This window comes from Oncorhynchus masou, chromosome 19, assembly GCF_036934945.1.
Source record: "Oncorhynchus masou masou isolate Uvic2021 chromosome 19, UVic_Omas_1.1, whole genome shotgun sequence".
In the NCBI taxonomy this organism is placed as follows: domain Eukaryota; kingdom Metazoa; phylum Chordata; class Actinopteri; order Salmoniformes; family Salmonidae; genus Oncorhynchus; species Oncorhynchus masou.
This window is the reverse complement of record NC_088230.1, coordinates 7,594,036-7,715,931: the sequence shown is the minus strand read 5'-3', so window position 1 is coordinate 7,715,931 and position 121,896 is coordinate 7,594,036. Positions and strand designations below refer to the sequence as shown.

Below are 121,896 nucleotides of genomic sequence, written 5' to 3'. Positions count from 1 at the left end.
GTTGTCGTATTGGGGTTTTTGTAGGCATTGGGATTGTGGTTTATTAGGGGTGTGTTTAGTTTAGGTTTGGCTGCCTGAGGCGGTTCTCAATCAGAGTCAGGTGATTCTTGTTGTCTCTGATGGGGAACCGTATTTAGGTAGCCTGGGTTTCACTGTGTATTTCGTGGGTGATTGTTCCTGTCTCTGTGTAGTTTCACCAGATAGGCTGTATTTAGGTTTCACGTTCCGTTTTGTTGTTTTGTATTTGTCTTAGTATTTTCATGTAATCGTCATTTGTTTTCATTAAAGAACATGAGTAACCAACACGCTGCATTTCGGTCCGACTTTCTTGCGACAAACGAAGAACGCCGTTACAGAATCACCCACCACACACGGACCGAGCAGCTTGGGACGGCAGGGTAGCCTAGTGGTTAGAGCGTTGGACTAGTAACCGGAAGGTTGCGAGTTCAAACCCCGAGCTGACAAGGTACAAATCTGTCGTTCTGCCCTTGAACAGGCAGTTAACCCACTGTTCCCAGGCCGTCATTGAAAATAAGAATTTGTTCTTAACTGACTTGCCTGGTTAAATAAAGGTAAAAAAACAAAAAAACAGGCAGGAGCCACAGAAGCAGAGGAGAGGCAACAGAAGCAGCTTCAGTGGGAGAGGCTGCACCACTTGGAGAATTGGACATGGGAGGAAGAACTGGACGGAAAAAGACCCTGGGCTCAGCCTGGTGAATATCGCTGCCCCAAGGAGGAACTAGAGGCGGCTAAAGCGGAGAGGCGCTGGTATGAGGAGGCAGCACGGCGACGTGGATGGAAGCCCGGGAATCAGCCCCAAAAATTTATTGGGCGGGGGCTTACAGGGAGTATGGCTACGCCAGGTAGGAGACCTGCGCAAACTCCCTGTGCTTACCAGGGGGCTAGAGAGACCGGGCAGGCATCGTGTTATGCAGTGGTGCGCACGATGTCCCCAGTGCAGGTGCATAGCCCGGTGCGGTATATTTCAGCTCCGCATATCGGCCGGGCTAGATTGAGCGTCGAGCCAAATGCCATTTTTATTTATTTTACCTTTATTTTACTAGGCAAGTCAATTAAGAACAAATTCTTATTTTCAATGACGGCCTAGGAACAGTGGGTTAACTGCCTGTTCAGGGGCAGTGAAATAAAAGTAAAAGTAGTCAAAAAATATGAATAGTAAAGTAAAGTACACATAACCCCAAAAACTGCTTAAGTAGTACTTTCAAGTATTTTTACTTAAGTACTTTACACCACTGCTGAAAAATAGTTGGAAACACTGGCCAGCAACAAGGAGCTGGTGATTAAACATTTGAGAAAGTTTTCAGCATGCTGGTTTTCACAGCATTTCTGTTATTTCAAGGTGAGCTAAAGCTGCAGCAAGAGGGGAGAAATGACCTACAATGCTGACCATATCAGTATCTTTTTATTTTAACGTTTCTGAAGTGATATTTGGCTGTAAAGGCTAGTAGGAGGGGCAAAAAAGTAGCTAGCCTCAATGACGTTTGATTTGAGAAAAGTCAGCTAACATTGTAAACTACCTAGGTATAACTCACTAGCTAGTTAATAGCTAGTAACATTTCTCTCACGATTATAAGCCGACAAAATGTTGATAAAAACATTATATTATTGACCTAAAGGGTTAGCTGTGTTAGCCCAGTCTTTAGCTTATCTAGGGTCAGGGATACATAGAGCAACCATGTACTGTCTATCTGTGGGACCAACTGCAATCATTGTGCAAGCAACATTGCTAAAATAAATTAACCTCATAAAATGTTTTATCTGTAATGCAGCACTTAAAAGACATCTAGTATATGGGTTGCCTCATATATATATTGTCTTCTGGTGTCATTTTAAATTGAGAACCTGTAAACCATGTAAACAATGTGTGAGTTTAGCTATTCTCTGCTTCGGATGACAGATGCCCATAAGGCCAGTAATGCCATCACACTGTAGGCCTATGGCCTACGACACACCAGCCTTCTCTTTGGCTCCCCCTCCTGTCCAGCTCAGGCGTTCAGTGTCGCCAGCCTGCGGAATCTTCACTCGTCAACCCCGGACTTGTCTCGTCATCATTACACACACCTGGTTCCAATCCCCACTCTATCACTGTATATATACTCCCTCTGGCATTTGTCTTTGTCGGTCATTGCAAATGTTACTTGTTTTCATGAGAGGAATCTCTCCTACTATTTACTGAGTATTTTATATTTTGCACTTTGGGTTCGTCCTGTGCCTTTTTGTTTATGAAGATACATTTTGAGCAAAACAGCATGTGGGTTTTGTCCCGCTTTGATCTACGGTGCTTCAAAAAACTCAGTAGTTCTAAACCTGCCTTCTGCCTACTCCTCTTTACACCAGTGACACATGCTATATGATATGCTGCAGAATGGATTCACATAGCTGATACTGAGAGTGACAAAATTAAACAGATTGGAGATTTTAAGATAAGACAAAAAGGACATGTTCATTTGGGAATACAGCACAGAGAACAAACCCCTTCCCCTCTTTATTGCAGGATTGTGATATGTGAGTAATCAACATTCATACTAGTTCATTTTGAATAACAGTAAGAATTAAAACAAGTTTAAACACTTCACTTCAAATAATCAACACTTAATTACTTAAAAATGTACAAATAAGCTAACTCGTAAAGATTAAGCATCTTAGTCTAAACAACAATCAATTATTGAGTAGAAACAAGTAGTCATTTCAGGTTAACAAAAAAAAATCTAGTCTGAATTCTATTCCAGCCAATCAATAGTGTACTAGATTATCAAGTATTGCTGGGCTGAAATAGAACCCTGCACACCCAGCAGACCTCCAGCAGGGTTGGCCAACTGTAATAGATTTATACATCAAGATAAGCTAAGAGCCAGATGCAGACCTTGTTGAAGTAACAATGTTTATTACAGCAACAGAGGTAAAGGTACAGGACGGCAGGCAGGCTCAGGGCCAGGATCAGGCAGAGTGGATAGGCGGGCGAGTTCAGGGTCAGGACAGGCAGGGGTCAAATACCAGGAGGGCGAGAAAAAGAGAGGCTAGGAAAAGACAGGAGCTGACAGGACAAACACTGGTAAGCTTGATAAACAAGACAAACTGGCAACAGACAAACAGAAAACACAGGTCTAAGTACACAGGGGATAATGGGGAAGATGGGCGAGACCTGGAGGGGGGTGGAGACAAGCACAAAGACAGATGAAACAGATCAGGGCGTGACATTATACATTGTGTGTGATGTTTAACTGTATTTTTGTATATACAATTTGCTAACATAGCTAGGCCTACACATGCAGAATAACCCATGGCATATAGGAAATACCCCTAGTCTCTTGGGACACATATTGGGACCTCTCTTTTCGTCTGCAAACAGGCTTTCACAGCTTTCCATATCTGAGAACAGAAAACATCACAAAGAAACAAGATTCATTATATTAAAATAAGACAGCTCTGAATATTATGTTGCTATTATCTCTCTGTCCTTATTTTTCCCCTCTGGGGACTGGAACTGGAGAATATTTTCATAATGTCCTCCCACAAAATGACCTGCCCTATGCAGTAGCCTACACTCTCCCTTTACTGACAGCTGGAACTGCAATTTCACCCTCTTCCAAGGGTGTATTTACAAATGCATTTGGAGACTGTGTTTTTAATTTACAATGGGTGTTTCACAAGCGATAAGCGGCAGCGGGTAATTGTACCTCACCGTGATCTGGTTGAGACCGCGATAGCCAATACACGGGCGCAGATCTCCCTCCTTCTTCTTCACAAAAAAGAAACTCGAGGACGTGGGTGAAGTGGAGGACCGAATGGACCCCTGAAGCAGGGATTTGGAGACATATGTTTCCATAGCCACCGTCTCTGCCTGTGACAGGGGATACACGTGACTCCTGGGAAGTGCAGCGTCTACCAGGAGATTTATCGCACAATCCCCCCATCGATGGGGTGGTAATTCAGTCGCCTTCTTTTTGGAGAAGGCGAGAGCCAAATCGGCATAATGGGGGGGAATGTGCACGGTGGAGACCTGGTCTGCACTTTAAACCATAGTAGCACGAATGGAAACCCCTAAACACCTCCCTGAGCACTTAGGCAACCACCCCGTGAGAGTCCTCTGTTGCCATGAAATGGTGGGGTCACGACGAGCTAACCAGGGAAGGCCTAGTACCACGGGAAATGCAGGAGAGTCAATGAGGAAGAGACTGATTCTCTCCTCGTGACCCCCTTGCGCCACTATCCCAGGGGAATGGTAGCCTCCCTAATTAACCTGGACCCTAATGGTTGACTATCCAGAGTGTGAACTGGGAAAGGCCTAGCCACTGGAACAATAGGGATCCCTAACCTCTGGGCGAATGCTCTGTCGCCGCGCCTGAATCGACGCCTGAAACGACGAGCGTCTTATGCTGGGAATGCCGGGAAAACTCAGGAAAATAAACATGCAAAAACAGGTGGATGAGAGTGGTGCATGACAGAGTGGTGCATGCTCACCTGGGCCGACACCAGAGTACTCTGCCTGCTGCCTTGACCCCTAGAGGAACCAACACGGCACCGACCAGTAGTGTGACCTCTGCGGCCACAGATAACCTGCTGGTACACGTGAAAGCCACTCCTCCGGCCTCCATAAGCGCAGCAGCTCCATAGGCACCGGTGCGGTGGTGCTGGGAGAGGGAATTGACAGAGCCCTCTCTGGACGTCCACGGGTGACCAGCAGGTTATCATGTCCACCAACTGGTCGAAGATAAGAGTGGTATCGCTGCAGGCCAACTCCCGACGGGCATCCTCGCGCAGGCTGCAACGGTAGGGTCACCATCAAGTCACAGAAAAACAGCCATTTTTCCAGCCAAAGAGAGGAGTCACAAAAAGCACAAATAGAGATAAAATGTATCACTAACCTTTGATGATCTTCATCAGATGAAACTCATAGGACTTCATGTTACACAATACATGTATGTTTTGTTCGCTAAAGTCCATATTTATATAAAAAAAAATCTAATTTCACATTGGCGCATTTACGTTCAGTAGTTCTAAAACATGCAGTGATTGTGCAGCTAGCCACATCAATTTACAGAAATACTCATCAGAAATGTTGATGAAAATACAAGCGTTATACATGGAATTAGATATATACTTCTCCTTAATGCAACCGCTGTGTCAGATTTTAAAAAATACTTTACGGAAAAAGCAAACCATGCAATAATCTGAGTTCAGCGTTCAGACAACAAAGCAGCCAAAAAGATATCCGCCATATTGTGTAGTCAACATTAGTCAGAAATAGCATTATAAATATTCACTTACCTTTGATGATCTTCATCAGAATGTATTCCCAGGAATCCCAGTTCCACAATAAATGTTCGATTTGTTCGATAAAGTTCATCATTTATGTCCAAATAGCTTCTTTTGTTAAACGTGCGTTCAGGTCCAGCCGAACGTCGGACGAAAAGTAAAAAAAGTTATATTACAGGTCGTTGAAACTTGTCAAAATAAATATAGAATCAAGCTTTAGTATGTTTTTATCATAAATCTTCAATAATGTTCCACCTGGAGAATTCCATTGTCGGTAGAAAAGCAATGGAACGAGAGCTAACTCTCTTGTGACTGCGCGTCAATATCCTGTGGCACTCTACCAGACACCTGGCTCAATCCCCTCGCATTCTCTCCCCCTTCAAAGACTGTTGACATCTAGTGGAAGCCTTAGGAAGTACAATATGACCCCATTTACACTGTATATTGGAATGGCAAAGAGTTGAAAAACTACAAACCTCAGATTTCTCACTTCCTGGTTGGATTTCACTCAGGTTTTCGTCTGCCATATGAGTTCTGCTATACTCACAGACATCATTCAAACAGTTTTAGAAACTTCAGAGTGTCTTCTATCCAATACTATATCATATATTAGCATCTGGGACAGAGTAGCAGGCAGTTTACTCTGGGCACATTATTCATCCAGGCTACTCAATACTGCCCCCCTGTCACCAAGAAGTTAATGAGGGATACCGGAGAGAGGTTTGGTGATGAGTACGCTGCAGCGCAGGCGTGCTGAAGAACGGTTTATCAGCCCGGTACGTCCTGTGTCAGCTCCCTGCACTCGCTCTGAAGAGCGTGTCATCAGTTCGGTGCCACCTGTGCAGGCTCCACGCACCAGGGCTCCAGTGTGCCTCCCCAGCCAGGTACGTCCTGTGCCGGCTCCCCACACTCGTCCACCAGTGAGTGTGTACAGTCCGGAGTCTCCAGCGACGGTTCACGGTCCAGAGCTTCCATCGATGGTTCACGGTCCGGAGACTCCAGTGACGGTCTACGGCCCGGAACCTCCAGCGACGGTTCACAGTCCGGAACTTCCAGTGATGGTCAACAGTCCGGAGCTTCAAGTGACAGTCAACGGTCCGGAGCTTCCAGTGTCGGTCCACGGCCCGGAGCTTCCTGCGCCGGTGCCCAGTCCAGGCACGGTGTCCAGTCTCGCTCCATGGCCGGAGCCTTACTCTGCGCCGGGGCCCAGTCCAGTCCCGCTCCATGGCAGGAGACCTCCTCTGTGCCGGTGCCCAGTCCAGGCACGGTGTTCAGTCCAGCTCCAAGGCCGGAGCCTTCCACTGCGCCGGTGCCCAGTCCAGGCACGGCGTCCAGTCCAGCTCCAAGGTCGGAGCCTTCCACTGCGCCGGTGCCCAGTCCAGGCACGGCGTCCAGTCCAGCTCCAAGGCCGGAGCCTTCCTCTGCGCTGGTGCGCAGAGAGGGACAAACAAGGATAATATTCACCTTGATTGCTTATTTTTCTTACATAATAGAAAGAAAATCCAAATGTGTCATAAAACCATATCTCCCATTGAGTCGACTTGAAGTGTTTGTTTACACAGATGGGGGAGGTAGGGAGGGAGTAACTGAAACCACACAAAGGGTGTACTATTTCTTATTTATTTTCTTACAATAGAAAACTACAGAGCTGATGAGGGAGAGAACAGTAAACTATATTGTGAATGTTCTTGTAGTCTCACCATTGGTTGCACAACAGTTAGTGATGTGTAAAAATGAGAAGGGTGGAGAGGGGTTAGTCACTCTCAAACATCTATACACGATAGTACACAGTTGAACACTGTGACCTACTATAGACTTTGTGACACACACAAATTAAAAAAGGAAGAGATTAAGGGGATTTATCCCCTAAATGTGAATCTTGTTGTGTTCCAAACACACTGTGTTCATATCACTTAACCACACCAAGGCATTGGTCCATGTGTGTACTTGACCGACAGAACCTATTGTGACGTCATCAAGCAGCGGTCAGGAGAGGGCAGTTCATTCAACAGTTTATAGCCCTGTCATTTCAAACCAGTCATTGTATACAGGTGCATTACAATTCCCTATAGAACAAGCATTTTCTATTGAAATAGCAGCATTATGAACAGACCTAGGATTTAACTACCAGTTTTTTAATATTTATTTTTCAGTAGTCTCTAGGTCTAGGACATGTGCTCAAGCGTACAAAATGTGGAACCAAAATGACATTCCCACTAGTGTCTGTCTGTGTGTGTCAGAGAGTTTATGTACTGTATGAGTGTGTATCTGTGCATGCCTGTTTATTCAAGCCAGGGTAACAGGTTGGGAGTGCATTCAGGCTACATTGTGGAGGAGTGAGTCAGAGAGTGTCTGTCGTCATTAGCCCTTGATGTGAGAAGCCCATACAGACTGTCATAGAGCAGGAACACAGTGCACAGACAGACTGTTAGACAGACAGACAGACAGGCAGGGACTGTGGAGACAAAGAAAGAGCCAGACAGACAGACCACAGCATCACCAACACCCATGGAGCTATTTATGGAAACATTAATCAGTTCCATCGAGATTAGATAAAGGCTCTCTCCTTTTGATTATAATTTTAAATATTAAACTCCCTTTGTTGGAGTCTGTGGATGATAGGAGTCAAAGGAATATAAAACAGAGGGATGCCTCTCCATAATGTGCGTGTGTGTGTGCGCGACCAATGTTCATGTCTCCAAGTGTGTCACCCAAAAAATATCTGTGTGTAATATGAGTGTGTGTGTGTCAGGGTTATTTTCCGTACAGACAGACAGAGATAAGAGGGTGACTGTCTGTCAAGTGTGTCTGCTCTATTTGAATGGCAGACCGTGTCAGTGGCTGCTATTCACCCCTACAGACGGGCTGCAGACAGTGTGTGTGCAAGTTTTATATCTGCTTGTGTGACTCACAACATATTGTTGGTGGTTAAAGGCCTCAACAAGTCGCAGGTTGACATTTATTGTCTTGTCTTGGAGGCAGAACTGAGCGATTTCCCCTTAGATAGGCCAGTTGCAAAGTAAAACATTTTTCCTTTTTGATCTTCATTTAAGGTTAGGGTTAGGCATTAGAGTAAGCAGTGTGGTTAAGGTTAGGGTAAGGTTTAAAATGAGATTTTATGACTTTGTGGCTGTGCAAGATACATAATGAAAAACTCTAACCTGCCAACAAATCAAGCATTAGAGTTGGTTTATGAGTCATATTGTTATTCTCTCTCTCTCTCTCTCTCTCTCTCTCTCTAAAAAGTTGAGAGAGCCAAGGTTGACAAAGTTTTTTTTTAAGTGCTTCTGTTGTCAAACAGTCTGGAGTAAGCAAAGTTGGCTTCTTTTTTTATCATCAGAAATATGCAGCGTACACTGTTTTGTTCGGTCCTACCTGTATGAGGAAATTCTCCTGAAGGCACATTTGAACTTGAAATCCCTGATAAAACTGCAAACTCAAGCAAGCCTGTGTCAGTGTGTTAGAGGGAGATCACACAGCTTGTGTTGAACAGGAGTGGAGGCCTAGATACATCCTTCAATAGCCAGTTGTGGTTTTCTGCCATAACACAGAAACACACTCAATGCAAATCTCTCTCACGTCACAACATGGCCATGGCACGCTGACACACAACAACCTTCACCTTACTCAGAGCATTCTTATCGGTCTGATGGTGACAGCCCTCTTGAGGAAGTTGGATATAGAAAAAAGAAAGAGTAAGAGAGACAGAATAAAATAAACAATAGTAAAGAGAAAGAAAAGGAATGTTAATACTTGGGAGTCTGGGTTGCACACGAATTGAAATATCTCTATATAAGGCCAATTTTCCTCCCTTCAAACTCCACCTGAAGCAGAATTTTGAATGCTGGAATTTGGGCAGAATAATTAACACAATTAAAATGAATGTGTTACCATTATTTTTATACTTAATCTCAATCTATTCCTATATTTCTTACATTCTTTTTATTTATTCCATATGTGAATTGATATCTGCTTTTATCTGGAACAAGAAAAACCATTGGATACGTAAAAGTGTTTTGCAGAGATAACGCATGCAGGGTGGTCTAACACACCTAAACATTCAATATTATTATTGGGCAGCAATAATAAGAATAAGAATTATATATTGGATGACAGAAAACACTGATGTTGCAGGCCCGAAATGGTTGACCGTAGAGACTTCATCCCGTGGGCCCACCTCCTTAGATCCTCACTGAATGACTTGTACATTGATAAATGATTGTGTATCTTTCGAACAGTTTGTACAAAAGTTAAATATTCATAGATCAACATTTCTTTAGGTATCTATAACTTTGTAGTTTTGTATCTTCAAACTCTAATCACTTCTCATCACACTCACGTACCTCCCCTCTAGTCTCTGTTTGTAAAGTTAATCCTTATGTCACATAGGCTTGGTCTATTCACAGAGTGCACAAAACATTAGGAACATCTTCCTAATGTTGAGTCGCACCTCCTTTTGCCCTCAGAACAGCCTCAATTTTTCGGGACATGGACTCCACAAGGTGTCGAAAGCATTCCACAGGGATGCTGGCTCATTTTGACTCCAATGCTTCCCACAGTTGTGTTAATACCCTTTCGTGACTATTTTCATTTTTGGATAAAAAACGTTCCCATTTTAAACGGGATATTTTGTCACGACAAGATGCTCGACTATGCATATAATTGACAGCTTTGGATAGAAAACACTCTGACGTTTCCAAAACTGCAAAGATATTGTCTGTGAGTGCAACAGAACTGATGTTTACAGGCGAAACCCAGATAAAAATCCAATCAGGAAGTGCCCCATTTTTGAAAGCGTTTGTATGCCAATGACTCCGTATATGGCTGTGAATGGGCTACGAATGAGCGTACGCTTCCTACGTATTCCCCAAGGTGTCTACAGCATTGTGACGTCTTTTTACGCATTTATGTTGAAGAATAGCCGTAAGGGACCACATTGAGCAAGTGGTCACATGATGGCTCCCGCAGAAAATCTTGCGTAAAGTACAGAAGTAGCCATTTTTCCAATCGCTTCTAATGAGAAACCACTTGTCCCGACGGATATATTATCGAATAGATATGTGAAAAACACCTTGAGGATTGATTCTAAACAACGTTTGCCATGTTTCTGTCGATATTATGGAGCTAATTTGGAAAAAAGTTTGGGGTTGTAGTGACTGCATTTTCCGGTCGATTTCTCAGCCAAACGTGAAGAACAAACGGGAGCTATTTCGCCTACAAAAATAATATTTTTGAAAAAAAAGAAACATTTGCTATCTAACTGGGAGTCTCCTGAGTGAAAACATCCGAAGTTCTTCAAAGGTAAATGATTTAATTTGATTGCTTTTCTTATTTTCGTGAAAATGTTGCCTGCTGTTAGCAGGGCATAATGCTATGCTAGGCTATGATAAACTTACACAAATGCTTGTCTAGCGTTGGCTGTAAAGCATATTTTGAAAATCTGAGATGACAGTGTGACAACAAAAGGCTAAGCTGTGTCTCAATATATTTCATTTATGATTTTCATAAATAGTAAGATTTTCTATGGATATTTATGTCCGCTGTGTTATGCTAAATAGTTTGAGGCGATGATTACGCTGCCGGATCCGGGTTTGAGAGTCGCAAGAATTAAGCTGTCTGGATGTCCTTTGGGTGACCATTCTTAATACACACAGGAAACATTGACCGTGAAAACCTCAGCAGCGCTGCAGTTCTTGACACACGCAAACCGGTGCGCCTGGCACCTACTACCAAAACCCATTCAAAGGCACTTAAATATTTTGTCTTGCCAATTCACCCTCTTAATGGCACACATACACAATCCATGTCTCAATTCTCCCAAGGCTTAAAAATCCTTCTTTGACCTGTCTTCTCCCCTTCATCTACATTGATTGAAATGGATTTAACAATTGACATCCATAAGGGATCATAGCTTTCACCTGGATAGTCTATGTCATGGAAACAGCAGGTGTTCCTAATGTTTTGTACATTCAGTGTATGTTATTAAAAACTCGCACAATCTGGAATCACTGGATTCTCTTAAGAACCAATTAAGAGGATTTAGGTGAAGAGTAAGCTTCAGATAATACATTATAAAACATGCTGTAACACATTTTAAAATAGTCCGTTGGCTACATTGATTAAATGCAAAATTTGACCAGAAATATATTCCACTTGTGACCGATGTAGACAGGCCCCTGCTACTTTATTGCACATGTTCTGGACATGCCTGAAATTGATTGATTTCTGGAAGCCCATTTTTTTCCCCCAAGGTACTGGAGAGGCCTATAGAACCTTATGCCTTTGTTGCATTATTCGGAGTGGGACCCTGGATACCATTCTGAACAGTTATATGGGCAATATGCTAGCATTTATTACTCGTATTGCTAGACATGGAAAGATACATTTCGACCTACTTTTAGCAATGGATAAAGGAAGTCTTCCAGCATCACAAACTAGAGAAAATGGGATATTCAGTTAGCCCATTTATGAATGTGTATCACTATTTTTTAATTTCTTTCCATTTTTGTTTGTTTACAGTGCATTAGGAAAGTATTCAAACCCCTTGACTTTTTCCACATTTTGTTACACTCATCCTTATTCTAAAACTGATCAAATATATTTCCCCCCCAATCTACACACAATATCCCATAATGACAAAGAAAAAACAGGTTTTTACAAATTTTGGCAAATATAAAAAATATATAAAAATGGATTATCACATTTACATAAGTATTCAGACCCTTTACTCAGTACTTTGTTGAAGCACCGTTGGCAGTGATTACAGCCTCGATACTTCTTGGGTATGACGCTACAAGCTTGGAACACCTATATTTGGGGAGTTTCTCCCATTCTTCTCTGCAGATTCTCTCAAGCTCTGTCAGGGTGGATAGGGAACGTCGCTGCACAGCATTTTCTGGTCTCTCCAGAGATGTTTGATCAAGTTCAAGTCCGGGCCCTGATGGGCCACTCAAGTATATTCAGAGACTTGTCCCAAAGCCAATCCTGCGTTGTCTTGGCTGTGTGCTTAAGGTCGTTGTCCTGTTGGAAGGTGAACCCTCGTCCCAGTCTGAAGTCCTGAAGAGTTTTTCAACAAGGATCTCTCTGTACTTTGCTCCGTTCATCTTTCCCTCGATCCTTACTCGTTTCCCAACCCTTGCTACTGAAAAACATCCCCACAGCATGATGCTGCCACTACCATGCTTCACTGTAGGGATGGTATTGATCAGGTGACGAGCGGTGCCTGGTTTCCTCCAGATGTGACGCTTGGCATTCAGGCCAAAGAGTTCAAACTTGGTTTCATCAGACCAGAGAATCTTGTTTCTCATGGTCTGAGTGTCCTTTAGGTGCTTTTTGGCAAGCGGGCTGTCAAGTGCCTTTTACTGAGGATTGGCTTCCGTCTGGCCACTCTACCATAAAGGCTTGATTCGTGGAGTGCTGCAGAGATGGTTGTCCTTCTGAAAGGTTCTCCATTTATGAATGATGGAGGCCACTGTATTCTTGGGGACCTTCAATGCTGCAGACATTTGTTGGTACCCTTCTTCAGATCTGTGCCCCAAAACACAATGTCTCTGACCTCTATGGACAATTAATTTCGACCTCATGGCTTGTTTTTTTTTGTACTGACATGCACTGTCAATTGTGGGACCTTATATAGACAAGAGTGTGCCTTTCCAAATCATGTCCAATCAGTTGAATCTACCACAGGTGGACTCAAATCAAGTTGTAGAAACATCTCAAGGATGATCAATGGAAACAGGATGCAACTGAGCTCAATTTCGAATGTCATAGCGAAGGGTTTGAATACTTATGTACATAAGGTATTTTTTTATAAGAATGCTTTGGTTTTCATTTTGTCATTATGGGGTATTGTGTGTAGATTGATAGGAAATGTTTTATTGAATCCATTTTAGAATAAGTCTAATGTGAATAATTTCCGAATGCACTGTATATCTGTGTGTTTCAAAACTGTGTTCATATTACTGTAATTTTATGTCATGCCTGTTCATTTAAAGTCTGGTATTGGGGAGGGGCTCCAATGGAGTATGGAAGGTTGGGGTGGGGTCTTTAAAATGCCAAATAAAAACCCCTTGATAAAAAAAGACTGCTGTAGCTGCACATCGGCGGGATGGGGAGGCCCCTATAGTTCAGACAGACAAGATATCAGCAGTTTTCTATTGTATTCATCACATGATGCCTGCAGGTTGCACTGTCAGTACCATTTTGGCAATTCTGTAAAACAGGTTTTGCTATGAGAGTACATTAGAGTGAGAGAGAGAGAGACAACGAGAGAGTGAGAAAGAAGAAGGCATGGGGATGGGGTAAGGAAAATTAGGGGAGAGACAAACATATCAGAACAGGGAAGGAAGGAGAGTAATGGAAGAGCGCGAGAGAGCGAGAACTTACATTGGGGTTCTGGACTGAATAGTGATTGAGGAGAGAGAGAAGCTCCTCTCATCTAACCTCCATGTCAGCTGTGTGTTTCCTCTATTATACTGAGCTCCTGGCCCTGAGCCGGTTGCCAAGGAGATGCACCACCTTCAAGGAGGACGAAAGTACTCGCAAATCAAGCCATTTCTTCCTCACTGTGACATGGACAAGTTAAAACTGTGATGTGTCTGTGGTGGGAGTGTGTGTTTACTGACTTTTCGAGCTGTTCTCTTCTTTTTCTTAATGATTACTGCTACTGCTCCCAGGCCATATCAGTGATATACACTTTGACAGTAATGGCCTCCTCCACTGCTCACCATGTTAGTGCCTACTGTCCTATTAGTATGTTTCCCCCTCCCTTACTGACAATACAATTACAGAGACCATCCTCCACCTCCCATTGGCTGGGAAGCGCCATGGTGATGCCCTCTGATTGGGCATACCCACCATGCACTCTCATCCAATCAGGCTCACTGTATCCATGAGAATGAAGCATGTAGGGCTATTTAAATCCAACAAGAGAGACACAAAATTGCTCAGATGTACATTTCTACTTTGGGAAAAAGCAGCGGGGGAAAGGTTTGCGAGTGGACGAACGTTGCAAATCCAGACAGACCTGATTGCTGCAAAGTGATCGACCCATCTTCGGGGTTAAACTGATCCAGGGTGAAGCGTGAGTTGAATGAATGAAAGCAGCGTACCAATGCATGTTTTACTCTTCTATCCCTCTACCCTAAGTTTGTTCATGAATATTGATAGAACTCTATCCCTCACTTGCACTCATGCCTGCTTTGCCCTAAATGAAGCTGTGGCAGTGAACAGAAACTGAACGGTGAAATTGGGTGGACAGAATGAACTAAAGCTGGAGGTCTCTTCTCCAGTGTCAGGGGAGCACTGGGTATTGGTTGTTCATGCCACAGAAATGTTGTACGAAAAATACTTTACATCTCACAGAGCAGCGTTCGAAAGCAAAGCACCGGATTAAAAAGTTGACGTAATGGATTTCGTAATGAATGGATTTCTACAGCCTTATGTTAAATATAAAGTAGACTACATAAATGTATGACCCATGTACATTAAAATCTCAGTCTCAACTCTATCACAATTTCTGTAATACAAAAAAATAATGTTTACTTATCTTTTCATATCTGTGTCTACATTGTTACCATTTTACAGCTTATATTTAAAAAGTTAAGGTTTTATGTTATTAAATGAAACATTAACTGCCTGGTATTTCATTAAAGTGACTGGAAACTTAAGGGAGTGGTGAAAGTACTGTATAGCAACGGCCCATGCCGCCTTACCCTAACCATGACAACAAACAGGAACAACAACAGATAGCCTACTACTATAGTCATGAGAAAGCAAGGTTCTTCCCTCCGGCAATTTTATAAACCTTGACTGGAAATAAAAGGTATAAATGTCAAAAAGAGTTAATACACGTTTACATAATGGCCAAACTTAAATGTCTGTGGCAGACTGCGACAGTCTAAGTCTTTAAATACTGTATCTGTACTCTAAGTCAAGCTTTACCAGTTTTCTATACTTAATTATGTGCATAAGCGTCAGCAGCGGTTTAATGTGCCAGTGAGAAAGAGGAGATGGTTGATTCATGCTAGCCTCCCTACACTGGCTTCCTGTCAAGGCAAGGGCTGATTTCAAGGTTTTACTGCTAACCTACAAAGCATTACATGGGCTTGCTCTTACCTATCTCTCTGATTTGGTCCTGCCGTGGATACTTACACGTACGCTATGGTCACAAGACGCAGGCCTCCTCATTGTCCCTAGAATTTCTAAGCAAACAGCTGGAGGCAGGTCTTTCTCCTATAGAGCTCCATTTTTATGGAATGGTCTGCCTACCCTGTAAGAGACGCAAACTCGGTCTCAACCTTTAAGTCTTTACTGAAGACTCATCTCTTCTGTGGGGCATATGATTGTAGTCTGGCCCAGGAGTGTGAAGGTGAACGGAAAGGCTCTGGAGCAACGAACCCACCTTGCTGTGTCTGCCTGGCCGGTTCCCCTCTTTCCACTGGGATTCTCTGCCTCTAACCCTATTAGAGGGGCTGAGTCACTGGCTTACTTACTGGGGCTCTTTCATACCGTCCCTGGGAGGGGTGCGTCACTTGAGTGGGTTCCTGTTTGGGTTGGCGCCCTCCCCCCCTTGGGTTGTGCCGTGGCGGAGATCTTTGTGGGCTATACTCAGCCTTGTCTCAGGATGGTAAGTTGGTGGTTGAAGATATCCCTCTAGTGGTGTGGGGGCTGTGCTTTGGCAATGTGGGTGGGGTTATATCCTTCCTTTTTGGCCCTGTCCGGGGTGTCCTCGGATGGGGCCACAGTGTCTCCTGACCCCTCCTGTCTCAGCCTCCAGTATTTATGCTGCAGTAGTTTATGTGTCGGGGGGGCTAGGGTCAGTTTGTTATATCTGGAGTACTTCTCCTGTCCTATTCGGTGTCCTGTGTGAATTTAAGTGTGCTCTCTCTAATTCTCTCTTTCTCTCTCTCTCGGAGGACCTGAGCCCTAGGACCATGCCCCAGGACTACCTGACATGATGACTCCTTGCTGTCTCCAGTCCACCTGGCCGTGCTGCTGCTCCAGATTCAACTGTTCTGCCTTATTATTATTCGACCATGCTGGTCATTTATGAACATCTTGGCCATGTTCTGTTATAATCTCCACCCGGCACAGCCAGAAGAGGACTGGCCACTCCACATAGACTGGTTCCTCTCTAGGTTTCTTCCTAGGTTTTGGCCTTTCTAGGGAGTTTTTCCTAGCCACCATGCTTCTACACCTGCATTGCTTGCTGTTTGGGGTTTTAGGCTGGGTTTCTGTACAGCACTTTGAGATATCAGCTGATGTACGAAGGGCTATATAAATATATTTGATTCATAGCGGCCGACACATTAATACTGATTTTTAATTTAGCCAGAGGGTATTTGTATAATTTATGGATCCCTGCCAAAGCAGCACCTACTCTTCCTGGGGTCCAGCAAAATTAAGGCAGTTTAATCAGGAATCAGGGCTGCCTGTTCAGTTGAAAGCCTGCTCATTCTCTTAACAATAACCATCCATTGAGTTGTTGTTATAAATCAATTCCTCATTCTGAATACTAACCAGAATGTAATGTCGGTGGGATGTGGAAAATGTAGTTGGCTATTGGTTTAAACAGTTTACGTCTGGGTTTAAAGCGTTTAAAGCACTGGGAAGGACATTAAAAAAGATAACAATGTGACAAACAACACAATGTCCATTTTAAAGATCGCTTAAATACAGAGCACCTTTTAATTTAATGACAGATGAGGAAAACTGACATTTCGGCAAAAGTTCTCTAATCTAGAAACCAATTCAACACAAAATTGGTTATCATCCCTGGTTACAGGTAAACATGATTATTCAGTGATGTATGACATGATAACCTATGTGATGGTGTGATGCAACTGACTTGTTAAAATGTCATGCTTTTTTGTCAGTTTATTGAAAAATGCAAATGTTGTACCGAAAAAACGGTGGAGATGTTGAGGGACTCACCTGGACTAATGCTGGACACAAACTGACGGTAAGGCTCGTGCCCGAGACTCGACGACGTCAGGCAGTCGTTTGCCTGCAACCTCTACAAACTCACTTGCATCAAACTTGAAAAGCAATGCATTTCCCTGTTTGGCTGTAGCTAGAAGTGTCGTCTCAAAATCGGCCATTCATTTTAAAGGTGATCACCAGCAGACGGTAAGTTTATTTTAGTAAGAAGAATTCAACTTATTTTAATTTCCAAAATCTGCCAGCTGATGCTAACGTTATCCAAAGCATTTGAACTGGCTAGCATGCAAGCACGCTTGGTTTTTGACACCTCTCACGAGGTATTTAGTTGATGATACCAATTCACGGTGAGTATTCCTGGTACTGTTATCGGTTGAAAAATTCAGAGTGTATCATAGATTAACATTTCATTTGTTCGTTTCTGTACACAATTTCTGTTACTTTTTAGCCACTCCGGTTTGTTGTCACTAGTCAAACGCTGGCTCCCTCCGCTGTTCTCGGTTACCATGGTTACTTAGCGAGGACGCGCAGGCTTTCTCATTTACAACAAGCCACTGTAACTCTTCATATCAGTCTACAGTTTTTTATGCCGTTTTGCTTGCTTTACTCAGATGCATTTTTGGTGCCTGTTTCTGCAATGGCTTAACATACTGTGTTTATTATTCACCCATATATATAATAATATATATGAATAGGTTTCCTCATCATTTCACCGCCTCTTCCTCTTCAGTAATACACCCAGGCAAAACCCACTTCAGTGATGAAATCATTCACATAAAGTAATTCTCCTGACCTCATCCCTGGTCCTGCTGGCAACAACCATCACAAAATGTCTTCTTTGGAGAGGAAGCGTGAGAAACACAGCCCTTTCACCCTGAACCCTGACCCTCGGAGGAAGACCAGCGCAGAGATCGTCACCGAGGCTAGGCACTCTCTGAGGACCCTGCGCACCCAGCGACCTTTTACCCCTCGAGACAACCACAGACAGCTGTTTGGAGAGACCTCTCGAACCCAAGACAGTCGACCTCCCTCCACATTCAGGTTAAGGATCTGGTTAAACACCCTATATTATAACCCCCCTAGCAGTAGTCTAGTGTCACATCCATACAGTGTACTGAATGAACAGTCTTTTTTTCTTCTTTCAGCCTCTACGCTCGGAACTTTGAAGCGCCAGACTCCAGACCGGGTTCTGGAACTCGCCTGTCTCCTCTGGAACATGTGGGTTCTCCTCACTACTCCTCACTCACTTTCATATCCTCTCTCTTGTACAGTACATTAATCTGTGTGTATCCTTGTGAACTTGGGGGTCTTGGAAAGCCTTAGTGTATTGTTCTGATCAGCTGAAGACAACACATACTAAATCAGTGTTTGTTCCCTTTAATGATGAAGTAATGTTTATGGCCTACCAGAAGCCCAGATTGCCAGTGGCCCAGGATGAGGACCCAGATCCCGTCAGCCCCAGGGCCCTCCCCAAACCCCCCTCTGACCCCCTGGAGCTGAAGAGGGGGGCAGTGGGGGTGAGGGCACGCCTTTTTAGAGCTGGCTCTCTGACAACACTCCCACCTGTGGCACAGCCAACAGAAGGTAAGGAGATATGGAGAGCAAGGAAAGAGATGAAGAGCGAGGAAAAAGAGGGTTGAGATGTAGTTTTTTGTATTTTATTAGGAAGTCTAAGAAGGGAGAGACAAAATTGCAAAAGTGATGGAGAGATTGGAGGTGATATATACACACACACACACACACACACACACACACACACACACACATACAGTTGAAGTCGGAAGTTTACCTACACCTTAGCCAAATACGTTTAAACTCAGTTTTTTTTTTTTACAATTCCTGACATTTAATCCAAGTAGAAATTCCCTGTCTTAGGTCAGTTAGGATCACTACTTTATTAAGAATGTGAAATGTCAGAATAATAGTGGAAAGAATGATTTATTTCAGCTTTTATTTCTTTCATCACATTCCCAGCAGGTCAGAATTTTACATACACTCAATTAGCATTGCCAAATGTTTCGGGAAGTCTTCCACAAGCTTCCCACAATAAATTGGGTACATTTTGGCACATTCCTCCTGACAGAGCTGGTGTAACTGAGTCGCGTTTGTATACCTCCTTCCTTTCACATGCTTTTTCATTTCTTCCCACAAATGTTCTGTAGGCTTGAGGTCAGGGCTTTGTCATGGCCACTGCTGTATTTAAGCCATTTTGCCACAACTCATTGTCCATTTGGAAGACCCATTTTGCGACCAAGCTTAACTTCCTGACTGATGCCTTGAGATGTTGCTTCAATATATCCACCAAATTCTCCTTCCTTGTGATGCCATCTATTTTGTGAAGTGCACCAGTCCCTCCTGTAGCAAAGCTCCCCCACAACATGATGCTGCCACCCCCATGCTTCACAGTTAGGATGTTGTTGTTCGGCTTGCAAGCCTCCCCCTTTTTCCTCCAAACATAACGATGGTCTTTATGGCCAATAGTTCTGTTTGTTTCATTATTTCTCCAAAAAGTATGATCTTTGTCCCCATGTGCAGTTGCAATCCGTAGTCTGGCTTTTTATTTGGAGCAGTGGCTTCTTCCTTGCTGAGCTGCCTTTTCAGGTTATGTTGATATAGGACTTGTTTGACTGTGGATATAGATGCTTTTGTACCTGTTTCCTCCAGCATCTTCACAAGGTCCTTTGCTGTTGTTCTGGGATTGATTTGCACTTTTTGCACCAAAGTACATTCATCTCTAGGAGACAGAACACGTCCCCTTCCTGAGTGGCATGACGGCTGTGTGGTCCCATGGTGTTTATACCTGCGTACTATTGTTTGTACAGATGTGGTACCTTCAGGCGTTTGGACCCAGACTTGTGGAGGTCTACAATTTCTTGGCTGATTTCTTTTGATTTTCCCATGATGTCAAACAAAGAGGCACTGAGTTTGAAGGTAGGCCTTGAAATACATCCACAGGTACACCTCCAATTGACTCAAATGATGTCAATTAACATATCAGAAGCTTCTAAAGCCATGACATAATTTCCTGGAATTTTCCAAGCTGTTTAAAGGCACAGTCAACTTAGTGTATGTAAACTTCTGACCCACCAGATTTGTGATACAGTGAATTATAAGTGAAATAGTCTATCTGTAAACAATTGTTGGAAAAATGGCTTGTTTCATGCACAAAGTAGATGTCCTAACTGACTTGCCAAAACTATAGTTTGTTGACAACAAATTTGTGGAATGGTTGAAAAATGATTTTTTTAATGACTCCAACCTTAGCGTATGTAAACTTCCCACTTCAACTGTATATAGAGAGAGTTGCATGTTAGGGTTTTTTAAAGCGAGGGGGGGGATGGTTGCAATAAGCAAACCATTAACACTATTATTGTAAGTAAATATCTCTGTGCTTTTTTTGCACATTTGCTTGCTGTCATTCCTTACTTACTGTATTATAACGCTTTTGGAAAAAGCTAAAATGACTGTAAAATTGGGGTATTTGTACATTTTCTAAACATCAATTTTCTAATCTTTCACCAAAACACAGTAATCTGAAAAGATGGTGAAAACGTTAAGGGGTGTTCAGAATTAACACTAGTATCCAGTAACTATAATAGCTCTTAATTGTACTGTGTTTGTAGTAAGGGAGAGTGTAAATTCAGTCTCCAGCCCAGAGCAGAGAGAGCTGTCAGCTAAGGGAAGAGGCAGGAGAGCCCTTTATGTTGAGCCTACTGATCGAGAGAGGAGAGACAAGGATAGTGGAGGACCCTCGAAACCTGCCCCACCCAGGACCAACAGTGTAAGGTACTGTATGCCTGTACATTTCTTTACATTTCACCCCTTGTTCTCTCTTTCCTCCATATCCTTGTTTCTTTCTATTCTCGTCACTCTTTTTTCCGTATTTTTTTTCTTACATTTTTCTTACTGTTTTACTCCTCCTATTTCTCTCTCCTCTCTCTCTCCTCCTTTCTCTCTCCCCCTCCCTCCATTCCTCACTCAGCCTCTTTTTTGACCGAGGTGAAAGTAAGCGAATAAGTGTAGATTTATTGGCACACAATGGATTCCATGTCACCAGTACTGCATAGTGGTGAATTATACCTCCTAATACATTTCACATCCCCGGCCCTTGGCCTTCGCCGCCCTCTTTGTCACACCTTCAGTGTGTCCAATTCAAAGGACTTTAACTACGCACCCCCACCTCCTCTGCTTTCTCACTTATTTTGGTTCTCAGAATGCCTTCATGTTTGTTCAAGTTATTTCATGAATTTCTCCTAAGTGTTATAACATATTATATAACCTTTTAGCTACCCCCATCTAGGCCTAATAAGTCAACCTTATTATTCAGGTCAGGTATCTGTCTTTAAGCAGGATTTCCCAAACTCGGTCCTGGGGCCTCCCATGGGTGCACATTTTGTTTTTGCCCAAGCACTAGACAGCTGACTCAAATAATCTTAGCTGGATGATGGGTTGATTTGAGTCAGTTGTGAATATGTTGTGTAGTGCTAGGGCAAAAACCAAAACGTGCACCCATGGGAGGCCCCAGGACCGAGTTTGGGAATCCCTGGTTTAAAGGGATCCTAGTTTCCCCACCCAAACTACCTTCTCAGCCAAAGCCCTTCCTAATAAAATAGGTCTATCTATCTTTTATCACCATCACTGACTGGTCAGCCTTATACCTCCACAGTCAGTAGAGGCTAGAACACTGTTTCTTTCTACCGACCTCATCAGGAGAATGTCAGTAACGCAGGCATAACTCCAGGCGTGAGGACGGGCCTGTCATTAAAATCCATCCTTTCCATCGATTAGCTATAGCTGCTGGCGAACAACCATTAAACACTTTTACTTAGAAACCAAGATCCCCAAAGGTTTACTGAGAACCAAAAATCCAAGCCAGGAATCCTTTTCAGAACTTAGACCAACCCATCTTAGAGAGAGGGGGATAGAAAGCGACAGAAAAGGGAGAGTGAGGGTTTGAGCCAGGGGTGAGAGCGAAGGAGATTGATATAACAAATTGATCTACAGAGTGAAAGATTTAAAGTTGGAGTGAGTAGTGGATGCTGAAGAAATGGAAAAAAAGTGAGTGAGAGATGAAGAGTGAGAGATTAGACATTGGCTGCTTCTTTTTCTCCAATAAGCCTGGGCTTTATAGCTCCAAATGGATGTCTATTAGATTTGGGTGCCCATCTGGGCATGGCTGGCAGCAGCATAGCAGTGTCTCTGCTGGGACTGACTGTCTGCTGTCCATTGGCTAGACCCTGCCCAGGCCCAAGACACAGATGAGATCATGTCTCTGAGAATGCACTATCACACACAGAGGCCCTATTATCAGGCCCTAATCCTATCACACAGACCCCATGACCCCTCTCTCCCACTCTCTCCCGCTCTCTCTCCCTCACTCTTCCTGTCTCTCTCTTCATGTGTATTTGTGCATCTCCCTCTTTTTCTCTCTCTCTGAAATGTAGAATAACATTCACCTCTGCTCTCGGGGCTTGTGTTTTCTGATCTAGTCTATGCCCTGTGTACCAGCCTCAGTACTGTCCGTAAGTCATCCAATAGATGCTTTAGCCCTTGAGGGAGTTTTAAGTTCCATGCAGAATTGTACTTATAGTAGGGACATTATAGCACTGTCAATATCAATTTGAACATCAATGACAACAAACAGACAGTGAACGGGAACAGTGCAGATTAAAACAGCATGTTATGGTTGTTACTGTCTGTTCTCTAACTGAAACTGACTGGTGAGTAGTCACAGTGACAAAACATGAATGGCTTTAACCACAAAGCTGATGTCTGAGTTCTTGTTGCAATGGGGACACCAAGTGGTGGCTGAAGGAACTGGTCACATATTTTATTTAACTAGGCAAGTCGGATAAGAACAAATTCTTATTTTCAATGACGTCCTAGGAACAGTTCAGGGGCAGAACGACAGATTGGTACCTTGTCAGCTCTGGGATTTGAACCTTCCGGTTATTAGTCCAACGCTCTAACCACTAGGCTATCCTACCGCCCCATGTATCTAGCAATACAACCAGTCGTATCCAAACTACAGTATTATGCACTGTGAGTGACCCATCTTTGAAAATGTCTTACATCTCAGTTAACAATAGTTAATCAGCCAAGACCTAACAGGTTCTGAGCCACCATTTTGGTAAAGACATCTTGTGTGTGTTTATGTCAAATTGCAGTGGACTCAGGTTCCACGGTGGTGTTGACTCCTCTATTAGACCAGGCGAAGGAACAGGAGCAGGAGCCGGGGCCAGAACAGGTTAGTCCTGATTCACTAAGTGAATACTAGCTTAGTTCAATAGTTTACTGAACCATACAGTTCTAACTGTACGTTAGGATCAACTAAGGGCTTATATGTCCAGCAGCGAACCAACAGAGCCTGCGAAGGTAGCCTACACCAGGCCAATTGTTAAACCTATTGTTAAATCTACCATCCAGGTTGGTTGGCTGTAGATGTGTGTGTCGCCCTGACTTTGAAGGATGTTTTATTTTATTTGAGCTTAAATCAAAGTCATAGTTGGTTTGATGTCTACATACTGGTTGAGGATATATTAAACTGCTAAATGAAAAGAACCAAGAATGTAATGTTCAGCTCCAGCATAACCACCTTTCTTTCCTCTCAACTGTGAGAGCTTAACAGTGTGTCACACTTTGATCATGCAGGGTGTTGTTGCTGAAAGGCCTCACTCACACACTTTCTGTAAGCAGCAACTAATGGCTGTTGGTCTGTAGCCACCACTTCCTGCATCACCACTGCGCCAGATATGCAAATATTCACACACACACAAGTACACACACAAATCAGAGGAACTATAGATGCGAACGGTGACCTTTCATTGCCGGCATTAAACTTCCTGAAGATCGATTTATTTTAAGAAGCTGAACTTGTGAACTATACTCAGCCCTCTTGCACCAAGTTGAGCTTTGAGGCATTAATTGTCTGTTTTTCTTTCTTCCCTTTTCGTCTCCTTGTTTCTGTGTCAGAGTTAGGAACAGAGTTAGGCAACGGAGACAGACCAGCCAGCCAGGAGGCTGAGGACGAATCAGTGGTGTGGAATGTTAAGATTTTCCCTCTGTTGCAAGAGCTGGAGTCCATCGCTGCAGGTAGTGTTCTGTTTGCTATGAATGAACCCCAAACAAAAGTACAAACAGATGTTAGTCACATAACATTCTTCTCAATATAGGACAATGATGATTGGACAGTGTTGAATTGCAATTCTTTCCCTAATGCATCTATGTTGTCCTGTACAAAAAGCACCTCTTTCGTAAATGCACAAATAATTTAGACTTTTTGCGAACTGGGCAGATATTGTGAAAACAGGACTGAAATTAAGTTTATCCTGTGATTTGAATATAGGGAAGTTTCTCATGTGCTATTCAGCTGATTTCCTTTTCATGCTAATATGTAAGTTAATAAAAATAGATCAGTGTTGGTAGAAAAACACACACACATGAAAAAAGTTAACACGGGGCCATTTTAATGGTTGAAGAAAGCAAAACAAACTAGTGTTGTGTTTGGCATTCCTTCAGAATTCTCCTAGTTTGACTTTGCAGTCTGACTACCGCAAAATGAATTCTAGGTCTGTAAATATTTTAACACTTTTGAAATATTTATTGTACCAAGTACCTCATGGCTCATGCATTTCAGATTGCCTGTGATATTGCAATATGTTGAGTCGAGTGTGTGGCCAACCTTTCTGGAAAGAGGAAATTGGCCATATTTTTTAGACAGAAGGAAAACATATATATTTTACCTGGAAAAGCACCCCACCCTCTCTTTTCCTCTCAGTAATGTACAGGATGTTAATCATGCATATTCACTGGGGCCAAATCCTAACATAAGATATGTGTGCATAACTCATAACTCTGTGTGCATGTGAATAAATAATGCATGTCAGTGGTATATTTGCACAAATGCAGTGGGGCAAAAAAGTATTTAGTCAGCCACCAATTGTGCAAGTTCTCCTACTTAAAAAAGATGAGAGGCCTGTAATTTTCATCATAGGTACACTTCAAGTATGACAGACAAAATGAGAAAAAAATCCAGAAAATCACATTGTAGGATTTTAATGAATTTATTTGCAAATTATGATGGAAAATAAGTATTTGGTCAATAACAAAAGTTTCTCAATACTTTACCCTTTGTTGGCAATGACAGAGGTCAATGTTTTCTGTAAATTTTTCACACACTGTTGCTGGTATTTTGGCCCATTCCTCCATGCAGATCTCCTTTAGAGCAGTGATGTTTTGGGGCTGTTGCTGGGCAACATGGACTTTCAACTCCCTCCAAAGATTTTCTATGGGGTTGAGATCTGGAGACTGGCTAGGCCACTCCAGGACCTTGAAATGCTTCTTATGAAGCTACTAATTCATTGCCTGTGCGGTGTGTTTGGGATCATTGTCATGCTGAAAGACCCAGCCACGTTTCATCTTCAATGCCCTTGCTGATGGAAGGAGGTTTTCACTCAAAATCTCACGATACATGGCCCCATTCATTCTTTCCTTTACACGGATCAGTCGTCCTGGTCCCTTTGCAGAAAAACAGCCCCAAAGCATGATGTTTCCACCCCCATGCTTCACAGTAGGTATGATGTTCTTTGGCTGCAACTCAGCATTCTTTGTCCTCCAAACACGACGAGTTGAGTTTTTACCAAAAAGTTATTTTTTGGTTTCATCTGACCATATGACATTCTCCCAATCTTCTTCTGGATCATCCCAAATGCTCTCTAGCAAACTTCAAATGGGCCTGGACATGTACTGGCTTAAGCAGGAGGACAAGTCTGGCACTGCAGGATTTGAGTCCCTGGCGGCGTAGTGTGTTACTGATGGTAGGCTTTGTTACTTTGGTCCCAACTCTCTGCAGGTCATTCACAAGGTCCCCCCGTGTCGTTCTGGGATTTTTGCTCACCATTCTTGTGATCATTTTGACCCCACTGGGTGAGATCTTGCGTGGAGCCCCAGATCGAGGGAGATTATCAGTGGTCTTATATGTCTTCCATTTCCTAATAATTGCTCCCACAATTGATTTCTTCAAACCAAGCTGCTTACCTATTGCAGATTCAGTCTTCCCAGCCTGGTGCAGGTCTACAATTTTGTTTCTGGTGTCCTTTGACAGCTCTTTGGTCTTGACCATAGTGGAGTTTGGAGTGTGACTGTCTGAGGTTGTGGACAGGTGTCTTTTATACTGATAACGAGTTCAAACAGGTGCCATTAATACAGGTAACGAGTGGAGGACAGAGGAGCCTCTTAAAGAAGAAGTTACAGGTCTGTGAGAGCCAGAAATCTTGCTTGTTTGTAGGTGACCAAATACTTATTTTACTTATTTGCCCCACTGTATGTCTAAGTTTACATGTTTTTCTTAATCATGTGCCTCTCCTCAGGTGGATCCGAGGATGCCGTGGAGCGGCTGTGTGACGCATGTGACTGTCTCCATGGCGCCCTGGCAGAGCAAGGCATGCTGGGCCGGCGTTGCAGGAAGAGAGCGGGACTTCTTAGGGCGCTGTTCTGCCTCATCGACCTCAATTCCGCGCAACTCAACCTTCAGCTCGCCAAACTCACCCTAGAGGTGAGTACAATCAATGTCATCATGATGATTCTATTTCTCCCATCTCTTCCTTGCCCTAATACACAACAGTAGTTTAAACAGACCTGCCCTTAGTTAGCTTTGTTGGGTGACATCCTTAGTACAAAGCAACAGCGTAAAGTTCCTGGCTGATGTGTTAGAATTATTTTTGTCTAATGACTTGTTGTTCAGCTGAACGTCAGTGGAAAAAACCTGCTGAACATCTGTAAACTCATCTTCAAAATCAGCCGCAGTGAGAGCAATGATATCCTCTTCCAGAACAACTCCATCATAGGTAACACATTGACACACTTAACCGTATGTGTGTATAATGTTAATTATATACAGTGCCATTCAAAAGTTTGGACACCTACTAATTTTATTATTTTCTACATTGTAGAATAGTAGTGAAGACATCAAAACTATGAAATATCATGTAGTAAACAAAAAAGTGTTAAACAAATCAAACTATATTTTATGAGATTTTTCAAAGTAGCCACCCTTTACCTTTGACAGCTTTGCACACTCTTGGCATTCTCTCAACCAGCTTAACCTGGAATGCTTCTCCAAGTCTTGAAGGAGTTCCCACATATGTTGAGCACTTTTGGCTGCTTTTCCTTTACTCTGCGGTCCAACTCATCCGAAACCATCTCAAATGGGTTGAGGTAAAGTGGTTTGTGGAGGCCAGGTCATCTGATGCAGCACTCCATCACTCTCCTTCTTGGTTAAATAGCCCTTACACAGCCTGGAGGTGTGTTGGGTCATTGTCCTGTTGAAAAACAAATTATAGTCCCACTAAGCGCAAACCAGATGGTATGGCGTATTGCTGAAAAATACTGTGGTAGCCATGCTGGTTAAGTGTGCCTTTTTAATTCTAAATAAATCACAGACAGTGTCACCAGCAAAGCACCATCATACCTCCTCCTCCATACTTCACTGTGGGAACCCCACATGCAGAGATAATCTGTTCACCTACTCAAGTCTTTCCTGTGGCAATCCTCATGAGAGCCAGTTTCATCATAGCCAGTTTCATCATAGTGCTTGATGGTTTTTGCAACTGCACGTTCAAAGTTCTCAAACTTTTCCAGATTGACTTTTTAAATAATGATGGACTATCGTTTATCTGCTTATTTGAGTTGTTCTTGCCATAATATGGACTTAGCCCTGTTTTGTAAAAGACCATCTTCTGTATACCACCCCTACCTTGTCACAACACAACTGATTGGCTCAAACGGATTAAGAAGGAAAAAAATTCCACAAAGTAACTTTTAACAAGGCACACAATTTAAATGCATTCCAGGTGACTACCTCATGAAACGAATTGAGAGAATGCCAAGCTGTGATCAAGGTAAAGGGTTGCTACTTTGAAGAATCTCAAATATAAAATATATTTTGATTTGTTTAACAATTTTTTGGGGTTACTGCCTGATTCAATGTGTTATTTCATAGTTTTGATGTCTTCACTAATATTCTACAATGTAGAAAATAGTAAAAAAAAATAAGAAAAACCCTGGAATGAGTAGGTATGTCCAAACTTTTGGTTGGTACTGTATGTTTGAATGTTGTTTTTACCTGTGTAAGGTTGTATTAAAAGCAGCTCGAGTTGTGAGGTTGGAGTGATGTGTGTTAACAAGTGTGTGCGTGTGTGACTTTGTATTATGTCCAGATTCGTTGCTGTGTGTGCTGCGCTGTGAGGATGTGTGTGTGTCTGGGGAGGCTGTGTTGTACTGTGTGGGCACTCTGAAGTTCCTCTCAGGGAACTCTGCCCTCCTCAGGCTCCTATTGGCCAAGGACTGTGTGGGTGTGGCCACCCTGCTCATACAGAAGCTCCACCCACTGTCCCAACCTGACCACACTCAGTTCACCATCGGAGGACACATCCATGTACAGGTGAGATTGTAGAAGATACCCCGAACCAGTTACATAAACACTATGGTAAAGGCCTGGTAGAGCTGACTCCAAATCAGTCAAAGCCAGTTTTTTTAGCTAAGTTCCTCGACATTTGAAGAACCGCTGGACAGTTAACTTTTTAGTTGAAGTTTTAAAAAAATGTAACAAAGTAAAACATTTAAAAGGAACAAAATGTGAAATATTCAGTTTTAAGGGACTTCTCATTTCTGGTGAGGGTAACTTTTTAATTGTCCTATTCCTGCTATTAGGAATTATACTTTTGTTTCTGTCTGCTGCTCCATAATATTCTGATTTGTTCGGGCCATAACACACACAGCTCTGCTCCACAGTACAGTATGTTTCATTCTATAGAAAATCACCACTTAACATCTTCAATCTGATTAACTGATTAAGATAACATCCTGAGTTAGAGTTTAGCAGATGATTTGATATGAAACGATACGCGGCGGCCTGTCTGGCTGCTTGTTATGCTGTCGGTAGTCAGAGGGAACTGAGAGTGTTGTCATTTCAGCGCTACTGCTGGCAACGCTCTGTGTAGTGTTGGAAATCAGTTTCCTTTACGATAGAGTGATTTATAGGGTCTTTGAATAACTTCCGCTCCTTCTGTCAAAAAGGTTGAAGATTACTGGAGATATTGTTACATCAGGTGCAACTGGCAAAGACCATCTACAATAAATCATCAGTTCTCTTGGTTCCGCTCTCATCACATCACCATTGCCTCACATGCTCTCTCGCTCTTTCTCCCTCCACTTCTCACCCTTGCAGTTGACAGCAACCCTGAGGAATCTGGCTGACCTCGCCGAGTCCCGCCCCCTTTTCGTCTCCCACGGCACCCTGGCAGAACTGTGCCTGGTGCTGCGCCATCACCACGGAGACCAGGACATCTGCACCAACATTGCCAGGGTGTTCAGGTAACACACACACACTACATCTAAAACCTCTCAAAACGTACATTCAACTGTTTCATTGAGGGTGGGACAGTACAGTCCTCATGCCATTGGACATGGTGCATGTTGTGCATTTCTTTTTTGTCTGTAAACATGAAGTGATGGTTAAACATGTCTCAAAGACTTTTCCCAACTTCATCAGCCACTCTGAACTGTTATTCCTCATTTAAAAAAACACATTTACAGTTCATCCTATCTTATAATATGAATGAACAGTTCACTATCTCAGTGAATGATTATAAAACCATGTAGCACTCCCTATTTCCACATCTAATGCCAATAAAACCAATCCCTCTAGTAAAACAGTCCAGTGAGAGTCTATCTGGTCAGTGTTATTTATTGTCCCTCTGTCTGTCCTCCAGTAAACTGTCCTCCTACTCTGAGTGCTGCCTGGTTCTGGCCCAGACCCCGGGCTGCTACACACTATTTATAGAACTGTTGAGCAAACACCAGTGGAAACAGGTGAGCCCTGTGTGTGTACTGTGGTATAGGAAGCAGATTAGCCTATTCACTCCCAGTGTTTATACTGTTCATCGACTAAGCCTGTTTACCTTGAGCAAGTTGTTTATGTACTCCAAGTCCCAGTACATTTACAGCAGTGTGTGTGCTTTACACTTTAATTAACGTCCCAGGAGAAATTGAGGAAGTCATCCTGCCCTTCCTCAGGGAGACGGGGTGGGGAGGATCTAAATCACCCAGGGAATAAACAACACACAGCAGGGGAGCTAACACACACACACACACATGCTAGACACAGTAGATATCCCCTATTAATACACATAGACACACGGTTGATCACGTTGTGTCCTGAATAGCCCTTTGACAGGACAGCCTGTACAGTACAGTACAGCCCAGTCCATACCAGCCACACTTGCCAGTCAGCCCAGCCAGGACTAGGGTAACTCTAGGGCAATGGGAAGGATGTTTGTGACACCCACTTTAGGGGAGGGGCGGTGTGCGATTGAGAAACAAACGTGGTGGTATACGTTTTCTTCTGCTTTTGAGGTAATTTGTCGGTCCTTGTCGTTGTGGTAGGGGAGAAATTGTAAATGAATGTAATGCCTTATCTGATGGGAGAAATGACTGTATTATTCTCTGTAACCAAGGTTTATGTGGATAACACATGCACACACACTACACTGAAACACATTCAAGCCCCCTCCCTCTGTCTCCCCTCCACACAGGACCTGGTGGTGCGTCTGCTCTTCACTCTGGGTAACCTAACGTCTCGGAGCAGTGAGGCCAGAAAGCACCTCTTCACGGCTGAGGGATGTATGTCCGTGCTTCTGGGGCTCTACCACACCTACCACGGGAGGTGGGACCCACCGCCCGCACACACACCCCGCACACCTCCAGCCAGGGACACCTGTAACCCCTGCACCCCTTTCTTGGGATGGTGGGAGAGCAAGGACGTGCTGGTGAAGTTGGTCAGGGTATTGGCTAATATGTCCATCCACCCTGCAGTGGGACCGACCCTGGCAGCTAACACAGACCTAATACACTACCTGCTGAACACACTGGGTGAGTTTCAGCACTTTGAGGGTAATGTAAGGCTGAAATATGACCCCGTAATCTTCTCATAACATCCCCATAATGTTCTCATAATGTCTCCATAACATTACCATAATGATCCCATAACATTCCCATAACATCCCCATAATGTTCCCATCTCCATATTGTCCCTGGTTGTACTGAATCTTTCTATTCACTAGGGTCAGTTAGTTAGCTAACTAGCTAGCTAGCGCTCAAGACAGTAGTACATTATTTGTTTAGCCCTGAGGTGATCCGTCACCAGATGAATAAAAATGTACAAACCCTTTATAATGTAAAACTCTGTACAGTCAGTCCTTGTTTGGTACCACAGCTTCCTGTGTGCTGGGAACAAGTGACAAATATCTAACACCTATTTCATTTTTCCATTTCTCGCCTTCTTTCTTTCTTTCAAATTTTTTTTTTTGTGCACATCCTTTTTCAGTTTGGCTCCATTTGCAGAAAAGAGCCAGAGAGAGCAGAATGTTCTGTTCTCTTGAGAGCCTGGGGTTGGTTCTTGTGAAACTCCTAGGTGGTTAGAATTGTTTCAGGACTGCCTGACTGGTATAGGCCATGTTCAGGTGGGTGTGAAATTCTTAGTTTCTCAACTGTGAGCTCTTATCTTCCGCCTCCCTCCCACACACTGTACTGTACGTGACTGGGTATGGGGAGATGGAGAGAGAATGACAGAGAGAAATAGAGGGCCATATGCAGATGGTGGTAAAGACAAATGTATGGACATTTGAAGAAGGAGCGGGTGAGTGTGAAACAAAGTAAAGAAAGAATGGGAAAAATAGAAAAACAGAAAGTAGATTGTGAGAGCCAGACAGACCGAAGAGATGTAGTTTTTCCCTTTCTGATCCGCACTAGCTGTGGACATAAATCAGGCATTTCAATAATATCCTGTTTTGATCACAGTTTATGATGCATGCTGCTTTACATTTAGAGAGAGGAGAAATTCTCCACCACACTAGGAGAAGGGCCTTTCCAGTCAGACCCAGAAACGAAACACACACTATGATGCAGGCACTCAGTACAACCGCAATATCTGTGATATACAGTATGACCGAATAAGCAACATCTGCTTCAAAATCCAGAGCACATTCTGTTTTCAACCGCTTGCATCTTTTTAAAAGTTTGTTGGAAATGATATCCACATTTATTGGGTACATTTCCTGCAGATAACATGTAGCTAAGTGAATTTTTCATATTCCATAGTTACTATTTTCACGTTTTACTATAACTGCCTTCATTTGACCTATATATTCTGTTCTTGCTGTTCTGCAGAGAGCCTCAACAGAGATCTTTTTTCTACAGTAAATGCATCCAATGTTTTAATTCTCCCTGCTGTAAAGTGTGTGTGTGTGTGTGTCAGAGCTCAGGTCCATGCAGGAAAGTGAGGAGCTTCTGGTGAACGTGGCTGCCACCATCAACAACCTGTCCTTTTACCAGGAAGACAGCTCAGTGGTCAGAGACAGAGGACTCACTGTCGCCAAGTGTAAGAGTGAGAGTGTTTGTGCGTGCACTAGGTATTTTCCACCATCATTTGCAAATTAATTCATAAAAAATTCTACAATGTGATTTTTTTTCTTCTCATTTTGTCTGTCAAAGTTGAAGTGTACCTATGATAATTTACAGGCCTCTCTAATCTTTTTAAGTGGGAGAACTTGCACAATTGGTGGCTGACTAAATACTTTTTTGACCCTGTGTGGGTGTGTGTGTGTGTGGCTGTGTGTATGGCTGTTTTTGTGTATGCTAGGCCTAAGTGTTTGTGTGGCTGTGGTGTCTCTTTTATATTTGCTGTCTCACTCCCTTACTCTCTCCCTCCCCCCGCTCTTTCTCCATTCCTCCCTCTCTCTCTCTCTCTGTCTCTCTGTAGTGTTGTTGAAGCTGCTCCTCAGCTCCAGTATTGATGGGATGCTGGAGGCCACGCGTGTGTTTGGCAACCTGTCCCAGTCCAGGGAGGTTTGTGACTTCATCATACAAAACAACGGTATGTTTATGCGTACACACACACACACACACACACACAGTGGAGTGACATGGGGATATGTGTCATGCTCTATTGACGCCTGTTAGACAAAATAAAGGTTGTGCTTTCGGTATTGTATTCTGTGAATACACATGCAGAGCACGCACACGCATGAAATAGAAACCTTTTTTCCCAGATAAACACTGACTCAAAAGCCTCACCTGTGTTGTACCCCAACCCCTCTTAACCTCTTCTCTCCCTGTCTCCCCCAGTGCACCAGTTTATGGTGACTCTGTTGGACTCTAAGAGCCCAGAGGTGTGTTTCTCAGCCTGTGGGGTCCTCACTAACCTGGCCCTGAACCCCCCCAGCAGAACCACCCTCACACAGGAGGGAGCACACACCAAGTAAGGAGCACACACACAGGAACTAGGAATGATATTAGAGTACTGTATGTGGTCATTTTACTAGGTCTTAACCCCAGTACCACCTTTATGGTGCTGAAAAATGTTAATTAAGACCTGGTGCTTTTAAGACTCACAGTGTAGGCTACTTAACCTGATCTACTAACCTCTTTTTTTAAAAATTATGTTAATTGAGCTTATTGAGATTTTTGATAGAATATCTGTTGTAGAGCCTCCCGAGTGGCGCAGGCATTGCATCGTGGTGTTTTGACTTCACTCCAGCCTGGGGTTCGATTCGGTCATTACCGGCCGTGATCGGGAGTCCCATAGGGCTGTGTACAATTGGCCCAGCGTCGTCTGGGTTAGGGGAGGGTTTGGCCGGGGGGCTCATTGCGCTCTAGCGACTCCTTGCAGCGGGCCGGGCGCCTGCAGGCTGACTTCAGTCGTCAGTTGACCTTCACCTCTCGCTCTCTTGCTAGAGAGAGAGAGAGACAGGGGAGTTGCAGCGACGAGATAAGATCATAATCACGAAATTGGGGAGAAAAAATAAATAATATAGTACCAGTCAAAGTGTGGACTAGGGTTGCAAAGGGCCAGAAACTTTACAGTTAATTTTCCATGGGACGTTAAGCCCTGGAATTTTGCTAAAATTCATCAAAAAAGTTAGCTTATGACAGTGAACCTTTTTTTTGTGGGATACACGTAAGTCAATTCTAGGTCTTGTGACATATTTTGGGTAAACTATACACAATTCAATGGAATTGCAACAACCCTCTGCATGCACAGTGCATTCTTCCATCACTTGTTCAGTGCACCTTTCCATCACATGTACAGCTGATTCTCAAGATCTTGCACACTAATGAGATGCTATTGAGCCCACACTACTACACTGTCTGAGGACTACATCCTTTCTGGTAAGTTTTGATTACAATACTGGGTGGGGTGAATATATTTTATATGACAACGAGCCATCCCAAACAAGGTTGGAAAGTGACAATGAAGATTAGGCCTCGGGGTCTGTTCAAGAGGTGGACATTGAGGAGGTCCAGGGAGAAGACATGGAAGCCTGCGAGGAAGACAACCAAAGCTTTAGTTTCTAGACAATCATTTTACAGATGTATGTTGAAAATGTTTTTGGGAGATGTGATGGATCATTCAATATTCCCTTTATTTTGTTGTTCAATGAAATCATCTCATGTGAGGAGTCAACTCACTTAATTAAAGTTAAATTTGTAACTAAATAGTTATTTATATTGGAAAGATTTAATCATTTGTGATTATCTCTACTTATGATAAGGTTTCTGTCTCCATATGATATGGTAAATATATCTAATGCAAAAAACATCCAAGGTGCCTTGCGAAAGTACTCATCCCCTTGGTGTATTCCCTATTTTGCTGCATTACAACCTGTAATTTAAATGAATTTTGATTTAGATTTCATGTAATGGAGATAGACAAAATAGTCCATATTGGTGAAGTGAAACAAAAAAATAACTTGTTTCAAAAAATTCTACAAAAAATTGAGGTGGTGCGTGCATATGTATTCATCCCTTTGCCATGAAGCCCCTTATAAGATCTGGTGCAACCAATTACCTTCAGAAGTTAAATAAAGTCCCCCTGTGTGCAATCTAAGTGTCACATGATCTGTCGCATGTCCTGTTCTGAAAGGCCCCAGAGTCTGAAACACCGCTAAGCAAGGGGCACCAGCAAGCAAGTGTCACCATGAAGACCAAGGAGCTCTCCAAACAGGTCAGAGACAAAGTTGTGGAGAAATACAGATCAGGGTTGGGATATAAAAAAATATCAGAAACTTTGAACATCCCATGGAGCACCATTAAATCCATGATTAAAAAATTTAAAGAATATGGCACCACAACAAACCTGGCATGAGAGGGCCACCCACCAAAACTCACGGACCAGGCAAGGGGGGCATTAATCAGAGAGGCAACAAAGAGACCAAAGATAACCCTGAGGGAGCTGCAAATCTCCACAGCGGAGATTGGAGTGTCTGTCCATAGGTCCACTTTAAGCCATACACTACAGAGCTGGGCTTTACATAAGAGTGGGCAGAAAAAAGCCATTGCTTAAAGAAAAAAATAAGTGGTATGACTTAAAGATCGCTGTACACCAGCGGAACCCATCCAACTTGAAGACCTGTGGCAGTTTTGCCTTGAAGAATGGGCAAAACTCCCATTGGCTAGATGTGCCAAGCGAGATACACCCCAAGAGACTTGCATCTGTAATTGCTGCAAAAGGGAGTTCTACACAGTATTGACTTTGGGGCGGGGGGTTATGAATAGTTATGCACTCTCAAGTTTTCAGTTTTTTTTGTGTTATTTCTTCTTTGTTTCACAATTAATAAATATTTTGCATCTTCAAAGTGGTAAATCAAATGTCAGGGCTTTGTAATGACCCCAAGTATGCTTGGGGTCATTGTCCATTTGGAAGACACATTTGCGACCATGTTGTGTAAATCAAATGATACAAACGCCCCAAAAATCAATTTTAATTCGACATTGTAAGGCAACAAAATAGGAAAAATGCCAAAGGGGTGAATACTTTTGCAAGCCACTGTACATTTAAATGGTATTAATATTAATTTGCATATACAGTTGAAGTCGGAAGTGTACATGCATCTTAGCCAAATACATTTAAACTCAGTTTTTCACAATTCCGGACTTTTAATCCTCGTAAAAATTCCCTTTCTTAGGTCAGTTAAGATCACCACTTGATTTTAGGAATGTGAAATGTCAGAATAATAGTAGAGAATGATTTATGTCAGCTTTTTTCTTTCATCACTTTCCCAGTGGGTCCGAAGTTTACATACGCTCAATTAGTATTTGGTAGCATTGCCTTTAAATTGTTTAACTTGGGTCAAACATTTTGGGTAGCCTTCCACAAGCTTTCCACACTAAGTTGGGTGAATTTTGGCCCATTCCTCCTGACAGAGCTGGTGTAATTGAGTCAGGTTTGTCGGCCTCCTTGTTCGCACACGTTTTATTCAGTTCTGCCCAGACATTTTCTATGGGATTGAGGTCAGGGCTTTGTGATGGCCACTCCAATACCTGACCTTTGTTGTCCTTAAGCCATTTTGCCACAACTTTGGAAGTATGCTTGGGGTCATTGTCCATTTGGAAGACCCATTTGAGACCAAGCTTTAACTTCACTAGGGTAGGGGGCAGCATTCAGAATTTTGGATGAAAAGCGTGCCCAAATTAAACTGCCTGCTACTCAGGCCCAGAAGATAGGATATGCATATAATTAGTCGATTTGGATAGAAAACACACTAACGTTTCCAAAACTGTTAAAATAATGTCTGAGTATAACATTACCGATATGGCAGGCGAAAACCAGAGGAAAATCCAACCAGGAAGTACTATTATTTTGAAAGGCTGTTTTTCCATTGAAAGCCTATCCACCATACAAAGACTTAGGACCCAGTTCACGAGCTCTGTGGCTTCCTCTACATGTGGCCGGTCTTTAGGATTGTTTCAGGCTTTTACTCTGAAAAATTAGGGAGATACAGCACATTCAATCAGTGGCCAGTGGAAATTTCCATTCATCAGCCATATGCCTGATCGGGAACACGCCTTTCTTGTTTCCTATTGACGAAGGTTTTGTCCGGTTAAAATATTATTGATTCTTTATGACAAAAACAACCGTAGGCTTGATTTTCAACATTACTTTTTTACAACTTTTTGTCTGGACTCGCCTTAAGCATTTGGATCACTGGACAAAATGCGCGACCAAAAAGGAGGTATTTGGTCATAAAGAGGGACATTATAGAACATAAACATTTATTGTCTAACATGGAGACCTGGGAGTGCCACCAGATGAAGATCATCAAAGGTAAGTTATTAATTGTAATGCTATTTATGACTTTTGTGACACTCTCCTTGGCTGGAAAATGGCTGTGTGGGTTTCTGTGGCTAGGTGCAGACCTAACATAATCGCAAAGTGTGCTTTCTCCGTAAAGCCTTTTTGAAATCTGACACAGCGGTTGCATTAAGGAGAAGTTTATGTTTATTCCTATGTTTAACACTTGTATTGTTTATCAATGTTTATGATGAGTATTTCTGTAATTTGATGTTACTCTCTGCACTTTTACCGGATGTTTGTTTGAGCCAATGCATTTCTGACCATAACTCCCCATTGTAAACAGATTTTTGTATATAAAGATGAACTTTATCGAACAAAACATACATGTATTGTGTAACATGAAGTCCTATGAGTGCCATCTGATGAAGATCATCTAAGGTTAGTGATTAATTTGATCTATTTCTGCTTTTTGTGAGGTGCTTTTTTTTAGGTGCTGACCTAACATAATCGCATGGTGTGCTTTCGCAGTAAAGCCCTTTTGAAATCGGACACTGTGGTTGGATTAACAAGAAGTTAAAATGGTGGATAATACTTGTATGTTTGAGGAATTTTAATTATGGGATTTCTGTTTTGAATTTGGCGCTCTGCAATTTCACTGGCTGTTGTCGAGGTAGCGTCCCACTTGTACCAGACAGGTTAACCTCTAGCGACGAGCAATCCCGTATCCGGGAGCGTAATCATAGCCTCAAGTGCATTACCATAACGCAACGTTTCCTATTCATGAAAATCGCAAATGAAATAAATATATTGAAACACAAGCTTAGTCTTTTGTTAACAACACTGTCATCTCAGATTTTCAAAATATGCGTTACAGCCAACGATAGACAAGCATTTGTGTAAATTTAGCATGGCATAATGCTATGCTAGGCTGTGCTGGCAGCAGGCAACATTTTCACAAAAATAAGAAAAGCAACCAAATTAAATAATTTACCTTTGAATAACTTCAGATGCTTTCACTCAGGAGACTCCCAGTTAGATAGCAAATGTTCCTTTTTTCCAAAAATAATATTTTTGGAGGCGAAAAACGTCACGTTTGTTCATCCTGCTTGGCTGAGAAATCGACTGAAAATACTTTAACTATAACGCCAAACTTTTTTCAAAATTTGCTCCATAATATCGACAGAAACACAGCAAACGTTGTTTAGGATCCATCCTCAAAGTGTTTTTAACATATGTATTCAATAATATATCCGTGGAGGCAGTTGGTTTCTCATAAGAAACTATTGGAAAAATGGCTACTTCAGTATTTTACGCAACGTTTTCTCCGGGAGACACCATGCGTCCACTCACCCTATATTTTCTCTTACAGCCATTCTCCAATGGAAATGCCTAAAATGACGTCACAATGCTGCAGACACCTTGGGGAAAACGTGAAAAACGTAAGCTGACTCCTCGCTCCTTCACAGCCATATAAGGAGTCATTGGCATGAGGCTGTTTCAAAAAATGCGTCACTTCCTGATTGGATCTTTATCTGGGTTTCGCCTGTAACATCAGTTCTGTGGCACTCACAGACAATATCTTTGCAGTTTTGGAAACGTCAGTGTTTTCTTTCCAAAGCTGTCAATTATATGCATAGTCAAGCATCTTTTCGTGACAAAATATCTTGTTTAAAATGGGAATGTTTTTCATCCAAAAATTAAAATAGCGCCCCCTATATCCAAGAAGTTAACTTCCTGACTGATGTCTTGAGTTGTTGCTTCAATATATCCACGTAATTTTACCTCCTCATGGCGCCATCTATTTTGTGAAGTGCACCAGTCCATCCTGCAGCAAAGAACCCCCACAACATGATGCTGGCACCCTGTGCTTCACGGTAGGGATGGTGTTCTTTGGCTTGCAAGCCTACCCCTTTTTCCTCCAAACATAACGAAAGCCATTATGGGCTAACAGTTCTATTTTTGTTTCACCAGACCAGAGGACATTTCTCCAAAAAGTACGATCTTGGTCCCCATGTGCAGTTGCAAACCGTAGTCTGGCTTTTTTTATGGCTGTTTTGGAGCAGTGGCGTCTTCCTTGCTGAGCAGCCTTTCAGGTTATGTCATATAGGACTCGTTTTACTGTGGATACTGTATAGATGCTTTTGTACCTGTTTCCTCCAGCATCTTCACAAGGTACTTTGATGTTGATCTCACTTTTCGCACCAAAGACGGTCTCCTTCCTGAGCGGTATGATGGCTGCGTGGTCCCTTGGTGTTTATACTTGTGTACTATTGTTTGTACAGATGAACGTGGTACCTTCAGGTGTTCGGGAAATTGCTCCCAAGGATGAACGAGACTTGTGGAGGTCTACATTTTTTTTCCTGAGGTCTTTGCTTGACATCATGGTAAAATCAAAAGAAATCAGCAAAGAGGCACTGAGTTTGAAGGTAGGCCTTGCAATACATCCACAGGTCCACCTCCAATTGCCTCAGTCTAATGGGAATCATCTATCAGAAGCTTCTAAAGCCATGACATCATATTCTGGAATTTTCCAATCTGTTTAAAGGCACTGTCAATTTAGTGTATCTAAACTTCTGACCCACTGGAATTATGATACAGTGAAATAATCTGTCTGTAAAAAATTGTTGGGAAAATTACTTGTGTCATGCACAAAGTTGATGTCCTAGCCAACTTGCCAAAACTATAGTTTGTTAACAAGACATTTGTGGAGTGGTTGAAACACTTAATTTGGAGTCATTAAAACTAATTCATGTAAACTTCTGACTTCAACTGTATTTCCGTTAATTACCATATATTCCTGTTAATTCCCACGGAAAGTTTCCACCTCTGAATATTCCCCAACATGTGCAACCCTAGTGTGGACACACCTATTCAAGGGTTTTTCTTTATTTTTGCAATTTTCTACGTTGTATAATAATAGTGAAAGACAGCAAAACCATGAAATAATCATGTAGGAACCAAATAAGTGTTAAACAAATCAAAATGTATTTTATATATGAGATTCTTCAAAGTAGCCAACCTTTGCCTTGATGACAGCTTTTCACATTCTTGGCATTCTCTCAACCAGCTTCATGAGGTAGTCACCTAGAATGTTTTTCCAAAAGTCTTGAAGGAGTTCCCACATGCTGAGAACTCGTTGGTTGCTTTCCCTTCACTATGTGGTCCAACTCATCCCAAATCATCTCAATTGGGTTGAGGTCAGGTGATTGTGAAGGCCAGATCATCTGATGCAGCACTCAATCACTCCCCTTGGTCAAATAGCCCTTATACAGCCTGGAGGTATGTTTTGGGTCCTGTTGAAAAACAAATGATAGTCCCACTAAACGCAAACCAGATGGGATGGCGTATCGCTGCAGATTGCTGTGGTAGCCATGCTGGTTAAGTGTGCATTGAATTCTAAATAAATGACAAGACAGTGTCATCCCCACACCATCACACCACCTGCTTCACGGTGGGAACCACACATGGGGAGATCATCCGTTCACCTACTCTGCATTTCACAAAGACTCAGTTGGAACCAAAAATCTCAAATTTGGACTCAGACCAAAGGACAGATTTCCACTGATCTAAAGTCCACTGCTTGTGTTTCTTGGCCCAAGCAAGACTCTCTATCTTATTGGTGTCCTTTAGTAGTGGTTTCTTTGCAGCAATTCGACCATGAAGGCCTGATTCAAGCAGTCTCCTCTGAACAGTTGTTGAGATGTGTCTGTTACTTCAACTCTGTGAAGCATTTATTTGGACTGCAATCTGAGATGTAGTTAATTGACGATTTCTGAGGATGGTAACTCTAATGAACTTATCCTCTGCAGTAGAGGTAACTTTGGGTTTTCCTTTCCTGTGGCGGTCCTCATGAGAGTCAGTTTCATCATAGCGCTTGATGGTTTTTGTGACTGCGCTTGAGGAAACTTTAGTTCTTGAAATGTTCCTGGTTGACTGACTTTCATGTCTTAACCTCTTGATGCTATGGGGGCGCTATTTCATTTTTGGATAAAAAGACGTGCCCGTTTTAAGCGCAATATTTTGTCACAAAAAGATGCTCGACTATGCATATAATTGATAGCTTTGGAAAGAAAACACTCTGACGTTTCCAGAACTGCAAAGATATTATCTGTGGGTGCTCTAGAACGGGAGCTACAGGCAAAACCAAGATGAAACGGCATCCAGGAAACCAGCAGGATTTGAGGCTCCGTTTTCCATTGTCTCCTTATATGGCTGTGAATGCGAGAGGAATGAGCCTGCCCTTTCTGTCGTTTCCTCAAGGTGTCTGCAGCATTGTGACGTATTTGTAGGCATATCATTGGAAGATTGACCATAAGAGACTACATTTTCCAGGTGTCCGCCCGGTGTCCTCCGTCGAAATTGGTGCGTCTTTTTCAGCTGCTGGTATTTTTCCATGCGATTCTGAGGGGAAAGCAGGCTTCCACGAACTGCATATCAATGAAGAGATATGTGAAAAAACACCTTGAGGATTGATTCCAAACAACGTTTGCCATGTTTCGGTCGATATTATGGAGTTAATTCGGAAAAAGTTTGACGTTTTGGTGACTGAATTTTCGGTTCGTTTCGGTAGCCAAATGTGATGTACAAAACGGAGCGATTTCTCCTACACAAAGATTCTTTCAGGAAAAACTGAACATTTGCTATGTAACTGAGAGTCTCCTCATTGAAAACATCCAAAGCTCTTCAAAGGTAAATGATTTTATTTATTTGGTTATCTGGTTTTTGTGAAAATGTTGCGTGCTAAATGCTACTCAAAATGCTAAGCTAGCTTAGCATACTCTTACACAAATTAGTGATTTGCTATGGTTCAAAAGCATATTTTGAAAATCTGAGATGACAGTGTTGTTAAGAAAAGGCTAAGCTTGAGAGCAGGTGCATTATTTTCATTTTATTTGCGATTTTCAGAAATTGTTAACGTTGCGTTATGCTAATGAGCCTGAGGCTTTATTCATGATCCCGGATCCGGGGTGGGGAGTATCAAGAGGTTAAAGTAATGGACTGTCATTTGCCTTTACTTATTTCAGCTGTTCTTGCCATAATATGGAATTGGTCTTTTACCAAATATGGCTATCTTCTGTATACTACCTTGTCACAACACAACTAATTCGCTCAAATGCATCAAGAAGGAAAGAAATTCTACAAATGAACTTTTAAGACACCTGTTAATTGAAATACATTCCAGGTGACTACCACATGAAGCTGGTTGAGAATGCCAAGAGTGTTCAAAGCTGTCATCAAGGCAAAGGGTGTCTACTTTGAAGAATCTCATAAAATATTTTGATTTGTTTAACACATTTTTTTGGTTACCGCATGATTTCATAGTTTTGATGTCTTCACTATTATTCTACAATGTAGAGAATAGTAAAAATAAAGAAACTAGTGGGTGTGTCCAAACTTTTGACTGGTACTGTATATCGGTTGTAGAGTGCTAAGCTCAAGACTCAGTCAACTTTAGCCAAAGAGCCTTACTACAGTTGCAGGGGCCAACCTTTAGGACCAGCTGCACTTAAGGATTATGTGACTTAAGTCTCACCCAGTCACGTATATGTGCAGGTTGGCAGACTGTCTGAGGGACTTTGGGCCAGTGGACTGGCAGCTGGCTGGCCTGGTGTGTCAGACCCTGTGGAACCTCACTGAGGAGGGGGGGACGGAGACAGGCGCCCCATCCACAATGAACAACCAGGAAAGAGAGGCACTGCTAGAGGTCCTAACACTATACCTAAGTAAGGATACCACACTACTACTGTAGTGATTTACCGAAAGTGTCTTTAATAACTATCTTTAGTGTTTCTATGCTTCTGTAAACAGATACTTTTTTTTTGTGTTGAAGCATTTTGATTAAGCTCTTTCTATCTCTCAGACGAGGAGGACGCGCTGCAGTGGACCTCTGGTGATGACATGAGGGACTTCCACCGATTATGCTGGGAGTTGGAGTTCCTGCCTGTGGCTAAGAGGCTGAGGGACAGGATCCAGACTCAGACTGACTAACATGACTATCTTCTTACTCTGGTTGTCACGAATGGCGCCCTGTTACCTATATAGTGCACTGATTTTGACCAGGGTCCATAGACTCTGGTCTAAAGTCGTGCACTATATAGCGAATAAGGTGCCATTTGAGATGCACGATGTCTCACTCCCTAGTGTGACCTCTTTGCAATGTCCTCTCCTTTCTCCTTGTTGTGCCTTGCTACCACCAATCTTCAGCTACTACCCCTCTCACTAATTCAATGAATAAGTATTTAGCTATAGGTCTAGATTTTTTCCTGGTTTAGTCACATGATCATGGAAAAACTCCAGGCCCATACCTATGACCTACTGAATGTCTACCTGACATGTATGACAAACTGTTTTCACTTTAAATAACAGAAATTATAATTTTTAGGTTGTATCTTACGTATACTGTAAATTGTTGTGATTTTGTCATAAGCTACTCTTGTTAACATAAGAGTAGAATTGTAATTTGTCTCTGTGGTGATAAAAAAGTAAATGTTTCTCCTTATGGCTGGTTAAGACATTGTTAGGCCTAGATTTAATCAGATCAAGCGTTAGCCGGCGATATCCTACACCCACGAAGCTGATGTTTTTGCGGTGTCGGAAGTGCAACTGCGTTGGAGTTGTCTAATCTGTGAGCAGCTGCTCCTGATCAATGTTGCGATAGAACTAATGACGCATAAATTGATTAAATGAGGATTTCTCACATTCCAGTTTAACTTTATATTTATAAAGGCTGCATGGGTTCTCTCTTAAATCGACTCCGTGTAGCTAATGGCAAAGTCCACTTCAGGTATAATTCCAGGAGACGCTTGTGGATTTGACAGCTCAAACGCAGTTTCACCCCCGACACCGCCAAAACAACCGCTATGCTCTCGTGTCTCCCATTTTTTTTTATGTTGCGTTAACCGCGCTTTGAAATGAACAGCTCTAAATTGAATAAAATAGAGGATGTCGGCTAAAGTGGATCTGATCTAATAGAGCCCTAAATCTGTGAACCGCTGTACACAAACAAAACAGAAAGTATTGTAAACATGCTCCTCAAAGTTTTTATTGTTACAAATATGGACCAGGCAGTGCTGCTGCAAAGTGACAGCGTTTTCAAATCACATTAAGGAAAAAAAAACGGCATTTCTGTAAAAAAAATAAAAACTCAGTTCCCCACTTCCTTGTCCTACTATACAAAATTAAAGCGTTCAGTGACATCACACAAGACAACCCAATAGCGTTTCATCAGGCATATTCAATGACAAACATTGTTCTCCACATGATAGATGTTTGTCTGGGTTGATATGAAACAGCTAGCTAATCATGGTGTTAAGAGCATCATTTTTTTAGTCTCATCCCTTTACTGAACTGCCTCTATTTTTGACTGACTCATGACAATCTGAAGAGACATACTGCTGGTGATTGAATGGACCAAGTCACCCTCTGTCCTTAATGGGAGAAAAAAATCCCAAAGATTTCAGTCTGGAGCCAGTCATGCCAGGGAGTTTTTCCAGTGAGGACAGAAATGAGCAGAACAACACTCAAAAGGTGATCCAAGAGGGAATGTCCCCTCATCTCATTGCACATTACAGACAAGTTCAAATGTTTTAGCATAACAGTTGTGAGAGTAACGTCCAACTCTGACTCGACCACACATGGACAAGGAAGGACCATTTGTGGTTCTGTTTGGGTCGTAACATTAACACAAGCAAACCACAGTTCAGTGTAGTGTGAATGGGAGGACCGACTCAACACAGGAAACTGAAACACTGCTAGGATTTGGACTCATATACACCTAAGTCTTTACGCTGTTGTGCAAAACAGTTCATTGTGTGGGAGCCACTATTGCATTAAAGTGTGCAAAAATGTATCTAATAGCCAAATGTTTTCCTATAGCATTGGAAACTAATTGATGGGAGAGCAGATGCATTATCTGCAAGCTGAACAATGGACTACAATTTGGTGGGTTTGTTGCATGAATGAGTCCAAATGTACCTGTGTTATGTAATGAGTGAACATTTTGATGCAGCAAAAACAGTTTCAGGGAGAAAACTAGAAAGTAAGTTTATATTTAATTTCTTAAATTAAAAGTGTCTGATAGTCAAGTATGAAACCTAGACTTCCTACCAAAACCACCTCCAAATAATGTACCATAATCATCTTATCAAACAATCAACTGTCTCAACCCAACTTTAGAAGAATGCAGTACTTTACTTGTTTTCAGTCAACAGAAATAACAGTGGATGGGTCTGCAATCGTCTTTAAAAATAAAAAGAGCTGCTTTTGCACTGGTTTGGCTTCCACAGAGTAAACAAGCTCAGCTATGACCGACTGCATCGACCACAGTCAGTCCAGTTAGGACCAACCGGGCTCCCTACGAATGGAAGCCAAGCGACCCAGAGAAATAAAGAGTCATTCTGCTTGCCAAAGAGCACTTCTTAATGTGTTAGAGGAAACAGGAGAGGTATGTACTGGTAAAACTCACAATCCAAAGCTTTAAAGGTGTTAGGATGACCAGGCCAGGGTTAAAGGGTGAATGTGGAAGACAGACAGGTGACGTAATCTTTATGACAACCGGAAGTCAATTCCCTAGAAGACCTGTTTTTTTTTTGCTTGTCTTTTTCCCCTTACAGGACAAAGCTGCTACCAGAAACAAAACGGATCGATTTAACAGTCACCACACAAAAAGAGTGCCTTGCCCTTTTAACACTTGAAATCCCAACATTTTTTTTTATAAAACACACAATTACTTGTCACAGAGAGCCTCGCATACTTGCAGTCAAACTGAATAAGTCTCTTTTTTTTTAGCTTTTCCAACACCTTTCCGTTCTCACACACACTCCTTGGGTTAGCTTACACAAACAGTTTAGGATGGTGTGGGGTTCAATATGACCCCATGCTTACATGAGCAGCAGTATCAGGCAGCACCTTTGAACACTGATATTACAAATCAGGCACACTACCACCCAGCCCAAATTATGATTTCATAACCTCCAGTTACAGCAATAACATCAACCCCATGATAACTTCTTAATACAACCCCCCACAAAAAAAGAACTATGATTACATTGAGTGTAGACTGGTGTACTGCTCTTCTTTCTGGAGAATTGCTGTGGGTTTTTCACACTAAGGAGATATCAGTGTCATCATCCACTGATATGTATTGGAATACTGGAAGGTTGGCCACACAGTCCTGCCAGAGGGAGTCTGCTCTTGGCTGCCCCCTCATGGCGAGTTTTGGAAATGCAGGCAAAGAGGACCAACAAAGCGCATCTTTCCACAAATGGGTTCAGATTATTATTTTTGCAGTTATTTCTTTTGCTCTCCCCCACCATTCTCTTTTGTTCCATCCTTCACAAGGACGAGCGGAGCTCCTTTCTGTCCCCCCCAAATTGTTTTTTTAAATGTATTTTAAAAGGTGTCCAACAACAGTAAAATACAACGATAAACGCCAAAAAGCACTTCATGTCATGTAGCAGGTGATCGCTCTCAGAGCGTAGAGCAGTTCTGCCTGCATGCGCGCTTCCATAAGAAGCAGATTTACGTGGACCTGGGAAAGGGAAAGGAAGCATTACAACACTGCTCCAGTCACTCAGATCAAGCACTATGAGAAACCTAGAAACTTTAAATGCTACCAATAGAAACAAACCCACGGACAAATAAGTTATTCCTTCACCTTCTCAGAGTGCTGGAACTGCCTCCAGAAGCTCTCATACATTCGTTTGGTGGTTTTCTCCGGGCTGCACACCATGGTCTTAATGTAGACCTTAAAGCTGCGGTCCAACAGCTGGTTAATCTCCCCGTAGTCATAGTCATCATACCTGAGACACACAGAGGGAGATCTGTTACAGCTACTGATGAATACAGTTATTTCTTTACTAAAGTATATTACTGTCCAAAATGAATGCACTTTGTCAATGTATTAAAACGTGCTAATATTAATGTTTTCATTGAATCTAACATATGTCCTCTTGGAATTAACTAATTTGTATTGTGCCAGTGAGTGACGTACCTGATGCCGAACATGCAATGGATGTAGTTCCAGATAGCCCTGCGCAGCATGGTGGTGTCCACGTCTTTGTGCATGGCCATGGTGTTGTAGGTCAGGTTGTAGGCCATCTGGAACTTCTCATCCAGCAGCTGACCAACATCAGGGTACAGACGGTTCACCAGGGAGTAGCCGTGGTCCTCCCAACTGTAGTCCTGCAGAAAAGAGAGGAGAAAAGAGGAAGGCAAGGTGCTAATCACAATGTCTGAATATCAATTGGTCAATTAGATAGATTACATTTAGAAAATGTTGCACTTGAAGCTATTGAAAAAAACACTTCACTTTCTCTTCATCCCTCCCTGTTTCTCCGTAAGTGAAGTTGTATGTGTGAGCATTATATACCTGCACTCTGAAGGTGGGTACATGTTCTCCTCTCCTGGAAAAGTCCTTGTAGCCGTAGCTGGGGTCTTCAAAGAGCCTGGATACGTCTCTTGACTGCACACACTCCTCGTCCTCTGCCGTGGCCACCAGCATGCTCTCAGTCTTCTCCCTCTCAAAGCGGGTGGCCATCTCCTCCTGACTGGCTTCCTCTTCATCACGACACTCCTGCAGCTGCTTCATTCTCTCCATCAGCACCTCCACCTCACCAGACACCTAGACAGGCACACAAACACGTTCTGGTCAGGGCATGGGTCATACATAGGGTGACCACAACCACAAGAGCCACTCAACTCACAACCACATCTTTGTCAAAGCCAGTAACTAACAAACCCTCAGCTTCACTTTTTTCTCACACACAAATACACCATCCTCCTTCCTCACACCTGATGGCTGCTTCTCCTTTCCTCCAGGTCGTTGCCGTGCCCATTGCCATTGGCGATGTCGCAGACACAGTACTGGCTGAGGGAGAGATGTCTGAAGGTGTGCCCACCATCACTGTGGATCTCAGGGGTGATGCCACAGCCAAAGGTAAAGGATGCCAGGGAGTGGTAGTGTGTGAGGAGCACCACAGCATGGATCAGCTCAGCCAGGGACCAGCTGTGTTCTTCAGCCTTCAGCAGGTGCTGGGGAGAATAGAGAGTTGAAGTGTCAGTCAATCAGTGGTTTCCTTTGAATGGAATCTTGTTTTCCTGTCTCTCAATTTCTACCCTTCCATTTGTTCACTTCTCTCTCTCTGCCCATTCCTCCCGCTTTCATATAACTAACCCTGCCAAGTAACAGCCGCATAACTCTGGTGTGCCCCCACCCATGATCTCAGACTGTTACATAACCCTAACCTGTCCCTTTGTCCAGTCCTGCGCGCGCGTGTGTGTCACAGGTCCAGCCCCAGCTGCCTACCTCAATGTGTGCCTTGGTAAGAAGCCAGGGCCGGTGGGCCAGGATCTTGTTGAGCTCCCCAAGAGCCTGCAGCTTCTGTGGGGCTCCGTCCAGGCCATTCAGCCACTTGGGGTCCCCTCCCACCTGGAGGAAGTCGTTGACGTGGAGGTTAACCAGGTAGGAGCACTGGTGTCTGGCCGCAGCCTGGGAGGGAAGCGGGGGAAGGAGAGAGTTACGAGACTGTCCAAGTGTCTCTACACTACCATGGTAAAGCCACTACAGAGTTTAGAGTAGGGCTTAAGGGGCCTCACCATGATGCCTATGTAGTGGCGGTAGTGCAGGGATAAGGGCCCATCCATCTGCAGCAGGTAGTGCTGTGTTCTCAGGAAACTCTCCAGGTACTGTGGGTGGAAGCCCATCACCAAGGAGATGTTGTCAAGACGACCCAGTGCAGCAAATGCGTCCTCAAATATCGATTGCACCCTCGGATCTACTTTACTGACTTGAAGTATCTGGTGCCACAGAGCCAGTGAATACATTTTTACTCTCAATCACATATTGATATAATATGGCACTGCCATATTGTATTGGTAAGTTAAAAGGTAATCATTTTCACAAGTATAGAATATCCTGTGGTGTAAATTAAGTTGTTCTCCTTACCTCTTTTTCAGGGATAAATCTACTTGGTCCATTTCCCAGTGGTCTTGGGATCCGAACTCCTAAGTCCTGCAAGTTAAGAGTACAGAAACACATTGTTCTGCAAGAACCAAATGCAACATCACGCGAAACCCCTAAATGCTGTTTTTAGTACCATTTTGGCTGCGAGCCCTGACTAATATTGTACGTCCTTCTGCAAGACATCTCTCACTCTCTCCACTAGATCACATATTCGCTACAGTCAGGTTGGAGAATTGCATGCACAGCCTGTGCAAAAGAGAAATCCAACTCATTTTGTTCACAATTTCGCTGTAGCAAGCTGCCATAACAGTAGTCTCTAGAAATGCGACAAGTGTCAAAACACACAAATCAAACACTTGATCGATACAATGTATCATGCGTGCGGCTGCTATTTAATTAACCACTTGAGGTTGAAACACACTTAATACCCTAATTGATACGTTATTTGACACAATTATTCGGAAAGGTTTGCATAGTCAAATGTTATTAAAAGAAACACATTCAAGACACGATTGACATCATTAAAACTTTAAAAACCGCCAACTTAAGAAGTCGCTGATCACATGTTCCCTGGGGGCTCCATAGATTGCTCTGCGCAGAGGGACAGGAGCTATGAAGTGGTAGAATGAATGACCTCGTCTTAGAAGAGCTCGGGGCCAAAGATTGCTCGATAGCAACAACACGGTCTTGCATTCAAAGACACCAAGCGAACATTTTTGCAAAGAACATATACGAAATAGAAGAGTTGACAACATGATGACAAAGCAAGAGAAGAAATGTAAAGCATTGACAAGCAACGCTAACTCTTTAAACGCGTAAACAAGGTCGGACACAAAAGAAAAGACTGCAGTGCAGTTCCTTCGCTCGCAGCCACAAAAAAAAAAGTGTCCAAAGGGACATGAACTTGTCACAAATGAACACTCTAAAATTCCACAACGACGGTGCACGGAGTTTTAAAAACATGCATTCATGGTCAAAAACATTTGACATTTATTTTCCTTCTCTTACCTTTTTGCTTAGCCGTTCACAATGAGCGCATATTTTATATAAGTCTGTTACTGTAAATGAATTATTTTCCATGGTTTCTGTTGCTGCAGTTGCGTGCCTCATAATGTGTCTTCCTGCGATCCTGTGTTTCAGGAATATTTAAATTGAGGTTTCCGTTCTCGCTTTGTTTAATGAGGGTAAAGTGCTCAATTGTCAGTTGTTGCAGCCCTACAGCAGAATTACCGTTCAACCTCAGCACACACTCTGTAAATAAACTGAGCCCTAGTTGAGTGAAGTGCGCCTCAGCCAATCGAAAGGCGAAAACAACCTCCATTCATCCAATGAGGTATAAGAGGACGGAGGAATAGGAGTGGACCGTGCGGAGAGAGGGTCTAAACGTGAACGCAGAGCGAGCCAGCCCCCAGGAAAACATAATCAATCAAGTATCTCATTTTGTTCCATGCTTCTGCCATTGATCATGACAATGGATATCGAATGACACCATCACTCTGCAGCGCACAATGTGTGCATTAATCTTAAGAGTCTATCTAAGTAACATAATAAACAAATGAAAATCCGTAAATTTAAACTAGAGATTGCATGGTCGGAGTCTCAATCCACCACACTTGAAGGTAACCCATACAAACGAATGGATGTATGGAGGTAGTTTTGTGTCAACAAATATAAGGGATTAAATACATGTCCAAAACAACCACAAATATTTCCTGAGCTTTCTTACATCTTATAGAAATAGGGCCAACTTCTAAATTTGATTCAAAATCAAATAGCTAAATGATCAATGGTATGAACATCTCAGAACAATTCCATATGTTAACTTAGTTACACCCCCCCCCCCCCCCCCCCCCCCATGGCTTAGACTTTCATAGTTTTTAAGAGGTCCCTTTGACCAGCTGCCTTAATGACTTTATTACATGATCCATAGGCGAATTATCTAAATCAATTATGTCATTCACTTTGCAATTTTTTTTGCACATTTTTATTTTTCACCCTTTCCCACCACAATGACCCACTACACTAATGTTTGCATGCACCAGCTATCTATGTCCTCATCTCAGTCATGTGCATTGAAAACAACTACCGATACAAGATTATTCAGCAAGCAGCAGCAAGTTCTTTTCTCTGTGAGTCCAATCTGGTCATGTCTCCTTGGCCAGCATCACCACTGTAAACAAGGTGGCCTACTGACAAGGTGGCCTACTGGCGTATATTATTATCGCACAGTAGGATATCTGGTCCTGCAAGACAAGACAGGACACAGCAGGTGTACAAACAACCTGAAATTTATCCCTGCTTATGGTGCATTTCAACTGAAGACTTAACCCAGTGTTTTACCCAAAAGGCTCAGACTTTTTTGTTTCCATCTATGCGGGCCGGTGCCTCTGTCTCACTGGGCCATGGCTCCAGCGGACCTGCTCTAATACCTGGTGTCCACCAGATGCATATGCGTTTTGTTTTGCTGGATGTCTAGCCCACATGTTCCGTACTTAACGCACATGTACTTTGCTTTTCAACTAGCTAAAAGCTAGCTAGTTGGAGTCTGTGTGTGTGTAACTCCATTTGTACCAGCACACGGTAAGCAATGCATACAGTACACAGAATGCACCGCAGCTTAGTGAGGCACCCCCAACGTAGCATTGTGGACTGCTCCATTGGCAATGAATGACTTCAGCCGGAACACAAAGAGTTTTATGCATCAGGATATTGTGGGGAAGTGTAATCTAAGATAACGAGATCTTAGTCGCGTAATTTTACATCTAACTAAGATGTTTGGTGGAATATTTCTCAAGTGAAAAAATGTGCATGAAAACGAGTTCACTACTGTTGACCAATGACCGATGAAGGTGCATAGACTTCGGCTACCAAAATTGAGCTTGCAAAAAGAAAAACATTTGTGTGCATGAACAGTTGAAAAAACCCTTGCCGAAGCCCAAAACAAATAAAAACGTCAAAAAACCTAGTCATAATATATGCACAAACTTTTCTGAACTGTTTTGGATGGGAAGCATGCGGAGGCCTTTAGACTATCAGAGCTCAGATAAAGCAGCTTAGGCCTAAACCAATCAGACTTGCGGTATAGCACCTCAAACAAACCTAACAGGAAGTCTAGATACGACAGGCATCTATCATAGAGCCTGTCAATATAGATACAGCCTGGATGATGTCACCAGCCACCTGTGTTGCTGGAAGAACCAAATAAAACCTGACAAACAAGTTTTATTAGGTAACAAGGAGGTGGTGGTGTAAGGGAGCCCAGATTGTTATCGGTTATCACTAGACCGAGCCGATCCAAGCTCCAATTCAATACGCTGTTTAAGGGCCTGGCTTCCTGGTTGATTTGGCATTGGCTGGCTGCAAGTCAGTCCCCTGGCTGATAGATAGCACACCATTCAGCAGGTTCATTGTGTGATAGTGCCCCCCTCCCTCTCTCCCCCTCCCTGTTATCCCCAAAGAGGGGTGGGAGTCATGGTAAACATGCCCTGGGTCTGGAGTCAGCACTCTGCCATTTCCCAGCCGCAATAGCCGGAGCAGCACAGTGAGCACTGTGTGTATGTGAGCCCCATGGCTCAGCAAAGTTGCAGAGGAGAAGAGGCCTGGTCAGCGTTCGGTTTCCGACACCATCTTTTCACATAAAAGCACTAGGCTAGGTCAGGGACCCGACTGGCCCTCAGCACCCCGGACAGAGGACAGGGCCAAACACTATTGTCACAGGCATACACATCACCACCACCCAGCAGACATTCTTGGGGCTTTGCAGTACACATGCCAGCAAAGCCCAGTGCGGGTGGGGCAGGGGTAAGAGTGGGTTATGATAACATCATGATGATTAATTACACTGCAGTGGGAGGCTAGTGGAGATCCTGCAGGGATCCTTCTCAAGACAGTTCCCACAGTGCAGATGGTGAGCATCAGAGGAAGGGATAGAGGGATTGGACAGTAGAGTTGGAGTTAACTCTTCTTTAATTTCGTCAGATCAGACTCAGTTTGGAACTGACCACGTTCATTTAGCCATTATTTTCGAATGACTTTTGGACTTCTGAACTAACCGGATTGACATGGTATATGAGCCATGCCATTAGTCCTGCGGTATTAGGAATAGAGGCCTTGTTAAATTACTTGGGTCTCCCGAGAACCCTGGTTCTCAGTGGTCCTCTCTTTATTGAGTCTGAATGACCAGTCTAACTGATGATGAACCACCCACACACAATGATATCCTATTGTTACAACTGACTGGGAATACATTCTACAGACAATACTGAAACAATGGACCGGATATCAACAGACTATTTATACAAATGAGATATTTGGGTTTGAGAGGAGTATGTTAGTAAATAGTTAACTAACAGATATCTATCACATCAATGCAACTGGTTTGTGATTAGTATTTTTATGGACAGGATAAAAGTAAAGGTTTTTGAGTGGGCCAGATTTTATTTTTATTTTTTTAAAGCTAGGAAAATGTACTTATCGTTTTACTGCGCAATCATTTCAGCTGCTGTTACCAGTAAAAAGGCGGATAAAAGTCAAAGAGAGAGGAAGCCAAAGTTAATGCTGTGCACATAAAGTATGTGCCCCAGAAGTGGCTGCAGTGTTTTCCACATGCAATTAGAAGAGAAGAGAACGGAGAGCCAAAGAAAACCACAAAACTTTGGGGATGTTCAACAAGCGGTAGAAGTCCTCCTAACCAGTTCAAACCTGACCTATTGCTTTGCAGAGAGAGGAAGCAAAAACCTCCCACCCTCACAATGACATAAGCCTAGCAACAGGCTACCACCAATCACAGGCTAGAACAACAGTTACAGGGTCCAATCTTTTTTTCTCCCTCTCCCTCTCTTGTTTCTCTGGGGGGGGGAGAATTAAAGGTTTTGCTCGAGCATGAAGAGTTTGACAAACTTCTCACTATACAAACAAATTGTGCCATCAAGTTTTTAAGAGCTGTTTTGAGTGCAAGTGTGTATGTAAATTCATGTGTGTTGGTGTGTGTGCGTGGGTGAGTAACAAGTAGATTTCTATTCTCACTGTGAACACGAAACCATATGCCGCAGCTTGACCCAGAGCAGTTTCACAAAAACAACCTATATCTCTTCCCCTTACTGTATGCAGCACGCATATTCCTTATGTGATTTTGTTTCTCTCAGTCTTTGCATGTTGTTTAGAATTGAGGCTCTCTAGTAGTTGGTAACATCTGTTTAAACTTAATGGAAAGGAGATGAATGAACACAACGTTTAAGTAAAACTGAAATGAATAGTGCTTATTTGCTTCAATCACCGAACACAACCGGCGCTTAGAGACAGGCTTCTATTTGAGCCAGGTGTCTATTTCTGTCATGCAGAGTACACAGCTTTAGCTCAAGCTCCTCGCTAACCTGTTTCCTCCCCAACCTTGCAGTGTTGCCATCTTCTGATCCAACTCAGACAAACGTTGAACTTTGACTTTTTTACTCTTGTTCATGTGCAAAGAGTGAAAACTGTAGACTAAGTATGTAGGTATTCTCCCCCTTTTCTTCTGACTCTCCCTCAATCTGTCGCTCTCCCATTCTTCAAACAAGGCTCATGGTTCAAGTCATTCGATCACAAAGCAGTTAGCATAACGGCTATGACTTGGCATTACCCTTATGTCCCCATCCAGGTTCACTTTGAAGTGCAGGACAGTTGGACTTATGCTTCATTAAAATGTCAAACTTGCACATTGTTCAAAATTGTAATTGCGTTTGTGCAGATGCTTAGCTATATTCTATACCTAAGGATGACGAGCCTTGAGTTATATGTTGCTGTGAATCAGTTGTCCTCTTTGTAGCCTAACAACAATCCTTACCAGTGAGAACTGAAATAACTATTACACAGAACAAAAATATAAACACAACATGCAACAATTTCAAAGATTTTACTGAGTTACAGTTCTTATAAGGAAATCAGTGAACTGAAATCAATTCATTAGGCCCTATTCTATGGATTTCACATGACTGGGAATACAGATATTTCGCTGTTGGTCAAAGATAACTTTAATAAAAAGGTAGGGGCGTGGATCAGAAAACCAGTCAGTATGTGGTGTGGCCACCATTTACCTCATGAAGCGCAACACATCTCCTTTGCATAGAGTTGATAGGGCTGTTGATTGTGGCCTGTGGAATGTTGTCAAACTCCTCTTCAATGGCTTTGCAAAGTTGTTGAATATTGGTAGGAACTGGAACACGCTGTCGTACACGTTGATCCAGAGCATCCCAAACATGTTCAATGGGTGACATGTCTGGTGAATATGCGGTCATGGAAGAACTGGGACATTTTCAGCTTCCAGGAATTGTGTACAGATCCTTGCAATATGGGGCTGTGCATTATCATGCTGAAACATGAGGTGACGTCGGTGGATAAATGGCACGACAATGGGTCTCAGGATCCCGTCACAGTATCGCTGTGCATTCAAATAGCCATCGATAAAATGCAATTGTGTTTGTTGTCCGTAGCTTCTGCCTGTCAATACCATAACCCCACTGCCACCATGGGGCACTCTGTTCCCAACGTTGACATCAGCAAATCGCTCGCCCACACAACGCCATACACAGCGTTTGCCATCTGCTCGGTACAGTTGAAACTGGGATTAATCTGTGAAGAGCACATTTCTCCATCGAGGGTGAGCATTTGCCCACTAGAAGTCAGTTACAATGCTGAACTACAGTCAGGTCAAGATCCTGGTAAGAACGACGAGCACGCAGATGAGCTTCCCTGAGACGGTTTCTGACAGTTTGTGCAGAAATTCTTCAGTTGTGCAAACCCACAGTTTCATCAGCTGCCAAGGTGGCTGGTCTCAGACGATCCCGCAGGTGAAGAAGCCGGATGTGGAGGTCCTGGGCTGGTGTGGTCTGTGTTTGCGAGGCCAATTGGACGTAGCGCCAAATTCTTTTTTTTAAAGAAACATTTACATTAAATGATCTGGCAACAGCTTTGGTGGGCATTCCTGCAGTCAGCATGCCAATTGCACCCTCACTCAAACTGTGATACATCTGTAGCATTGTGTTGTGTGACAAAACTGCACATTTTAGTGTCCTTTTATTGTCCCCAGCACAAGGTGCACCTGTTTAATGATCATGCTGTTTAATCAGCTTCTTGATATGCCACACCTGTCAGGTGGATGGATTGTCTTGTCAAAGGAGAAATGCTCACTAACATTTGGTCACCAAATTTTTGTGAAGAATAAGCTTTTTGTGCATATAGAACATTTCTGGGAGAGTTTATTTTAGCTCATGAAACATGGGACCAAACCTCTACATGTTGCATTTACATTTTTGATCAGTGTAAATAATGAATGCATTTTTCCAAAAATCATAAAATCAATAAGCAACAGCTGAGTTAAGCTGGGAACCACTTATATTGTATAGGTCAGAATTTAAATCCCAGTGTTTCCCCTATATTAAATTAGCAGCGGTGGCTAGGGCTGTAGCAGTCATGACACATTTCAGCGGCATTCAGTTGTACAACTGACTAGGTATCCATGTTTCCCCTTTCATGAAATGTTGTCAAGCAAATAACTGCCGGTCTCACGGTAATTTACCATGAATTAACATAAACACAATTTGTATCTCCTGGCTTCCACACATAGCCTACAAGCCAATGATGCAGACCTTTGGAACATCTACATTTTAAAAAGTCTAATACATCAATTTAAGGTAACCTACACCATCACAATAAGTCCATCATTTATTTTAGACAGGTAAAAACAAAAAAATGATATGTAGAAAATATAGTCTATTTTAGAAGAACAGAATGGCATACTCTGAGTTGTCCTTATGTTAGGCCCTGACATGGCTGGCATTTGGTTGTGGTTTCCACTAGCTCATTTAGCAGACAAGATTTGCTTAGAATTACGTGGAATTATTTAAAAAAAATAGTATAGTATGAAGAACACAACTGAACAAAGCTGAATAAAATAGAAAGGATATTTTCTCCAAATGATTTCTAAGGAAGTGCGCACTTCCCAAAATGTATTTTGTTTTTGTTTATTATATTTTTGATATATTTCTGCTGAGACAAGTATTTAAATGGATAGTGCAAGTTCTTGGCAATAAATACCTTTTCTACATACCTATAGTCAGATCAACTCATGGATACCATTTTTATTTCTATGCATGCAGTTTGAAGGAAGTTGCTAACTAGCTTAAGCACAATGACCAGAAGACCAGTCATATAACGCTAGTTATCTTTAACTTCATTCAAACTGCATGCAAAGACATACAAATTGTCTCCATGAGTTGATCTGACTCTGTGTAGTAGAAAAAGTGCTTAATTGACAAAATCTCACACTATTCCTTTAAAGTCAGTGACATGTTTCATGTATATTTGTAGCAAACAGAGCGAGCAGTGATGCAATTGAGAGCCACGAGCGTACAGCAATCCTTTGCTCCTCATCATCTCCCTACAATGCAGTGGCACGCATCAGTTATATTTCAGATGGTGTCAACATCATTTCCTCCCATTTTCCACTGCTGCTAAAAAGAATCCAAGAGGAAACACCGAATCCTCTATGTCAGGTTCTGAACTTAGTTCCTTTTTTATGTCTTTGTGTTAGGTTGGTCAGGGCGTGAGTTGGGGTGGGTAGTCTATGTTCTTTTTTCTATGTTGTATTTCTGTGTTTGGCCTGGTATGGTTCTCAATCAGAGGCAGCTGTCGATCGTTGCCTCTGATTGAGAATCATACTTAGGTAGCCTGTTTTCCCCATTTTGGTTGTGGGTGATTGTTTTCTGTGTCTGTGTTTTCCACAAAGAACTGTTTCATTTTCAGTTTGTGTAGTGTTCAGTTTTGCTTAAAAATATGATGAACACTTACCACGCCGCGTTTTGGTCCAATCCTTCCTACTCCTCCTCAGAAGAAGAGGACGAAAACCGTTACACTCTATTCCAATTCCTCCCTCTACTCCCACTCCCGTCTCATCAATCTCCCCGCTCCCTTTCTATATCTCCTCTCTGTGTGTGTATTCTGGCATGCTATAAGAGCGCCAGCTTTCCTGAGTGGAGAGGCACGGTTGAGACCAAAGGGCCCTGGCCTGGGACAAACGTGCACAGACACCAGGAGGAAACCGTGTCCCCTGGATTCCATGAAATGGAGCGGAACTCAAAGGAGCAAAGGGCACAAAAAAGTAAAAGGCTGCAGAGAGTGTAGAGGAGGGAGGAGTTGGGAGTACTATGTTTCAACTCAGGACAATGTGTTGAATATGTCTCCAACACACACACACACACACACACACACACACACACACACACACACACACACACACACACACACACACACACACACACACACACACACATACACACACACACAGACAGACTCTAGCTCTCACAGATGCACACATACAGGCTTGCTCTTTCTGCGTCTCCCACACATACACACGCACATCCAAACACACGCACATCCAAACACACACCCACCCACCCACTCACCCACCAACCAGGGTTTCCATTAGGAAAATGTGGCACCAGACAACTACATTTACCGGCCATTTAAAAAATTTACCGGATCCATATGCATTGGGTGCATAACCCATTAGGGCGTCCACCCACGGTGCTCAGAATGACAGAAATCACAGTAGATTATGGTGATGCATCTTAACAGAACATGAAACTCATGTAATGAAGCAGCCAATAAAAGGTCATTTTCAAACATTTGCTATAAAGGCAATTTGCGGGAAAACACCATTCTAAATAGCACACCTGATAGCAGTTCCTGTGAAAGAGATGAACATGTTAGAAACTTAGAAAGAGGGGGAATCTAAAGATGCAACAACTAGGATGGGTTGCTAATATGACTAACATTGTGCCTTTGGCTTCTGGACAAAGAAAGAAAGTTGATATGAAAACCAATAGAACAGGAGAGAAACGGCATAGTGGACCCAATTGGGAAGTAAATGGAAATACATTTGCCAAAATTATATAATTACTCCTGTCTATACAGAAATAAATAAAATCATTCAAAATACTTCACCAGAAAGCATGACTTAGCCACAGAGGAATCAAGGATCATTAGATTCTTTAAAAAGTTAGCCATGGATTTTTACAAATCACAAGCTTGTAGGTCTATGCCTATTTGGGAAGCCCACAATTTGGGCAGGGTGCATGGAAATAAGCCTAGCTGGTTATTGAGTTGCGGCTGTCAGTAAAAAGCATCTAAAATATGTGTGAAGATAACGTGTCTTGAGCACAATTTAAAATATTGAGATAAGAAAATTAATCTCTCTCCAGAATGGCTCAGCTGTCTCCTACCAACTCTTGTGAATTGTTTGCCCTTTGATTATTTAATTTTTGAATCAATTCCACATTACATATGTCTGCGGTAGTAAATGTACCGTTCATCCCTGTCATTTGGTGACATGAATGTCTGTTAATGCATGTATTAATTACAGTCACTCAGTCATTCTCAGAGTAGAAATATTGTTTGCAGAGTTCACAACCTGCTAACCTGTAAGAAACGAGAAACACGTTTTTCATTGTCTTTTGTTTGGAGTGCTCAATGTGAGCAAAGAGTATGTGTCTAGTTTCTCTGTCCTGATAATGTTGAGGGAGCTCTTGTTCCCGAGCACATATATAAGTACCTGGCCTGCTGTGTGGAATAGTAGGAAATTGTTTTTTGTTTTTTTACATCCATTGCGAATGATTATACTGTATATTGAAACTGTAGTTCCTCACAGTAAGCTATTTGAAAAATCTTTACAACAACCTCCCCCTCGATAATCATCAATCCTCAGTGTGAAAGAGCAATGGAAGACATATGCCTACTGCTGCATTGGCCGACAGGTTATGAGTTCCATACGTTTATTACTTTAGCCGCCAATGGATCATGGTGTATCAATGTGTCCATATGGCAGAGGCTGGTGATCTCACATTACTTGACTTTTAACTTTAAGAAGATAATTTGAATTCCCATTTTTATGATTTAACCATGTGACAATGATTTTTTAGAAACAAAAACATTATTGAAATAAAATGGTTCCACTAAAATGTGCAGGGGGAAATCATAACTTGCACCCAGACCGGTAAGAAATCATAGGATAAATCGTAAGCGTCCCCAAACTTGAAACGCACGCGTCCCCCAATGAAGTCTTTATGAAAGAATTGACTCCACGTCCATGGGCGGATTTTGGCTATAGGCTACTTTGAAGCAAGGTAAAACATTCATGTTAAAAAAATTAAGTATGTTTTCAAAATGCACACTTCCTCCAGCTCACATTGTAAAGTGGTGGGTGACACGCTGATAGCCTGTTGCCTGCACTTGAATGGTGAGTGGGAGGTGTGCTTCAATTACCGGTTGAGAAATAAAAATAGTAGCTCTTTTCCAACACGATTTTTAACATGCAATTGCATTTAGACCAGCTGGGAGCTGCAGGAGAAATCCCACTCAAAATAGGCTCTGTATGCTGTGTGCATTTGACAGCTGTGTTGGATAGCCTAAATAAGATATGCCTACATGATGACTAATGAAAATACACACAGGCCAAGTTAATTCCACTAAACTATGTAGATTAATGTAGAGATCAAAAAGCATGAAGGTATTTACGTTGACTGGTATTTCATCAAAGAAAAAAATTATTTTTATTTATCGGCTTTTAATTGTTTTTCCTATTTTGTTGCATTACAACCTGTAATTTAAATGGATTTTTATTTGGATTTTATGTAATGGACATACACAAAATAGTCCAAATTGGTGAAGTGAAATGAAAAAAAGAAACAACTTGTTTAAAAAAAAAAAAAACGGAAAAGTGGCGCGTGCATATGTAGTCACCCCCTTTGCTATGAAGCCCCTTAATAAGATCTGGTGCAACCAATTACCTTCAAAAGTCACATAATTTGTTAAATAAAGTCTGCATGTGTGCAATCTAAGTGTCACATGATCTGTCACATGATCTCACTATCTATACTTCTGTTCTGAAAGGCCCCAGAGTCTGCAACACCACTAAGCAAGGGGCACCGCCAAGCAATGGTTGGGTTATAAAGGGGTTGGGTTATAAAAACATATCAGAAACTTTGAACATCCCACGGAGCACCATTAAATCGATTAATAAAAAATTTAAAGAATATGGAACCACAACAAACCTGCCAAGAGAGGGCCATCCACAAAAACAATCGAACCAGGCAAGGAGGGTATTAATCAAAGAGGCAACAAAGCGACCAAAGACAACCCTGAAGAAGCTGCAAAGCTCCACAGCGGAGATTGGAGTATCTGTCCATAGGACCACTTTAAGCCGTACATTCCACAGAGCTGGGCTTTTCGTAAGAGTGGCCAGATTTTTTTTTTTAAATAACAAACACGTTTGGTGTTCGCCAAAAGGCATGTTGGAGACTCCCCGAACATATGGAAGAAGGCACTCTGGTCAGATGAGACTAAAAGTACCATCAAGGAAAATGCTATGTCTGGTGCAAAAAATAGTTACGCACGTTCAAGGTTTGAGTTTTTTGTCTTATTTCTTGTTTGTTTCACAATAAAAAGTATTTTCAAAGTGATAGGCATGTTGTGTAAATCAAATGATACAAAATAGGAAAAATGCCAAAGGGGGTGAATACTTTTGCAAGCCACTGCACAAGCCACTGCACAAATTGTATTAATATTAATTTGCATATATTTCCATTAATACCCATATACTACCCTAATTCCCACGGAAAGTTTCCACCTTTGAATATTCCCCAAAATGTGCAATCCTCGTGTGGACACACCTAATCATTCAAGGATTTTTCTGTATTTTTGCCATTTTCTACATTGTAGAATAATAGTGAAGACATCAAAACCATGAAATAATCATGTAGTAACCAAAAAAGTGTTAAACAAATCAAAATATATTTTCTATTTTAGATTTTTCAAAGTAGCCAACCTTTGCCTTGATGACAGCTTTTCACATTCTTGGAATTATCTCAACCAGCTTCATGAGGTAGTTACCTGGAATGCTTTTCCAAAAGTCTTGAAGGAGTTCCCACATATGCTAAGAACTCATTGACTGCTTTTCCTTCACTCAGGTTGTAAAGGCAATAAAATAGGAAATAGGAAAAATGCCAAGGGTGTGAATACTTTCGCAAGCCACTGTACACATACACAGTATAGAGTCCAGCAGTCAGCAGTATTCCACTGCCAACACTATGTGCACGTTAGGAAGGCCGCCGTGTTCCCAGGGATGTTATTTTAACAGTGAGGGATCGCAGCTGTTACAATACAGGCCCAATAAATTAATGAATAGAGCCCCCCCCTTCCAACAATGTTACCCCTCCAAAACACTCCTGTGTGTGATTTATGCCAACATAACTCCAACCCCGCTCTAATTCCCCATAATCTCCTGGAGTTTGGTGTATCATAGGGTTCTGTGGAAGATACCCCTGTTTCTCTACAGAGGGGTGCAAGGAAGCGTTCAAAGGGTAAAGTTCAGGGAGTAAAGAGGTTTAAAAAAGTGTGCACATTGTAAAGAAAAATCATAAACAAAGATCTGGGATCAGTTAACAATCCCAAAACTATAACCTTGATGCAACATGCAGCTCCTAACTATCCAAACCCCTGCTCCCTTGGCAGAAAGTCCCAGAAGTTTTTTTTGGTGGGTGAGAACCAGACATGATTGGGCACAAACGAGTCAGCTCACTCCCAGGACCCCGTCCAACACATCCCTAATCAGTTTAAAATAACCCATAATAAACATTCATAACAGATCCAACCGTTCACCTGAGACAATAATTCACTCCCCTAACCCTCTCCATCTCCACAAACAGCAAGGAATGCCACACCACAGTAAAAACAGCTCACCATCTTGCCACTAAATCATAGGTCATAAAACCTCATAACTAATATAAAACTCCATGAACCTGAACCTCTGCTCAGCCAGCCGGTACATTACAAAGTTAGGGTGTTATCAGTCTCATCTGATTGCTCATACGGTTAAAGGAAAGAAAAACAACAACGTGTCAATGAACTCTGTATGAGAGACCGGGACTAGGAGAGTAGCAGACATGGGGTGATAAAACTCAAGGCTGGATTGTTGGACAGGTATTTATTGTATCACATTTTTGGAAGTGTAAAAGAGTGCAGGTATGAGAGGTACGTCCAGGTCAAATCCTGACCACTGATTCTGAATGACTGACATACTGGGCAGTGAAGAAACAGACAGACAGAACCGAAGACAGTCTGATGCAACATATTGCAGACAATGGCAAACGTTTGAGATATAACAAGGATAATACAGTGCCACCAACATGGCCCGCTACCTAGGACTGTGGGCCCCCTTCTCCTTCTCCGTGGCCGACGTGAGTAAAACATTCAAACGTGTTAACCCTCGCAAGGTTGCCGGCCCAGACAGCATCCCTTGCTGTGTCCTCAGAGCATGGGCAGACCAGCTGGCTGGTGTGTTTACGGACATATTCAATCTTTCCCTAATCCAGTCTGTTGTCCCCACATGCTTCAAGATGGCCACCATTGTTCCTGTACCCAAGAAGGCAAAGATACCTGAATTGAATGGCAATCGCCCATAGCACTCACTTCTGTCATCATGAAGTACTTTGAGAGACTTGTCAAGGATCATATCACCTCCACCTTACCTGCCACTATAGACCCAATTTGCATACGGCCCCAATAGGTCCACTGACGTTGTAATCGCCATCGCCATCACACTCACACTGCCCTATCCCATTTGGACAAGAGGAATACCAATGTAAGAATGCTGTTCATTGACGACAGCTCAGCATTCAACACCATAGTACCCTCCAAGTTTATCATTAAGCTTAAGGCCCTGGGTCTCAACCCCGCCCTGTACAATTGGGTCCTGGACTTCCTGACGGGCCGCCCCCAGGTGGTGAAGGTAGGAAACAACATCTCCACTTCACTGATCCTCAACACTCGGGCCCCACACGTGTGCGTACTCAGCACCCTCCTGTACTTCCTGTTCACCCATGACTGCGTGGCCATGCACGCCTCTAACTCAACCATCAAGTTTGCAGACGACAACAGTAGTGGGCATGATTACCAACAATGAAGAAACAGCCTACAGGGAGGAGGTGAGGGCTCTGGAAGTGTGGTGTCAGGAAAACAACCTCTCACTCAACGTCAGTAAAACAAAGGAGATGATTGTGGACTTCAGGAAACAGCAGAGGGAGCACCCCCCCATCCACATCGACGGGATGTAGATAGGGGGGTGGAGAAGGTGAAACGTTTTAAGTTCCTCAGCATCACATCATGCCTATGCCGCTAGGTCATCGCTCATCCATATATTCATATGTGTATATATTCTTATTCCATTCCTTGACTTAGATTTGTGTGTATTAGGTAGTTGTTGTGGAATTGTTAGATTACTTGTTAGATATTACTGCACTGTCAGAATTAGAAGCATTTCGCTACACTCACAATAACATCTGCTAACCATGTATGTAACCAATAAAATGTCATTTGATTTGAATTGCATTCTCTGTTGCTCAATAACTGTTGCTCAATAACTATATCTTTCTACAGTGCATTCGATAAGTATTCAGACCCCTTGACTTTATCCACATTTTGTTACTTTACAGCCTTGGTATTTTTGCCATTTTGTTTCATGGGAGTCATGATGATCCAGCTCCACTATAAAGCAGAGAGGATGCGATATGCCCTAATCCTTGTGGCGCTACCATTTCCCCAAGTCCCATTACCTCATAAATAGGTACCGTCCGGCCGAACAAAACCACCGGCAGAGCCTCGTTTGAATGCCACACTGCGACCCGAACAACCCCTTCAATATTTAATTGTTTATGAAATGCCCATTTGGTCTGCAGAAATTCAACGTAGTTCTGTCTCCCCCCCCCCCTCTCTCTTTCCCTCTTCATACCCTACTTCCACTACGTAAACATTTTCACACATGAAATATGGAGGGAGGGAAATGTACTGGCTGTAACAGCTGAGGACCTCCATCTATATATCATCTTTCAGGCCTTCTTTCCTCTCCTCATCCTTCACTCACTCCCCTCTTTTGGCTCTCTATCTCTCACTATGACTAGCTTCATCTCCATCCCTCTATCAGTATTTGAATGTCCTGTTGTGGTTGACTTTACTAAGCAGTGCTATTTATAAAGAATGTACACTGAACGTTCTGACTCACTTCATCCAGCGGAATATCAAATAAGTCTGTAAAAGTAACAGAACACACACAAACAAACAGCGCATGTACACACGTGCAGTCTCCTGCGCATTTACTTCCATAAATTCAAAAACAAACATCTTCAAACATGTTGTAAGGTTTAGTACAACTGGCATGTTGTCTCAAAGATGAGGTCTAGCTCAATTCACAAGAACAACAGTTATACCTGGACTCTTAGGACATTACATTTATAGAATAACAGACTGGTTGGTGAAATGTCTCACCCTCTCTGGATTTCACGGCCCAGGTCTGACTATGCCCATCTTGGTGTGTGTGTGTGTGTCTGTGTGCGAGTGGCTAGTTGAGCAGTCCTCTGATGGCTGCGGGTGAGATGTTTGCCATGTGGTTAATCAATAACAGGACCATTAAAGCAGGAGAGGAGAACAAACCAACCAACCAAGAGAAAATCTTCCATATGGCTCACTAGACTAACAGGCCAAGGATGGAGGGAGAGAGGAGGAGAGTGAGGAGGAAGAGGAATGGAAGAGCAGGAGGAACAAAAGGGTTTTTCCGCCACATTGATGTGAGACAGAAAGGAGGGGACTAAGAAGAAGAGAGGGAGAAGAGGGGGTTAAAGAGGGAGAGAGAACCACATGGTTACGCAAACACTGTGTACCGTACATCTGGAGTGGCATCATCGTCCCAGAGAATCAATAACTAGCCACTTCCTGTTTAGTAATTGAAAATCAATGACTGAACACTACCTATCTGCACCTACACACCTGAGACACATACACACACACCACATTTGCATGCACACACACAATCGTCGTTAGGACCAGAGTGCAGATTACACAGTGACATCAGGGGGCCTCTAGTTTTTTTCCACAGGACCTCTTATGTGTGCATAAAAAATGTTGATGGTCTTAATAGTAAAGCCAAGCCATTTAACTGTTTTTTTTATTAACTTTTACTTTGGCATGAACCAAACCAGTCAATATGTTTTGCTCTTAATGTCAAACAAATCACTTTATGTGTTCGTCCACTTCAAAATTATTCCAGCATCCACGCTATTTGATGAACGGAAAGAGACATCTGTTACATGACATACAGCAATTGCCATTGGGTATACTCTTGTTGCCGAAAATAATTGACGCGTATTGCTGACCTTTTTTGTAGAAAGAAAAGTTGGGACACTGGAAAAGGGCCTGAGATATGGGACTGTCCCAGAATAACAAGTGCAGCCACATGGAAAACAAATGGTTTAAACCATGACACAGAGTTAGGGGTGTTAGTTTTATTTGGAAAAAGCTTTTATTTTAATATTTACCACAGTAATTACATTTTTTACAAATAGGAGAATGATTAAATAACCACTATTTAGAGACCCCCCCAAAGTTGGACTTTGGGGGACACATGTTGCATTTAGGGGGACTCATGTCTCATTTAGGGGGTCTGAGACCCCTCTTGGCCCCTTGTAATTAGCACTCTGTTTGGGACACACAGGTTCCTGTTGATGTCTGCAGAGCCCAGCTCAAGCAGATATATCTCAAGTTTCACCCCCAAACATCCCAGACTCCCTTACCTCCCTCCCCCTCTTCCACTACTCTCTTATGCTCTCCTCCACTCTCTGTCCCAAACATGTTATTATGTTGCGGTTTTGAAACCAGACACCAGAAATAAAAGGCCATGTAGTCACTTGACAGAGATCAGCAACAGGCAATAAAAGAGAAGGGAAACACACACACACGCACAGATGGCCAAGCAGAAGTGCAAAATATTAGCCATGCAAACAATTTGTGTCACTCAATACGAACTTAGAACAATGGCAGTGATCTTTTACTAGTGATGCCAGTCAGACATGCAGTCCATAAGGTTCCGTCTATGAGGCTCGCGATTACCTATCCTTGACTAAAACGTAGAATTCAAGTTAAATAATTCTGATGCCGCATATACCATATAGGCAAATGTAAATTCATTGAATCACTACAGTTAAGTTAAACAAAGTTCACATCCATGAAATCCAATTTCCCTCAGATCACCCCTCTCCTGTACCAAGTCATAGAGCTAACAGAATGTAGTCATAGAGGTTTTGGAGCTTGCAGAGAGAGCCATCAGAATGACAAGGTTGTTGTCAACGCAATGAGCAACTGAGCACAAGCACTACTGTATCACATCAATCCACCCACTTATCACCTTCTAGCCGACAGAGAGTGCGAGAGAGAAAAGAGGAGAAACAGGTTCCAACAACACTTCAACAACAAGTTACAGAACAGGGGGGGAGAAAAAAAACTATTTTAACAGAAAAACAAAATGGTGCAATGTCACCCATATAGACACAGCAGATAAGCAGAGAAGTGTGAATACAATACCTGGGGGTTACTGTGATAGATCTATTTGTATTTGGTGAGTGGGTGTTTTTTTTCTTCCATAGCGCCTTACTTGCCTCTCATTATCACATATATTTGTTTTGAGACTAGGATTTTTTCTGTTGTTGCCAACAGCATACTGTATTCTCGAAGTGAGAATATGCCCTACTGCTGCCTGTCTTTATGCAGACATTTGAGTTGAATATAACTGTGTGGGCTAGAGGGTAATATGCTCTATCCTCCACAAGCCCAACAGTCTAGATCCCCTACAGGGGCATCTGTCCGTCTGTCTGTACTCACCTGCTGAGGTGTCTGTCTGCCCCCCACCTCTAGAGACACCATATGGCACACAGACACCAGTAATGTCTAGAGCCCTCAGCGTGTGGATGCCTGCGTGTGGATCTATAACCTTGAGAATATTCGGTTGGCCCGTCGACTAGACTTAACAATGACCATTGAAACGTGTCGCCAGATAGCTACTGCCTCTGAACACTGACTCAGGGAATATTTTATTTGAAAATCCAATGATTCGTGTTAGTATTGGTGTGTGTGTGTCTGTGTGTGTGTGTCCGTCCATCCATGTGTGTCCCTGTGTGTGTAGAGAGAGAAGGTATTAATTTGCTGCACTAGAGCAAAGTGAAAAAAGCATTGACCCCTTGCTAAACTTTTCTGAAGACCAGGTCTACAGGCTCCATGGCTCAGTGTAAAGCCAGCAGCCACAGGAAACACTAACATAATACAGACAGGGCCCTCCTCGATATAGACAGACAGTGTGCACAGACCTACGCACACACAATGACACACACAGACACAATCACAATCGGTCTCTCTCTCTCACACACGGTCAGATAGACAATGGCCAGTGGAACATTTCCATAAATGAAGGCTGAAATGCTGTTGTCCAGTCACTGGGCAACTGGAACAGCAGATGGTCATCTTCGATTCCACTAACATCAAATCAGCTAGCCGTGTGGGGGGGGGGGGGGGGGGGGTCTCACACCTATCGTGCACTGCAATCCTACCCCAATTTGGTTTGACTTTGATTTCCAACAGACATCAGTTTAAAACGGATAGCAGAAAAATATGCAATAAAATCATCTCTGAACTATAGAGCAATGTTGTGCAGCGTAGCGTAGTAGCGTAGCCTAGTGGTTAGAGCGTTGGACAAGTAACCAAATGGTTGCAAGATCGAATCTCTGAGCTAACAAGGTACAAATCTGTCGTTCTGCCCCTGAAAAAGGCAGTTAACCCACTGTTCCTAGGCAGTCATTGAAAATAAGAATTTGTTCTCAACTGACTTGCCTAGTTAAATAAAGGTAAATAAATAATGCAGCGGATTAAACAGGACACCATTAATTGGCATAAGTGAAAGATAGACAGTAGGGAGCATAGTGAGACAGTACCAAGTATAACAAGACAGTGTATGAGGGAAAACACTAACTGAGCAAATCTGCTCATTGTGAGAAGTAGTGGAAAGGTCAGCTCTAAAATAAAGAACAGAAAACAGTAAGGTTTTATATCCTGTTGATTGGTCGGCCCAAGCACACACTATATTGGAGGACATAGCCTACTTGCCACATAAGATCGCTTTGAGCTGGTCGGTCTTATATAGCAAAATTTGAAATTGTGTTTTTTACATTGGATAAAAGCAGAGACTCAGAGCTACAAAATGGTATATCATACACTGCATTTTTGAGGAATAATGTATTTGAAAGATGACAAACTTGTAAGCTCACTTTTGAGAAAATGGCCTTTGGATGTTTTGGTACCTACTGGGGAGCTCTCCTTTGTCTACACCCATACAGCAATGTTCACACCCTCTTAAGCCAGCCCCACCCACCTCCTTAAGGATTCACATGTGAGGTCATGTGCTAAATAGTGAGTAGTGTAGAAAAGATTAAGACAAAAAAATTGTAGTAAATGTAGTAGTCTATATATTTTTTTTTAATAAATATTAGATGATGCTTTTGTCTAAATTGATAGGTCATGTGAAAGAAATGCTATAACCCCCAGCCAAATCCAATGGTGTAAAAAGTCCAAAATTGTCATACTTGAGTAAAAGTAAAGATAGCCCACTCAAGTGAAAGTCACCCGCTAAAATACTACTTGAGAAAAAGTCTAAAAGTATTTTGTGTTAAAAATACTTAAGTATCAAAAGTAAATGGAATTATTAAAATTTACTTAAGTTTCAAAATTAAAATAAAAAGTAATTTCAAAATCCTTATATTAATAAACCAGATGGCACAATTTTATGTTTATTTCTTTATTACGTAATTTACAAACAAAGGACTTGTGTTTAGTGAGTCTGCCAGATCAGATGCAGTAGGGATGGCCAGGGATGTTCTATTGATTAGTGTGTGAATTGAACAATTTTCCTGTCAAAATGTACTTTTGGTGTCAGGGAAAATGTATGGAGTAAAAAATACATATTTTTATTCAGAATGTAGTGAAGTAAAAGTAAAACATGAACCATGCATGAACAAAGTAATCTATATTCGGAGAGCCTGTTTCTGTCCTGCCCTTGACTTTGTTGCAGGGCATGTGACGTCCATAGTCTCTTTGTAACAAAACTCCCTTATCTTCTCAAAAAGATATGTTTGTCTAGCTGTGTCCAGTCCAGGTGGTGCTTGTCCAGGCAGACCATCTATGGGAGGAAGGATGTCAGCGTTGCACAGCTGCTGAAACCTGGTCCTGACTGAGTCCAAACGCTCCTTGCCGACAACACCAGGCTCCAGAGCTTCAAAGCTGTAAAACAGGAAATAACTAAATAAATTGAGAAGACATTACAACTTTGCACAAAATCAATTCACCTCACAAGTTTAGATAAGAAGAAGAATAACCTCATACAATGCAATGACAATGATATTCAAGTGAAGTGCTGGTACTGTTTGATCTGTAGCAGCGGCCTGACATAGAGAGTCAGGTGTTGTTTTCAGCTATGGCTTTCCACTAGCACCGTACCATCCTCCAGTCCAACCAGCTGTGGGATGTTGACCCCTGTCAGAGTGCTGTCCTTCACTTTGCTGGGCAACATGCCTTCACCAATCAAGTAGTTGACTTGTTGTGGTATTCCTTCACAGCAGACACCAAACAAGCCACACTTCCGAGGAGTAAAGAAGTAGATGGGACCTGGCTGCAGGCTAGTGAACCTGCAAACAACAAAAGAACATTAAGATAAATTACAATTAATTGTCTCACCCCTGTCAGTCTGCCTTTACACTGCTCAGTGAAAGGTATTTGCCTTATATATACAGTTGTAGTCGTAAGTTTGCATACACTTAGGTTGGAGTTATTAAAACTTGTTTTTCAACCACTCCACAAATTTCTTGTGAACAAACTACAGTTTTCGCAAGTCGGTTAGGACATCTACTTTGTGCATGACACAAGTAATTTTTCCAACAATTGTTTACAGATTATTTCACTTATAATTCACTGTATCACAATTGTTTACAGATTATTTCACTTATAATTCACCGTATCACCATTCCAGTGGGTCAGAAGTTTACATAAACTAAGTTGACTGAGCCTTTAAACAGCTTGGAAAATTCCAGAAAATTATGTCATGGCTTTAGAAGCTTCTAATAGGCTAATTAACATCATTTGAGTCAACTGGAGGTGTATTTATGGATGTATTTCAAGGCCTACCTTCAAACTCAGTGCCTCTTTGCTTGACATTATGGGAAAATCTAAAGAAATCAGCCAAGACCTCCCCCCAAAAATTGTAGACCTCCACAAGTCTGGTTCATCATTGGGAGCAATTTCCAAACACCTGAAGGTACCACGTTCATCTGTACAAACAATAGTACGCAAGTATAAACACTATGGGACCACACAGCCATCAAACCGCTCAGTAAGGAGACTGTCTCCTAGAGATGAATGTACTTTGGTGCAAAAAGTGCAAATCAATCCCAGAACAACAGCAAAGGACCTTGTGAAGATGCTGGAGGAAACGGGTACAAAAGTGTCTATATCCATAGTAAAACGAGTCCTATATTGACATAACCTGAAATGCCACTCAGTAAGGAAGAAGCCACTGTTACAAAACCGCCATAAAAAAGACTGACTACGGTTTGCAACTGCACATGGGGACAAAGATCGTTGAAGAAATGTCCTCTGGTCTGATGAAACTAAGTACAACTGTTTGGCCATAATGACCATCATCATGTTTGGAGGAAAAAGGGGGAGGCGTGCAAGTCGAAGAACACCATTCCAACCGTGAAGCACGGGAGTGGCAGCATCATGTTGTGGGGGTGCTTTGCTGCAGGAGGGACTGGTGCACTTCACAAAATAGATGGCATCATAAGGCAGTAAAATTACGTGGATATATTGAAGCAACATCTCAAGACATCAGTCAGGAAGTTAAATCTTGGTCGCAAATGGATCTTCCCAATGGACAATGCCACCAAGCATATTTTCAAAGTTGTGGCAAATTGGCTTAAGGATAACAAAGTCAAGGTATTGGAGTGGCCATTACAACACCCTGACCTCAATCCCATAGAGAATTTGTGGGTAGATCTGAAAAAGCGTGTGCGAGCAAGGAGGCGTACAAACCTGACTCAGTTACACCAGCACCAGCTCTTACACCAGCTCTTATTGTGGGAAGCTTGTGGAAGGCTACCCGAAATCTTTGACCCAAGTTAAATAATTTAAAGGAAATGCTACCATATACTAATACTATTTAAACTTCTGACCCATTGGGAATGTGATGAAATAAATAAAAGCTGAAATAAATCATTCTCTCTGCCGATGTTCTGACATTTCACATTCTTAAAATAAAGTGGTGATCCTAACTGACCTAAGACAGGGAATTTGTACTAAGATAATGGCAGGAATTGTGAAAAACTGAGTTTAATTGTATTTGGCTAAAGTGTACTTAATATATATTAATATATATTTTTGGAGTGTACATCTGTCTATCCATCTACGTCCTTAATCAGTATGAAGGAGGAAATGTTGCTAACTTGTTGAGCAAAATCAAAGCTGTAATGTATCCTGATGTCTTTGCTTGCTGGTTCAGTAGGGCCCCCAGATGTAACTGCAGGTCTTGACAGGTGGTCTTGCAGTCAGCAACCGTCTTCTGGTAGACAGACCGCTCACTCTGAACAAGCAGGAGATGCTGCTCTTGGTGCTCTTGCTTCTTCAGCTTGGCTGACTTAACAGCTTCTGGCAGATTGGCAGATCTGAAGACCTGATAGTTGTTCCTCTGGCACTGCCAGCACAGGTCTGTGCTGGGCTTAGTGCTTGAGATGTGGGGCAGCAATTTTTTCCACAGATTCCTGAAGGAAGGCAGCCCGACTACACGTACCTCTGGAAAATACAGAAATAATGTGAGATCAATAAAAGTAGTGCCAATCATGTTGGAGGTCAATTAAATAATCAAAACGTGTTTAAGCTTTACATACCAAGTGTTGTCATTGATTCCTTGTACAGACTCCACACTGCTGCACTTTTCACATGGGATGGCAGCAGCTTTCCACCTAAGTGTTTGTGCGGGTGACGTCCTGGTAATACTATTGCATTTTCCTCTGCGTAGTTGTTGATAAAGTTCACCACTCGCTGCAAGTCCTCATGCTTCAGGTGTAACCTGTGCTTGCTTGGGCCAGCTCTCTTTTTAATGGGTGGCAATAGACCATTCTCCTTGTATGACCGGTGGAGGAGAGTCAGGCGTGTTCTACTGATGCCGAATGACAAATTCCAGGTACAAATATTTTAGGATAATTTGACTAAAGATACCAAATGAGATTCTGAGATATCACTACACACAGGTCATACACGTAATGTTAGATAGCAAGCCAGTCATCTAACGTCAGCTAGCTAGCTAACATAAAGCTTTAACCTCTTGAAACTCTAGGGGCGCAATTTCATTTTTGGATGAAAAACGTTCCCGTTTTAAACAAGATATTTTGTCACAAAAAGATGCTCGACTATGCATATAATTGATAGCTTTGGGAAAAGAACACTCTGAATTTTCCAGAACTGCAAAGATATTGTCTGTGGATGCCCTAGAACGGGAGCTACAGGCAAAACCAAGATGAAACGGCAACCAGGAAACCAGCAGGATTTTTGAGGCTCCGTTTTCCATTGTCTCCTTATATGGCTGTGAATGCGAGAGGAATGAGCCTGCCCTTTCTGTCATTTCCCCAAGGTGTCTGCAGCATTGTGACGTATTTGTAGGCATATCATTGGAAGAATGACCATAAGAGACTACATTTTCCAGGTGTCCGCCCGGTGTCCTCCGTCGAAATTGGTGCGTCTTTTTCAGCTGCTGGTATTTTTCCGTTGCGATTCTGAGGGGAAAGCAGGCTTCCACGAACTGCATATCAATGAAGAGATATGTGAAAAAACACCTTGAGGATTGATTCCAAACAACGTTTGCCATGTTTCGGTCGATATTATGGAGTTAATTCGGATAAAGTTTGACGTTGTTGGTGACTGAATTTTCGGTTCGTTTCGGTAGCCAAATGTGATGTACAAAACGGAGCGATTTCTCCTACACAAAGATTCTTTCAGGAAAAACTGAACATTTGCTATGTAACTGAGAGTCTCCTCATTGAAAACATCCGAAGCTCTTCAAAGGTAAATGATTTTATTTATTTGGTTATCTGGTTTTTGTGAAAATGTTGCGTGCTAAATGCTACTCAAAATGCTAAGCTAGCTTTGCATACTCTTACACAAATTAGTGAATTGCTATGGTTCAAAAGCATATTTTGAAAATCTGAGATGACAGTGTTGTTAAGAAAAGGCTAAGCTTGAGAGCAGGTGCATTATTTTCATTTTATTTGCGATTTTCAGAAATCGTTAACGTTGCGTTAAGCTAATGAGCCTGAGGCTTTATTCACGATCCCGGATCCGGGATGGGGAGTATCAAGAGGTTTTTTGTTTAGAAATGTAGCTAGCTAGCTAGCTAAACAATAAACCATTATCCGAATCCTTAGAGTACTAGCAATACAAACCGATTGGCATAGCTAGCTAAAGATAACCAAATAGGTTCAATGTTAGCTAGTTAACATTAGACTATAGCTAGCAATGCGAAATGGCATTCTGAGATATCACTGCACACAGTTCATACACATAATGTTAGCTAGCTAGCCAGCCATCTATCTAATGTCAACTAACGTTAGCGAACTAACAGCAAGCTTTAACTTGTGGTCTTTTTGTTTTGACATGTAACGTTAACTAGTTCGCTAAACAATGAACTATAATCCCAATCCATAGAGTACTAGCAATACAAACTGATTGTCATAGCTAGCTAAAGTTAACCAAATAGGTTCAATGTTAGCTAGCAAGCGAGCCATTGAACTTCAGTTAGCTAGATAACAACATGCTTAAACTTGCAATGAAAACAACTTTCTTTCAAAATTAGAAACATATAATATCTTAAACTGTAGCTGGACTCATACCCGTACACATAGATTAATGCTTCACAGCATACGGCAACCCCTTTCATTAAATAAGACATTCTGTGTCGTTTCTGTTTAGTTTGCACAGACATTCCACTGATTTCAAAACTCGGTCAACTTCTTCCGTGACAACAATACTGTTGATCGCCGTTTCTTCCCCATAACTGTCATCAGAAGACTCTACAAATGTCTTCTTCAATAATTTTTTTAACCTACATTAGGGATTTACACATCTTCTGATTCATTTTCAGAGTCAGAGATAATCAGCAAGGCACTTTTCCTCCAGAAAGTAGTCCATCACAACCTTTTCCCACTGACCTTTGTTGATAGCGCCTGATAAGTTCAGGGCAGCATTGTTATTGAGTAGAAACATATTTGCAGTTCTCCATTGCTAACGTTATCTCCTTATAAAAAACAGCATTAGAAAGGATTATCTACGCATAACGAGCAGCTCATGCTGACAAGACAAGATGCTACACCACAGACCAATCTGAAAATCTGAAACTCATCTCTCGGGATGTCCAGCCCACTCATTATCTCAGCCAGTCATGGCTAGCGGGAAGGTTCCTGACTTTTTCTTTGGCTAAACCAACTAGGCTCGTCATTTAACCTCTTGAAACTCTGGGGGCACTATGTCATTTTTGGATGAAAAACGTTCCCGTTTTAACCTCTTGAAACTCTGGGGGCGCTATTTCATTTTTGGATGAAAAACGTTCCCGTTTTAAACAAGATATTTTGTCAAAAAAAGATGCTCGACTATGCATATAATTGATAGCTTTGGAAAGAAAACACTCTGACGTTTCCAGAACTGCAAAGATATTCTCTGTGCTTGCCCTAGAACGTGAGCTACAGGCAAAACCAAGATGAAACGGCATCCAGGAAATCAGCAGGATTTTTCGGCTAACAACTTTATTTGTATTTACAGATGACATAAAAGTTCTGCCAAAAAATGCATTTCAATAAAATATTATTTTACATTCAGATGGCTCTCCTGGGAAGTTGTGACTTGCGACATACATCTAGTTTCCTGAAACAGTCAAATATGTATGCGCACGTGTGTGAGAGTAAGAGAGAACATGTGTGTTTACTATATCTGTTGAGATGCTTTCCCCCCCACTGCTCCTCTGCATATGCATAGTCAAAAAAATGTGCACGTCAGAAGGCATATGTGGGGTAGCTTACCCATAAGAGTCATCTTACATAAATAAAGACCTTATTGGCCATTGCAGGCCACAGATGGGGAGAGAAATGTGAACTATTTGGAGTGGCACACTAACAAAGCTGCAATGAATGAATGGGGCCTCTGTGTGTGTGTGTAGGAAAACATGTTCGGCGCAGGGAGTTACATCACAGTGGAGGTATGGAACAGAGGGGCAGAGAAAGCAAGAGAGTTTGGGCAGGGCCAGGGAGGGAGGTTTAACCTGAAACATTGTTCTACCATTACCTGGAAAGACAAACCTCAAGTTGTTTTCTTTCTTTTCTGTCATTCCATTTTTGTCACCTTATTCATATTTCCACCTTCTCTTCATCCCCTCTTTTTTTCAGTGTCTTTCTCTTCTTCTTTGACACATTTCTTCCTTACCCTCAACTCTCTGATTATTTTTTTTGTCAAATGAGACAACTAGTGGAATGTGGTTGAAGCACAGTCCAACTCAACTGAGGCAGGGCACCAGACATACCGGCAGGTTGCAAGTTCAACCCCCCCGAGCTGACAAGGTACAAATCTGTCGTTCTGCCCCTGAACAGGCAGTTAACCCACTGTTTCTCGGCTGTCATTGAAAATAAGAATTTGTTCTTAACTGACTTGCCTAGTTAAATAAAGATAAAATAAATACCATTTAGTTGCATTTTGTGACCCTTTGTCTAGGCTGTGCAAGTAAAAAATTGTATTGCCACGTTCTACCTGTTCACCTCAATCAAAACGTCCTATTGTTGAGGCGGATAAAAGCACAAATAGAAAAGTGCATTATCCTCATGGTTCCTGTAATAAATAAATACAGTCTGCCGCTGCCACTGTGCCTGCCTGTTTCGCTGGGGCCATCTGTTGTAATGAGCGAGCCTCTCAAACGCTTTCTCCCCCTCGTGTGCCCCTCATGATTGTATAACGTTTCAAAATGCTATTGCAGCAAAAAAACAAATAGTTGTCCATATTAAAGAGAGAGGGCAGCTTTCTGTAGAGATAATTTTAATTGCCAACGATCATTATTGAGCTCAAAGTACAGTGTTTTACAATCAAGATATCTGATATGGCATTGAAATACGGAGTGCGCGAAATTGCATATCGGCCATCGCGAGTGCACTATGACTCATTGAAAAGTTTTTTTTAGGACATTACATTTACTGTTAGATTAATACATGGCTACTAGCAGTAGGTGTTATATTTAGAGTTAGCAATCCAGCTAATGTGTTGAGTTTCCACTTCCTCAGCTGGTGAGGATTAGCACCAATTGAATTAGGCCTATATATAATATTAGCGCACATAAAGATGAAGGCAAATCCATCTCTTATTGAACACCCAAAAAATCTGAAAATTCTGGAGCACTATTTTGACAGTAAAATATAACAAAAATGACCCAATTGTCAAACCAAAATTCATGACAATCACTGGATTAGGTTGCATTTCAAAATATATACACATTCTATTACACTTCTTAATAAAGCATTGTGAATAACTTTATAATGAGATGATAAGATGATGACTCAAACGTATTATATTGTGTGACGCTACGAGCTGGTGCCACCAACTGGAAAAGTTAGTGTCACCAGTGCCATCGGGGGAAAATTCTATTCTGGAGCCTTGCCGTAACTGTCAACACGTTAGACATCCCAGTCATTGGGAACCTATGGGTTGACTCAAATATGTGTATCCCTTATATAACTCCTCCTACCACCTGTCAAAGGCAACCATTGACAGTGATCAACTTAACGCCAATGCATGGTGGGAAATATCCACTGAACTTGAGTGAGCTAGCTTGTCAGCAGACCCTCTTTTTTCCACATCTTCCAGCCTTTCTAAGAAAAACAGATTCCCTGAAAAGCAAATTGATCTACAATACAATAAGTAGCCTTGTTCTTAAAGTGGATAATAACAACAGTTGCCAGCTACTCTGGTTGTGCAACAAAATATTTGACAGACCAGAAAGACTTACAGTTCCTTCAGAAATTATTCACACACCTTGACTTTATTCACATTTTGTTGTGTTACAACTTTTTAAAAATGTATTAAATGTAAATGGTTATGTCACTGGCCTACACACAATACCCCATAATGTCAAAGTGGAATATATATATATATATATATATTTTTACAAATTAATAAAAAATGAAAAGCTGAAATGTCTTGAGTCAATAAGTATTGAACCCCTTCGTTACGACAAGCCTAAATCCATTCAGGAGTAAAAATAAGTGCGTAACAAGTCACCTAAGTTGCATGGACTCACTGTGCATTCAATAATAGTGTTTAACATTATTGTTGAATGACTCCCCCATCTCTGTATCTCACACACAATTATTTTGAAGGTCCCTCAGTCGAGCAGAATTTCAAACACAGGTTCAACCACAATGACGAGTTTCTTTTTTCAATGCCTTGCAAAGAAGGGCACCTATTGGTAGATGGTAAATTTTAAAAAGCAGACATCGAATATCCCTTTTGAGAATGGTGATGTTATTAATTACAATTTGGATCGTGTATCAATATGCCCAGTCACTATAAAGATACAGGTGTCCTTCCTAACTCAGTTGCCTGAGAGGAAGGAAACCGCTGTGATAGGAGAAAACTGAGGATGGATCAACAACATTCTAACTACTCCACAATTACTAACCTAATTGACAGTGAAAATCAGGAAGCCTGTACAGAATTAAAAATATTTAAAAAAGTTTGAGTATGTGTTACGACAAATGAGTGAGGAGGTGTGGAGTCAGGCGCAGAGAGCAAAAGATGTGGGAAAAAACACGCTTTAATGTCCCGGAAAAATAACATGAACAAAAGTAGAAAACAAATTATCAGAAATATTAACGGACAGCGCGAAACCCAAAATACAAACAAAATACACTCAAACATAGAACAGACGAACAAGCCCGCACGAAACAGAAGCGGGCTGAACAAATTACATATAACCCTACCCTAACAACCAAACAAGAAACAGGTGATACCAATCAGACAAAACGAAAAGGAACACAGAACTACGGATCGGTGATAGCAAGTAGACCGGCGACGACGACCGCCGAGCGCCACCCGAACAAGAAGGGGAGTCACCTTCGGTAATATTCGTGACAGTATGCTTGTAATCGTTAAGGACTGGGGAGTTTGTCATGATAAAAAAAACGGAATGGAGCTAAGAACAGGCAAAATCCTAGAGGAAAACCTGGTTCAGTCTTCTTTCCACCTGACACTGGGAGATGAATTCAACTTTCAGAAGGATAATAACCTAAAACACAAGGCCACATCTACACTGTAGTGGTTTATATCAAGAAGACAGTGAATGTTCCTGACTGTCCAAGTTACAGTTTTGACTTAAATCTACTTGAAAATCTATGGCATAACCTGAAATTGACCTCTAGCAATGATCAACAACTATTTTGACAGAGCTTGAAGAATTTTTACAATTTTGCCAAATGTTGCACAATCCGGGTATGGAAAGCTCATAGAGACTTACCGAGAAAGACTCACAGCTGTAATCACTGCCCACGGTGCTTCTACAAAGTATTGACTCAGGGGTGTGAATACCTATATGAATGATATATTTCTGTATTTAATTTTCAATAGATTTGTTAACATTTCTTAAAACATGTTTTCAATTGGCCATTATGGGGTATTGTGTAGACTGATGAAAAAAAAAAATATTTAATCAATTTTGAGTTTAGACTGTAACAACAAATGTGGAATAAGTAAAAAAAAGTATGTGAAAACTTTCTGAAGGCACTGTAACTGGGCTGTTTATTTTACCATCCCTCTTCTCGCTCTTTTACTCGCTCTTCCCACTCCCTCGCTTTCTCCTTTAGGGCACTGTACGACTCTATTCACACAGGGATTTAAATAACATGTCCTCAGACTCACAGAGCGAGGGAGTGAGAGAGAGCTAGAGGGGGAAGAAAGAGAGCAAAGGGGGGTTATGTTTTTTTCCTCCCTGCTGACTTTGCTTCAGTTTGATAAATAGCAGGCCTCCTCAAAGCACCAGATGCCCAGACTCAAACCCCTGCCAATTCCCCAGAAAAATAATACAGAAAAAAACAGCCCTCCACAGCTGTCCCACAAAGTGCCTGCAGCAGGGAACACAACACTGTCTGGATAAAAAAACAGGCCCACTTCAACCCTGCTATCCAAACCCCACCCCAAAACAACACCAATCAGAGTAGACCTCAATCCCCAGACTCACATGAAAGTTTGGCCCCCATACGGAAGACATGGATTTTAGTTCAAGTTCAAGGTTATTCTGGGTCTTTCTTTTGTGCTATCTTTAACTTAACACAACTGTCTGACATCAAGCTCTACCCACACACTAACACTCCTACAACTTAGTAATTGTACAGATGGCTCAATATAGAAACAAGTGTAGAAAACAAGAAAATATGTTTTCCACACATTTCAGCAAACATGAACACTGTTTTCCAAAGACTAGGAATGGTATTTTCAGCGAGGAGCCTGTTTTAAGGGTGTTAATTCTTTTGTGGGTTGTGCAGGAGAATGTTTGCTCTGAGGTGGTGTTGTGCAAGTTGTGTTTGAGTTTAGGAGCCGGTTTGTGGGCTGAGTAGGAGGGTGTTTGGGGACAAACAGAAAATTGTGAGAGTTTGTCAGAGAAAATGTTTGTTTAGGAGAGTGTTGGTGAACCCAGCACAAAGACCACATCTCCCACCTTTGCCGTTCTCTCTTTCTCACTTATTTCTCTCTATCAGTCTCTCACATGGTGCTTGTCTCCCATACTCTTGTTATTCTCTCTCTCTCCATCCCACTCATTGCACATTTATTTTTGTTCCCTCCTCTGTTTCTCTCTTTTAACAGAGATAGCGCAGGCCTCCGTCTGCTCTGAGCAAGCCAGGGTGGTGACTGACATGGAATGAGCTATTTAAACACACATAAACTATCTACAGTAGAGACTAGGATGACTGTCCAGTCACTGTGTCTACGTCTGTGTGTGTCATGTCGTGTGGCATTCTGTGTATGTATGTGTGTATGCATGTCTGTTTACAGTATCAGTGTCTTGTTGATATTTAAGTTTGGCAGCCAAGCACATGTTTATGAGGTCCACACGTAGGGGTAAATAAAGGCCAGCAGATGGAAGCTGTATTAGAAAGGTATGTGGAGCCATATAATTAGTTATGTTCTAAGGATGGTCCTTTATGTACAGTACCAGTCAAAAGTTTGGACACACCTACCCATTCAAGGGTTTTTCTTTATTTGTAATATTTTCTACATTGTAGAATAATAGTGAAGACATCAACACTATGAAATAACACATATCACTAAGCACAAACCAGGTGGGATGGCATACTGCTGCAGAATGCTGTGGTAGCCATGCTGGTTAAGTGTGCCTTGAATTCTAAATAAATAAATCACAGACAGTGTCACCAGCAACGCACCACAACACTATCACACCTCTTCCTCCATGCTTCACGGTGGGAACCAAACATGCAGAGATCATCCATTCACATACTCTACGTCTCACAAAGACACGGCAGTTGGAACCAAAAATATCAAATTTGGACCAAAAGGACAGATTTCCACCGGTCTAATGTCGATTGCTTGTGTTTCTTGGCCCAAGCAAGTCTCTTCCACAAATGAACTTTTAACAAGGAATTCCTGTTCATTGAAATGCATTCCAGGTGACTACCTCATGAAGCTGGTTGAGAATATGCCAAGAGTATGCAAAGCTGTCATCATGGCAAAGTGTGGCTACTTTGAAGAATCTCAAATATAAAATATATTTTGATTTGTTTAACACTTTTTTGGTTACTACACAATTCTATATGCGTATTTTCAGATTTCGTTATTTACAAATCCTGTGAAAAGTACAGTAAATGTAAAACGCACATACAATCAATATTGTAATGTTTAGATTCAGTCTTGTGTCAGGTGAACTGTTGTGACCTCACCTTTGGTCTGATCATGTCCCCATAATCCACAAAGTGTTATCTTTCAATTGCTGCCATGGTCATGCATATGCTTTTTATACTTCTTCTGTTAGAATATTTCCACAAAAGTAAGGGGGTTAACTTCACTTCAGTTGAATGGGTCTCCCTTCGATGACCCGGTTAATTGTGTCTCTTGGGGTTCTGAGAAAAGAAGAGGGACAAATACAGTGCTTTCAGAAAATATTCACACCCCTTGAATTACAGCCTGAATGTAAAGGTTTTCCTCCTCTTCAGACAAAGAGGAGGTGTAGCAAGGATCGGACCAAGATGCGGCATGGTAAATGTCCATGGTTGTTTATTTAAAAAACCTAAACTGAACACTCAATGAATACAAAACAATAAATGTAATGTGGTAGTGTGGTAGTGTGGCAAACAAACACAGACACGGAAACAATCACCCACAAAACAACTGTGAAACCCAGACAACTTAAGTATGATTCTCAATCAATTTGGGGCGGCAGGGTAGCCTAGAGGTTAGGGGCGGCAGAGTAGCCCACTGGTTAGAGTGTTGGACTAGTAACCGGAAGGAGCTGACAAGGTACAATTCTGTCATTCTGCCCCTGAACAAGCAGTTAACCCACTGTTCCTAGGCTGTCATTGAAAATAAGAATTTATTCATATCTGACTTGCCTAGTTAAATAAAGGTCAAATTATAAAAAATAAAAAAAATCAGAGACAACTAACGACACCTGCCTCTGATTGAGAACCATACAAGGCCGAACACAGAAAAACAACCTAGAAAAACAAAACATAGAATGCCCTCAGAACGTGACACTGAATTTAAAATTGATTCAATTTAGATTTTGTGCCAATGGCCCTCACACAATACCCCATTATTTGATAATGGCTGCCGTTTTACAGGCTCCTAACTACATTTGCTATTTTGTGTGTTTTTTCGCAATGTTTGTAGCATATTTTTTACATAATGTTGCTGCTTTTAGAACACCTAATTCAAGATCTTCTCTTTATTAGTACTATTTTCTACATTGTAGAATAATAGTGAAGACATCAAAACTATGAAATACCACATATGGAACCATGTAGTAACCAAACACATTTAAAATAAATAACATTTAATCAACATTTATTTTATATTTGAGTTTCTTCAAAGTAGCCACCCTTTGCCTTGATGACAGCTTTGCACACTCTTGGCATTCTATCAAAAGGCTTCACCCGGAATGCTTTTCCAACATTCTTGAAGGACTTCCCACATATGCTGAGCACTTGTTGGCTGCTTGGCCTTCAATCTGCGGTCTGACTCATCCCAAACCATCTCAATTTGTTTGATGTCTGGGGATTGTGGAGGCCAGGTAATCTGATGCAGCACATGGGAACCACACATGCAGAGATCATCAGTTCACCCACACCACGTCTCACAGAGACACAGAGGTTGGAACAAAAAATCTCCAATTTGGACTACAGACCAAAATGACACAATTCACACCGGTCTAATGTCCATTGCTCATGTTTCTTTGTCCAAGCAAGTCTCTTCTTCCTATTGGTGTCCTTTGGCAGTGGTTTCTTTGCAGCAATTCGACCATGAAGGCCTGATTCACAAAGTCTCCTCTAAACAGTTGATGTTGAGATATGTATGTTACTTGAACTCTGTGGGGCATTTATTTGGGCTGCAACTTCTGAGGCTGGTAACTCCACTGATCCTCTGCATCAGAGGTAACTCTGGGTCTTCTATTCCTGTGGCGGTCCCCATGAGAGCCAGTTGCATAGCACTTGATGGTTTTTGGGACTGCACTTTTCAAAAGTTCTTGACATTTTCCATATTGACTGACCTACATGTCTTTTTTATATTAGGCCACTCCAGGACCTTGAAATGCTTCTTACGAAGCCACTCCTTCGTTGCCCGGGCGGTGTGTTTGGGATCATTGTCATGCTGAAAGACTCAGCCACGTTTCATCTTCAATGCCCTTGCTGATGGAAGGAGGTTTTCACTCAAAATCTCACAATACATGGCCCCATTCATTCTTTCCTTTACAGAGATCAGTCGTCCTGGTCCCTTTGCAGAAAAACATCCCGAAAGCATGATGTTTCCACCCACATGCTTCACAGTAGGTATGGTGTTCTTTGGATGCAACTCAGCATTCTTTGTCCTCTAAACACAACGAGTTGAGTTTTTACCAAAAAGTTATATTTTGGTTTCATCTGACCATATGACATTCTCCCAATCTTCTTCTGGATCATCCAAGTTCTCTCTAGCAAACTTCAGACGGCCCTGGACATGTACTGGCTTAAGCAGGGGGACACGTCTGGCACTGCAGGATTTGAGTCCCTGGCGGCGTAGTGTGTTACTGATGGTAGGCTTTGTTACTTTGGTCCCAGCTCTCTGCAGGTCATTCACTAGGTCCCCCCGTGTCGTTCTGGGATTTTTGCTCACCGTTCTTGTGATCATTTTGACCCCACTGGGTGAGATCTTGCGTGGAGCCCCAGATTGAGGGAGATTATCAGTGCTCTTATATGTCTTCCATTTCCTAATAATTGCTCCCACAGTTGATTTCTTCAAACCAAGCTGCTTACCTATTGCAGATTCAGTCTTCCCAGCCTGGTGCAGGTCTACAATTTTGTTTCTGGTGTCCTTTGACAGCTCTTTGGTCTTGGCCATAGTGGAGTTTGGAGTGTGACTGTTTGAGGTTGTGGACAGGTGTCTTTTATACTGATAACAAGTTCAAACAGGTGCCATTAATACAGGTAATGAGTGGAGGACAGAGGAGCCTTTTAAAGAAGAAGTTACAGGTCTGTGAGAGCCAGAAATCTTGCTTGTTTGTAGGTGACCAAATACTTATTTTCAACAAAATTGGATTTTCTGGATTTTTTTTTCTCATTTTGCCTGTCATAGTTGAAGTGTATCTATGATGAAAATTACAGGCCTCTCTCATGTTTTTAAGTGGGATTACTTGCACAATTGGTGGCTGACTAAATACTTTTTTGCCCCACTGTATGTGTGTGTTCTTGTATGCGTTTATTTGAATGAGAGTGTGTGTATATGCATGTATACAAACACCTGCAAGTCATCAGCCTCAGGCAAACCTGCATTAGTTGTAAAAACACTGCCACTTAGTGTCATTCAAATGTACTTTTATTATGTTTTGTTTTGATTTTTTTCCCCTTTATCTTTTGACCATCATTCTCTCTCTCACACAGCAACTCCACACGCACTTGTCTCCAATTCCACATACCAACTCTCAGCTTCCCTCAGCCCATCCCATCTATCTCTGCTGGCCATCCACTTCGTGTTTCTACTCAACACATACCTTTCAACTAAGCTATGATGTTTAACATACAATTTCAATCTATCTAATCGAATAGAATCTACAGATTGCGTGTTGAAGATAAATACTTTTACTAAGAGTATTAGTATATTAGTAATTGACTGACCCGGTCTCTCCAGACCTCCTAACAGAACTATTTCTAGGGTCAATTTTAGATCAATGCTATGCATTTTCAGCCATTCCTGAACCTGAGACCAGAAACAGGCTACCTGAGGGCAATACCAAAATAAATAAATCTATTGATTCTGTATCCTCACAACAAAATCTGCAGAGCTTCGATGATTTTATGCCCCAAATATTCAACATTTTTTTGGTGGCAAGAATTCTATATAATAATTTTAGCTGTTTTATGTTGTGTTTTTTTGTTGAAAAATCCCAATTTGTAACACAACAAAATATGGAAAAGGTAAAGGGGTGTGAATAATTAAGGCACTGTATATGAATAAATAATAATTATATAATAATTATATCATAATTATATCAAATAACAGGCAGTTAACCCACTGTTCCTAGGCCATCATTGAAAATAAGAACTTGTTCTTAACTGACTTGCCTAGTAAAATAAAGGACTCTTTTGCAAGTAAGAGTTGGGAAAGGGTGGAGGGGCCAAGGAAGGCAAGGCATCGTTTTCTCATGGGCCTGATAAATGGACCTGTCACCATGACGATGATAGCTCCCAACGTTCTTCTGTGCGGTCCTGACAATGTTGGGTCAGCAGAACAGAGTGTTCCCTGAGGAGAGTGTGTGTGTGAGGTTGAGAGAATTTGTGCATGGTGTGTGTGTGTCTGTGTGTGTGTGTGTGTGAACACCACTATTAGAGGAAGAGGCTGGAACATATAGTCCTGCTAGGACTAGGAGGATATAGTCCGGCCTAGGAGGGTATAAGCCCACCCACTGGGAAGCCATGCCTAGCCAATCAGAATGAGTTTTCCCCACAAAAGGGCTTTATTACAGACAAAAATACTCCTCAGCATCCCCCCTCAGACGATCCCACAGGTGAAGAACCCGGATGTGGAGGTCCTGGGCTGGCGTGGTTACACATGGTCTGTAGTTGTGAGGCTGGTTGAACGTACTGCACAATTTACTAAAACGACTTTGGAGGCAGTTTATGGTAGAGAAAAAAACATTAAATTCTCTGACAAAAGCTTTGAAAAAGCTCTGGTGGACGTTCCTGCAGTCAACATGCCAATTGCACACTCCCTCAACATGAGACATACAATGCATTCAGAAAGTATTCAGACCCCTTGACTTCAGATGATGTAAAGTGTATTCAATTGTTCCCCCCTCCTCATCAATCTACACACAATACCCCTTATTGACAGAGAAAAAACAGGTTTATATATTTTTGCAAATTTAGAAAAAGTACAAAACTGAAATATCACATTTACGTAAGTATTTAGACCCTTTACTCTGTACTTTGTTGAAGCGCCTTTGGCAGCGATTACAGCCTTGAGTATTCTTGTGTGCCAAGCTTGTGGTGTCATACCCCTGTATTTGGGGACTTTCTCGCATTCTTCTCCGCAGATCCTCTCAAGCGCTGTCAGGTTGGATGGGGAGCGTTGCTGCACAGCTATTTTCAGTTCTCTCCAGAGATGTTGATCGGCATCTGGCTGGGCCACTCAAGGTCATTAAAACTTTCACGAAAGCCACTCCCGTGTTGTCTTGGCTCTGTGCTTAGGGTCAATTCCTGTTGTAAGGTGAAACTTTGCCACAATCTGAGGTCCTAAGCACTCTGGAGGTTTTCATCAAGGATCTCTCTGTACATTACTCTGTTCATCTGTCCCTCAATCCTGACTAGTCTCGCAGTCCCTGCCACTGAAAAACATCCTCACACCATGATTCTGCCACCAATAATGTTTCACCTTAGGGATGATGGCAGGTTTCCTCCAGGCGTGACGCTTGGCATTCAGGCCAAAGTGTTTGATCTTGGTTTCATCAGAACAGAGAATCTTGTGTCTTGTGGTCTGACAGTCATTTAGGTGCCTTTTGGCAAACTCTAAGCGGGCTATCGTGTGCCTTTTACTGAGGAGTGGCTTCCGTCTGGCCACCCTACCATAAAGGCCTGATTAGTGGAGTGCTGCAGAGATTGTTGTCCTCATGGAGGTTCGCCCATCTCCATAGAGGAACTCTGGAGTTCAGTGACCATCGGCTTCTTGGTCCCCTCCCTGACCGAGGCCCTTCTACCCTGTTTGGCCAGGCGGCCAGAAGAAGAAGTTCCAAACTTCTTCCATTTAAGAATGATGGAGGCCACTGTGTGGGTACCCCAGATCTGTGCCTCGATTCAATCCTGTCTCGTAGGTCTGCAGATAATTGCTTCAACCTCATGGCTTTTTCTTTGCTCTGACATGCACTTTCAACTGTGGGACCTTTATATAGACAGCTGTGTGCCTCTCCAAATCATGTCCAATCAATTGAATTTACCACAGATGGACTCCAATCAAGTTGTAGAAACATCTGAAGGATGATCAATGGAAACAGGGTGCACCTGAGCTCAATTTCGAGTCTCACAGCAAAGGGTCTGAATACTTAGTTATTTCAGTTTTTTATTTTTAATATTTGCAAACATAAAAAAACAACTGTTTTCGCTTTATCTGCAGATAATTGCTTCGACCTCATGGCTTTTTCTTTGCTCTGACATGCACTTTCAACTGTGGGACCTTTATATAGACAGCTGTGTGCCTCTCCAAATCATGTCCAATCAATTGAATTTACCACAGATGGACTCCAATCAAGTTGTAGAAACATCTGAAGGATGATCAATGGAAACAGGGTGCACCTGAGCTCAATTTCGAGTCTCACAGCAAAGGGTCTGAATACTTAGTTATTTCAGTTTTTTATTTTTAATATTTGCAAACATAAAAAAACAACTGTTTTCGCTTTGTCATTATGGGACAGAGATGGTGTGGAGATTAATGGGGATTTTTATTTATCCATTTTAGAATAAGTCTGTGACGTAACAAAATGTGGAAAAAGTCAAGGGGTCTGAATTCTTTTTAAAGTGGCCTTTTATTGTCCCCAGCACACGGCGCACCTGTGTAATGATCATGCTGTTTAATCAGCTTCAGGTGGATAGATTATCCTGGCAAAGGAGAAATAAGAGAAAAACTAAAGCTTCTTGTGCGTATGGAAAACTTCGGGGATTTTTAATTTCAGTTCATGAAACCAACACTTTACATGTTGTGTTTAAATTTTTGTTCAGTGTAGTTGCACAGCATCCTGACAGAACAGTCCATAAGGACACACACACACACACACACACACACACACACACACACACACACACACACACACACACACACACACACACACACACACACACACACACACACACACACACACACACACACACACACACACACACACACACACACACACACACACACACACACACACACACACACACACGTGGCTGAGGGTGAAGGACTAGACAACCCAAACACAATGGAGGCTCAACTCACCAGCGAAGAGGGTGAGTGTTTGTGTGTGTGTACTGTGTACTGTGTGTACTGTGTACTGTGTGTACTGTGTACTGTGTGTACTGTGTGTGTACTGTCCCTTTCCTGCTGCGTGCGATGTAAGGGCCTTGTATGAAGCAGCTGCAGGGGCTACCTGCCAACACAACCACGTCTGCCAACTCTCTGTCCCCCTTCTTTGTTTTCCTCTATCCTCCCAACTTTATTTTTTAAATGCTTTAATGATTTATGCAGAATGTCCCCGATTCACTTATTCTGTCGTTCTCCCATGCAATTGCCTTGTTTCGCCCTCTCTTAAGGCCTAAAGTAGTCAAAAACGCAATTTCTTGTGTTTTATATATATATTTCCACACTGAGCTTGAAGTAATACTGTGAAATTGTCTAAATGATAATGTCCTTTTAGCAAAAAAAGTTTGAAAAGGCTGTCTGAAATTTCAGCCTGTTGTTTTGGGATGGAGTTTTGACCTGCCTGGTGACATAACCAGGCGGTAAAAATGTGTTACAGTTTTTTACAATCACTTTGGCACGAATTTCGGAACCTTGATGTAATTTTTCAAAAGTCTAAACACAAAACTCCCAACCAATGATCAAAATGCACATTTTTCAAAACTCAAACACTTTTTCCAATTGCTTGGATACAATACACATAAAGCTAAGATCATTTGTTAACTAAAAGCACCTGTTCAAAATGACATAATTTAACATCAAAGTATTACCATTTCAAAATGAAATTCACACATTACATCTGAGATGACTGCCTATTCATTTCATTACAATGATCTAACTATCAATTGATACAACTGCTCAAAATGATAAGTAACTGTTGCATTTCTCTTAATACATCGTTTTTTGGAAACAATATTCCATGTTAAGATCATGAAAGTTTCAGGATAACGAGATCCATTGACACCAATTACCGTGGAACATGAACCAATTGGACTACATTATCTATGGATGTAATATTTCATCATCATTCTTTATTAGACACTGTTTCTACGGTCCCAGGTACCACTTTTCCAGACCATGTTTTCAGATTTGACATTACGGTACACTCACCGGCCACTTTATTAGGTTCACCTATCTTGTACTGGGTAAGACCAGCATTTGTTGCCTTTCTGTTAGCTTGAAAAAGTCTGGACATTCTCCTCTGACCTCTCTCATTAACAAGGTGTTTTTGCCCACAGAACTTCCGCTCTGTAAACTCTCGAGACTGTAGTGCATAAAAATCCCAGGAAGGCAGCTGTTTCTGAGATGCTGGAATCACCATGTGTGGCATCAACAATCATACCACGGTCAAAGTTGCTAAGATTATGCATCTTGCCCATTCTATTGTTAAGTCGAACAACAACTAAAGCTCTCTACTGAATATATTGAGTTGCAGGCAGCCACATGATTCGCTGTTCGAATGTAAGTTTCCTTGATGGGCTAAACTAGGTCTGTAGGGCTGATGGCATGACCTATGTCATTGTGTGGGATAATGTCAGGTTCCACCATGCTCAAATGGTGCAAGCATGGTTTCAGGCCCATCCACAATTTACCACCGTGTACTTACCCCCATACTCTCCTTTCCTAAATCCCAAATGAAGAATTTTTCTCCACATGGAGGTGGAAGGTATATGGTAGGTGCCCTCACAAACAAGCCACCATTCTCCAGGCCATAGATAACGCATGCAATGACATCACTGCAGACCAGTGTCAGGCCTGGATTCGCCCTGCCGAAGATTCTTCCCAAGATGTTTGGCTAATGAAAACATCCATTGTGATGTGGATGAGAACCTGTGGCCAAATCCACAAGACAGGGTTGATGGAAATATAGAAGTACAGTAATCAACCCTTTGTTTTGCTTTTTACAGTAAGCCAGGTGAGGAACACTGCAGTTGATGTTTTACTGTAGTTTTTTTTTGTAGCTAATTATTTTTGCTTTGATTCAAAGAAACCTATGAGTGATTTTATTGCATTTCATCAATACATTTCAGATTTTGTTCAAGGATTCCACTGTGTGATGTATTTACGTGTAGTACCATAATGAAACATGTATCACATATTTTGTACTACAATATCTAATGATTGAACGATCAACTACGCAGTGAAACTATCGGTATATTGTGTGTGGGTGATCTAAATTAATGTTCCTATGGTATTTCATGATAAATTTGTTATATGAATCAATGATTCTGCAAGTGCAAGGTTTCTTTAAAGATATGAATGGATTGTAGAAAACTGTAATAGACCTATAAGAAAGAGAGTTCCAAACCTCTATGCCAATAACAGCTGGTTTTCAGATTTCCCCTCCCAAATCAGAGCAGAAATTGCTCTTTGCTATAAGAAGCTAATACATTAAGGTACTTAATTGTTATCTATAGAAATGATTTGATATCAAGATAAAAACTGCTGCACTGAACTATTAAAGGGACATTTCGGGTTTTGAAAAACTACAAGGCAGTAACCACGCCACTTGTATTGGTAAGTATGTACTTACTTGCGTATGATATAAATTAGGGTTAATAATTATTTCCCCCCGGGTATATTCTTTAAATGTCCTCACACACACACAAACACACACACACACACACACACACACACACACACACACACACACACACACACACACACACACACACACACACACACACACACACACACACACACACACACACACACACACACACTGACAAGGATGATGATATAAAGTTGAAGTCGGAAGTTTACATACACCTTAGCCAAATACATTTAAACTCAGTTTTTCACCATTCCTGACATTTAATCTCAGTAAAAAAATTCCCAGTCTTAGGTCAGTTAGGATCTCCACTTTATTTTAAGAATGTGAAATGTGAGAAAAATAATAGAGAGAATGATTTATTTCAGCTTTTATTTCTTTCATCACTTTCCTAGTGGGTCAGAAGTTTACATACACTCAATTAGTGCTTGGTAGCATTGCCTTTAAATTGTTTAACTTGGGTCAAACGTTTTGGGCAGCCTTCCACAAGCTTCCCACAATAAGTTGGGTGAATTTTGGCCCATTCCTCCTGACAGAGCTGGTGTAACTGAGTCAAGTTTGTAGGCCTCCTTGCTCGCACACGCTTTTTCCGTTCTGCCCACAACGTTTCTATAGGATTGAGGTCAGGGCTTTGTGATGGCCGCTCCAATACCTTGACTTTGTCGTCCTTAAGCCATTTTGCCACAACTTTGGAAGTATGCTTGCGGTCATTGTCCATTTGGAAGACCCATCTGTGACCAAGCTTTATCTTCCTGACTGATGTCTTGAGATGTTGCTTCAATATATCCACATCATTTTCCTTTTCTCATGATGCCATCTATTTTTTGAAGTGCACCAGTCCCTTCTGCAGCAAAGCACCCCCACAACATGATTCTGCCACCCCCACAACATGATTCTGCCACCGCCATGCTTCACGGTTGGGATTGTGTTCTTCAGCTTGCAAAACTCCCCTTTTTTCCTCCAAATACAATGATGTTCATTATGGCCAAACAGTTCTATTTTTTGTTTCATCAGACCAGAGGACATTTCTCCAAAAAGTACAATCTTGGTCCCCATGTGCAGTTGCAAACTGTAGTCTGTATTTTTTATGGCGGTTTTGGAGCAGTGGCTTCTTCCTTGCTGAGGGGCCTTTCAGGTTATGTCGATATAGGAATCGTTTCACTGTGGATATAGATAATTTTGTACCTGTTTCCCATGATGTCAAGCAAAGAGGTACTGAGTTTGAAGGTAGGCCTTGAAATACATCCACAGGTACACCTCCAATCACTCAAATTATTTTAATTTGCCTTCAGAAGCTTCTAAAGCCATGACATAATTTTGGGGAATTTTCCAAGCTGTTGAAAGGCACAGTCAACTTAGTGTATGTAAACTTCTGACCCAATGGAATTGCGATACGGTGAATTATAAGTGAAATAATCTGTCTGTAAGCAATTGTTGGAAAAATGACTTGTGTCATGCACAAAGGAGTGATACACTGCTTCTATGTTCTATGTCCTAACCAACTTGCCAAAACTATAGTTTGTTAACAACAAATGTGTTGAGTGGTTGAAAAACAAGTTTTAATTACTCCAACCTAAGTGTATGTAAACTTCCGACTTCAACTGTATCATCCTAAAAAATCTCCAGTGAAAAACACAGACCAAGCCGCTAACATTAGAGAGCAGTAACTATAGTGAAAACACACACACACACACACAATGTCTTCTTTGGCGAAGTCACCAGTTCTTCTCAGACTGCCAACTAAAAAGAGGGATAACAGATGTTTTGTTTCTGGAGCTTCCCCTTCCTTTCTACATGTTGTTGGAAAGATCCCTCACACTACGCGTCCTGTGTGTGTGTGTGCCCCCCTCCGTCAAAGTGTGTTATGAGGAAACTGAAAACATAAACCACAAGACATATCAGTTGAGAGGTCAGAATGTCACACAGGAGCGTCAGAGATCAGAAATAACCCCTGTGGTCGTCACTGCTGGTGACCATGGGTTACACACTGTCCCCAGGGGGCCTTACTGACTGAGAAACACTCATGTCACATAACTTCCAGCAGCCATCAATGCTACGTTAAGTTAAGTGAGTGTGACCTATAGGGGCCCAAGCCTGACTCAATCAGCCAGGCCATAGTCTATGCAAGGTTCATGCAGCATCTTGTTTACATAGCCTACTACTGCCTAGTGTCCATGGAGTGTGATTCAAATTCCTGGAAGGAATCTAGAAGTGGTGGTCCTTGAACAGTATCACAAACCCCTTCTGTGATTTTATTTAGAGGGAAAAGGTATGTTTATAGGGCCTAGGCTTCACTTTAAATGATGTACAGTGCCTTGCGAAAGTATTCGGCCCCCTTGAACTTTGCGACCTTTTGCCACATTTCAGGCTTCAAACATAAAGATATAAAACTGTATTTTTTTGTGAAGAATCAACAACAAGTGGGACACAACCATGAAGTGCAACGACATTTATTGGATATTTCAAACGTTTTTTAACAAATCAAAAACTGAAAAATTGGGCGTGCAAAATTATTCAGCCCCTTTACCTTCAGTGCAGCAAACTCTCTCCAGAAGTTCAGTGAGGATCTCTGAATGATCCAATGTTGACCTAAATGACTAATGATGATAAATACAATCCACCTGTGTGTATCAAGTCTCCGTATAAATGCACCTGCAGGTCCATTAAAAGCGCAGAGAGCATCATGAAGAACAAGGAACACACCAGGCAGGTCCGAGATACTGTTGTGAAGAAGTTTAAAGCCGGATTTGGATACAAAAAAGATTTCCCAAGCTTTAAACATCCCAAGGAGCACTGTGCAAGCGATAATATTGAAATGGAAGGAGTATCAGACCACTGCAAATCTACCAAGACCTGGCCGTCCCTCTAAACTTTCAGCTCATACAAGGAGAAGACTGATCAGAGATGCAGCCAAGAGGCCCATGATCACTCGGGATGAACTGCAGAGATCGACAGCTGAGGTGGGAGACTCTGTCCATAGGACAACAATCAGTCGTATATTGCACAAATTTCGCCTTTATGGAAGAGTGGCAAGAAGAAAGCCATTTCTTAAAGATATCCATAAAAAGTGTCGTTTAAAGTTTGCCACAAGCCACCTGGGAGACACAACAAACATGTGGAAGAAGGTGCTCTGGTCAGATGAAACCAAAATTGAACTTTTTGCAACAATGCAAAACGTTATGTTTGGCGTAAAAGCAACACAGCTCATCACCCTGAACACACCATACCCACTGTCAAACATGGTGGTGGCAGCATCATGGTTTGGGCCTGCTTTTCTTCAGCAGGGACAGGGAAGATGGTTAAAATTGATGGGAAGATGGATGGAGCCAAATACAGGACCATTCTGGAAGAAAACCTGATGGAGTCTGCAAAAGACCTGAGACTGGGACGGAGATTTGTCTTCCAACAAGACAATGATCCAAAACATAAAGCAAAATCTACAATGGAATGGTTCAAAAATAAATATATCCAGGTGTTAGAATGGCCAAGTCAAAGTCCAGACCTGAATCCAATCGAGAATCTGTGGAAAGAACGGAAAACTGCTGTTCACAAATGCTCTCCATCCAACCTCACTGAGCTCGAGCTGTTTTGCAAGGAGGAATGGGAAAAAATGTCAGTCTCTCGATGTGCAAATCTGATAGAGACATACCCCAAGCGACTTACAGCTGTAATCGCAGCAAAAGGTGGCGCTACGAAGTATTAACTTAAGGGGGCTGAATAATTTTGCACGCCCAATTTATCAGTTTTTGATTTGTTTAAAAAGTTTGAAATATCCAATAAATGTCGTTCCACTTCATGATTGTGTCCCACTTGTTGTGGATTCTTCACAAAAAAATACAGTTTTATATCTTTATGTTTGAAGCCTGAAATGTGGCAAAAGGTCGCAAAGTTCAAGGGGGCCGAATACTTTAGCAAGGCACTGTAATGTGTGTCAGAATAAATTAGTTGGGATAGGGCCCCGTAGCACTCACTTCCGTCATCATGAAGTGCTTTGAGAGACTAGTCAAGGACCATATCACCTCCACCCTACCTGACACCCTAGACCCACTCCAATTTGTTTACCGCCCAAATAGGTCCACAGACGATGCAATCTCAACCACACTGCACACTGCCCTAACCCATCTGGACAAGAGGAATACCTATGTGAGAATGCTGTTCATCGACTTCAGCTCGGCATTCAACACCATAGTACCCTCCAAGCTCTTCATCAAGCTCGAGACCCTGGTTCTCGACCCCGCCCTGTTCAACTGGGTACTGGACTTCCTGACGGGCCGCCCCCAGGTGGTGAGGGTAGGTAACAACTGATCCTCATCACTGGGGCCCCACTAGGGTGCGTTCTGAGCCCTCTCCTGTACTCCCTGTTCACCCACGACTGCGTGGCCACGCTCGCCTCCAACTCAATCATCAAGTTTGCGGACGACACAACAGTGGTAGGCTTGATTACCAACAACGACGAGACGGCCTACAGGGAGGAGGTGAGGTCCCTCGGAGTGTGGTGTCAGGAAAATAACCTCACACTCTACGTCAACGAAAACTAAGGAGATGATTGTGGACTTCAGGAAACAGCAGAGGGAACACCCCCCTATCCACATCGATGGAACAGTAGTGGAGAGAGTAGCAAGTTTTAACCTCTTGAAACTCCCCATCCCGGATCCGGGATTGTGACTAAGCCTCAGGCTCATTAGCATAATGCAACGTTAACGATTTCTGAAAATCGCAAATAAAATTAAAATAATGCGTTTGCTCTCAAGCTTAGCCTTTTCTTAACAACACTGTCATCTCATATTTTCAAAATATGCTTTTGAACCATAGAAATTGACTAATTTGTGTAAGAGTATGCAAAGCTAGCATAGCATTTTGTGTAGCATGTAGCACGCAACATTTTCACAAAAGCCAGATAACCAAATAAATAAAATCATTTACCTTTGAAGAGCTTCTGATGTTTTCAATGAGGAGACTCCCAGCCACATACCAAATGCGCAGTGTTTCCTGAAAGCGTCTGTGTGTAGGAGAAATCGTTCCGTTTTCTACATTGCGCCTGGCTACCGAAACGAACCGAAAATGCAGTCACCTACAACGTGAAACTTTTTCCGGATTAACTACATAATATCGACCGAAACATGGCAAACGTTGTTTGGAATCAATCCTCAAGGTGTTTTTTCACATATCTCTTCATTGACATGCAGTTCATGGAAGCTTGCTTCTCTCTCTGTGCCCCATGGAAAAATACTGGCAGGTGACTTTTGCGCACCAATTTCGGCGCAGGACACCGGGCGGACACGTGGTAAATGTGGTCTCTTATGGTCAATCTTCCAACGATCTGCCTACAAATACGTCACAATGCTGCAGACACCTTGGGGAAACGACAGAAAGGGCAGACTCATTCCTCTTGCGTTCACAGCCATATAAGGAGATCATGAAAGACAGAGCCTCAAAAATCCTTGTCATTTCCTGGATGCCAAGTCATCTTGGTTTTGCCTGAAGCTCACGTTAAAGGGCACGCACAGAGAAGATATTTGTATTTCTGGACACGTCAGAGTGTTTTCTTTCGAACAGTAGCAATTATATGCATAGTCGAGCATCTTTTTGTGACAAAATATCTTGTTTAAAACGGGAACGTTTTTCTTCCAAAAATGAAATAGCGCCACCATAAGTGTAAGAGGTTAAGTTCCTCGGCATACACATCACAGACAAACTGAATTGGTCCACTCACACAGACAGCATCGTGAAGAAGGCGCAGCAGCGCCTCTTCAACCTCAGGAGGCTGAAGAAATTCGGCTTGTCACCAAAAGCACTCACAAACTTCTACAGATACACAATCGAGAGCATCCTGGCGGGCTGTATCACCGCCTGGTACGGCAACTGCTCCGCCCTCAACCGTAAGGCTCTCCAGAGGGTAGTGAGGTCTGCACAACGCATCACCGGGGGCAAACTACCTGCCCTCCAGGACACCTACACCACCCGATGTTACAGGAAGGCCATAAAGATCATCAAGGACATCAACCACCCGAGCCACTGCCTGTTCACCCCGCTATCATCCAGAAGGCGAGGTCAGTACAGGTGCATCAAAGCTGGGACCGAGAGACTGAAAAACAGCTTCTATCTCAAGGCCATCAGACTGTTAAACAGCCACCACTAACATTGAGTGGCTGCTGCCAACACACTGACACTGACTCAACTCCAGCCACTTTAATAATGGGAATTGATGGGAAATGATGTAAATATATCACTAGCCACTTTAAACAATGCTACCTTATATCATGTTACTTACCCTACATTATTCATCTCATATGCATACGTATATACTGTACTCTATATCATCGACTGCATCCTTATGTAATACATGTATCACTAGCCACTTTAACTATGCCACTTTGTTTACATACTCATCTCATATGTATATACTGTACTCGATACCATCTACTGTATCTTGCCTATGCTGCTCTGTACCATCACTCATTCATATATCCTTATGTACATATTCTTTATCCCCTTACACTGTGTATAAGACAGTAGTTTAGGAATTGTTAGTTAGATTACTTGTTGGTTATTACTGCATTGTCGGAACTAGAAGCACAAGCATTTCGCTACACTCGCATTAACATCTGCTAACCATGTGTATGTGACAAATAAAATTTGATTTGATTTGATTTAGTTTAGGAATTGTTAGTTAGATTACTTGTTGGTTATTACTGCATTGTCGGAACTAGAAGCACAAGCATTTCGCTACACTCGCATTAACATCTGCTAACCATGTGTATGTGACAAATAAAATTTGATTTGATTTGATTTAGTTTAGGAATTGTTAGTTAGATTACTTGTTGGTTAATACTGCATTGTCGGAACTAGAAGCACAAGCATTTCGCTACACTCGCATTAACATCTGCTAACCATGTGTATGTGACAAATAAAATTTGATTTGATTTGATTTTGATTTGGTAGACCACAGAGAAGCGTGGGGAGCACAGAGAAAAGCAATGGAAGGGGGTGTGAGGACAGCGCCTCAGCTCGCCTCTTATAACCTCAGTGGGTGGCTGGAGGATTAGGGATTACTTAGTTTCACATGAGCTGGGGTGCCTCCGTGTGCCATGTCTGTGTCTCCCTCTGTGTCTGTATCCTTTGTCAGGGCAAGAAATCATTGGCCCTTGCCCATCTCCCATGCCCCCAGTTTCTTGCCCTAACCTCAGCCCTGAAGGGATCTCATCTTCACCCTCTCCACCTCCCAGGCATAGTGGTCACCGCACCCAGCCTCCCTTTCTCTTGCACTCTCTCTCCCTTACGCTCCACAGCACTCCACAGCTCTGTCACCTCAGTGTTTGCAGCTGTTTAGACAGGAAAGCCCACTGCCAGCTGACAACAATAACAGCCAGACCTTCGTCACAGCTACAGAGTAAGAGGCAGTGAGCGTGCATGCGCACGCATGCTTGCGTATGTGAGAGGGAGAGAAAGAGGGAACGAGAGTGTGAGAATGACAGAGAGAGAGAAACAATATTGTAAGGTATAGGCCTTAATACAGTATGTCACTGCACATACAGTAGCAGTGGACCACTGGATGTCCTTGAACTTATTGCATACAGTACATATTTTGTGTGCAAACACTGTGTGTACAGTATACGCACACAGCTGGCTGCTGAGAGAAGGGACTTCCCCCCCAGGATCCTGGCTGAGACGACCTCTTACCCACTCTACCTCCATATCCATCCTGTCAGGGTAACAGACCACTTCCTCTTGCACCAACCAACACTCACTTTCTCTGCTACTCTCACATTACAGATGTCTCCTTCTCCCGTATCTGTCGTTCTTTACCTTTACAGCTTTCATCTCTTACCCACACCCTACCGTTTCGCTCTGTCTCTTTTTACATCTTGTTTTCGCTCGTTCTGTCTTTCCATCACTATTTCTCCATCTAGTTATGAGTTACCCTGGGAAACACATGTTTGCTTAACACATGAGAACATTGAGCCTAAAACTCTATCAAACACTGCACAATAACCATGACTGCTTGGTAGGTACCCCTCTGTTGTGAATAATTCTGTGCTAGTCTTACTATCCCTGTCCATGCTCAGAAGACAAGCCTCTGTTATTACGAAGTGCTCTGTGTAGCCGAGCCACCACGCTACATCCCACGGAGGAACTAGTTTAAACCAGCTCATGCCTAATGAACACACACACACACACACTCACACACACACAGAAACCACAGCAGGCCCCACACACACAACCATCACTACAACACTTACACCATGAGCACGCATCCTCACACACAGTATGTGGTCATACATGTGCTTACGTAAGTCTGAGTGTTCTGGTATGTGTCAGTTTGTTTTAGATACACTACCGTTCAAAAGTTTGGGGTCACTTTGAAATGTCCTAGTTTTTGAAAGAAAAGCAAGTTTTTGGTCCATTAAAATAACATCAAATTGATCAGAAATACAGCGTAGACGTTGTTAATGTTGTAAATGACTATTGAATCTGGAAATGGCAGATTTTTTATGGAATATCGGCATAGGCGTACAGAGGCCCATTATCAGCAGCTATCACCCCTGTGTTCCAATGGCAAGTTGTGTTAGCTAATCCAAGTTTATCATTTTAAAAGCCTAATTGATCATTAGAAAACCTTCTGCAATTATGTTAGCACAGCTGAAAACTGTTGTGCTGATTAAAGAAGAAATAACCTGGCTTCTTCAGTCAAGTTGAGTATATGGAGCATCAGCATTTGTGGGTTCAATTACAGGCTCAAATTGGCCAGAAACAAAGAAGTTTCTTCTGAAACTCATATAGGCTACTCTTGTTCTGAGAAATGAAGGCTATTCCATGCGAGAAATGGCCAAGAAACTGAAGCTCTGGTACAACGCTGTGTACCACTCCCTTCACAGAACAGTGCAAACTGGCTCTAACCAGAATGGAAAGAGGAGTGGGATGCCCCAGTGCACAACCGAGCAAGAGGACAAGTACATTAGAGTGTCTAGTTTGAGAAACAGACGCCTCACAAGTCCTAACCTAATGCAGTAGTCTGTATTTATGTCTAAAGTTTATTTATTCATAAAGTCTAAAGTTGAACTTGAAATCTTCCAGAATGAGAGAACAGAATGTCTAGAGCAGGGGTATTCATTCAACCGGGGGTCCAGAGGTACTGCAGGGGGTCCGCAATAAAAATAAATTTAAAAAATGAATAGATGTGTCCAAACTTTGGATTGGCAAGGGTTTTTCTTTATGTTTACTCTTTTATACATTGTAGAATAATAGTAAAAACGGCAAAACTATCAAATAACGCACATGGAATAATGCAGTAACCAAAAAAGCGTTAAACAAATCAAAATATATTTTATATTTGAGATTCTTCAAAGTTGCCACCTTTTGCCTTGATGACAGCTTTGTACACTATTGGCATTCTCTCAACCAGCTTCACCTCTTGAAGGATTTCCCACATTGGCTGAGCACTTGTTGGCTGCTGTTCCTTCACTCTGCGGTCCAACTCATCCCAAACCATCTCAATTGGGTTGAGGTCAGATGATTGTGGAGGCCAGGTCATCTGATGCAGCACTCCATCACCCTCCTTGGTCAAATAGCCCTTACACAGCCTGGAGGTGTGTTTTGGGTCATTGTCCGGTTGAAAAACAAATGATCGTCCCACAAAGTGCAAACCAGATGGGATGGTGTATTGCTGCAGAATACTGTGGTAGCTATGCTGGTTAAGTGTGCCTTGAATTCTAAATAAATCACGGACAGTGTCACCAGCAAAGCACCCCCACACCATCACACCTCCTCCATGCTTCACAGTGGGAACCACACATGTGGAGACCATCCGTTTACCTACTCTGCGTCTCACAAAGACACGGTGATTGGAACCAAAAATCGCTAATTTGAACTCATCAGACCAAATCAAATTTCATTGGTCACATACTATGGGTAGCAGACACAAATGTAGAGGGTTGAAGAAGAATGTGTACATATAAATATATTGATGAGCGACGGTGTGCGGCATAGACATGATGCAGTAGATGGTGTAGAATACAGTATATACATATGAGATGAGTAATGTAGGATATGTAAACATTATTAAAGTGGCGTTATTTAAAGTGACTAGTGATACCTGTATTAAGTCGGATTATTTAATAAGTGGCCAGAGGTTTGAGTCTGTATGTTGGCAGCAGCCTTTCTATGTTAGTGATGATGGCCTTGAGATAGAAGCTGTTTTTCAGTCTTTCGCCTCTGGGTTTCACTGTGGAATCATAACGGACTAAACATGGTGCTCTTTAAAAATGCTGAATACTGGCAATTTAGGAACTGTATTCACATCAGTGAGTGTAAAACCGTGGACTCCACAAATATTGTCAGCACGTGATTGATGTAGGTGTATGTCTACATAACGAGGCCTTAAAGGATGCCTGACTTTTTATTTTATCGCCTTCTGGATTTTTTGTATCACCTTCTGGGATGATAGCGGGATGAACAGGCAGTGGCTCGGGTGGTTGTTGTCCTTAATGATCTTATTGGCCTTCCTGTGACAACGGGTGCTGTAGGTGTCCTGGAGGGCAGGTAGTTTGCTCTAGGTGATGCGTTGTGTAGACCATACAACAGTGAAGTTGTCGTACCAGGCGGTGATACAGCTCGACAGGATGCTCTCAATTGTGCATCTGTAAAAGTTTGTGAGGGTTTTAGGTGACAAGCCTAATTTCTTCAGCCTCCTGAGGTGGAAGAGGCACGGCTGTGCCTACTTCATCACACTGTCTGTGTGGGTGGACTATTTCAGCTTGTCCTTGATGTCTACGCAGAGGAACTTAAAACTTTCCACCTTTTCCACTGCTGCTCCCTCTGCTATTTCCTGAAGTCCACAATCATCTCCTTTGTTTTGTTGACGTTGAGTGAGAGGTTGTTTTCCTTACACCACACTCAGAGTGCCCTCACCTCCTCCCTATAGGCTGTCTCGTCGTTGTTGGTGATCAAGCCTACTACTGTTGTGTCGTCTGAAAACTTGATGATTGAGTTAGAGGCATGCATGGACACGCAGTCATGGGTGAACAGGGAGTATAGGATAGGGTTAGGGTTAGGGTCCCAGTGTTGAAGATCAGCGAAGTGGAGATGTTGTTTCCTACCTTCACTAACCTAGGGGCGGCCCGTCAGGAAGTCCAGGACTCAATTGCACAGGGCGAGGTTGAGACCCAGGGCCTCAAGCTTAATAATGAGCTTGGAGGGTACCTTGGTGTTGAATGCTGAGCTGTAGTCAAGGAACAGCATTCTTACATAGGTGTTCCTCTTAACCAGATGGGATAAGGCAGTGTGATGGCGATTGCATCGTCTGTGGAACCATTGGGGCGGTATGCAAATTAGAGTGGGTCTAGAGTGGCAGGTAAGGTGGAGGTGATACGGTCCTTGACTAGTCTCTCAAAGCACTTCATGATGACAGAAGTGAGTGCTACAGGGTGATAGCCATTTAGTTCAGTTACCTTACCACGTTAAAATGTTCTTGAAATTATGTGGAAACAACGTTATTTCAACCAGTTCTTGCCCAGTGGGTATTAACTTGTGGTATTATTTAAGTTGGCTAACTTTTTAAAAACGGGAAAACCACATGCCCCCAGTTGAGTACAGGGGCCCTTAAATACTGCTGTTGACTAAATTAGGAGCTCAGCACGCATGGTCTGGATGTTTTCCAGAATCCCATATTCAAACTCCTCCTCCTATCTCACCTCACCAATCCCACCCCCCGCTTCCTCGCAAGCCAAAACCCCTCTCCTTCCCTTCTTTCTCCCTCCCTCCTCTTTCTCCCTTTGATTTATGATTTTTTTCTACAGATGCACAATCGAGAGCATCCTGTCGGGCTGTATCGCCGCCTGGTACGGCAACTGCTCCGCCCACAACCGTAAGGGTCTCCAGAGGGTAGTGAGGTCTGCACAATGCATCACCGGGGGCAAACTACCTGCCCTACAGGAAGGCCATAAAGATCATCAAGGACAACAACCACCCAAGCCACTGCCTGTTCACCCCGCTATCATCCAGAAGGCGAGGTCAGTACAGGTGCATCAAAGCAGGGACCGAGAGACTAAAAAACAGCTTCTATGACATTCTCCCAATCTCCTTCTGGATCATCCAAATGCTCTCTAGCAAACTTCAGACGGGCCTGGACAAGTACTGGCTTAAGCAGGGGGACACGTCTGGCACTGCAGGATTTGAGTCCCTGGTGGCGTTGTGTGTTACTGATGGTAGGCTTTGTTACTTTGGTCCCAGCTCTCTGCAGGTCATTCACTTGGTCCCCCCATGTGGTTCTGGGATTTTTGCTCACCGTTCTTGTGATCACTTTGACCCCACGGGGTGAGATCTTGCGTGGAGCCCCAGATCGAGGGAGATTATAAGTGGTCTTGTATGTCTTCCATTTCCTAATAATTGCTCCCACAGTTGATTTCTTCAAACCAAGCTGCTTACCTATTGCAGATTCAGTCTTCCCAGCCTGGTGCAGGTCTACAATTTTGTTTCTGGTGTCCTTTGACAGCTCTTTGGTCTTGGCCATAGTGGAGTTTGGAGTGTGACTGTTTGAGGTTGTGGACAGGTGTCTTTTATACTGATAACAAGTTCAAACAGATGCCATCAATACAGGTAACGAGTGGAGGACAGAGGAGCCTCTTAAAGAAGAAGTTACAGGTCTGTGAGAGCCAGAAATCTTGCTTGTTTGTAGGTGACCAAATACTTATTTTCCACCATAATTTGCAAATAAATTCATTAAAAATCCTACAATGTGATTTTCTGGATTTTTTTTCTCATTTTGTCTGTCATAGTTGAAATGTACCTATAATGAAAATTACAGGCCTCTCATCTTTTAAGTGGGGGAACTTGCACAATTGGTGGCTGACGAAATACTTTTTGCCCCACTGTACATGTATCACTAGCCACTTTAAACAAGATATTTTGTCACGACAAGATGCTCGAATATGCATATAATTGACAGCTTTGGAAAGAAAACACTCTGACGTTTCCAAAACTGTAAAGATATTATCTGTGAGTGCCACAGAACTGATGCTACAGGCGAAACCAAGATGAAACTTCAAACAGGAAATGAGCAAAATTTTTGAAGTGCTGTTTTCCAATGTCTCCTTATATGGCTGTGAATGCGCAAGGAGAGAGCCCACAATTTCTGCCGTTTCCCCAAGGTGTCTGCAGCATTGTGACGTATTTGTAGGCATATCATTGTAAGATTGACCATAAGAGACCACATTTACCAGGTGTCCGCCCGGTGTCCTGCGTCGAAATTGGTGCGTAAACCTCAGCTGCAAGTATTTTTCCATTTAATTCAGAGAAGAAAGCAGACTTCCACGAACGATATATCAATGAAGAGATATGTGAAAAACACCTTGAGGATTGATTCTAAACAACGCTTGCCATGTTTCAGTCAATATTATGGAGTTAATTTGGAAAAAAGTTTGCCGTTTTGGTGACTGAATTTTTGTTTTTTTTGGTAGCCAAAAGTGATGTACAAAACAGAGCATTTCTCTCCTACACAAGAATCTTTCAGGAAAAACTGAACATTTGCTATCTAACTGGGAGTCTCCTCATTGAAAACATCCGAAGTTCTTCAAAGGTAAATTATTTTATTTGAATGCTTTTCTGGTTTTTGTGAACATGTTGCCCGCTAAATGCTACGCTAAATGCTACGCTAGCTATCAATACTCTTACACAAATGCTTGTTTTGCTATGGTTGAAAAGCATATTTTGAAATTCTGAGATGACAGTGTTGTTAAGAAAAGGCTAAGCTTGAGAGATAGTGTATTTATTTCATTTCATTTGCAATTTTCATAAATAGTTAACGTTACGTTATGCTAATGAGCTTGAGCCTATAACTGGATACAGGTTTTTTTCATAGCCAAACGTGAACAAAATGGAGCGATTTGTTCTACACAAATAATATTTTTTGAAAAACTGAACATTTGCTATCTAACTGAGAGTCTCCTCATTGAAAACATCAAAGGTAAATGATTTTATTTGAATGCTTTTCTTGTTTTTGTGAAAATTTTGCTGGCTGAATTCTAGGCTTATAGCTATCTAGCTATCAATACTCTTACACAAATGCTTGTTTAGCTATGGTTGAAAAGCATATTTTGAAAATCTGAGATGACAGTGTTGTTAACAAAAGTCTAAGCTTGAGAGCAAATATATTTATTTAATTTAATTTGCGATTTTCATGAATAGCTAACGTTGCGTTATGCTAATGAGCTTGAGGCTATAAATAGGATCCCGGACCCGGGATTGCTCGACGCAAGAAGTTAAGTTATACCTTACTCGTCATGGGGTCGGAGACATAGTCCGAATGGAAAATGCCTCACAGTTCAGCTTTCAGTGATTTTGCTAAACTGTACGTACGGCTTCAAGCATGTCACATCCAGCCCACTGTACCCACAAACTAACAGGTTAGTCGAGAACGGTGTCAAAACAGTGAAACTACTGCTTAAGAAAGCTCCCGACTCGAAGATAGATCCGTACCTAGCTTTGTTAAACCACCGGGCTACTCCACTAAAACATGGTATGTCTCCTGCAGAGCTGTTGTTCAACAGGAAACTCAATACCACTCTTCTGAAAAAAATAAAGGGAACACTAAAATAACACATCCTAGATCTGAATTAATGAAATATTCTTATTAAATACTTTTTTCTTTACATAGTTGAATGTGCTGACAACAAAATCACACAAATTATCAATGGAAATCAAATGTATGAACCCATGGAGGTCTGGATTTGGAGTCACACTCAAAATTAAAGTGGAAAACCACACTAAAGGGTGATCCAACTTTGATGTAATGTCCTTAATACAAGTCAAAATGGGGCTCAGTAGTGTGTGTGGCCTCCACGTGCCTGTATGACCTCCCTACAACGCCTGGGCATTCTCCTGATGAGGTGGCGGATGGTCTCCTGAGGGATCTCCTCCCAGACCTGGACTAAAGCATCCGCCAACTCCTGGACAGTCTGTGGTGCCACTTTGTTTACATACCCTACATTACCCATCTCATATGTACAGTGCCTTGCGAAAGTATTCGGCCCCCTTGAACTTTGCGACCTTTTGCCACATTTCAGGCTTCAAACATAAAGATATAAAACTGTATTTTTTTGTGAAGAATCCACAACAAGTGGGACACTTGCAAAATTATTCAGCCCCCTTAAGTTAATACTTTGTAGCGCCACCTTTTGCTTTGATTACAGCTGTAAGTTGCTTGGGGTATGTCTCTATCAGATTTGCACATCGAGAGACTGACATTTTTTCCCATTCCTCCTTGCAAAACAGCTCGAGCTCAGTGAGGTTGGATGGAGAGCATTTGTGAACAGCAGTTTTCCGTTCTTTCCACAGATTCTCGATTGGATTCAGGTCTGGACTTTGACTTGGCCATTCTAACACCTGGATATATTTATTTTTGAACCATTCCATTGTAGATTTTGCTTTATGTTTTGGATCATTGTCTTGTTGGAAGACAAATCTCCGTCCCAGTCTCAGGTCTTTTGCAGACTCCATCAGGTTTTCTTCCAGAATGGTCCTGTATTTGGCTCCATCCATCTTCCCATCAATTTTAACCATCTTCCCTGTCCCTGCTGAAGAAAAGCAGGCCCAAACCATGATGCTGCCACCACCATGTTTGACAGTGGGTATGGTGTGTTCAGGGTGATGAGCTGTCTTGCTTTTACGCCAAACATAACGTTTTGCATTGTTGCCAAAAAGTTCAATTTTGGTTTCATCTGACCAGAGCACCTTCTTCCACATGTTTGGTGTGTCTCCCAGGTGGCTTGTGGCAAACTTTAAACAACACTTTTTATGGATATCTTTAAGAAATGGCTTTCTTTTTGCCACTCTTCCATAAAGGCCAGATTTGTGCAATATACGACTGATTGTTGTCCTATGGACAGAGTCTCCCACCTCAGCTGTCGATCTCTGCAGTTCATCCCGAGTGATCATGGGCCTCTTGGCTGCATCTCTGATCAGTCTTCTCCTTGTATGAGCTGAAAGTTTAGAGGGACGGCCAGGTCTTGGTAGATTTGCAGTGGTCTGATACTCCTTCCATTTCAATATTATCGCTTGCACAGTGCTCCTTGGGATGTTTAAAGCTTGGGAAATCTTTTTGTATCCAAATCCGGCTTTAAACTTCTTCACAACAGTATCTCGGACCTGCCTGGTGTGTTCCTTGTTCTTCATGATGCTCTCTGTGCTTATAACGGGCCTCTGAGACTATCACAGTGCAGGTGCATTTATACGGAGACTTGATTACACAGAGGTGGATTGTATTTATCATCATTAGTCATTTAGGTCAACATTGGTTCATTCAGAGATCCTCACTGAACTTCTGGAGAGAGTTTGCTGCACTGAAGGTAAAGGGGCTGAATAATTTTGCACGCCCAATTTTTCAGTTTTTGATTTGTTAAAAAAGTTTGAAATATCCAATAAATGTTGTTCCACTTCATGATTGTGTCCCACCTGTTGTTGATTCTTCACAAAAAAATACAGTTTTATATCTTTATGTTTGAAGCCTGAAATGTGGCAAAAGGTCGCAAAGTTCAAGGGGGCCGAATACTTTCGCAAAGCACTGTATATACTGTACTCGATACCATCTACTGCATCTTTCCTATGCTGTTCTGTACCATCACTCATTCATTTATCTTTATGTACATATTCTTTATCCCTTTACACTTGTGTGTATAAGGTAGTAGTTTTGGAATTGTTAGGTTAGATTACTCGTTGGTTATTACTGCATTGTTGGAACCCGAAGCACAAGCATTTCGCTACACTCGCATTAACATCTGCTAACCATGTGTATGTGACAAATAAATTTGATTTGATTCTATTTTATGTCATAGAAAACCATTACAGAAAGAGCACTCAAATCAATCAATAACATTTATTTATAAAGCCCCTTTTACATCAGCCGATGTCACAAAGTGCTATAAAATAGAAAAAAAAGTGCTGAAAATATTTAGGTGTTTCTTGAAATTCTTTCAAAAGCATAACTAGTTTGCTACAGGCAAAACCAAAAATACCCAAACACTTGTTCTGTCGTGTGTGTTTGCAGTTTCTGATGAAAGGAGAAATATTAGTGAGGAAGGAAGAGAGGGTGATGACAGCATGTTTCGCTCTCCTTACCAACATAAGCACAGATTGTCATGCCCTAATTTATGACAATGTGTGTGTGTGTATAACCCCTTGCCCCCTCATTAAACTGTCACATGCAAATCTCAAGACTGAGTGGTATTGTGCCCAGGGGAAATTACCCCTAAAAATAAAAACAGAATACATTCACAGTCTCACACATACATGCACACAATATGGACTACATGCCTACATCTTGCAAACAATCACAAACTCAAAATAGACAACTGCTTAGGTATACCTTACATTCTACAGATAGATAGGGGCCTTGGACAATTGTATACAGAATGACAGATCATGGGCTACATTTATTGTGTTATATACCACTTTCTAATTGCCAAATAAAGATACACACTAACTATTGTACAGACAGCAACCACAAACACACATAGGCTTATTGAAATGACAACGGCATAAGCCCAGCTGCCAAGTTCAAAATTCATTATTTTTACTTGGGCTGGGAATTGCCAGGGACTTCAAGTTACAATATTATTATGATCCTTTGTAGTGATAGGGTGGCAGGTAGCCTAGTGGTTAGAGCATTTGGGCTGGTAACAGAAAGGTTGCTGGATCGAATCCCTGAGCGCATAAGGTAAAAGTCTACTAGGGATCTGTCATTCTGCCCCTGAACAAGGCAGTAAACCCACTGTTCCCTGGTAGGCTGTCATTGTAAATAATAATTTGTTCTTAACTGACTTGCCTAGTTAAATAAAGATGGAAAGGAAAATCAATAGTTACATTTCGGGATATTATTTGACAATATATTGTATCGGCAATTTCACAAAATTATTTTTGCGCTAGATGGCTGTACCTGCACCAAAACTCCATGGCTTGTTTTTTTTAAATAGGGATCCAATTTGTTTTCAGCACTTTAATTTACATGACTGATCTTATCCCTCTGAAGCAGACATATGGTCTGGTACATTGAATCGTAATAATATCACTGTATCGAATCGCAATACATGTAGAATCGTGAGAATCACAATACATATCGTATTGGCACCTAAGTATCGTGATATCGTATTGTGAGGTCCCTGGCAATTCCCAGCCATAATGCTTAGGTGCTGATACAATGTCAGCCAAACTCAACTGGTGGACCACGGTCCGGACCCAGAGAAGGGTCAATCCAGACGTCGTATTTTGTTGCTCACCTCTACTAGCGCCCTGTCTAATCCAATCGTGTGGTTATATGCAAATACAAGAGGACGTGTCTTACCCAATCACATCAATCCAAATATCCTCTGTGGAACCTTGGGAAAAGCAGGCAGAAAGAAACAAAGATTGTTAAAATCACACATATGAGCTTACTTACCAGTATCTTTGTTAATATCGCTAGTTAAAAAAAACGAAAAGTTGACACTGAAAACCATATATTCAAAGATGGGTGGACGGAGCAGTATTTATTCATTCTCCCCACAACTATTACAAAACCTATGTGCCTGATAAGCTGCGAGTCCGTAGCTCTTGTGAAAAGTAAGCGCCGTTATGATACCAGGAATAGTTCATTTGATCAGACGTATTCTCTGAACACGGAGGTGAGAGCAAACAAGATTAACCAACTCAAATCCCAATATGAAAGGTCCACCAAAGTCTGTGTCAATTCCCTGACAGCCCAACAACGTGCAATTGAGTGTTCACTGAGCTTAGCTTGGTTTTGGAAAACGCACACACAAACAAATTCTGACGCTGAGATGGTAAAAGAATGCATGTGTGAAGTTGCTGACACCCTGCTTGAAGGTAAACAAAAAGATGAGATCAGGGAAAAGAACTCACTATCAGATTCCACAGCAACGAGGAGAACTGAAATATTAGTACTGATAATGCCTAGCTTCTGGTGTTTGTCAGATTTTATAATGAAACAAAGAAGGAATTCTGTGAGGAGATGTTGGGCTTAACACATCCAGAAGCACACACACGGGAAAGGATATCCATGAGGTCATCAAAGGGATGCTGACAAAAAGAGGGATAGATCTGAAGTCAGTGGTCTCCATCACCACAGATGGAGCTCCAGCCATGATCGGCAGAGGGAGGGGACTGGTTGCACATTTGAAAGAGGACCACCCTGACCTGACATCATATCACTGCATTATCCAACCATTTGTCCTGTGTGCCAGAAAGAGTATTCTGTCATGACAATGATGATGACACTGAAAATTTTGAGAGAGCAACATCATTCCTACAACAGGCAATCTGAGACATTCTGGCAGAGGCCCATGCCAGTTTTGATGACTTATTACTGTACAAAAATGTCAGATGGCTCAGCAAAGACAGGATTTTGGAACACTTTTTTCTCCATTCAGGAGGAAAGCAAAGCTTTCTTATCAGAGCAAAAGAGTGACAAGGCAACTCAGTTTTCTGAGTTTTTGAAAGATGAGAAGATGGAAAGAGTTGTATTTTTGACAGACATTAAATCACACCTTAATCAACTGAATGGTAATCAATTTTATAACAAGGATGTAACATCCTTATGAATATTGCATCAGGCCACAGTGATGTTCTGGTCATTCATATGATTATTTTTGTTTAACTTTCCTTTGTTCTCCAGAAAACATGCATGTTATTAATGTTAATGTTTTTTAATTAATTAATTCAAGTCCCATGTACAATGGTTCACAATTATGTAACCACTTTTGTTCTTCAGCAGTGTTGATACAATGTTGCACATGTTTACATTCGAAAGAAGTTGTAATTAGTTACAATTCTTCCTCTCATTTAATGTAAATAACATGGTTCCTAAGTTGTACACGACTATGTTTGTTGCTTCACTGTACCACAATGCAGATAAAGGACGATATCCATCCGGACCTTTGCCACCCGTGACATTTGTCAAATAAAATTTGATTAGTCACATGTGGCAAAATACAACAGACCTTACAGTGAAATGCTTACTTATGAGCCGCTAACCGACAGTGCAGTTTAAAAAATATGGATAAGAATAAGAGATAAAAGTAACAAGTAACAAGAGCAGCAGTAAGAAATAACAATATATACAGGTTAGTTGAGGTAGTGTGTACATGTAGGTAGAGTTATTAAAGTGACTATGCATAGATGACAACAGAGAGTGGCAGTGGTGTGGAGAGGGGAGGGGGCAATGCGAATAGTCTGGGTAGCCATTTGACTAGACGTTCAGGAGTCTTTTGGCTTGGGGGTAGAAGCTGTTTAGAAGCCTCTTGGACCTAGACTTGGCACTCTGGTATCGCTTGCCGTGTGGTAGCAGAGAGAACAGGCTATGACTAGGGTGGCTGGATTCTTTGACAGTTTTTAGGGCCTTCCTCTGATCTCCTGGTATAGAGGTCCTGGATGGCAGGAAGTATGGCTGTAATGCCTTGCAGTTGGAGGCCAATCATATGACATACCAGGCAGTGATGCAACCAGTCAGGATGCTCTCAATTGTGCACCTGTAGAACCTTTAAAGGATCTGAGGACCCATGCCAAATCTTTTCAGTCTCCTGAGGGGGAATAGGTTTTGTTGTGCCCGCTTCATGACTGTCATGGTGTGCTTGGACCATGTTAATTTGTTGGTGATGTGGGCACCAAGGAACTTGAAGCTCTCAACCAGCTCCACTGCAGCCTCGTACGAAGTGAATGGGGGCGTGCTCGGTCCTATTTTTCCACAATCATCTCCTTGGTCTTGATCACGTTTAGGGAGAGGTTGTTATCCTGGCACCACACGGCCAGGTCTCTGACCTCCTCCCTGTAGGCTGTCTCGTTGTTTACGGTGATCAGGCCTACCAGTTGTGTCATCGGCAAATTTAATGATGGTGTTGGAGTCATGCCTGGCCGTGCAGTCATGAGTGAACATGGAGTACAGGAGGGGGCTGAAAATGCACCCCTGAGGGGCCCCTGTGTTGAGGATTTGTGTCACTGGACCTTCTTAAATAATAGTTGAGTACTCCTGCAATATGCGTTGCGATTTCATTTCACAATTGTATATATATTGCGATTCTATATCACCATCAGTCATGGAAAGAAAAGTGCTGAAAACGTGTTAGCTCACCATTTAAAAGAATATTGAGGCTAAGCTATAGAAGGTGAAATGCCATAGTTTTGGCGCATGTACAGCCAACTAGCGCTAGCTAACATTAACAACCTAGCAATAAACAATTTATTGCGATTCTCTACTGTATCAATTTTTTCCCTCATCCAGAATTGTTACTAATGAGAAGTTACTAGCTAACATAACATTTACGGTCATATAAAGTGGTTAGCTAGTGCCCGGTCTAGTTAGGCTAACATTGTTTGCTCAAGTCCCACTAAACTGTAAAGTTATATAAGCTCAACATTCCAGTGTTGGGTAGGATGGATTTATGACAAAGGGGTTAAGAAAGGTTCAAACATCCTGCATCCATTCCATGACAGGGCCAATAAGCGATGTGTATATGCGTTATGGTGTCTTTAAGGGTGAAGGGCCAATTTTCCCCCAAATCGCTGACCTATGGGCAGTTTTCAATCATTGGAGTATGGTAAGCTGATCCCAGATCTGTGCTTAGGGGAAGTCTTTTTACTTTTCCTTGGAGGTAGTGAAAGATGATGGGGTTGCAAGTGTGAGTAGTGAGGGCCTCTCTGCAGTGTAGTTGACAACTTGACAAACAGGCCATGTTTCATAATGACTGGATGCCTAGAGACCCACAGAGAGAGCAGAGGAACACAGACAAGGTGTGGCACGCTGCCACAAAGGAAAGAATAGAGCAGGAAAAGGTTTTATTTTTTCTCCTCTCTCCCGATTGGTCTCAGCCTCACTTGGCATAATCATCCCCAAACTCCCTTTTCCTCCCCTCTCCTTTTCTCCCTCACTTTTTTTAAAACCTTTTGTTCCTTTCAGTGCCTCTCACGAAATCTGACTTACTCAAATCAGATTTTGTGAGAGGCACTTTTCGTTCCACTCTCTTTCTTTCATCTCTCCATTCTTCCAGTCTCAGGGCTCCAGACTGAGACCATGTGCATTATTCTAATGATTCCTGTAATGAAAGTCCCTACCCTGCTTCTGTTTCTCTGGGGCCTGCTGCTGTGATGAGCAAGTCACTCACTCCCTCTACCCCTACACCGGATGAAAGAAATGCGTTCTGAATGTAGGCTGTAACATTTCAAACACATTTCAAACTACTGTTGTCACGGTTGAAGAGACGATATTCATTCTCAGCTTTCTGTATGTATAATTTTGTATTTCTCAACTCTCAATATTGAGCTCTATAGGCCGATTTTACAACGAAGTTGTTTGATATGGCTTTGAGACATGGGGCCAAGGCTACCTTTAGATTAATACAGTGCCTTGCGAAAGTATTCGGCTCCCTTGAACTTTGCGACCTTTTGCCACATTTCAGGCTTCAAACATAAAGATATAAAACTGTATTTTTTTGTGAAGAATCAACAACAAGTGGGACACAATCATGAAGTGGAATGACATTTATTGGATATTTCAAACTTTTTAACAAATCAAAAACTGAAAAATTGGGCGTGCAAAATTATTCAGTCCCCTTTAATTAATAGTTTGTAGCGCCACCTTTTGCTGCGATAACAGCTGTAAGTCGCTTGGGTCTCTAGGCATCCAGTCATTATGAAACATGGCCTGTTTTGCACATCGAGAGACTGACATTTTTTCCCATTACTCCTTGCAAAACAGCTCGAGCTCAGTGAGGAAGGATGGAGAGCATTTGTGAACAGCAGTTTTCAGTTCTTTCCACAGATTCTCGGTTGGATTCAGGTCTGGACTTTGACTTGGCCATTCTAACACCTGGATATGTTTATTTTTGAACCATTCCATTGTAGATTTTGCTTTATGTTTTGGATCATTGTCTTGTTGGAAGACAAATCTCCGTCCCAGTCTCAGGTCTTTTGCAGACTCCATCAGGTTTTCTTCCAGAATGGTCCTGTATTTGGCTCCATCCATCTTCCCATCAATTTTAACCATCTTCCCTGTCCATGCTGAAGAAAAGCAGGCCCAAACCATGATGCTGCCACCACCATGTTTGACAGTGGGTATGGTGTGTTCAGGGTGATGAGCTGTGTTGCTTTTACGCCAAACATAACGTTTTGTATTGTTGCCAAAAAGTTCAATTTTGGTTTCATCTGACCAGAGCTCCTTCTTCCACATGTTTGGTGTGTCTCCCAGGTGGCTTGTGGCAAACTTTAAACGACACTTTTTATGGATATCTTTAAGAAATGGCTTTTTTCTTGCCACTCTTCCATAAAGGCCAGATTTGTGCAATATACGACTGATTGTTGTCCTATGGACAGAGTCTCCCACCTCAGCTGTAGATCTCTGCAGTTCATCCAGAGTGATCATGGGCCTCTTGGCTGCATCTCTGACCAGTCTTCTCCTTGTATGAGCTGAAATTTTAGAGGGATGGCCAGGTCTTGGTAGATTTGCAGTGGTCTGATACTCCTTCCATTTCAATATTATCGCTTGCACAGTGCTCCTTGGGATGTTTAAAGCTTGGGAAATCCTTTTGTGTCCAAATCCGGCTTTAAATTTCTTCACAACAGTATCTCGGACCTGCCTGGTGTGTTCCTTGTTCTTCATGATGCTCTCTGCGCTTTTAACGGACCTCTGAGACTATCACAGTGCAGGTGCATTTATACGGAGACTTGATTACACAGTTGTGGATTGTATTTATCATCATTAGTCATTTAGGTCAACATTGGATCATTCAGAGATCCTCACTGAACTTCTGGAGAGAGTTTGCTGCACTGAAAGTAAAGTGTCTGAATAATTTTGCACGCCCAATTTTTCAGTTTTTGATTTGCTAAAAAAGTTTGAAATATCCAATAAATGTCGTTCCATTTACATTACATTTACATTTAAGTCATTTAGCAGACGCTCTTATCCAGAGCGACTTACAAATTGGTGAATTCACCTTCTGACATCCAGTGGAACAGCCACTTTACAATAGTGCATCTAAATCATTAAGGGGGGGGAGGGTGGTGAGAAGGATTACTTATCTTATCCTAGGTATTCCTTGAAGAGGTGGGGTTTCAGGTGTCTCCGGAAGGTGGTGATTGACTCCGCTGTCCTGGCGTCGTGAGGGAGTTTGTTCCACCATTGGGGGGCCAGAGCAGCGAACAGTTTTGACTGGGCTGAGCGGGAACTGTACTTCCTCAATGGTAGGGAGGCGAGCAGGCCAGAGGTGGATGAACGCAGTGCCCTTGCTTGGGTGTAGGGCCTGATCAGAGCCTGGAGGTACTGCGGTGCCGTTCCCCTCACAGCTCCGTAGGCAAGCACCATGGTCTTGTAGCGGATGCGAGCTTCAACTGGAAGCCAGTGGAGAGAGCGGAGGAGCGGGGTGACGTGAGAGAACTTGGGAAGGTTGAACACCAGACGGGCTGCGGCGTTCTGGATGAGTTGTAGGGGTTTAATGGCACATGCAGGGAGCCCAGCCAACAGCGAGTTGCAGTAATCCAGACGGGAGATGACAAGTGCCTGGATTAGGACCTGCGCCGCTTCCTGTGTGAGGCAGGGTCGTACTCTGCGGATGTTGTAGAGCATGAACCTACAGGAACGGGCCACCGCCATGATGTTGGTTGAGAACGACAGGGTGTTGTCCAGGATCACGCCAAGGTTCTTAGCGCTCTGGGAGGAGGACACAATGGAGTTGTCAACCGTGATGGCGAGATCATGGAACGGGCAGTCCTTCCCCGGGAGGAAGAGCAGCTCCGTCTTGCCGAGGTTCAGCTTGAGGTGGTGATCCGTCATCCACACTGATATGTCTGCCAGACATGCAGAGATGCGATTCGCCACCTGGTCATCAGAAGGGGGAAAGGAGAAGATTAATTGTGTGTCGTCTGCATAGCAATGATAGGAGAGACCATGTGAGGTTATGACAGAGCCAAGTGACTTGGTGTATAGCGAGAATAGGAGAGGGCCTAGAACAGAGCCCTGGGGGACACCAGTGGTGAGAGCGCGTGGCGAGGAGACAGATTCTCGCCACGCCACCTGGTAGGAGCGACCTGTCAGGTAGGACGCAATCCAAGCGTGGGCCGCGCCGGAGATGCCCAACTCGGAGAGGGTGGGGAGGAGGATCTGATGGTTCACAGTATCGAAGGCAGCCGATAGGTCTAGAAGGATGAGAGCAGAGGAGAGAGAGTTAGCTTTAGCAGTGCGGAGCGCCTCCGTGATACAGAGAAGAGCAGTCTCAGTTGAATGACTAGTCTTGAAACCTGACTGATTTGGATCAAGAAGGTCATTCTGAGAGAGATAGTGGGAGAGCTGGCCAAGGACGGCACGTTCAAGAGTTTTGGAGAGAAAAGAAAGAAGGGATACTGGTCTGTAGTTGTTGACATCGGAGGGATCGAGTGTAGGTTTTTTCAGAAGGGGTGCAACTCTCGCTCTCTTGAAGACGGAAGGGACGTAGCCAGCGGTCAGGGATGAGTTGATGAGCGAGGTGAGGTAAGGGAGAAGGTCCCCGGAAATGGTCTGGAGAAGAGAGGAGGGGATAGGGTCAAGCGGGCAGGTTGTTGGGCGGCCGGCCGTCACAAGAAGCGAGATTTCAGCTGGAGAGAGAGGGGAGAAAGAGGTCAGAGCACAGGGTAGGGCAGTGTGAGCAGAACCAGCGGTGTCGTTTGACTTAGCAAACGAGGATCGGATGTCGTCGACCTTCTTTTCAAAATGGTTGACGAAGTCATCTGCAGAGAGGGAGGAGGGGGGGGGGAGGAGGATTCAGGAGGGAGGAGAAGGTGGCAAAGAGCTTCCTAGGGTTAGAGGCAGATGCTTGGAATTTAGAGTGGTAGAAAGTGGCTTTAGCAGCAGAGACAGAGGAGGAAAATGTAGAGAGGAGGGAGTGAAAGGATGCCAGGTCCGCAGGGAGGCGAGTTTTCCTCCATTTCCGCTCGGCTGCCCGGAGCTCTGTTCTGTGAGCTCGCAATGAGTCATCGAGCCACGGAGCGGGAGGGGAGGACCGAGCCGGCCTGGAGGATAGGGGACATAGAGAGTCAAAGGATGCAGAAAGGGAAGAGAGGAGGGTTGAGGAGGCAGACTCAGGAGAAAGGTTGGAGAAGGTATGAGCAGAGGGAAGAGATGATAGGATGGAAGAGGAGAGAGTAGCGGGGAGAGAGAGCGAAGGTTGGGACGGCGCGATACCATCCGAGTAGGGGCAGTGTGGGAAGTGTTGGATGAGAGCGAGAGGGAAAAGGATACAAGGTAGTGGTCGGAGACTTGGAGGGGAGTTGCAATGAGGTTAGTGGAAGAACAGCATCTAGTAAAGATGAGGTCAAGCGTATTGCCTGCCTTGTGAGTAGGGGGGAAGGTGAGAGGGTGAGGTCAAAAGAGGAGAGGAGTGGAAAGAAGGAGGCAGAGAGGAATGAGTCAAAGGTAGACGTGGGGAGGTTAAAGTCGCCCAGGACTGTGAGAGGTGAGCCGTCCTCAGGAAAGGAGCTTATCAAGGCATCAAGCTCATTGATGAACTCTCCGAGGGAACCTGGAGGGCGATAAATGATAAGGATGTTAAGCTTGAAAGGGCTGGTAACTGTGACAGCATGGAATTCAAAGGAGGCGATAGATAGATGGGTAAGGGGAGAGAGAGAGAATGACCACTTGGGAGAGATGAGGATCCCGGTGCCACCACCCCGCTGACCAGAAGCTCTCGGGGTGTGCGAGAACACGTGGGCGGACGAAGGGCGCACTTCATGATTGTGTCCCACTTGTTGTTGATTCTTCACAAAAAATACAGTTTTATATCTTTATGTTTGAAGCCTGAAATGTGGCAAAAGGTCGCAAAGTTCAAGGGGGCCGAATACTTTCGCAAGGCACTGTACATGGCTACCAGCAGTGGGTATTATGTTTAGAGTTAGCGATCTAGCTAATGTGTTTGGAGTTTCCACTTAAGGCGTCAGCAAGCCTCAGTTCGGCTAGCGCCTTAGCCGAACCAAACGAGCACGCATACTCCCTTAAAAAGACTTTCGCTTCAACAACAAGAAGAAAAGCAGCGATAGTACTGTTTGTCCATTTTGAGACAAAGCCAGTATATAGTTCCTTAAAATAGATAACTCAAGGAATGTCATTAATGTTGATGTTTTTGTTGCGTGATTTGACATCTAACTAAATGTTTGATGCAGTATTTTTCAATGAAAAAAAATGTGCATGAAAATGAGTTGTCTCTCGTTGAATGACAGCAAAGACTTTATTGAAGAATCCCTACCATTGACCAATCACCATCGAAAGGGCGTAGACTTCGGCTCCGTACTTCAGCTTGCCTCCAGAAAAAAATGTGTGTGTCTGAATAGCTAAAAAACCCTCACCGAAGTCCAAAACGATCAAAAACATCATGGAATGTCCTAAATTATGCACAAACTCTACCAAACTGTTTCGGCTGGGAATCATGTGGACGCCTCAACTTCGGTGGTGAATTAAAAGCTTTCCAGACATGAAGCGGCAGCGGAGTTGCCCATTCATTTTCAATTAATTTAGTTGGGGGGGCACAATTCTATCCAGGCAGAGTGACCGGCGGTGCTTATGGGCCTGAAAGCGGCTCAGCCGATGCAGAGAATATATGGATCTGCTCTATTTTGGCAAACCCCCATTCCGCCCCATTGCTTTAAGGGCTGGGGATTGCCAGGGACCTCACAATACCATATTATCACGACACGTAGGTGCCGATACATTCTATATTGTAATGACCCTGGGTTTATAAGCGCGGAAATCGACTCTGCACAAGCATGCTTTAGCGGCACAGTGGATAGCGCGCCGGACCTCGGACTCGAAGGTTGAGGGTTCGAGACCTGCTCCCTGCTGTTTCATTACATTGGTGTCAGAAGTGATCGGACCTTGCATCCACGACAGTGTGTGTGCTTGGCCGGTGAGCGCGTTCCTGTAAGACGTAGAGTCGCAAGCTAGCACGAGGATGCGCTCTTTGAAAGGAGGGAGTAGTGTAACGACCCTGGGTTTATACGCACGGAAATCGACCCTGCCGCACGAGCATGCTTTTGTGGCACAGTCGATAGCACGCCGCACTGAGATGCAGTGCCTTAGACCGCTGCACCACTCAGGAGCAATATATGATCAAAACTAATAATGATATGTAACAGTCTTGATTTATTTCCCCCACCACAAATTGCTTCCTGTCTAGAAAGTCCTTTAACCCATGATATTACAAAATCAGAATTTATCTCCATTGAACAAAATAAAAGTATTCCCTATTTTAAGAGTCAAATATAAGACAAATAGCCTAATTGTCATCCCACAATTCATGACAATCCCTGAATTGGGTTGAACATCAAAATATCTTGTATCATTCCTAAATGGACATCTTACGTGAAACAACTTATTTCTTGAATATCATCTCAGTAGATGAGGTTATCGCAAACTTTTTGGGGCCAGGGAACCCTTTTGTGATAGCAAATTCATCGAGGACCACCTCACAATCAGAACATATAAAAATAATCTACATGGAGTTTTACTCTTGACATCAGAAAGAAAATATTGCAGTTTTTAAGGTAATTTCCTGCAATTCTATACATTTTGTCAGTGGGCAAAGAAGTTTTTGTTGTTTCAGCTTTTTAGCTAACATTCTGCAATTTTTAACATCTCGTCATGAGGCAGAGAGAAACTTTGCCGTTTTAAAGCTACTTTACAGTGCCTTTATGTAAATAAAAAATATTGGGGGAGGGGGCATAGTTTGGAGTTGAAAATAATTGGTGAGTACTGTGGATACCAATATTCCCGTGAGCCTATAGATTGATAATATTACATTGTATTACACACTAAAATTATTCCACGGATCCCTTGGCCAAAAGTAGTTTAATCTGTTGCTAATCATTCAAGATTCTTCTTCATTTTTACTATTTTCTACATTATAGAATAATAGTGAATATATCAAAACTATGAAATTACACATATGGAATCATGTATTAACCAAAAACTTGTTAAACAAATCAAAATATATTTTATAACTTGAGATTCTTCAAATAGCCACCCGTTGCCTTGATAACAGCTTTGCACACTCTTGGCATTCTCCCAACGAGCCTGAAATGCATTTCATTTAACAGATGTGTCTTGTTAAGAGATATATTTGTGGAATTTCTTTCCGTCTTAATGCGTTTGAGCCAATCAGTTTTGTCGTGACAAGGTAGGGGTGGTAATACAGAAGATATCCCTATTTGGTAAAAGACAAAGTCCATGATATGGCAAGAACCCTCACAACACAATTGGTCAGAGCTCATCCTTTTTTAATAACTGCCAACTTGAGAAAAGAGGAACACCCGTATTTCCTCTAAAGACATGTGGGTTCTGTCTACTAGGGCACATGTCATGACAAAGATCTAGTCTACAACCAGAGGGGCACATACTACAACCCTTGAATATACTGTATATACCCAGTGTATATACAGACAAGTTATCGTTACTCATTGTATATTCATTGTGAGTTTTACTTTTCTACTTTTCTTTCTCTCTCCATTTTTGGGAAGGGCCTATAATTAAGCATTTCACTGTTAGCCTACACCTCTTTACGAAGCATGTGACAAATCAAATTGGATTTGAAGAGCCAATGCGGACCAACATAACCTACATATTATACATACCCATGTACAGTAAATACACACTAACAGCATCAGACACATAGACCAGTCGTCACCAAGCGTCACTTCCTGGTGAATGCGGAATGAGGAACAGCTCGATTTTGTTTATTTGAAAAGTTTGTAGTTTGAAAGTGTATTTGAAAGTTCTTGGTAGCTAGCTAGCTTCTTAGTTTGGATCCTGCGAAGCAGTTTGCATCAGTTGCTGGGTCTGCTTGTCTCTTTCCAGTGATCCTGCTGACCAAGGACGGGTCTGAGGAGCTATTTAGCGTAGCTAGCTGCATATCAAGCTAGCAGGGTTTTCCTGAACGCAGCCCGCGATGTTGTTAGCCATTGTGGTAGGGACCACGGATTGTCCCAGGTTTGTGACTGTCTAGATCCCTGCTGTTTGGTGTCTCTCTATCACACATGAAGGATCTTTTAAACTAACAAAAAGAGACCTACAAGCAGTTGTTACAACAACAAGAAAATAGTGTTTTGTCCAAATACTCATGGATTCTAACAGTAAAAGAATGGACGACCAGACCAGAGAGGTCCAGGACCTGAAGAACAGTTTACAGTTCTCCTTGGGTCAGCTGAGTGAGTTGAAACAGGAGAACAGCAAGATGACAACACTCTGTAATTCATTGAGAGAGGACATCAGTTCTGTTTGTGAATCCATGAATACAATGTCAGAGAAATCAGATTATCTCGAGGGACAATCAAAGAGGAACAACATGGTTGTGGACAGAATTGCAGAATCTCCACATGAGA

The 121,896-nt window shown here is 42.3% G+C and overlaps 2 protein-coding genes and 1 long non-coding RNA gene across 6 annotated transcripts; 1 reads left to right on the top strand and 2 right to left on the bottom strand.

Moving 5' to 3' along the window:
* Positions 1–2,468: 2,468 nt before the first annotated feature.
* On the bottom strand, positions 2,469–4,640 carry LOC135505531 (uncharacterized). The gene is made up of 3 exons (XR_010450279.1): positions 4,483–4,640; positions 3,320–3,390; positions 2,469–3,163 (listed from the first exon to the last, which is right to left on the bottom strand). It is a non-coding gene; the product is annotated as an uncharacterized LOC135505531 (long non-coding RNA).
* Positions 4,641–15,749: 11,109 nt separating this feature from the next.
* On the top strand, positions 15,750–44,506 carry armc2 (armadillo repeat containing 2). 3 transcript variants are annotated; one of them, XM_064924840.1, is made up of 18 exons: positions 15,801–17,406; positions 17,948–18,258; positions 18,363–18,435; positions 18,627–18,801; positions 20,841–21,003; positions 23,385–23,464; positions 24,190–24,309; positions 26,586–26,770; positions 26,960–27,062; positions 28,434–28,657; positions 29,444–29,589; positions 29,988–30,087; positions 30,810–31,146; positions 32,531–32,671; positions 33,035–33,148; positions 33,400–33,532; positions 42,902–43,071; positions 43,209–44,506. In XM_064924840.1, exons 2-18 carry the CDS (start codon positions 18,047–18,049, stop codon positions 43,334–43,336), a joined length of 2,604 nt encoding a protein of 867 aa, XP_064780912.1. In that variant the 5' UTR covers positions 15,801–17,406; positions 17,948–18,046; the 3' UTR covers positions 43,337–44,506. The 3 variants fall into 3 exon arrangements, with proteins under 3 accessions (XP_064780914.1, XP_064780912.1, XP_064780913.1); XM_064924841.1 differs by having other exon boundaries at positions 15,803–18,258; positions 32,531–32,653; XM_064924842.1 differs by lacking the exons at positions 33,400–33,532; positions 42,902–43,071; positions 43,209–44,506 and having other exon boundaries at positions 15,750–18,258; positions 32,531–32,684; positions 33,035–33,146.
* On the bottom strand, positions 44,364–50,556 carry LOC135505751 (sestrin-1-like). 2 transcript variants are annotated; one of them, XM_064924843.1, is made up of 9 exons: positions 50,319–50,556; positions 49,293–49,358; positions 48,944–49,144; positions 48,654–48,836; positions 48,140–48,379; positions 47,718–47,969; positions 47,340–47,530; positions 47,004–47,148; positions 44,364–46,877 (listed from the first exon to the last, which is right to left on the bottom strand). In XM_064924843.1, exons 1-9 carry the CDS (start codon positions 50,418–50,420, stop codon positions 46,791–46,793), a joined length of 1,467 nt encoding a protein of 488 aa, XP_064780915.1. In that variant the 5' UTR covers positions 50,421–50,556; the 3' UTR covers positions 44,364–46,790. The 2 variants fall into 2 exon arrangements, with proteins under 2 accessions (XP_064780915.1, XP_064780917.1); XM_064924845.1 differs by having other exon boundaries at positions 48,944–49,033.
* Positions 50,557–121,896: the final 71,340 nt, after the last annotated feature.

Bases quoted from the DNA above. Each gene is read 5' to 3' on its own strand.
- armc2 (XM_064924840.1), top strand. From the start codon at position 18,047: ATGTCTTCTTTGGAGAGGAAGCGTGAGAAACACAGCCCTTTCACCCTG. The intron at 18,802-20,840 runs GTAAGGAGATAT...CTGTGTTTGTAG, and splicing joins TGTGGCACAGCCAACAGAAG to TAAGGGAGAGTGTAAATTCA. The intron at 26,771-26,959 runs GTGAGTACAATC...CTTGTTGTTCAG, and splicing joins TCGCCAAACTCACCCTAGAG to CTGAACGTCAGTGGAAAAAA.
- LOC135505751 (XM_064924843.1), bottom strand. From the start codon at position 50,420: ATGAGGCACGCAACTGCAGCAACAGAAACCATGGAAAATAATTCATTT. The intron at 49,359-50,318 runs GTAAGAGAAGGA...CTTAACTTGCAG, and splicing joins GTGAACGGCTAAGCAAAAAG to GACTTAGGAGTTCGGATCCC. The intron at 46,878-47,003 runs GTGAAGGAATAA...TCCCTTTCCCAG, and splicing joins AGTTCCAGCACTCTGAGAAG to GTCCACGTAAATCTGCTTCT.